General features: G+C 48.4%; 2 protein-coding genes across 2 annotated transcripts; one reads left to right on the top strand and one right to left on the bottom strand.

Moving 5' to 3' along the window:
* Positions 1–31,309: 31,309 nt before the first annotated feature.
* LOC134944109 (fibrinogen-like protein 1-like protein) lies at positions 31,310–36,452 on the top strand. Its single transcript, XM_063932676.1, has 2 exons — positions 31,310–31,370; positions 35,595–36,452. Exons 1-2 carry the CDS (start codon positions 31,310–31,312, stop codon positions 36,242–36,244), a joined length of 711 nt encoding a protein of 236 aa, XP_063788746.1. The 3' UTR covers positions 36,245–36,452.
* Positions 36,453–37,551: 1,099 nt separating this feature from the next.
* Positions 37,552–103,478, bottom strand: TMEM177 (transmembrane protein 177). Its single transcript, XM_063933983.1, has 2 exons — positions 103,355–103,478; positions 37,552–41,431 (listed from the first exon to the last, which is right to left on the bottom strand). Exon 2 carries the CDS (start codon positions 41,418–41,420, stop codon positions 40,485–40,487), a length of 936 nt encoding a protein of 311 aa, XP_063790053.1. The 5' UTR covers positions 41,421–41,431; positions 103,355–103,478; the 3' UTR covers positions 37,552–40,484.
* Positions 103,479–144,179: the final 40,701 nt, after the last annotated feature.

The following is a 144,179-nucleotide window of genomic DNA, read 5'->3' as shown; positions in this document are numbered from 1 at the left end:
AAGCTAGCCCACCGCACATATGAATTAAGGTGAGAGATCGCTCCCATTCTATGAGGAGGCAAGCACCAGTCACTTTCAGCAGGACATTTGGCACAAATCTGCCCCACCAAACTTGTTTGTTGTTGCACTTTATATTGATGAATTGTTTTTATTGATAAATTGTTTAAATAAATGCCATTTCTGTGATTTTACAATAACACAGTCATTATTTATTTATGCACCCAAAATAGCATATTTGCACATCTATAAGGTCTGAGCACCAGGGACTCTGTATATATTTTATGGTCATATTACCTTTAGTCAAATGACCAGCATCCTCTGACCTCTTATGGTTTTAGCCTGGAGGGGACGATATACACTGATTCAAAAATAGCTTTTAGGAGTTCCATGGAGGGAGAGAGATTAGAGAGAATTAAGTCTCCAACCATTTAAAATTCTAAAGGGAGAACTGTGTCAAGTCTTTGACAGTATGGGGAAGTGGAGTAGTTGCCCATAGAACCCAATCAGCTTCTAGCTAACATCTGTCAAGTACAGATACAAAGAAGATGAATAGTTGTTACTAGCAACTTATCCACTCTTTAAATGCTTAATACATATTCCCCAAAGAGCTTCTTAGGGGAAAATTTACTAAAGCTCGATTTGATCAACTTAAAATCAATCTTGTACTTCCAGGGCCAAAACACATTTATTCATATTTAAAAATGAATATAAAAACCCCCACCTGTTAGCAAATGTGAAAATGTGAAACCCAACATTGCGATTGTTTTTAAAATCGATCAAAATTGACCTTTAGTAAATTTCCCATTTAATATTTTCATTTGTTTTACCTTCTGCCAGTCCTGCCTGGTGATAAGTGACCAGTCTTCTACTCACAGAACCAAATTATTTAATCTTCAGTGCTCCTCATACTTCCCAACTTTCTTCAACTGGAGATCAGGACCTTTGTGTGTGCCGGATGCCTCGCTTTAAGGGTAGAGCCTATATGGGAAATGCTGTGCCCATGAGCCAGTCCCCCGTTTTGGCATGCTCTCAGTCCTTCTCTCCAGTGAACAGATGCCATTCGCATGTGCACTGCATCTACACACCACTTTCTCTGATAAGCAGAGCAGGGGGTAAGAGGGGACCGACCTAACCACCCCCACATTGTGTGACACTGGGGCACGCGGGTGGGATAGGCAGGACAGTGTCCAAAAAGCAGGACTGTTCTGCCAAAATCGGGACAGTTGAGAAGTATGGTTCCTGGAACTCTTGTCTTGCCTGTGACTACTGTGGACAACCAGTGTTCTTTCAAGGACCTAACTACAGATATGGAGCTGCAGAGCATGAACATCACATCACATTGGGGGTAATTCAGACCTGATCGCTCGCTAGTGTTTTTTGCAGCGCTGCAATCAGGTCAGAACTGCGCATGCGTATGCACCGCAATGCGCAGGCGCGTTTCACAGATACAAAGCGGATCGTCGCTCAGCGATGGGTTTGTGTGAAGAATCCTTTCGCACAGCCACTCGCAAGGAGATTGACAGGAAGAAGCCGTTTGTGGGTGTCAATTGACCGTTTTCTGGGAGTGGTTGGAAAAATCATTTTCTCAATGTTTCAATATTTTGCTAATAGAAATCAGATACAAGGTTACAGGTACAAGCCGATAACTTTATATTACGGTGAAGAATCAACTCTACATGATCAAAGTAAACTGTTACAATATAAACTGCCACTAAATTATGGGAGATAGAGGGATAGGGGTAGTTTAAAGACTACTTGAAATATTAGTTTCCAATTCAATCTAGCTATATTTTGGGGATAGAATAATAATAGGTTATGATTACTCACACAGCAGACGAGAGATTGAGCAATAAAGGGGTGTGGTATGTTAGGGTGATAGTTTTCATGTTGACATATATTAGGCATGAAGCCAAATATTTTGGTAAGCGAATATAAACATTGGCATCTCCGGAGTACTTTTATACGCATGCAAAGGCACACACTTCCAAAAAATTAAGGTGGCGTGGTCTCATGGGAAAAGCCCATGTCTAGTGCACCTTACACATTATGCCCACTATAGTAGTGTCCCTTACATATTATGCCCACCATAGTAGTGTCCCTTACACATTATGCCCACCTTAGTATTGCCCCTTACCACGGTCAGATTTAGGGGACATGGCGCCACTAGGCACAACAGTAATGGCTGCCCCTCCTCTGTCTAATTGTATTATTTGTATTGATTGGTTATAAGCCCTCATTTGATGATTGGCAATTTCATAAAATAATAATAAAGCCATGAACTACGACATTTCATTTTATTTTTAATTATGTATACATATTTGCTAAGTAGGACAGCTTACAGGGGAGTCCTTCCCATTTACACTACACTCAAGATGCTGTATGGTAGTGTGGAAATATTTTGCAGTTACTGGTAAATTTTGGTCTGACAGTAGTAATACAAGCATCCAAATGCCACTCCCCTGACAAGTGCTGCCCCTAGACACGTGCCTCAGTGGGAAATACACCAATGCCCTTACACATTATACCCACAGTCTTAGTGCCCCTTAAACATTAATATTACTTATATTAATATTATATGAATTTAATAAATTATATTAATATATTAATAATACACTATAAAATTACTTTGTCTGCCCCTCTGGGTAGTGCTTGCCCAGAGACTCACACAAGAGGAAGTGTTATTGGCGCCGGTGTCAGGCAGCACACCGCACTATAGTATAGTGAAGAAACTCCAAATAAACTACAGCTCCTAGCAGCACTTGATGCCCGGAAGCTAGAGCTGCTAGGAGCTGTGGTGTAGTTGCAGTTTCTTCACTATACAGTAGTACGGTGCAGTGCCAGACACCAGCACCAATAACACTTTCTGCTATCCACATCTCTGGGCATGCACTACCCAGGGGGGCAGATAAGGTAGCATGTCACTGGCACAGTTGAGCCTTGCGCCCTCCTCTATGTGGTGCCCTCCTCAGCTGCGTAGCCAGTGTATGCCTAAAACTGGCATCATGAGAATGTCAACATGAGAATGTCGACATGCTTACCACGTGGACATTACCACAAAGACATTAATCACATCTATATGGATTACATGTCCACATGATAGAATGTCAACTTAATGTCCCTGTTGGCCCAGTGGTTACTTACCTGTTCCCGGGTGCAGCGGCATCTCCAGCATCTTTTTCTGGTCCCCAGTGGTCAGTTCCAGCAGTCAGCTGATGCACCAGCATTCCAGTACGTTTTCCTGTCCTATCCCTAACACTACCTCTAGTGCCTAACCCTCACCTCCCCTCGACATCTTGAGCCTACCCGTCGGCATTCTGTGAATGACATTTCACAAGTTGACATTCTGAGGATGTCGACCTGGCGCATGTTGACATGTAGAACCATGTCAACACGGTCATTGTCGATCATGTGACGATACCAATAGAACTCCCAAGAAGCTCATTCAGCCACAGTTGCATATTTGTGTATAATGCAACTGGGGCTCTTTACTACCAGGCAACTACTGTTCAGGTATGTATATGTATACCTAGAAAGCAGATGCCTCTAATTATATTTAGCATACAGTGGTAACAAATATGAAAATCACAGGCAAATGTTTAAAGGGGGCACTTATGCAAATAGCAAATTCTACTGCAGATCAGAAGCAATAGCCAATAATTCCCCATGACAAACATCTGTATAATTACATTAATGCTTGTAGCAGGAGATGTCATTAAATGGTAAATAATGTGTATTAAAGCCTGGGTGTTATTGAGATAAAACCTATTTTATGGCTATCCTTCTGGGCGGGGCATCATGATGCATTTCCACTACTACGTCACTCTTACCTGAGGTGCAATGATGAGATTCATTTCATTGTATAGCATGGCCATGATGCCATTGTTTGTATCATTGGGCCTAATTTAGACCTGATCGTAGCAGCAACTTTGTTAGCAGATGGGCAAAACCATGTGCACTGCAGGGGGGCAGATATAACATGTGCAGAGAGAGTTAGATTTGGGTGGGGTGTGTTCAAACTGAAATCTAAAGCAGCCGGTATTTACCCTGCACAGAAACAATATAACCCACCCAAATCTAACTCTCTCTGCAAATGTTATATCTGCCCCCCCGTGCAGTGCACATGGGCCCTCATTCTGAGTTGATCGCATGAAGCTGCTTTTTGCAGCCCGGGCGATCAACTATACTGCGCCTATGGGGATGGGTTTTTTCCCATAGCAAGGCTGCGTTCGCTTGTGCAGCCCTGCTATGGGGAATAAATTTGTGCAGTTTGTAAGTAGGGACAGACATACCAGCTGCAACGTTTTCAGCCTGTTCGGTCCTGGCTCTGACATCAAACACCCGCCCTGGACACGCCTGCGTTTCTTCAAACACACCTGCATTTTTCTTACCACTCCCTGAAAACGGCTCCGGATGCAGTGTTGCCGCCCAGGAATGCCCACCGCCAGTCAATCTTCAAGCGATCCCCGCTGCGATCGTTTTATTCTTTCCCTTCGTCGTTACCCAGCGACGTCCGTCGCCGGGCAACGACGCGCATGCGCATTACGTCCCCTGCATGTGCGCAGTAGTGACCCGGTCGCAGCTGTGCGAACGAAAGCACACTGCGATCGAATCGGAATGACCCCCATGGTTTTGCCCATCTGCTAACAAAGTTGCTGCTACGATCAGATCCATTACTCAAAGTATATATATATTTGGGTGAAAATTGATAACTTATTCCTGATGATCATCTTTACACAATGCGGCTCTTATGGAGTAAAGAGCCCTACACACTGGACAATTTGAACGATGAACGATATGAACAATGAATGTTTTTTCAGTAACAATATTTTGCATACACACTGAACAATTTGACATTGCAAATATCAATATCATCCAAATTGGCTTGCAATGATAAACGATGACAGGGACGCGCATCGTTCATCATTGGTGCCTCCACACTGAATGATACAGTATTAATTTTTGAACGATATCTTTCTAAAATGTCATCCAGTCTGTAGGGCCCTTAGCTCTGATTTTACTCAATGCTAAAAAAGACTATAAAGTTAAATACACCTTTAAAAAGAGCATATAATCAATGTGTATGTAAAAAAAAATCTTGCAATTGTTTCATTTAACCTATAGAATAAATTGCTTCAGTATGATATACCGGTGACGGGGATGCTGGACGTCAGTATACTGACAGCGGCATACCGACCAACAGTGTGCCAGCAGCGAGGAGTGCGCTAGAAAGCCCCTTGCAGGCTCGCTGTGCTTACCACAGGTTATATTCTACCTCTATGGGTGTTGTGGACAACCACAGAGGGAGACTAGCCTGTGGTGCCGGTATTCCGGCGGTAGCATTTCCCTGCTAGTCGAGATTCCGGCATCTGCATTGTGACCGCCGGGATCCCGACTAGAAGTATTTTAACCGCTTCCTGAATAAACTTATGTAAATGATAACTTGCAGAAATATTTAGTGGTCTATTCACTAAGCCTTGGACTTAAAGATAAAGTGGACGGAGATAAAGTACCAGCCAACCAACTCCTGTTATTTTTCAAACCCAGCCAGCTACATGACATTTGCAGTAGGAACTGATTAGCTGGTACCTTATCTCCATCCAAGGCTTAGTAAATAGACCCCTGAGTTCTCATATTCACCCGAATAGATGTGCTCCAATAGTCAATAGAGCTTAGGTACGAATGGTAGAGTCTGGAACTTATAGTGACATTCCAGGATAGCAAATCTTAAGTAGGATTTTAGAAAAATAAAGAAGGTATTATCTGCGCAATCTCCTCAATTAGAAAAAGAATTACAAATTTTAGACAGATTTAATAATGCAGCCGTAGAACAAACCGATGCCCTTAATGGTTATGGATTGAAATAGTAGTAGATCTTGGCGCAATATTAAAGAATAGATAGAAAAGAAAATACAGAAAATGCCAGATTGAATGAAATTAAAACATATTTAATAACAATTTAAACCTAAAACTTTCCAGGTGCATAAATGACCATCCTAAAATTACAAATGCACAATACATATATAAGGATTGGGCCGTTGCACACAATTCATATGCATAAACTTTTTGCCGGTACCAATATAATATTAATTCAGTAAGAAAAAGTCATCCAGAAAGTCACAGCCTAATCGGCCCTGAATGTCCTGAGACCTGTTATCCTTTGCCACACGGGCTTCCAATAGATTTGACCAAACTGGTCTTTCAAGATGGTATGTTTGTATTAATATTATGATTTCTTTGATTGATACCTTTGTCGGTAAGTTATCCAAAACAGTAAAACCTCTCACACCTTATTTGAAAATGGTGCGCGCTGGCCCCGGAGATTTCCACCTGCCGTTTCCTAATGACAGTCAAAACTGGTACTGCTGTACCTCTCACCCTCCGCTCTGTCTCCGTCCAGGCCCCTTCCTTTAGCTGTAGCCGGCCACCTCCCAGAGCCGCGGTGCTCCCTCGTTCTGTGCCGCTGACAGGCTTCAGAACGCGGCACTGCGGCTTCCGGTTTCGCGGCCTCCGGCTTCCTGGGGTGTGTACGATCAGCGTCAGGGTCAGCCTGGGTTCTTCCTTCCACTTGGTGCAACTACCAACGCGTTTCCCCCCCTCAGGGGCTTCGTCAGGGATAGCTGCACTTCCAATCCATCTACTTTATATAGGCTGGATCTAGACCTTAATTGGACTTAATTGCCACATCAATCATTAACCCTTTATTGTTACACTTACTACGAGGATTGTGCTTTCATGTTAAAATACATTCAGTCTGACACAAATAGAAAAAAGAGGGAAAAAAAAGGGAAAAGAAAGAAAGAAAAGAGTATATGTAATGGATCACTAATTTCATGGGCTTATAGGAAGGCAGCTAGGTCAAAATCTATATTAAGACCCTTTGGTGTAATTGTATCAATTTGATAAATCCATTTAGCTTCTTACTTGGATATATCTGCTACCCTATCGCCACCTCTCCAGTTATTCTTGATCCTTTTAATGCCCATGAACTTCAGCCCTGCACTGTTGTGGAAATTCTTAAAATGCACTGGGTCACTGCGTTTCCACATTTTTTCTTATATTTCTTATATGCTCTGAAATACGAGTTTTTAGAGGTCTAATGGTTCTCCCAATATACTGTAGCCCACATTGGCATTCCAACAAGTAGATGATTCCCTTCGTATCACATGTAATACCATCTTCAATTCTGAATTATTTTTTGTTGGTGTTCGAGCAGAAGGTCCGGATACTCTTGGTACTTGTTTGGTTGGTGTTTTTACAATTCTGACATCGTAAACAATAATGGAAACCATTTCTCTCCCCATTACTCATCCAGGTCTGCGTTTTCACCTTGTTTGCATTGGATGGTAAAACACTTTTCACTAATGAAGATCTAACGTTTCTTGCTTTTCTGTATATTAAACGTGGCTTCCTTGGGAGCACCTTAACCAATTTCTCATCTTTCAATAGGATTGGCCAATATTTATTCAAGATTCCTTCCAGATCTTTTGCCTGAGAACTGTATTGAGTAATGAAGGACACTGTGTTTTCCATTTTGTCTTCTTTCTTTTTCTTATTAGGAATCATGAGGCTACTCCTATCCAATTCACGTACTTCTTCATAATTTCTTTTTAATTCAGTCTCATCATATCCCTTTTCCGCAAACCTTTTTGCCATCTCATTGGCCTGCTCTTGGTATTCATCATTCTTGGAGCAATTACTTTTCAATCGCTTAAACTGGCCCTTCGGAATATTGTGGAGCCAGTTGGGGTGATGGGCGCTGGTCTTCTCGATATAGGTGTTGCAGTCGACTTCCTTTATATGGGTTCGGGTTTCAAGTAAGTTGTCCTCCACATAAATTTCCAAATCTAAAAACACAACTTTTTCCTTACTACAATTCACTGTAAAGTGAAGATTCAATTCATTGTGGTTCATATATGTGATGAATTTGTTTAGGATCCTCTTGAGTGCCTGACCAGATGAATATCACATCATCTATGAATCTTTTCCACATCTTTATATTATCTCGCATGGGATTGTTGTTCCAAATCTTTTGATTTTCCCACTCCGCCACAAACAGGTTCGCGTACCCCGGCGCGAATTTCGTACCCATCGCGGTTCCGCGAACCTGCCTATAGTGGGTATCTTCAAACCAGAAGTAATTATGGCCTAAGATGAATCCAATCGCCTCAATAATGAAATTGATCTGTCGATGATGGATAGTGCTGTCCTCACACAGGATCTTCTCCACATAATCGCATCCCGCTTTGTGCTCAATCACACTGTATAATGAAGTGATGTCACAAGTGGCTAGAGTGAAACCTTCTTTCCAATCAAATTCCGCTAGAGTTTGCAGGATGTCCATTGAGTCCCTTAAATAACTCGGTTGCTTTAATACTAATGGCTGAAGGAATCTATCGATGTACTCTGAGAGGTTACTGGTAAGAGAGTCAATTCCAGCCACTCTAGGCCTGCCCGGTGGATTTAGCTTGTCCTTATGGATCTTGGGCAGGATATAGAACACTGGCAGCTTTGGATACTCTTGATTGATATATTCATACTCCTTTTTACTTAGGATCCCCAGATGGAATGCTTCTTTCAGCATACTTTCCATTTCCACTTTGTATTCCCCCGTCGGGTCCTTAGACAACTTTTCATAAGTAGAAGTGTCTTCTAAGATTTTATGGGCTTCTTCTATATACTTCAACCTGTCCATAATTACCAAACCACCTCCCTTATCTGCAGGTTTGATGCATATGTCCAGATTGGCTTCCAATTCTTTTGTTAGGCGCCGTGGCCGCCGGGTCCCTAGTAACGCTGGGACGCCGTGCGCGCTGAGTTGTCATCTCATCCCAAGGAGTCTTCTGGTCCTCAATTGCCCGCAATAGTCGCCAGAGGATCTCGTGTGGTTTTCGTGAGTTGCGGCTCTGCCGCGTGCTGCTGCCTAGCCCGCTTCATTTTGTATTCTGTTTCGGAGCATTTGCGGAGGTTTCCGCTTCCACAAGTCCTCTCCGGAACTCGGCGGTGCCGGGTAGGAGAGTGGACAAGTGGGTATTTTGGTTGTCCTTTTCCCTGGCGGTTTTCCGCACATATTCTAGTTTTAGATTAGTTTGTAGCCCCTGGCTTTGTTGTTTAGTTAGAGGGTCCCTTGTTATCACCCTGTCTCGGATTTCTCTTTGTCTCCCATTAAGACCTGAGGGGGCATCGGAGTTGGGCAGACCTAATCCGCCCTTCAAACGCGGCTGCCATGGGCTCAAGCAACCATAGTCTCGCAAGAGATTTCTGACAGCACGGGCGAGACAACGGAGTTAGGGCGCCAGGGGCTATTCCCGTTCCCGCTCCCTTTCCCAGCATTACGTTCCAGTGCTCAGGTCCTTGCTATAAGATCTCCCCAGACCAGAGTGCTGGAATCATAACATTATTACCGGCCATACCAAAACTTAAAATTAAGTTAAACGGGGATTAATTTTTTCTCATTCTGTTTTTGTGAGAGTTTATCGCCCTCATGAATCCGACAGGTTTAGGGCCAAATCCCGGTCAGCCAGATTCAAGAACTTACTCAGATGGTTCAGGATCTTTCTCTTCGGGTGAGATCGCAGGAAGATCTTTTTCGAGCCTCCCCGAAGGTAGTCCCTGAACCAAAGATGCATTTGCCCGACCGTTTTTCCGGTGACAGAAAAGATTTTTTTAATTTTAAAGAAGCCTGTAAGCTTTATTTTCGTTTAAGACCTACATCCTCTGGTACCGAATCTCAGCGGGTTGGGATTATTATTTCTTTACTCCAGGGGGATCCTCAGACCTGGGCATTTGGTTTAAAAGCTGAGGATCCTGCGTTGTTATCTGTAGACGCCTTTTTTAAGTCATTAGGGCTCTTGTATGATGACCCAGATAGAGAGGCGTCCGCTGAGAGTCATCTGCGCGCTCTCAAACAAGGTAGAAATCCAGCGGAGGTTTATTGTACCGAGTTTCGCCGTTGGTCGAACGACTGTGGCTGGAATGACCCGGCCCTGCGCAGTCAGTTTCGCCTCGGTTTATCTGAATTTATTAAAGACAGTCTCCTCCAGTACCCCGCTCCTGAGACTCTTGATAAACTCACGGAGCTTGCTATAAAGATTGATCGTCGTCTCCGAGAGCGGAGGGCTGAAAGAGGAACAACTGTAAGGTCAAGTCCTTGTGTTTATACCTTCCCAGAGGACGTCGAGGAGCCCATGCAGATAGGTCTCTCCCGGCTGTCTCCTGAGGAAAGAACCAGAAGACAAAAATCCGGTCTTTGTTTGTACTGTGGGGATAAGGGACATTTTGCTCGTAACTGCCCGAACAAGTCGGGAAACGCTCTGACCAGGTGAATTGTGAGGGTGTTCACTTAGGTCTGCAGCTTATCTCCTCAAACAACTCTCTATTAGTCCCTGTTAAGGTTTCCTTTGGCAGCCTCAGTTCTTTGGTGTCGGCTTTTGTCGACAGTGGAGCTGCAGGAAACTTTATGGATTTAACTTGGCCTAAGGCCTTAGGGATTCCACATTTACTGTTAGATAGATGTATCACCATGCACGGCTTAGATGGGGGTCCGCTTTCCAATGGGGTAATTACTCACCGTACACCTCCAGTAGTACTTACAGTAGGAGCCTTACATTCTGAAGATATTGAATTCTACCTTACACATTGCCCGGCAGTTCCTGTTGTTTTGGGTCACCCTTGGCTTGCCTTTCATAATCCCACCATTGATTGGCGGTCCGGGGAGATTTCCCAATGGGGTACTTTTTGTGTTAAAGAATGTATTTCGTATCCAGTCAGAGTTGCAGCAGTCGTCCCAGAGCTCATTCCTGTGGAATACCAGGAGTTTGCCGATGTCTTCTCCAAAGGCAATGCGGACATTCTGCCTCCCCATCGGCCCTATGATTGTGCAATTGAGCTAGTTCCAGGTGCCACTTTGCCTAAGGGGAGATTATATGCCTTGTCCGGGCCAGAAACCACGGCCATGAATAATTATATTCAGGAAAGCCTAAAGAAGGGATTTATTAGACCATCGAAATCTCCTTTAAGTGCTGGTTTTTTCTTTGTGGAGAAAAAAGATGGCTCGCTTAGACCATGCATTGATTTTAGGGCTCTGAATAAGATCTCCGTTAAAAACACCTATCCTTTGCCGTTAATTTCTGTGCTTTTTGATCAGTTACGTTCCGCCGTGATTTTTTCTAAAATTGACCTTTTACTTCCACTCATCCCCGAATTAAATCTGGGGATGAGTGGAAGACGGCTTTCAGCACTCAGTCGGGTCACTATGAATACCTGGTGATGCCGTTCGGCCTGTCAAATGCTCCGGCAGTTTTTCAAGACCTCATTAACGATGTTCTCCGTGACTTCCTAGGCAAATTCGTGGTCGTTTATTTAGACGACATCCTGATTTATTCTGAATCGATGGAACAACATGTTACCCAGGTGCGTCTGGTTCTTCAAAAGTTACGTGAGAATCATTTATATGCCAAGCTGGAGAAGTGTGATTTTCACATCACAGAAGTATCTTTTTTAGGGTACATAATTTCTCCCCAGGGATTTTCCATGGAACCGAAGAAGCTCCAGGCCATCCTTAATTGGGCGCAACCCACTAATTTAAAAGCAATTCAGCGCTTTTTAGGGTTTGCGAATTATTATAGGCGGTTCATTCATTCTTTTTCTGACCTGGTTGCTCCCATAGTAGCTCTGACTAAAAAAGGAGCGGATCCTTCCAATTGGTCGCATGAAGCTGAGTTGTCTTTCCAGGCCTTGAAACAAGCCTTTGTCTCGGCTCCTGTCCTCAGACATCCTAATCCGGAATTGCCCTTTATTGTGGAGGTTGATGCCTCAGAGGTTGGAGTGGGGGCTGTCCTTTCTCAAGAAGATCCGGAGTCTCTGGAGTTACATCCTTGTGCCTTTATGTCCAGGAAATTCTCCTCCGCTGAATCCAACTATGATGTTGGTAATCGGGAGTTACTGGCAGTAAAATGGGCTTTCGAGGAATGGAGGCATTGGCTGGAGGGAGCTAGACATACTATTTCGGTTTTAACTGACCATAAGAACCTGCAATATATTGAATCAGCTAAACGGCTTAATGCTCGGCAGGCACGTTGAGCATTATTTTTTACTCGTTTCAGGTTTATCATCACTTTCAGGCCTGGTTCCAAGAATACGAAAGCTGATGCTCTGTCACGTAGCTTTCTTCCGGTTGACAATAGCAATCCTGTTGTTACCCCCATAGTTCCATCTTCGGTCATCCGGGCAGGCCTCACACAGGATTTATTTACCCAGTTAAACCAGCTTCAACACCAAGCTCCTAGACTTACTCCTGCTGGTCGTCTTTATGTCCCTGAATTTTTGAGAGCCACTGTTTTAACTGAGTTTCATGACAACAAAGTCTCAGGGCATCCGGGTATCACTAAGACCTTGGAGTTAGTCTCTCGCTCAGTGTGGTGGCCTAGTCTTTCTAAAGACGTTAAGGAATTCGTCCATTCCTGTCAGGTTTGTGCACAGCATAAGGTTCCTCGTTCGTTGCCTATCGGGCAACTCATGCCTTTAAACTGTTCCTCTCAGGCCATGGTCTCATATCTCCATGGATTTCGTGGTTGACCTTCCCCTTTCAGCCGGATTCCGTGTCATTTGGGTGGTAGTGGACCGTTTTAGTAAAATGGCTCATTTTATTGCTCTTCCCCGATTGCCTTCTGCTCAAGGGTTGGCAGTTTTGTTCCTCCGCCATGTGTTCAGGCTTCATGGTTTGCCCACTGATATTGTTTCTGATCGGGGTCCACAATTCATCGCACAATTCTGGAAACGTTTTTGTGCCTCATTGAAGATGAAACTGTCTTTAACATCTGGTTATCACCCACAGTCTAACGGGCAAACCGAACGAGTCAACCAGTCATTAAAACAATATTTACGTTTGTATTCAGCCAAACTCCAGAATGATTGGTCCGAGTTTCTCCCTTTGGCTGAATTTGCTTATAATAACTCTTGTCATTCCTCCACCAAAGAGTCTCCATTCTTTTCAGTTTTTGGTTTTCACCCCAGAGCCAATTCTTTTTTTCATCATTCTCCAGTCTCCTCGCTGACCTTAACCTCCCATCTCAGAGCAATTTGGAGAAAAGTGCACCTTGCTCTCAGAAAAGCGGCCTTCCGAGAGAAGACATTTTCTGACAGGCTCCGACGTCCTTGCACTTTTAAGGTGGGAGATAAGGTGTGGTTGTCTACTCGCAACATCAAGCTTCGACAATCCTCGGCTAGACTGGGACCCAAATTTATTGGACCGTTTCTTATTATTAAGAAGGTCAACCCAGTTGCCTTTCGGCTACGTTTACCAAGATCTCTCAGAATTGGAAATACTTTCCACTGTTCCCTGTTGAAACAATATGTTTCTTCCAGTAGATTTCCTCGGAGGATCTCTCAGGGTAGATCTCCAGTGAATGTGCAGGGACAACAGGAGTTCTTGGTAGAGAAAGTTCTTGATTCTAGAATGTCCCGGGGTCGGCTTTATTTTTTGGTTCACTGGAAAGGCTATGGTCCGGAGGAAAGGTCTTGGGTCCTGGATAAGGATCTTCATGCCCCTAAACTCAAGAGAGCATTTTTTCTGGAATTTCCTCAGAAACCTGGCTTTAGGGGTTCGTTGACCCCTCCTCAAGGGGGGGTACTGTTAGGCGCCGTGGTCCGCGATGTCCTCGCGGCCCGGCGTCTAGCAACTAGGGACGCCGAGCGTGCTAGCCGCCGGGTCCCTAGTAACGCTGGGACGCCGTGCGCGCTGAGCCGCCGGCTCCCTAGCAACGCTGGGACGCCGGGCGCGCTGAGCCGCCTGGACCCTAGCAACGGGGACGCCACGGGTGGACCGCACTCCCCGTTGCAGGGTCAATCAAGTTAACCACACATGCACTTGTTTTCTGGTCGTGCAGCAAGGCAGCTGCGCGGCATTTATGCTAATCAGGCTCTGAACATCTGATTGGAGGACTCCCTGTTAAATACCTTCTCAGTGCTTCACACAGACGCCGGTAATAGCTTCCTGCATGCTGCTTAGGTTTGCTGAACGTCTGTTCCAGTCCTGCTGTGTCCGGTCATTCCTGTCCTCAGAGTTCCTGAATCTTGGAGTTGTCATCTCATCCCAAGGAGTCTTCTGGTCCTCAATTGCCCGCAATAGTCGCCAGAGGATCTCGTGTGGTTTTCGTGAGTTGCGGCTCTGCCGCATGCTGCGGCCTAGCCCGCTTCATTTTGTATTCTGTTTCGGAGCATTTGCGGAGGTTTCCGCTTCCACAAGTCCTCTCCGGAACTCGGCGGTGCCGGATAGGAGAGTGGACAAGTGGGTATTTTGGTTGTCCTTTTCCCTGGCGGTTTTCCGCACATATTCTAGTTTTAGGTTAGTTTGTAGCCCCTGGCTTTGTTGTTTAGTTAGAGGGCCCCTTGTTATCACCCTGTCTCGGATTTCTCTTTGTCTCCTATTAAGACCTGAGGGGGCATCGGAGTTGGGCAGACGTAATCCGCCCTTCAAACGCGGCTGCCATGGGCTCAAGCAACCATAGTCTCGCAAGAGATTTCTGACAGCACGGGCGAGACAACGGAGTTAGGGCGCCAGGGGCTATTCCCGTTCCCGCTCCCTTTCCCAGCATTACGTTCCAGTGCTCAGGTCCTTGCTATAAGATCTCCCCAGACCAGAGTGCTGGAATCATAACATCTTTTAAAGCTTCGTGCTCTTGTCTTGTCAGATTATATTTCTTATTTTTGGTGGTAAGATCTTCCAGTTCTTTCTCTACCATACGTTGAAATGTCTCCACAAAAGGACCTTTTTGTTGGCTCGGGTAGAATTTTAACTTCTTTATCAAAGTGGTATGCTTGTATATGGAAGTGGTTGTATCCCTTACGTTTTCCTCTCCGGTTTTCATGAAGTATTTTTTTAGTGTCAAATTCCTTATAAATTTATGTAAGCTGATATACGTCTCAAATTTATTTAAGTTCTTTTGGGGTGCGAACTTTAACCCTTTACTTAGAACCCTTTCTTGATGTTTAGTTAGAGTGACACTGCTGATATTGAAAATCCCCTCCGTTTTTACTTCCTTATTTTGGCTCTTGCTCCTCTCGCGTATTCCTCCTCTCTTTCCTCGCTTGGTCTTAGTTTTCTTTTTTGGGTTAGACTCCACTCCATTTTCTTCATGGGCGTAATCGATCCTGCCAAGTCTAAAAAACGATCCATGTTCTCCTCAGCACTTTCATAATCCTTATCGTTCTTTTCATTTCGACAATCCACTGTCGTGCCCTTCCCTTTAGTGTGGATTTCTAAATTCCTAAGGAGGTCCCTTTTTGTTCTAAAACTTTCCTTCTTTGCTTCATTGATTCCCTTCTGATAACTTTCCAATGCTTTAGTGAAAAGCTGTTCATAACCTGGTCTATATTCTTGATTGACCTTACGGTTTCTTTGATTGGATATTGTTCTATCTCTTCTCTGACTTCCCTTTCCTTCTCCATTATTTCTCCATTCATTTTGGTATCCGCGTCCTCTTGTATAGACGCGTTGTCTTTCCCGACTCCCCTCGTAATCACCCTTATTCCGATTCCATTGGTTATACCCTAACTGTTCCGTTCTTTTGAAGGAACGTAAACGTCCTCTTCCCCTAAAATGCTGTTCCTGGTGATAATTCCTGCGATAGTTCTGTACAGTACCCATCTCCTTTGGATTGATCGCTTCATAGTCCCTAATCGTTCTATTCTTCTGATTGAATTGTTGACGATTGGTTTCCTTATATGTGGATTTCTTCCCATATCCTTCCTTGTAATCCTGAAGGTCTCTTCTATACTTTTTTTGTTTAATTTTGATCACTTCATCCTCCACAGTGTTTAGATGCCGTTGTGTTAGATCCTCCAACTTTTTATACTCATCTAAGTGCTGGATTGGGAATAATTTTTCTTGTACTACCACAATATCTTTCTCAATTTCCTTCAGAGATCTTTGTCTATCCTTAACGATAAGTTCCATCAATTTACATGAGCAATCGTCCAGGATTTGGTTCCACTGTGTCCCAAAAGACTCATCATTTGAACTAAAAGAAGCTTCCTTGTTGATCCGTAACCCCCTTGGAATTAATTTATTTTCCGCGGCTCTGGGAGGCGGCCGGCTACAGCTAAAGGAAGGGGCCTGGACGGAGACAGAGCGGAGGGTGAGAGGTACAGCAGTACCAGTTTTGACTGTCATTAGGAAACGGCAGGTGGAAATCTCCGGGGCCAGCGCGCACCATTTTCAAGGTGTGAGAGGTTTTACTGTTTTGGATAACTTACCGACAAAGGTATCAATCAAAGAAATCATAATATTAATACAAACATACCATCTTGAAAGACCAATTTGGTCAAATCTATTGGAAGCCCATGTGGCAAAGGATAACAGGTCTCAGGACATTCAGGGCCGATTAGGCTGTGACTTTCTGGATGACTTTTTCTTACTGAATTAATATTATATTGGTACTGGCAAAAAGTTTATGCATATGAATTGTGTGCACCTGCCCAATCCTTATATATGTATTGTGAATTTGTAATTTTAGGATGGTCATTTATGCACCTGGAAAGTTTTAGGTTTAAATTGTTATTAAATGTGTTTTAATTTCATTCAGTCTGGCATTTTCTGTATTTTCTTTTCTATCTATTCTTTAATATTGCGCCAAGATCTACTACTATTTAAATCTTAAGTAGGATTGATGAGGAGGCCAAATGGGGACATGCAAGTACGCGTCCTTGATGTCCAGAGACACCAGGAATTCCCCTTCCTCCAGGCTGGAGATCACTGCCCTTAGGGACTCCATCTTGAACTTGAATTCCTTTAAGAATTGGTTCAATGCCTTGAGATTTAAAATTGGTCTTACTGAGCCATCCGGCTTCGTTACCACAAACACACTGGAGTAAAACCCTCTGCCTTGTTGTGCCTGTGTGACGGGAACAATTACCCTGTCTTGGACCAACTTCTGAATGGCCTCCAGAGTCTTTGACTTTTCTTCTGGAGAAACTGGTAAGGTTGACATGAAAAATCGTCAAGGTGGTAGTTGCTGGAATTCCAGTCTGTACCCCTGGGACACAAGTTGTATTACCCAGGGACAGGGCCGTTTCTAGCCAATTTGGCTCCCAGTGCGAGATTTAAAAATGCGCCCCCCCCATTCACATAAGAAAAAATGCGCCCCCCCCATAAATATAAAGAGGAAAACCATGCGCACCCAGCAAGGGGGCGTGGTCTCGTTAAAATGGGCGTGGCTTTAAGATGGGCGTGGCCTCATCTGATCTCATCATGGCCACCACAGGATAAAAAAAAAAAGGCCTCATTTTACACATTACAGCAGGCACGCGACCCCATTTTACACAGCACGGCAGGCAAGTGTCCCCATTTTACACAGCACGGCAGGCGTGTCCCCATTTTACACAGCACGGTAGGCAAGTGTCCCCATTTTACACATTGCGGCAGGAAAGTGTCCCCATTTTACACATTGTGGAAGGCACGTGCCCCCATTTTACACAGTACGGCAGGCAAGTGTCCCCATTTTACACATTGCGGCAGGCACGTGTCCCCATTTTACACATTGCGGCAGGCACGTGTCCCCATTTTACACATTGCGGCAGGAAAGTGTCCCCATTTTACACATTGCGGCAGGAAAGTGTCCCCATTTTACACATTCCGGCAGGCAAGTGTCCCCATTTTACACATTCCGGCAGACAGGTGACCCTATTTTACACAGTACGGCAGGTGGTGGTGGGGGGGAGAGAGGGAGAGGGGCTGACTTACATTTGAAGCGGTTCTTCCCGCTCTTCAGCCGTCTCTCCCTCGTCTGCGCAGTGCTGGCCGGCTTGGCTACCCCTTCTCCCTCCTCCCGAGTGCCCAGCTCGGGGGGCGGGGTTTCGCGGAATGACGCGATTGCGTCGTGACGTCATGACGCAAACGAGTCATTCCACGAAACCCTGCCCCCCGAGCTGGGCACTCGGGAGGAGAGGGGAGGGGGTTTGAAAGTGCTCAGGAAGTGCCGCGGCGGGCGCCCCGTGCGGTTGCACGGCTCGTCCGCCGCAAGAAACGGCACGGCCCAGATATCTAAGCCTGATAGGGCCCACGTCTGACTGAAATTCTGTAAGCGTGCTCCCACCTGTAGGGGAGCCCCAGCGTCATGCTGAGGTTTTGGAGGAAGCAGAAGTGGATTTCTGTTCCTGGGAACCTGCTGCTGCTGCGGTTGGTCTCTTGGATCTTCCACGTCCTCCCCTGAAGTAGGATTGGCCACCTCTGCCCCTTTTGGCTTTTGCGGACTGAAAGGAATGCATCGGAGGGGTGCTGTACGGTTTCCGTGGCGGAGCTGGTGCGGAGGGAAGAAATGTTGACTTACCTGCCGTTGCTTTGGATATCCAGGTGTCCAGTGCCTCTCCGAAGAGTGCCTCCCCGGTATAGGAAAGAGTCTCAATACTCTTCTTTGATTCTGTGTCCGAAGTCCACTGGCGAATCCAGAGACCACTGCGTGCTGAGATAGACATAGACGACATTCTTGCTGCTATAAGTCCTATGTCTTTCATGGCCTCTACCATGAAACCTGCAGAATCTTTAATGTGACCAAGGAGTAAAACCACATCATCCCTATCCATAGTATCTAGTTCTTCTGATAAATTCTCAGACCATTTTACAATGGCACTAGATACCCATGCACATGCTAAAGTGGGCCTAAGAATAGTACCTGAGGCCGTATTAAGGGATTTGAGTGTAGTTTTAATTTTGCGGTCGGCTGGTTCTTTAAGTGATGCCGTATCGGGTACAGGTAAAGTAATCTTTTTTGATAGTCTGGACACCGAAGCGTCGACCATAGGCGGGGTTTCCCATTTTTTCCTATCCTCTGTAGGGAATGGATAAGCTACCAGAATTCTCTTTGGAATTTGGAATTTTTTCTCTGGCTTTAACCAGGATTTTTCAAATAGAGTGTTAAGGTCCTCTGAAGGAGGAAAAGTAACTTCAGGTTTTTTATGCAATTTTCCTGTACTGGGGTAGTGTCAGTCACCTCTAACACGTCTTTTATGGCTTGAATCATGTGTCTTATACTTTTAGCCAGGGCAGTGTCAGCTATCCTGGTGTCATCTAAGCCCTCTCCCGTATCGGAGTCGGTATCAATGGCGACTTGCATAATTTCAGCAAGTGAACGCTTTTTTGCTGGTTTGGTAGCAGTAGAGGGTTCTGCAAACAAAGCACTCTCTACAGACTGTCTCCATACCTGTGTTTCTTTCTCAGTATGAGACATTTTGTGGGAAATTTAAGATATCATTCCCTTTATTCCCTTAAGCCATATAGGCTCATCCTCTGAGGGAAGAGCTACCACATTGCAATCCCTAAAATGGCGTCCTCTAAGGATTCCACCTCTGCTGCACCCGATTCTTGAGACATGATAATGTGCTAAATGACACTCACACAAAACACAGTCACACAGGGATATGTCAGGGACAGTATTTCTACCAAAATCGTGAGAAGAACAACAGAGTTCAGAGCCAGCCCTTACGCGCCCTTTGAAGTTTTATATATGCAATTATATATGCCACCTCAGCGCAGTATTAACCTATAAGGTTATGCTACTATGTACTCCCCCCTTCTATAACACCCTGGTACCGCAGGAGTGAAGAGGAGGTCAGCGTCCTGTTCCTAGGATCTGCAGGTAGAAAATGTCGCTGACGAGTGCTGGGTCATAGTGAGGAAGAAGCCCCGCCCCCATAATGGTGCGGCTCTCTCCCACCGTTTTAGAGATTATACTGGCCTGAGGGATTTATGCTGGACAGCGGGATCTAGCCCCTGTACAGCTTTTGTCGAACAGTGTAGGAAAATGCCGGCTCAGAGTGCCCCTCTGCGCTCTGCACCCTTAAGTGTCATTGTGAGCCGCCGGAGCGCAACCTGTCACTGCTGCGCTCCGTCCCTTATGCCGCCCTAAAGAAAACGCCAGCGTCCCATTCTGGCGGTCCGCTGGCGGTATACTCACCACTCAGCAACTCTTCAGCATGTTAGGAGGTGGCAGCCGTGCTGCGGGAGTGAGCGTTCGCTATCTGGAGCTATGCGATCAGTACCCTCAGGAGCTAATGGTGTCCTGTCAGCGGAGCCAAGAGCAGGAAGTTGGATCTTGCTCCCCTCCTAACTCCCTCGAAGCATGGAGGCTGTTGCCAGCAGTCTTCCTGTGTTGATTTAAAACCTTAGAATTATCATTTAGTGGAACCTTTGTGGGAGCTCCACTAGCTGCGTCCGGCTCTCTCGGGCACAAATTCTAAACTGAGGTCTGTGGGAGGGGCACAGAGGGAGGAGCCAGCCCACACTATTAAACTTTTAGAGTGCCGAAGGCTCCAGTGGACCCGTCTATACCCCAAGGTACTAATGTGGACCCCAGCATCCTCTAGGATGTAAGAGAAATATATTCCTGGTGTTGTTAGACACCAAATGGAGGTACCTGCTATCACAATATATGATGGATCGCAAAACACCAGATAATGGCCCTCATTCCGAGTTGTTCGCTCGCTAGCTGCTTTTAGCAGCATTGCAAACGCTAGACCGCCGCCCTCTGGGAGTGCATCTTAGCTTAGCAGAATAGCGAACGAAAGATTAGCAGATCTGCTACTAAATAATTCTTTGCAGTTTCTGAGTAGCTCCAGACCTACTCCTAGATTGCGAACACCTCAGTCCGTTTAGTTCCTGGTTTGACGTCACAAACACGCCCTGCGTTCGGCCAGCCACTCCTGCGTTTTTACGTGGCACGCCTGCGTTTTTAATCACACTCCCTGAAAACGCTGAGTTGCCGCCCAGAAACACCCACTTCCTGTCAATCACACTACGATCACTCGAGCGTTGAAAAAACGTCGCTCGAGCTTGTGTTAATCTCCAAAGTTTTGTGTTAAATTACTTAACGCATGCGCGCTGCGTATCATGCGCATGCGCATTTTCCACCTAATCGCTGCGTTGCGAAAAACGGCAATGAGCGAACAACTCGGTATGACCACCAGAATCAGCTAAGTAGGCCTGCAGGCACTGTAATTGTTGTAGAGTTCTCAGACCAGCCTGCAGCATAGTGTCTGCTTGACCTCCCCGCTGGCTCCAACACATCACAATAGGCAGCTGATGTCCTTACTCCCCTCTGGGATCTGACGCGTGCCATGGATCTCACACTGGAGATACATTAAGCAGTGATGAGTGAAGGTGTGAGCCAGTGGAGAAATTGCACATGGCAACCAATCAGTAGCTACTTAGAATTTTATAGAATGCACTTGACAAATGTTACCTCAATGCTGATTGGTTGCCATGGGCAACTTCTCCACAGGCTCACTTCTCCACACATCTCCCTCAGGGGGAGATGTAATTAGCCTTGAAAAGTGGTAAATTTCACGGTAATAAAGTACCAGCGAATCAGCTCCTAACTGCCATGCCACAGGCTGTGTTTGAAAAATGACAGTTAGGAGCTGGTTGGTTGATACTTTACCATGTATCACTTTTACAAGGCTTAGTACATCTGACCATCAATGTAACATCTGCAGCAAGCGTCAGAACCTGGCAGGGGGCAAGGACATCCGCTGCCTATTGCTGTGTGTTTAAGCCAGGGGGAAAGTCAGGCAGGCTTCTGTCTCTTATCCTTTTGGGTACAGATTGTGAGCACCTTGGAGCAGGACCCTCTTCCCCCCTGTTCCCACAACCCTCTACTCTCACACTCCAATTACAGCCTACGTAGCGAATGTCTATGCATGCATCTCCTCTCGCTCATTACTGTTTATCTCTGCCTGCCCCAGTAGTATGACGACTACTCCTTTGCTTCCTTCACTCTCCGCTGTAGTGTGTACTGAGAACTGTGTTGCTAATTGTTACCTGTGCTGTTTTAGTTTTTCTGTTACTGTAATGTTAAGTTTTGTGTACCCTGTATTGTTCTGTTTGCCGTATGTACGGCGCTGCAAAACACTTGTGGCGCCCTCTAAATAAAATGTAACAATAGGATTTTAATACCTACCGGTAAATCCTTTTCTCTTAGTCCGTAGAGGATGCTGGGGTCACTTCAAGAACCATGGGGTATAGACGGGATCCGCAGGAGACATGGGCACTTTAAGACTTTCAAATGGTGTGACCTGGCTCCTTCCTCTATGCCCCTCCTCCAGACTCCAGTTTAAGGAACTGTGCCCAGGGAGACGGACATTTCGAGGAAAGGATTTATTGTTAAACCACGGTGAGCATCTTACCAGCTCACACCTCAAGCATGCCGCAGAACGTGGCATACAACAAAACACAAGCCCACGGCATGAAGAATTTGCAGCAATATGCTGACAAAAAAAACGTAACACAACCTGTGTGTAACCACAATCAATAACTGCAGATAGTACGCACTGGGACAGGCACCTAGCATCCTCTATGGACTAAGAGAAAAGGATTTACCGGTAGGAATTAAAATCCTATTTTCTCATACGTCCTAGAGGATGCTGGGGTCACTTCAAGAACCATGGGGTTATACTAAAGCTCTAGAATGGGCGGGAGAGACGACTCTGCAGTACCGAATGACCAAACGTGATGTCAACCTCGGACAAGGTATTAAAGCTGTAAAAACATAGCCCAATTATTTGCTAAATAGCCGCTCGGCAAAGTTGCGATGCCGAGACTCCCCGGTCAACCGCCCCGGACGAGCCCACCTTTCTAGTAGAATGGGCCTTCATCTATTTCGGTAACGGCAATCCTGCCGTGAGATGAGCATGCTGAATCGTACCACAGATCCAGCGCGCAACGGTCTGCTTGGAAGCAGGACACCTAATCTTGCTGGGAGGAAACAGGACAAACAGAGGCTGTGTTTCTAAATGGAGCCGTCCTGGTGCCATAAATTTTAAAAAACTCTGACCACATGCAGAGACTTTGATTCAGCGAAGGCGTCCATAGCCACAGGCACCACCATAGGTTGGTATATGTGGAAGAAAGAAACCACCTTCGGTAGAAATTACTGACGAGTTTCCAACTCTGCTCTATCTTCATGGAAGATCAAATAAGGTCTCTTGTGAGGCCAGACCACTAACTCAGACACTCGCCTTGTGTACGCCAAGGCCAACCTGACGACCACTTTACCAGTGAGGAGTTTCACTCCGCCTTACGTAAAGGTTTGAACCAATGTGATTGAAGGAACTGCAACACCCCATTAAGATGACCTGGTGCCACTGGGGCACAAAAGGAGGTTGGATGTGCAACACTCCCTTCACGCCAGTCTGAACTTCTGAAAGGTAGTCCAATTGAGTCTGAAAGAAAACCGATAAGGCCAATTTTGATTGCTGAAAACTCTACCGTAGGCGTCTTCTTGGATTCACACCAAGAAACTTATTTTCTCCAAACCGGTAGTAATGTTTAGACGTTACCCCTTTTCTAATCCGAATAAGTGTGGGAACTACTTTCTTGGGAATATCCTTATGGACTAAGATCTGGCGCTCAACCGCCATGTCGTCTAACGTAGCCGCGGTAAGTCCTAATACACGCATGGCCCCTGCCGCCACAGGTCCTCGCACAAAGGAAAAGGCCAGGGATCTCCTATGAGTAATTCCTGAGATCTGGCTACCAAGCTCTCCTTGGCCAGTCTGGGACCATGAGGCTTGCCTGAATTTCCTTTTTATGAACCCAGAACTTTTGGAACGAGGGTATATATATATATATATATATACTGACTGAAAACACCCACGGTGTCACCAGTGTCTTAACTGTTCCTGTTTGAGGGTCCTTTGACCTGGAACTCTGAAGCTTCTTGTTGAGACGAGATGCCATCATTCCTACTTGAAGATATCCCAATGACATGTCTTCGAAGACTACTTGGAAGAGGTCTCCCCTCTCCTGGATAGATATCGTCTGCTGAGGAAGTCTGCTTCCCAGTCGTCCACTCCTGGAACGAACATTACTGACAAACGCTTGCATGTTTTTCCGCCCCGTGGAAAATCCTTGTGGCTTCTGCCATTTCTGTTCTGTTTTTCGTTGTAGAAAATCGTTGTAAACGGCCCTTAACTCTAGACCTTTAATGTGGTGATCAGTTTCCTAACTTGACCATCTTCCTTGGAAGTTTTCCTTTTGAGTGACTGGGCCCCCAGCCTCGGAGGCTTGCATCTGTGGTCACTAGGATCCAGGCCTGGATCCCAACCCTGCGCCCCTCTAGGAGGTGAGAACTGCGCAGCCACCACAGGAGTGAGATTCTGGTCTTGGAAGACAGGATTATCCTCCGGTGTAGGTGGGAACCGGACCCCTTGACCAACAGGTCCCTCTGGAACACGCTGGCATGGAACCTGCCAAATTGAGTGGCCTCGTAGGCCGCAACCATCCTATCCAGCAACCGAATGTATTGATGAATTAACAATCTTGCTGGTCTCGGAATTTGTTTGACCAGACTCTGGATCTCCAGAGCCTTTTCCACTGGAAGAACAAAACTCCTTGCAGTTCTGTGTCTAATATTATTCCCAAACAGACAACCGCGTCGTTGGAACCAACAGTGATTCTGGCAAGTTCAGGAGCTAAACCTTGTTGTTGAAGAACTGTCAGGGAAAGTGCAACGTTTTGAACTCGCCGTTATCAGGGAAACATCCCAGTACGGGATAACTGTGACTCCTTACTAGTGACCGAGAAGCATCATTACCACCATCACCCTGGTGAAAATCCTTGGAGCCGTGGACAGACCCACGCCAACGTCTGAAATTGGTAATGACACCCCTGAATTACAAACCTCAGGCAAGTCTAATGCGGAGGTTCTTCATGTCTACTGAGACCATGGAAACATTTTTTTTTTGTTTTTTAGAGTGGAGATCACTGCCCTGAGAGATTCCATCTTGGATTTGAATTTCTTTCAGTAGAAATTGAGTGATTCCAGATTGGTCTGACCGAGCCGTCTGGTTTCGGGATCATGAAGAGGCTTGAATACAAAAACCTTCTCCCTGCTGTGACAGGGGAAAACCAGGTCAATGACCTGATCCTAATACATCCTTAGTATTGTGTCGCATACTACCTCCCCGTCCGGAGGAGAATCTCTAATTTGAAAAATTTGTGAGGGGAAGTCTGGAAACTCCAGTATGTACCCTTGAGACACTATTCGTAAAAACCCACGGGTCCAGGTCCGTTCCGGGACTGACTGAAGAGTTTTCAGACGTGGCCCCACCGGTGTGGACTTCCGCAAGAGTCCCAGCGGCATGCGGTGGATGTGGCAGAACAGAGGATGATGTCTGCTCCTGTGATCTTGCAGAGGTTGCGGACCTCTTCCCTTTTCTCCCTCCTCTATCTGCAAAGAAAAGGGAATCTGTATCTATTGGGCCGAGATGACTGCATCCGACAATGATGCGTCATCATCCGTTGTGAGGGAACATAGGGCAAGAAGGTAGACTTACCAGCGGCAGCTGTCGAGATCAAATTAACTAGGCCGTCACCAAAGCAGGCTTCACCTTCATAGGGCAGAGACTCTATTTCTTCTCGGAGTCAGCCTTAGCATTACATTGGTGAATCCACAACGCCCTCCTAACCGAGACCGCCATGAAATTGGCCTGTGAACCCAATAGTCCTATATCCCTTGCAGTCGCACGAAAGTATGCTGCAGTGTTCTTGATATGACCCAACGTAAGGAGGGTATCTATATTGGATGACAAGTCATCCAACCAATTTACTACTACTCCCCCATGTGCATGTAATGGCAGGTCTATCCAACGTACGCGTGGACACATAACCAGAAAATAACGTATCTTTCTGTATACTATCCGCTGGATTTGTGACAGGGCCCCGTGCAGAACAGGGGGTGACTCCCACTTTATTCTGTCCGCGGTGGGAAAAGAATAAACAATCAGAATCCAATTGAGGATTTGAAACCATCTTGTCGGGGCTGACCTAGACTTTCTCACACAGAGCGCTCAGCACATGAGGAGGAATGTTACCTCAGCTTTCATTATAAATTTATATATATATATATCTATATAAAACGAGCACAAAGGACAGCGGCACTCAGAGGCTTAATGCAAAATTCTTAGTGTATTAAAAATAACACCTGATATCCAACGTTTCGGGGTTGGCACACCCCTTTGTCAAGGAGAAACAGCAATGACCATATATATCTATATATATATATATATATACCCATATATAGACCCTTTTGTCAGTAACAGCAGGGTCCTCAGTGACGTTAATACGTCCTTAATTTGCACTAATCATATACTTAATGCTCTCTTTATTATTTTTGTGGATCTAATCAGGAAACATTATGGTCGACATAGGAAACAGTATCCGTGTCGATATCAGTGAGTAATAACTGGGCAAAATAATCTGTTTTGCGACTCCCAGGGGTCTGAGGGAAATATAGCTATGATCTTCCATAGATATTTCTACGTCTGTGTCTGGGACACAGATTTTTGCAACCTTACTATATATATATATATATATTCATACATATATAGAGCCTTTCTGATATGCATCACATTATCATGCCAATTTTTACCCAGTCAGATATTAGTGGTGCCGACAGGGCCGCCCACACACGACTGTGTTCCCACTATATTTTCCATTTGGGAAAAAAACAAAAACATTCAGCCACTGACATGTTGACACACATGTACCAAGCCCCATCAGGAGTCCGCGGTGCCGACAGGGTCACTCCCACAGCCGTTTGTGGGAAGATCACTCAGCCTCAAACATGCCGACACACGTGTACCAAACACCCACCGACACACCGGGCATAGAGGGGACAGACCCACATTAAAGTCTGTCAGGGAAACACAGATGTAGTTTTCCAGCTCACAACCCAGCACTCAGTCCCGGTTCTGAAAACCTTTATATAATCAGACCTGTAGCGCTTTTATAACTAACTTATATTGCACCAAAACAACTGTGCATCCCCCCCGTTTTCCACTCTGTTATGTGTGAGGAAGGACCAGTGTCTCTACAACTCTGTGGAGAGAAAATGGCGCTGATGAGAGCTATGAGGGCTAAGCTACGCCCCCTTAATGGCGCGCTTCAGCCCCGCTATTTTTCATTATATTTATACTGGCAGGGGGTCAGGTTTTAGTGCCCAAGCACTCATACCAAACTTTTCCAGTCACATATGAGGATTTATATGCTGTCCAGGGCGCCCCCCCCCCCCCCCGTGCCCTGCACCCTACAGTGCCGCTGTGTGTGGGAGCATGGCGCGCAGCGCGATCGCTGTGCAGTACCTCGGAAGCCGTCACTGAAGTCTTCTTTTCTTCTTCTACTAACCTGTCTTCTGACTCTGCAAGGGGGGTGACGACGGGCTCTGGGAATGAACCCCTAGGCGTACCTAGTGTTCCAAACCCTCAGGAGCTAATGGTGTCCTGTAGCCAAAGAAGCAGAGCCTTTAAACTCACTAGAAGTAGGTCTGACTTCTCTCCCCTAAGTCCCACGAAGCAGGGAGACTGTTGCCAGCAGCCCCTCTGAAAATAAAAAACCTAACAAAGAAACTCAGTAGAGCTCATCAGAGTGCATCCAGTCTGCCTGGGCACAATTCTAAACTGGAGTCTGGAGGAGGGGCATAGAGGGAGGAGCCAGGTAACACCATTTGAAAGTCTTAAAGTGCCCATGTCTCCTGCGGATCCCATCTATACCCCATGGTTCTTGAAGTGACCCCAGCATCCTCTACGATGTATGAGAAAATAATATTATAGATAACTTTACCATTGCTAGAGGTTCTTTGAGGATCTAATTGAAAAATATGCCTCCAGCAATGCAAAGGAATCCTGTTTTAAGTAACATACATTGATTATACATTTTATATAATGTACTCTAGATTTTGCATCTTCTGATGTTAGGAGAAGGTGGGCAGCTGCAGTTGTGTATGAACTAGGCTCATGTATCTGAAGTTATCCTGATGATCTCGTTTTGCAGGACAATATTATTTGAGAAATGCCATGTACAAGGCAAATGTACAAAACTAAATTAATCGATACTGAATACCAATGTTCCTGATATCTCTCTCTGTTAGGGCCAATAGTGGTAAAAGTGAGAGTGAATGGTCTGACAAAAATATTTACTTATTACAAAACGGAGGTGGTATGAGCAGGTAACATCTCATAGGCTTATGTAAATTTCCGTTTTCAAAGTATTAAACACGCATACCCACATGGCACTGCGAGTAGAGAGGACACATAGGGGGAATTAAATTGTTGTTAGTGCTGGCAGCCAGCAGATGGCGCTCAACGGAGCCACTCAATTGTAGCTCTGTTCATGCACGATCGGCTGCCAGTGCCAGCTTTTCAACTTGTGCGAGTTGAAATGCGTAAAAAGTGACATGTTTGACCGCTCAAACGAGACTTTACGCGTCTCACCCATTAGTTTGGTTGGGTTTAGCCGTTTTAATCGACTAAACCCAACCTCTCTGGGTGTGGTCAGCACACACAAAAAAAGAAAAAACTGAATTGCAATCCGCGATCTTCTGTCATTTTAGAGACAAGAGATCGTGTGCACAAAAACAGAATTTTAATACCTACCGGTAAATCCTTTTCTCCTAGTCCGTAGAGGATGCTGGGGTCCACTTCAGTACCATGGGGTATAGACGGTTCCGCAGGAGCCATGGGCTCTTTAAGACTTTTTCAGAGTGTGAACTGGCTCCTCCCTCTATGCCCCTCCTCCAGACCTCAGTATAGGAACTGTGCCCAGGGAGACGGACATTTTGAGGAAAGGATTTACTTTTAATTTAACGGAGAGATTCATACCAGCTCACGCATCAACCATGCCGCACAACATGGCATTCAACATAACCCATGTCAACGGGCATGAACAATTGCAGCAACATACTGAAAATAATTGTAACACAACACTTGTGTAACTACAAAACTAACCACTGCAGGTAAAGTACGCACTGGGTCGGGTGCCCAGCATCCTCTACGGACTAGGAGAAAAGGATTTACCGGTAGGTATTAAAATCCTGTTTTCTCATACGTCCTAGAGGATGCTGGGGTCCACTTCAGTACCATGGGGTTATACCAAAGCTCCAGTATGTGCGGGAGAGTGCGGATGACCCTGCAGCACTGATTGACCAAACTTGAGGTCCTAACCGGCCAAGGTGTCAAACTTGTAAAACTTAGCAACCGTGTTTGCCCCTGACCAAGTAGCTGCTCGGCAAACTTGTAATGCCGAGACCCCCCGTGCAGCCGCCCAGGATGAGCCCACCTTTCTAGTAGAATGGGCATTTACCGAATTCGGCATCGCCAATCCTGCCGTGGAATGAGCGCGCTGAATCGTCCCTCTCATCCAGCGCGCAATGGTCTGCTTAGAAGGACACCCAATCTTGTTGGGAGTATACAAGACAAACAAACAGAGCCTCTGTTTTCCGTATCCGAGCTGTTCTAGCGACATAAATTTTCAAAGCTCTGACCACATCAAGAGACTTTGACGCAGTGAAGGTGTCAGTAGCCACTGGCACCACAATAGGTTGGTTTATATGGAAAGCCGAAACCACCTTCGGAAGAAATTGCTGACGAGTTCTTAACTCTGCCCTATCTTCATGGAAAATCAGGTAAGGGCTCTTGTGAGACAAGGCCCCCAACTCAGACACCCGCCTTGCGGATGCCAAGGCCAACAGCATGACCACTTTCCAAGTGAGAAACTTCAAGTCTATCTCCTGTAGAGGTTCAAACCAATCTGATTGAAGGAACTGCAACACCACATTAAGGTCCCATGGTGCCACCGGAGGCACAAATGGAGGTTGGATGTGCAGCACCCCTTTCACGAACGTCTGAACTTCTGGAAGGGAGGCCAATTGTTTTTGAAAAAAAAACTGATAAGGCCGAAATCTGGACTTTGATTGAACCCAATTTTAGGCCCGCATCCACACCCGCCTGCAGAAAATGGAGAAAACGTCCCAACTGAAACTCTTCCGTAGGAGCCTTCTTGGATTCACACCAAGACACATACTTTCTCCAAATACGGTGGTAATGTCTAGACGTTACTCCTTTCCTGGCCTGAATAAGAGTGGGGATGACTTCTTTGGGAATACCCTTTCGGGCTAGGATCCGGCGCCGCCAAACATAGCCACGGTAAGTCTTGATACACGCACGGCCCCTGCTGCAGCAGGTCCTCGCGAAGAGGATGAGGCTGAGGATCTTCTATGAGCAACTCCTGAAGATCTGGATACCAAGCCCTCCTTGGCCAGTCTGGGACAATGAGGATCACTCGAACCCTTGTTCTTCTTATGAGCTTGAGAACTTTTGGTATTAGTGGAAGTGGAGGGAAGACATACACCAACCGAAACACCCACCGTGACACTAGTGCATCCACTGCTATTGCTTGAGGGTCTCTAGACCTGGAACAATATCTCTGAAGCTTCTTGTTGAGACGAGATGCCATCATGTCTACTTGAGGAACTCCCCAAAGACTTGTCACCTCTGCGAAGACTTCTTGGTGGAGGCCCCACTCTCCTGGATGGAGATCGTGTCTACTGAGGAAGTCTGCTTCCCAGTTGTCCACTCCCGGAATGAAAATTGCCGACAGAGCTTTTGCATGTCTTTCTGCCCAGAGGAGGATCTTTGTCACCTCTGCCATTGCCGCTCTGCTTTTCGTTCCGCCCCGACGGTTTATGTACGCGACTGCTGTTACATTGTCCGACTGGATCTTCACGGGTTGATCTTGAAGAAGATGCACCGCTTATAGAAGGCCGCTGTAAATGGCTCTCAATTCCAGAACGTTTATGTGAAGACAGGTTTCCTGACTTGACAATTTTCCTTGGAAGCTTTTTCCCTGTGTGACTGCTCCCCAGCCTTGGAGACTTGCATCCGTGGTTACGAAGACCCAGTCCTGAATCCCGAACCTGCGTCCCTCTAGTAGGTGAGAACTGTGTAGCCACCACAGGAGCGAAATCCTGGCTCATGAAGACAGGATTATCTTCTGGTGCATATGTAGGTGGGATCCGGACCACTTGTCCAACAGGTCCCACTGGAATACTCTGGCATGGAATCGGCCAAACTGTATGGCCTCGTAGGCCGCTACCATCTTTCCCAACAACCGAATGCATTGATGGATCGACACTCTTGTTGGTTTAAAAATTTGTTTGACCATTCTCTGGATTTCCAGAGCCTTTTCTACTGGAAGAAATACCCTCTGTACTTCTGTGTCCAGTATCATCCCAGAAAGGACAATCTTGTCGTCGGTTCCAACTGCGACTTTGGAAAATTCATGATCCAACCGTGTTGTTGGAGTATGGACAGGGAGAGTGCAATGTTCTGCACCAACCGTTCCCTAGATCTCTTTTATCAGGAGATCGTCCAGGTAAGGGATTATATTGACGCCTTGCTGTCGAAGGCGGACCATCATCTCTGCCATCACCTTGGTGAATACCCTCGGTGCCGTGGAGAGTCCGAACGGCAACGTCTGGAACTGGTAATGGCAATCCTTCTACTGCGAATCTCAGATAAGCTTGATGAGGATAAATGGGATCATGTAAGTAGGTATCTTTTATGTCCACTGACACCATGAAGTCCCCTTCCTCCAGACTGGAAATCACTGCCCTCAGAGATTCCATCTTGGACTTGAACCTTTTCAGGTAGAGATTCAGAGATTTCAGGTTTAAAATTGGTCTGACCGAGACGTCCGGCTTCGGAACTATGAAGAGGCTTGAATAAAACCCTTCTCCCTGTTGTGACAAGGGCACCAGGACAATGACTTGATCCTGAAATAATTTCTGAATTGCAGCTGTTACTACTTCTCTGTCCGGGAGAGAAGCTGGCAAGGTCGATTTGAAAAATCGGCATGGTGGGACGTCTTGAAACTCCAGTTTGTAACCATGGGACACTATTTACAAGACCCATGGGTCCAGGCCAGATTGAACCCAGAGCTGACTGAAAAGTTTCAGACGTGCTCCCACCCGAGCAGACTCCCGCAAGGGAGCCCCAGCGTCATGCTGCAGATTTGGCAGAAGCAGGGGTTGATTTCTGCTCCTGTGATCCTGGGGACGCTGTGGACTTTTTTCCTCTTCCCCTCCCTCTACCTGCAAAGAAAGGGGAACCTTTACCCTTTTTGTATCTGTTGGGCCGAAAGGACTGCATCTGAGAGTGATGTGTCTTTTTCACCGGCGCAGGAGCATAAGGCAAGAATGTCGACTTACCAGTGGTAGCCGCAGAGACTAAAGCATCCAGCCCATCTCCAAGCAAGGCCTCACCTTTATACGGGAGAGCCTCCATATTTCTTTTGGAATCTGCGTCAGCATTCCATTTGCGAATCCACAACGCCCTCCGAGCTGAGACTGCCATGGTATCGGCCTTTGAACCCAAGAGCCCAATATCTTTCATGGCTTCTAGCATGTATGCAGCGTCTTTGATATGACCTAACGTTAGGAGTATCTCGTCTCTATCTATTGTGTCAATTTCAGATGACAAGTTGTCTGACCATTTTTCGATAGCACTACTCACCCACGCACAAGCAATGGTGGGTCTGAGTAGCGTACCATTGGCCACATAGATTTTAACGTAGTCTCCAACTTGCGGTCTGCCGGCTCCTTTAGTGAAGCCGTCCCATGCACAGGGAGAATCACGTTTTTAGTTAATCGTGACAGGGCACTGTCTAAAACGGGGGGTGACTCCCACCTTTTCCTGTCCTCTGCCGGGAAGGGATAAGCAACCTGAATTCTTTTGGGAATCTGAAATTTCTTTTCAAGGTTTGCCCAAACTCCCTCAAAGAGAGTATTTAGCTCGTGAGGAGGGAAAGTAACATTCATTTTCTTTTCCTTATAAAAATAAGCCTACTCCTGAGGTAAAGGAGGGGCTTCCGTAACTTCTAAGACCTCCTTTATAGCAACAATCATATATTGAATGCGTTTTGCCAATTTAGGATCTATTCCCCTGGAATCACTAGTGTCGACACAGGAATCAGAGTCCGTGTCGGAATCAGTTTGTACTTTTTGTGCAAATGGCCTCTGGTGTGACCCAGAGGGGTCCCCTGTGGATGAAAAGGCAGAACTATGAAAAATCACATCTTCCACTGATTTTCTCCAGTTTTCTGCATCAGATTTATCCAATCTCTTACTGATATGATTCACACTATCACGTAATTCTTTCACCCATTCAGGCTTGTGGTGTGCCGGCAGCGCCACCACATTACAACTCTGTGGCCCTCATTCCGAGTTGTTCGCTCGCTAGCTGCTTTTAGCAGCATTGCACAAGCTAGGCCGCCGCCCTCTGGGAGTGTATCTTAGCATAGCAGAATTGCGAACGAAAGATTAGCAGATTTGCGAATAGAAAATTCTTGGCAGTTTCTGAGTAGCTCCAGACTTACTCTTACATTGCGATCAGTTCAGTCAGTTTCGTTCCTGGTTTGACGTCACAAACACACCCAGCGTTCGCCCAGACACTCCCCCGTTTCTTCAGACACTCCCGCGTTTTTCCCAGAAACGCCAGCGTTTTTTCGCACACTCCCATAAAACGGCAAGTTTCCGCCCAGAAACACCCACTTCCTGTCAATCACACTCCGATCACCAGAACGATGAAAAATCCTCGTTATGCCGTGAGTAAAATACCTAACTTTTGAGTAAAATAACTAAGCGCATGCGCTCTGTAAACCTTGCGCATGCGCAGTAAGCGACTAATCGCAATATAGCGAAACTCGGCAACGAGCGAACAACTCGGAATGAGGGCCTGTGTCCCTAAAATGGCTCCCTCAAGGGAAGAGCTCAGTCTCAGACATGTCACACACGTGCACAACCACACCACAGACACTCCGGGACTTATAGGGGACGGACCCACATTAAAATCTGTCAGAAGGACACAGAAAGGATTTTGCCAGTTCACAACTCAGCGCTAGTGATATAATCCCTGTGTAACACAAAATGCCCACAGACCTGTAGCGCTTTTATAATGACAAATTCACCATACAGCACCAATTTATACTGTGCCCCCCCCCCCGTTTTGCACCCTGATACTTGGTTCAGAAGTGGAGGAGAACCAGCGTTCTTCTCTCCAGCTTGCTAGGAGAAAAAATGGTGCTGAGCAGTGTGCTGGCTGACTGAGGAAGCCCCGCCCCCGTAATGGCGCGTTTCCCCACAACTTTTCAATACCATTTTTTATACTGGCAGGGGTAGGACTGTGCCTCAGCATCTTATGTCCCCTTGTTAGCCAGTTTTGAGTAGGTTCATGCTGCCCAGGGCACCCCCCCCCCCCCCAGCGCCCTGCTGTGCCTATGTTGATGGGTAGCATGGCGCGCAGCGTTCCCGCCCGCTGCGTGGTACCTTTTAGCCGTCACGATGATTGAAGATCCTCTTCTGTACACTCACCTGTCTTCTGACTTCTGGCTCTGTAAGGGGGGTGACGGCGGGCTGTGGGAGTGAGCGCATAGCCGCAGCTAGTGTTCAGTACCCTTCAGGAGCTAATGGTGTCCTGTCAGCCAGAAGCAGCGCCATGAAACTATTCAGGAAGTTGGTTCCTACTTCTGCCCCCTCAGTCCCACGAAGCAGGGAGACTGTTGCCAGCAGTCCTCCCTGAAAATAAAAAAACCTAACATAAGTCTTTTCAGAGAAACTTAGTAGAGCTCCCCTGGAGTGCATCCAGTCTGCCTGGGCACATTTTCTAAACTGAGGTCTGGAGGAGGGGCATAGAGGGAGGAGCCAGTTCACACTCTGAAAAAGTCTTAAAGTGCCCATGGCTCCTGCGGAACCGTCTATACCCCATGGTACTGAAGTGGACCCCAGCATCCTCTAGGACGTATGAGAAACAATTGATTCCCCCCTAATACGGTTTCAGTACAACAAATAGGAAATGTTTGGCTGCCTAATTCTGACAGACAACAAGCACTGTAATTTTTAACATCAGCACATTAACATTTCCGAAGAAGTAGGCAGCGACCCATGAAACAGTAATTTGTAAACTTTAATTGACTCAAGCCTATGAGAGGTTACCTGCTCATACCACCTCCATTTTGGAATAAATATTTTTTACGAACCATTCACTATCACTTTTACCACTATTAACCTTAACAGAGAGAAGCATCAGAAACATTGGTAATCAATAGAGATTCATTTAGGCTTATAAATGTCTTGTACACCATATTTCTTATATAATATTGTCCTGCAAAACGAGATCATTGGGATAACTTCAGATACATGAGCCTAGTTCATACTATGGGGGTAATTCAGAGTTGATCGCAGCAGCAAATTTGTTAGCAGTTGGGCAAAACCATGTGCACTGCAGGGGGCAGATATAACATGTGCAAAGAAAGTTAGATTTGGGTGGGTTATTTTGTTTCTGTGCAGGGTAAATACTGGCTGCTTTATTTTTACACTGCAATTTAGATTTCAGTTTGAACACACCACACCCAAATCTAACTCTCTCTGTACATGTTATATCTGCCCCCCCCCCCCCCCCCCTACAGTGCACCTGGTTTTGCCCAACTGCTAAAAAATTTGCTGCTGCGATCAACTCTGAATTACCCCCTATGAACGTATGATATGAGAGTTTACAGAAGTACTTTATGTGAATTAGAGAAAAATAGGAGCCAAGTACTGTATGTTGCAATTTGCTTTTGGATGAAGAGTTTAAAGAACTGTATTCTCTAAAACATACTTAAAGCAGAGCTGCAGGGTATAGCTGAACACTGAATTCAAATACCATATTTAATTATATCTGGACATATACTGTATCTTAGGCGGGATTTCATTTATTACAAACACATGTTTTTTCAGTCTTTTTCACCAGGGACTGCGATGAACTTTACCAGTTGGGACACAGGAAAAATGGTGTTTATGTGATTCGTCCAGATGGCTCCCCCTATCTGGTGGTTCAATGCCACATGTATGATTGTGGGGGATGGACGGTCATTCAGAGAAACAGATATGACACTTTAATTACATGGAGTGAATCTTACACAGCCTATGAATATGGCTTTGGGAACATTGAACAAGATCACTATCTTGGTAACCATTATATTCATTTACTGACTGCTCAGAAGTGGAATAAAGTCAGGTTCCTCCTAGTTGATCCCCAAAACAAGACCAGACACGCGGACTATGACAGCTTCCATTTGACAAATGCTACTGACAACTACCGGGTGAGGCTCGGGATATATGATGGAGATGCTGGTGACTCCTTGTCTTCAGGTGCCCTGAAAAATCTACATGATAATATGAGGTTCTCCACCTATGATAAGGACAATGATCGGCTGTATAATAAAAATTGTGCTGATGAACATGGAGGTGGCTGGTGGTACGATTCCTGCTATGATGCCCAACTCAACAAGAAGGATGGACTCCACTGGAAAACGCTTTGTGACCATAACTGCAGGAGCTCGCTCATTTTAATAAAACCCATTCGCATGTATTGTAACAGGGTGTAAACTGCCTCTAGCTGTGCCGGCTATCTACAGTATAACATACATGCCAATAAATTCTCCATGCTCGGCTTGCAACTCAGCAGTAAATTCTCTCCTTTAATTAACATTTCCTAGCAGCCAATGGCGGGGAAAATCTTCAGATCCTCCAGTGCATTACCCTGGTTACAGCTTGCTACGGCTGCACTAGATGTTCACCAATTACAAGTGTATTTCTAAATGACGAATAAACAGCAATGTGTTAAGAGAGTGTGTCATCACGTTTATATTACTACATAGGGGTATATTCAATTGCAGTCAAAAGCTGCCATCTGCCGGAAAGACAACAGTTTTCGACTTTTTTAGGTCGGAAGGTGTTCCAACCTATTCAATAGACCCCAGAATTTTCTGACAAATTGGAATAGCCGCCGATACGCGTGCTTCTGTTGGAAACGAGGCCAAATCCGACAGGTTTTGGTCCTGTTTCCGACAATGTCAATCCGACTTTTTAAAAAGTCGGATTGACACTGTCGTGACCGGGCCAAACCTGTCGGGTTTGGCCCGTCAGCTATTGGTAGCTGAGAGGAGATGGGGGAGAGCAGGAACCCAGTGGCTACAGCAGCATAGCAGGAGGATGGGCACTGCCGCCGCTCACAGCAGCGTCCACCCGGCTTCAGCAGGCGAGGTCCCGCTTGCTGGAGCCAGGTGGACGCTGCTCCATCCTCCTGCTAAGCTGCTGCAGCCGCTGGGTTCCTGCTCTCCCCCTCTCAGCTTCCTCATCTCCTCAATCCGACTTTTTTTAAAGTCAGATTGAGATTGTCGGGAACGGCCAAATAGGTCCTGTCGGAATGGATCCGACTTTAATTGAATATACCCCATAGTTGATTGTAAAAATAGTGTAAACAAAAAAAAAATCAAAAACACAAAAATTGTGAACACAAACAGCGTATACTGCACATTTGCCGAGCCATATACATCTCATGCACCTGGTTTACATTGCGTCATCATCCATCACCAACTGTTTGTCTTCTCTAACAGGTGCAAATCAGGCATGCATGTATATTTCTGCATGTCTGCAAACGCTGCATTTGCATAAACACACTATTACTGTACTCAGCCTATGTTAGACCTCCCATTTCTTCCCCTATCTCGTCTCTCCAGTCGTAAAGAGTTGTTAGGATTTGTGCCGGTCTACAATCTCGCATGTTCAAGTGTTTGCTCTCTGTGCATGCATAGAGCAAAATAATGCAAGGTACCCTATTCGACAGGCACAGTACTCACTCTACATCACCACCAATGGGACAAGATTACCCCTAAAGAAAATGTGACAATAGGACAATAGGAATCATTTAATAACAATGCAATGGGTCTGATGTGAAGGATATGTTGTACCTTAGCAATATGAAACAATAGACAGTTATCTTATTTATATACTTTAGTTTGTTCATGGGCTGCCATCCATTTTATCTAAAGCACATGACAATGTAGTTCCTACAAGAATCAATTGTCCTTTTTATTATCTTTAGTTAATCTCCATTAAAACTAAAGTCTTATGAAAAAAAGGTCTGCTTTTTACTCTGGTTACCTATAGCTAGGCTTATCATACTATCCCACCGGGACACTAATTAATTACACCGGTTCTGTGGCTAGCTGACTTCATGCCTGCATTTCACCTGGTTTTAATCATCCACAGAACCTGTGTAATCCATGAGCGTCCCGGTGTAAAGAGATACAGTAGTATGGTAAGCCTACCTATAGCAAGGCACATAGGGAAAGCATTTTCAGGGAGGGTGTCCGACGTCAGCTTCGGCCCCAATCAGCCTGTTCTCATCACACTGGAGGAGTAAGTCCTGGGTTGCGCACAAACTGCACACACTAGATTTTCGCAGGTCAACATACACATGCCATCTCAAACTTGCACTGTGAATTTACACTCCCCCTGGAGGCAGCAACTATCTGATCGCAGGACAGCAAAATTAGCAGATCAGCGGTCAGATCTGAATTACAGTACCCCCATAGTTGCCATGGCATTGGTAACCACAGTCACATGACATAAGATTTAGTGTGCAGAGTTAGTATGGAATGAACATCTTCAAATGCATGCTAATAGCACAATCCCGCTCTTTTCTCTGCCATCACATGATCAGTGAGGTGCTTTCTGAAAGGCTATGACTACGGTCACATAATATTCTCTTGGCAAGAGGCTTCAGATGTTTCCATGTTAGAGACACTTTCTTGAAAACACAAAAAAGTCAACATCCAAAGAGAAATTTAGAACGGGGAGACTGAGATATAGGAAGTCATCCTGAACAAAAACCTTCATATTACAAGCACTGGACTAATTCAGATGTGGTTGGAGTTGCTATAGCACTAATATGGTGATGCAACAGGAGACTCCATGCCTCTTGCTGCATTACCGATCTGAGTTGCGTCGAGGGACGCAGTATCAGATCATTTCCGATACCATCGGCCAACTGTGTGACTCATCTCTCTGACAAAGATCCTGATCTCGTCCCTCCATGGCAACGCAGCGATACGTCTACATTTTCAGAAACGGAGGCCGGCTCTACTCCTCCACCGCCCTCCAAACGGCAACAGGCTGTCAATCACCGACAATCTGCTGCCGTCCTGCGTGGCAGGACCTGTTTGTTGTGAACATCGGTACTTTGCGGTGCAGGACAGCACTCCGTCCACATTTGAATCAGACCCACTGTGCATACAGTACCTACTGTATGAAAAGAAAGTCTACAGTATGTGGAATTGCAGCTTTATAAGAGTAGCACACAGTTTTCCTTTCTTTTAAGCGATTAGCTTATGACAAGTTTTGTGGATATGTGACCACTCCATCTAAGAATCATGGACAGCACTGACCAACCTGAACAAAAAGTCATATCCTGCAAAATACAAGCTGCATTAAGAAGACCATTATACAGCATTTCCCAAATCATCCCCTAGCTTCATGTTTTCCATATCTCCTTGCTGGAGCATAGATGTATTCATTAATGCCTAACACATTCCAGAAAATCCACAGGCTGTACTAATTATTTGCAATTAGGTCGACAGGCAATAGGATGACCCAGTATGGTCGACATGGTCAAAAGGACATCAGGGTCATTAGGTCGACATGTAAAAAAGTAGACAATTACACAGCACTGACCCTCTGACCCTCTTGAGAATACCGATGCCAGAATCCCAGAAGGGTCAGAGGAGACAGACTCTGGCATCCTGACTGTAAATATAGCTGGTACAAAGGAAGAAAAACAGCCCCCTTCGTGCGCTTGAATATTAGTAGCAGCCCCTGGAGGCAAACAGAACCTTTCACCGTGATTCAAACAAAACTAAAACACTATAACGATAAGATTTCATATCTATGTGAGAGGGCCTAAGGAAATAAAAACAGCATTTGTTTTTAACAGGGTTACGCTATGCCTGTATTTTATTTATTTTAGTGATGTTCCATCAATGAACTATCTGTGGAATTGAATCCTGCTGTATACTAATTGTGTAAGCAATTTCTTTGTATTGAGGGTGTCGAGTAGAGCCCAATTTCTTTGTATTGAGGGCGTGGAGTCACAACTTTATAGTGTAAATATAGCTGGCCGATTAGGGTCAGAGAGAGGGTTTAGGCGCCACCCGGGAGAGGGGGGGGGGATTATTAGAGTTATGCTGCAGGGCAGGTGGGGGGTTAGGTATAGGCACCAACGGAGGAAGGTTAGGGTTGGGCAGTAAGAGGGGAGGTTAGGTGGTAGTGGAGATGGGTGAAACGTATTTACTTACCCCCATTGGGTTTCTAACTATCGGGATACCGGCATCTGTATTCTGACTGCCAGCATCCTGTGCGCCGGGATATCATACTGGACTCGTTTATAGATAATATTGTACTGAGTGGAAGACATACATATTTTTCTACAAAGCTCCAATTGAAAATATGGGTATTATTTACAGGAATTGTTATTTATCCAATACTTTAGTCATCTATTTGCAGCAGAAGGACACTTACTTTTTAATGGTATAAGAGGTATCTGGCATATTAAATGATCGTGAAAGTGTAATGAGGTAAATCCATATATCTCTATGAAACAAGTGTCAGTAAACCTGTGTTTACTCGTAAATATTTTTTTCTCAACAAAAGATCATCTATAGATCCATATACATAACTTAATACAAGCCAATTTAAATACATAAGGTCCAATCCATAAACTATAATGTTGCTGCTGCCTCAGTGAAAAAGTCACCATTTTCTAGTAGTCCACTGTCCAAATCCTGATCATCCCTGCTGCATTTCCAGAGTGTGTTGTATCCGGTCCCTCCTGGAGGTATATGGGGCATGCTTTAACCGTAGTTTATGTTTGGGAAACAGATTGCCACTCGGTGCATAAATAGCTTCACCCTCCTTACCCATAATAGCCCGCAGGACCCTGTTACGTGCCAGTATTTTCTCATAAAACTCCAATCCACCTTGGGAATAGGATTTAGAAATTGTGGCTGTTTTCAGATCAGACTTGTAATCCAGCCACTGACTCACTGCATCGTCACACAAGAAATAGAATGTAAATCCAAGCACAACCGCGACTAAATTGAACACACCCCTCAATAACACAGGGCCAGAATACACGCCTAGAAGCTGCTTAATTGCCACACTGGAAAGGCACACACTAGATAGGCAGAGAGGGGCAACAGAAGCCTGTAATATCTGACCATTCATCTGTGCATGTACGACTTCCCTAGCCAAGGAGAACTTCTGAGCTTTTTCTGATAAGGTTAATGAGTCTCTTAAATGGATTCCAGCTTCGCTTTCCCAATCTACCTCCTTTCCATTAATCACTAGCATACGATTAACAATTCCAACTCCGCTGTTCTCTGTATTGTTGTAATTTGCAGGTATTCCAAGCAAACACCCTTGAGGAAGCCAGGGTATACCAGCACTCACAGGCTGAAACCCGTAGGCAGCAAAAGGGGTGAACCCAGATGATGACACCAACTGGACCTCTTTGAAAATATCGTGAAAAAGTCTCTGCTGTGTTCCAGTGAGCTGGGATAATTCTCCTTTTGACCAGCCCTGATACAATTTTCTGAAGGTTTGCTCTGGGAAAAGATGGTAGGATATATTTACGGTAAAAAGGCCAACAGAGGATACAGCAAGCAGCTTTCCTTTGTGCTTCTGTGTAAACATGCAGAGCTTCATGAAAAGTGGGTATGCCATGTTCTCAAAACCTGACAATTGAAAAATGTATGGTTAGAAACATTCAAACATCACATTTGGACAATCCATCATAAATAAGCATAAAGGTTGGACTTCTATGTTTCAGTGATCGCGCAGAGCCAAAACAAGAGTGGGTCTCAAGGACCCCTTACTTTAAAAAATTGGGGTCCTATCAGACCTTTCCTGGGTCCCATCAGAATGAAGGCAAATACTATTTTTTTTTTTTTTTTTTTAAGACCGGAGCTTAAAACACAGTAGTTGCAGCATTGCTATTAAAAGAGACATTTAAACACATGGTGGGCAAACACTACTAAAGTGATGCCAAACGTGGGAGACAGTCACAAGAAAGTATAGTTGTGCTCCCAAAAGCAGCTTATCTTTTTCTTTTGGGAATGCAAAGCCCTGCTATATAAACCTGTGTATTTTAATTTAAATGGCTATTTATATGTATGAGATTTATGGTAAGAACTTACCTTTGTTAAATCTCTTTCTGCGAGGTACACTGGGTTCCACAGGGATAACATCGGGGTGTAGAGTTGGATCTTGATCAGAGGCACCAACAGGCTAAAAGCTTTGACTGTTCCCAAGATGCTCAGCGCCGCCTCCTCTATAACCCCGCCTCCGTGCACAGGAGCTGAGTTTCGTTAACCAGTCCAATGCAGTAGCAGGCAAAAGAGACGACAACCGTTAGTAGCCACGTACACCACATTCTCACGACAGGAGAAGGTATCAGCGGCCAATGCCATACAAACCCAAAGAAGCTAAGTGCGTCAGGGTGTGCGCCCCGTGGAACCCAGTGTATATTGCAGAAAGATTTAACAAAGGTAAGTTCTTACCATAACTCTCCTTTTCTGCAGCGGGGTACACTGGGTTCCACAGGGATAACATCGGGGATGTCCTAAAGCAGTTCCTTATGGGAGGGGACGCACTGTAGCGGGTACAAGAACCCGGCGTCCAAAGGAAGCATCCTGGGAGGCGGAAGTATCGAAGGCATAGATACCTTATGAACGTGTTCACTGAAGACCACGTAGCCGCCTTGCACAATTGTTCAAGGGTCGCACCATGGCGGGCCGCCCAAGAAGGTCCAACCGACCGAGTAGAATGGGCTTTGATGGTAGCAGGAGCTGGAAGACCAGCCTGCACATAAGCTTGTGCAATCACCATTCTAATCCATCTGGCCAGGGTCTGCTTATTCGCAGGCCAGCCACGTTTGTGAAAACTCCAAAGACCGCTCTTTGGAGGACAAATCAGGAGAGATAAAGGCTGGAACCACAATCTCTTGGTTAAGGTGGAAAGAAGACACCACTTTAGGTAGATAACTAGGGCGTGTCCGAAGCACCGCCCGGTCACGGTGAAAAAAAAACAGAAAAGGTGACCGACAGAGACAATAGCCAACAGAAACAAAACCTTAAGAGTAAGCCACTTAAGGTCCGCGGACTCAAGCGGTTCAAACGGAGACTCTTGCAAGTCCTCCAGAACCACCAACAAATCCCATCTGCAACACACCCTGAGTGAATGTATCCGCAACACACCCCGAGTGAATGTATGAGCATCAGGCAGAGTCGCAATTTTTCTCTGAAACCACACTGACAAGGCAGAAATATGAACCTTGATGGAGGCCAGACGAAGGCCTAAGTCTAGGCCCTGTTGCAGAAAAGCCAAAAGTTTGGCCGTACTAAAACTTGAAAGCGTCATGATTGTTAGATGCGCACCAAGCAAAGTAAGAATTCCAGACCCTATGATAAATCCGAGCCAAAGCCGGCTTACGGGCCTTCAACATGGTTTGAATGACTGCTTCAGAAAATCCTTTGGCCCTCAGAACTGAAGCTTGAAGAGCCACGCCGTCAAAGCCAGCCGGGCCAAATCTGTTATACACAAGGGCCCTGAACGAGGAGGTCTGGGCATTGCGGGAGTAGAAGAGGACGCTCTATCGAGAGACCCTGTAGGTCTGAGAACCAATGCTGTCTGGGCCACGCTGGAGTGATCAGAAGTAGGATTCCTCCTTCTTGCTTGAACTTCCTTATTACCCTGGGCAGAAGTGACACCGGAGGGAACACGTACGGCAGCCAAAAGTTCCATGGAATTGCCAGTGCGTCCACGAACGCTGCTTGAGGATCCCTTGTCCTTGCTCCGAAGACCGGAACCTTGTGATTGTGTCGAGACACCATCAGGTCTACATCTGGTAGGCCCCACTAGGAGTTGAAATACTTCCGGGTGGAGGCTCCACTCTCTGGCGTGTACGCCCTGACGACTGAGGAAGTCCGCTTCCCAGTTGAGGACCCCCGGAATGAACACTGCCGATATGGCTGGCAGATGGCGTTCCCCCCATTGAAGAATCCTGGACAATTCCATCATTGCTATGCGGATTCGAGTGCCGCCTTGATGATTTATGTACGCCACCGTGGTGGCGTTGTCAGACTGTACTTGAACAGACCTGTTCTGTATGAGATGCTGGGCCAGGTTTAGAGCATTGAACACTGCCCGCAATTCCAGAATGTTCATGGGGAGGAGAGCCTCCTACCTGGTCCACCAACCCTGAAGAGAGTGTTGCTCCAACACTGTGCCCCAACCTCACAGACTGGCATCCGTCGTCAGAAGGACCCATTTGGAGATCCAGAAGGGACGACCCCTGCTCAATCGATGGTCCTGTAGCCACCAGCTCAGTGACCGACGAACTTCCGGAGATAAGGAGATCATGTGAGACCTGATCCGGTGAGGCAGGCCGTCCTACTTGGCAAGAATCAGCTTCTGCAGAGGGCGGGAATGAAATTCAGCGTACTCTACCATGTCGAAAGCTGACACCATGAGGCCTAGTACTTGCATCGCCGAGTGTATCGATACTTGCGGGCGAGAGAGGAAGCATAGAATTCTGTCCTGAAGGTTCAGGACCTTCTCCTGAGACAAGAACAACCGTTGGTTGTGAGTGTTCAACAATGCCCCCAGGTGCACCATGCTCTGAGCAGGGACCAGAGAACATTTTTTCCAGTTGATGAGCCACCCGTGGGTTTGCAGAAACTAGCCAGTAAGATCCAGATGACGAAGGAGAATTTCTGGGGAATTCGCAAGGATCAGCAAGTCGTCCAGATATGGTAGGATCCTGACACCCTGACAGCGGAGTAAGGCCGTCATTACCGCCATGACCTTTGTGAATACTCGCGGAGCCATGGTCAATCCATAAGGTAAGGCCCAAAATTGATAATGGAGGTTGTCAATAGCAAACCGAAGGTATTGCTGATGCGACATGGCAATAGGAATATGGAGGCAAGCATCCTGTATGTCCAGGGAGACCATAAAGTCCCCGGGCTCCAAAGCCAGAACAATAGAGCGAAGAGTTTCCATACAAAACTTGGAGACCCTCACAAATTTGTTCAAGGACTTGAGGTTGAGAATGGGCCGGGAGAAACCATTCAGTTTCGGGACTAGGAACAGCGGTGAATAGTACCCCTTGCCTTTCTGAGCCAGAGGCACCGGCACTACCACTCCTGTGTCCAGGAGGGACTGTACCACCAAATGAAGAGTTTTTGTCTTCACCTGATCCGAAGGGATGTTTGTCAGGCAAAATTGATGAGGGGGACGCGTCACTGACCTGGGTTGGGAGTGTTGAGAACTCGGGGGTTCTTCCGATGGTAGGGAAGAGGAACCACAGCTGGGCCGGAGCAGGGATGGCCGGATGTAGGTTTTCCTCATGCAGAACTTAGCCGTTGTAACCGACGTGTAATGCTAAAGAATTAGTTGTGGCTAAGGCTTGGGGGCGATGCTGAAGTACACAGAAGAATGAAGAACTTGTGAGCAATGTTGAAGAAATGAATGAAGATTTGAGAACGATGTTGAAGCACACAGAAGAATGAAGAACTTGTGAGCGATGCTGAAGAAATTAATGAAGATTTGAGAACGATGTTGAAGCACACAGAAGAATGAAGAACTTGTGAGCGATGTTGAAGAAATGAATGAGGATTTGAGAACGATGTTGAAGCACACAGAAGAATGAAGAACTTGTGAGTGATGCTGAAGAAATAAATGAGGATTTGAGATTCAGTGTAACTCTGGAAGTTTGGGAGTCGTTCCACTTAGGGATACCCTGTAATACTGGAAGCACAGGAGGTGTCCCTCTGAGAGATACACTGTAACGCTGGTAATGCAGAGAATGTCCCACTGAGTGATACACTGTAACGCTGGTAGCACAGGGACTTTCCCACTGAGAGATACTCTGTAACGCTGGTAGCACAGGGAATGTCCCACTGAAAGATACTCTGTAACGCTGGTAGCACAGGGAATGTCCCACTGAAAGATACTCTGCAACGCTGGAACACAGGAGACGTTCAGCTTGAGAACACGCTGAACGCTGCTAGCACTGGTGATCATTGGAGAAAACGATACTCAGGCGCCGGGGCTCTGTACGGCGTCTGCCTTTGAACTTCCCGCCGTCTCCTGATTGGCGGAAGGGGCCCGATGACGTCACCCGCTCACCACGCTCTTGTGGATGCCGGGCGCAATGGCGGCGCCCACACCCCGGGAACCCGCCGGAGGCTGCGCCAGCAAGACGCGACGACCTGGAGCCCACCGGGGGCGACGACCGCCGGGAGACCCAGCGCACCCGGAGCGGTAAGCGTGGCAGCCGCAGCGCCGCGAGTGTGACAGTACCCCCTCCTCTAGGAGTGGCCCCTGGACACTTTCCTGGTTTCGTTGGATGTTTAGAATGAAAGATCCGGACCCATCGGGGAGCAGTGACTTCAGAAGCTTTGACCCAGCTCCTCTCCTCAGGACCATAACCTTTCCATTCTACCAGATACTGTAAATTCTTGTGAAGATAACGAGAGTCAAGAATAGTTTTGATTTCAAATTCTGTTCCAGCTTCAGTCTCTACCGAGGTTGGGCTAGGAGACTCCGAATGAAACCGATTTAAAATGAGGGGACGAAGGAGAGAAACATGGAAAGAATTTGGTACCCGAAAGTGGGAAGGCAATCCCAATTTGCAGACAACAGGGTTCAGGACTTGCAAAACGGGGTAAGGACCGATGAACCTCGGAGCAAACTTCATAGCGGGTACTCTTAAATGAAGATTGCGGGTAGAGAGCCATACCCTGTCACCAACTTTGTATTGAGGAGCTGCTCGCCGTTTTCTATCCGCAAAGAATTTGTAGCGGCCAGAGATTTTCTTGAGATTAGCATGAACCCTACTCCAGATATGACTGAAGTGCCGAAGAGTGGAAGCTGCAGCAGGAACATCCTCCGAAGGAAAAATTGGTAATTCTGGGACTCGTGGATAGAATCCGTAATTAATGAAGAATGGGGACTCACCAGTGGAAGAGTGGTACAGATGATTATGGGCAAACTCGGCCCAGGGTAACAGTTCCACCCAATCGTCCTGTGAAGGAGAGAGATAAACGCGGAGAAAAGTCTCTAAATCTTGATTGACACGTTCAGTTTGCCCATTGGTTTGTGGATGGTAAGCAGATGAGAACTTGAGTTTTATTTGTAAGGCTGAGCAGAGGGCCCTCCAAAATCTTGCAGTGAACTGTACCCCTCGATCAGAGACTATCTCCCAAGGTAACCCGTGCAGGCGGAAGTGTTCACGAATAAACAGTAAAGCCAACTTGGGAGCCGTTGGTAAACCGGTCAATGGAACAAAATGTGCCATTTTTGAAAAGCGGTCAATAATCACCCAGATGGTATTGTAACCCTTGGAAAGGGGTAATTCGGTAACAAAGTCCATAGAAATATGGGTCCAGGGTTTCTTAGGAATGGACAGTGGACGAAGCAACCCCGCAGGAGGCAGACGAAGAGTTTTGTGCTGAGCACATTGAGGACATGAATTGACATAATCTTGTATATCCTTCTTCATGGTGTCCCACCAATATGACCTTCGTAGAAATTCACACATTTTTTTGAACTCCAGGATGACCGGAAAACTTGGAGATATGAGCCCACTGCAGTAACTTTGGTCGAAATTCAACTGGTACAGACATTCTCCCAGGAGGAGGACCCAGAGAGGTGGAAGCTGCTGAAATAGAGACTGGACTGAGAATTAAACTCTTTTCAAAGGAATTCTCCTCATCCGAGGCCATTAAAGAACGAGACAGAGCATCAGCCTTAGCGTTAAGAGTCCCGGCCCGGTACTTAATAACGAACGAGAACCGAGTGAAGAAGAGTGCCCATCTAGCTTGATGGGGATTCAAGCACTGGGCCGTCTTGATATACAACAAGTTCTTGTGATCGGTGTAAATAGTAATTAGGTGTTTAGCACCTTCCAATAAGTACCTCCATTCTTCTAGGGCAGATTTTATTGCTAAAAGTTCCTGATCTCCAATGGTGTAGTTTCGTTCAGCAGGAGAGAACTTACGAGAATGGAAACCACATGGATGTAACTACTTCCCATCAGAAGAGTACTGTGAAAGGACGGCACCGATGCCTACTGAGGAAGCATCGACTTCCAAGAAGAATGGTTTTGAGAAATTCGGTTGTTGGAGTACCGGAGCAGACATAAAGGCTGATTTCAACCGGGCAAACGCTTCTACAGCTTCGGAAGACCAGAGACTTGGGTCAGACCCCATTTGGTTAGGGCAGTAAAGGGTGCAACGATGGTAGAAAATCCCTTAATGAATTTCCGGTAGTAATTTGCAAAGCCCAGGAATCTTTGTACCGCTTTCAAGGAGAGAGGCTGAGTCCAGTCCCGAATGGCAGTGAGTTTTTCCGGATCCATGCGAAGCTCCGTACCCGAGATGACATAACCGAGGAACGGAATCGGACGGGACCTCAAAGATACATTTGGAAATCTTGCCGTAGAGACGATTCCTTCGTAAGCGAAAAAGTACTTCTTTGACCTGTACTCTGTGCTCTGTAAGATTCTTAGAAAATATCAGAATGTCATCCAAGTACACCACTACGCTTTGGTATAACATATCTCGGAAGATTTCATTTACAAATCCCTGAAAAAAACGGCAGGGGCATTGCTGAGGCCGTCTTCCATTCGTCCCCGTCGGATACGTATCAGATTATAGGCTCCTCATAAATCAAGCTTAGTGAAGACGTGGGCTCCACAAACCCTATCAAATAGTTCAGTAATTAGCGGCAAAGGGTATTTGTTCTTAACGGTGATATCGTTTAAGCCACGATAATCAATACATGGTCTTCACGAAAAAGAAACCTGCTCCAGCCGGGGAGGTAGAGGGGCGAATGAATCCTTTCAGTAGATTAGATTTGATATAGTCCGACATAGCTTGGGTCTCGGGTAATGACAAGGGATACGTGCGTCCCCGGGGTGGCATTTTCCCTGGGATAAGCTCAATGGGACAGTCCCAGGGTCTATGGGGTGGTAACTGATCGGCCGCCTGTACCGAGAACACATCTGTGAACTCACGGTAGGCCTCCGGAATGAGCTCCTCATCCGACTTGGAAGATGCATGGAGCGGGTAAACAGGAGTGAGACAACTAGAGTGACAAAACGAACTCCAGGACAATATTTGTGACGACTTCCAGTCGACGTGAGGGTTGTGAATTTTAAGCCAAGGTAGACCAAGAACAAGATCGTGAGGCATCTCCGGAATTACTAGAAACTCCAAATGTTCTTGATGCAGAGCTCCGACCTGCAGCTTGATTGGCTCTGTGCGACTTGTAATAAGACCATTAGATATTTTGGTACCATTGATGGCAGTCAACGTTATAGGTCGTTTGACAGACTGTAACTGTAAACCCATACTCTGAACACAAGAAAGAGAAACAAAATTCCCTGCAGCCCCAGAGTCCAGCAGGGCCTTAACAGGTTTGGCTATAGACTCAGAAAACAGAGACACGGAGAGTAAACAATCCACTGTCGGAGAAGATTTAGATGTAACCCCTAACTTAACTCCTCCGGAACAAGCTAGGCCTGCCCGTTTCCCGGACGGGACTTGCAGAACTTGAAAAAGTGATCCGCGGCTCCACAGTAGAGGCAGAGTTTACCCTCACGACGGCGCTGTCGTTCCTCCGGGGACAGCCGGGATCGGTTGATTTGCATGGGTTCGTCCGGACTCGGGGTAACTGTTTGCTTAGGCGGGAGAAGCCGGAATCTGGATCGATCCGACCGACTACGTTCGCCACCTCGTTCCTACATGCGAAGATCTACCTTGACACAGAGTGAGATCAACTCTTCTAAAGGATCCGGCAGATCCCTAGTGACCAGCTCATCCTTCAGACGGTCAAAGAGCCCGTTCCAGAAAGCGGCCCTGATAGCATCATTATTTCAGCGTAGTTCTGAGGCAATGGTCTGGAAGTGAACCACATACTGTCCCACAGAACGGGAGCCTTGACCGATTCGGAGCAGGTCTGAGGAAGCAGCGGTCGTTCTGCCGGGCTCATCAAAAATCCTTCGGAATGACGCGATGAAATTAGTGTAACTGGAAACCAATGGGTCAGATCGTTCCCACAACGGAGACACCCAATCCAACATTGAACCTTCAAGCAAGGAAATAATGTATGCCACTTTGGACCGATCCGTGGGGAAATTGTGTGAGAGAAGTTCAAAATGCACCTCGCATTGGTTGAGAAAACCACGGCAATTCTTTGGATTCCCATTAAAGCGAGAGGGAGTGGGAAGCTGAAGGCATGACCTGGTTCCAGCCGAGGACTGAACATTACTGGAGACGACTACTGGAGCGGGTACTGGAGCAGGAGCCGGAACTACTGAGGCCAGGGAGGCCTGAATTTGATCCAGCCGGCCGGATAATTCCTGGAGATACTGCATCACCTGGCTTTGTGCCGCCTCCTGACTCTGAACTCGGGAAGCCAAGTTTTGGATGGCGCTTGACTCTGGGTTCCGATCCCCCGGGTCCATGTGGCCTGAGTATACTGTCACTGACCTGGGTTGGGAGTGTTGAGAACTCAGGGGTTCTTCCGATGGTAGGGAAGAGGAACCACAGCTGGGCCGGAGCAGGGATGGCCGGATGTAGGTTTTCCTCATGCAGAACTTAGCCGTTGTAACCGACGTGTAATGCTAAAGAATTAGTTGTGGCCAAGGCTTGGGGGCGATGCTGAAGTACAGAGAAGAATGAAGAACTTGTGAGCAATGTTGAAGAAATGAATGAAGATTTGAGAATGATGTTGAAGCACACAGAAGAATGAAGAACTTGTGAGCGATGCTGAAGAGATGAATGAAGATTTGAGAACGATGTTGAAGCACACAGAAGAATGAAGAACTTGTGAGCGATGCTGAAGAGATGAATGAAGATTTGAGAACGATGTTAAAGCACACAGAAGAATGAAGAACTTGTGAGCGATGCTGAAGAAATGAATGAAGATTTGAGAACGATGTTGAAGCACACAGAAGAATGAAGAACTTGTGAGCGATGTTGAGAAATGAATGAGGATTTGAGAACGATGTTGAAGCACACCGAAGAATGAAGAACTTGTGAGTGATGCTGAAGAAATAAATGAGGATTTGAGATTCAGTGTAACTCTGGAAGTTTGGGAGGCGTTCCACTTGGGGATACCCTGTAATACTGGAAGCACAGGAGGTGTCCCTCTGAGAGATACACTGTAACGCTGGTAACGCAGAGACTGTCCCACTGAGTGATACACTGTAACGCTGGTAGCACGGGGAAGGTTCCACTGAGTGATACACTGTAACGCTGGTAGTACAGGGAATGTCCCACTGAGAGATACTCTGTAATACTGGTAGCACAGGGAATGTCCCACTGAAAGATACTCTGTAACGCTGGTAGCACAGGGAATGTCCCACTGAAAGATACTCTGCAACGCTGGAACACAGGAGACGTTCAGCTTGAGAACACGCTGAACGCTGCTAGCACTGATGATCATTGGAAAAGATGATACTCAGGCGCCGGGGCTCTGTACGGCGTCTGCCTTTGAACTTCCCGCCCTCTCCTGATTGGCGGAAGGGGCCGATGACGTCACCCGCTCACCACGCTCTCGTGGATGCCGGGAGCAATGGCGGCGCCCACACCCCGGGAACCCGCTGGAGGCAGGGCCTGCAAGATGCGACGACCCGGAGCCCACCGGGGGCGACGACCGCCGGGAGACCCAGGGCACCCGGAGCGGTAAGCGCGGCACCTGCAGCGCCGCAAGTGTGACAGGACGATTCTTGAAGTATATGGCGTATCTGTGAGTGATGACTTCCCGTACCCAGGCATCAGAAGTGGTCTTCAGCCATACCTGGGTAAACCTTAGAAGTCGGCCTCCCACCCTGGGATACACCAGAGGGAGGCCCGCCCCATCATGCAGTAGGTTTGTCTGATTTGGAAGTAGGCTGACGGGCAGCCCAGTCACGTTTCGGTTTGGGCTTCGTGGTTTTGGAAGTGCAAGCCTGTTTCGGGTACGCCTGACCCTTTGCTTTACCTGGAGGTCAAAAGGAACGAAAGGAAGTACTCGTAACCTTCGGGACCGAAGGAGCAGTACTAGGCAGACACGCCGTCTTAGCTGAAGCTAAGTCAGCCACAATCTTGTTGAGATCCTCCCCAAAAAGAATGTTTCCCTTAAAAAGGAGTACCTCCAGGGTTTTCTTAGAGTCCAGATCCACAGACCAGGACCGTAACCACAGAATACGGCGAACCAGAATGGACGTAGTAGAAGCCTTGGCCACCAGAATACCGGCATCAGAAGCCGCCTCCTTAATGTAATGAGAGGCTGAGACAAGGGCCCTCATTCCGAGTTGTTCGCTCGTTGCCGAGTTTCGCTATATTGCGATTAGTCGCTTACTGCGCATGCGCAAGGTTCGCAGAGCGCATGCGGATAGTTATTTTACTCAAAAGTTAGGTATTTTACTCACGGCATAACGAGGATTTTTCATCGTTCTGGTGATCGGAGTGTGATTGACAGGAAGTGGGTGTTTCTGGGCGGAAACTGGCCGTTTTATGGGTGTGTGCGGAAAAACGCTGCCGTTTCTGGGAAAAACGCGGGAGTGTCTGGGCGAACGCTGGGTGTGTTTGTGACGTCAAACCAGGAACGAAACTGACTGAACTGATCGCAGTGGCAGAGTAAGTCCCGAGCTACTCAGAAACTGCAAAGAAATTTCTATTCGCAATTTTGCGAATCTTTCGTTCGCAATTCTGCAAAGCTAAGATTCACTCCAAGAGGGCGGCGGCTTAGCGTGTGCAATGCTGCTAAAAGCAGCTAGCGAGCGAAAAACTCGGAATGAGGGCCAATATACGAAAGACATTGTCTAGCATTATCAGAAAAATTGGACGGCAGCTCTGCTTCCACCTCCTGAGCCCACGCTGCCACAGCTTCTGCAGCCCAAGTAGCCGTAATAGTGGGCTGATGCACAGCTTCCGCAAGGGTAGAAAATAAGATTTTAAACCTACCGGTAAATCTTTTTCTCGTAGTCCGTAGAGGATGCTGGGGACTCCGTAAGGACCATGGGGATAGACGGGCTCCGCAGGAGACATGGGCACTTTAAGAAAGACTTTAGGTATGGGTGTGCACTGGCTCCTCCCTCTATGCCCCTCCTCCAGACCTCAGTTAGAGAAACTGTGCCCAGAGGAGACAGACAGTACGAGGAAAGGATTTTTGTTAAACCAAGGGCAAGATTCATACCAGCCCACACCATTCACACCGTATAACTTGTGATAAACTAACCAGTTAACAGTATGAAAAAACAACATAGCATCAGTCGGAGACCGATGAAAATTATAACATAACCCTTATGTAAGCAAAACTATATACAAGTCTTGCAGAAGTAGTCCGCACTTGGGACGGGCGCCCAGCATCCTCTACGGACTACGAGAAAAAGATTTACCGGTAGGTTTAAAATCTTATTTTCTCTTACGTCCTAGAGGATGCTGGGGACTCCGTAAGGACCATGGGGATTATACCAAAGCTCCCAAACGGGCAGGAGAGTGCGGATGACTCTGCAGCACCGATTGAGCAAACAGGAGGTCTTCCTCAGCCAGGGTATCAAACTTATAGAACTTTGCAAAGGTGTTTGAACCCGACCAAGTAGCAGCTTGGCACAGCTGTAGTGCCGAGACCCCTCGGGCAGCCGCCCAAGACGAGCCCACCTTCCTAGTGGAATGGGCCTTGACCGATTTTGGTAACGGCAATCCAGCCGTCGCATGCGCCTGCTGAATTGTGTTACAGATCCAGCGAGCAATAGTCTGCTTTGAAGCAGGAGCGCCAACCTTGTTGGCTGCATACAGGACAAACAGTGCTTCTGTTTTTCTGACTCTAGCCGTTCTGGCCACGTAAATTTTCAAAGCCCTGACCACATCAAGGGACTCGGAATCCTCCAAGTCTCGTGTAGCCACAGGCACAATAGGTTGGTTCATATGAAAAGATGACACCACCTTAGGTAAAAATTGAGGACGGGTCCGCAATTCCGCTCTATCCATATGGAAAACTAGATAGGGGCTTTTATGAGACAAAGCCGCCAATTCCAACACTCGCCTAGCCGAAGCCAAGGCTAACAACATGACCACTTTCCAAGTGAGATATTTTAACTTCACTGTTTTAAGTGGTTCAAACCAGTGCGACTTAAGGAAACTCAACACCACGTTAAGGTCCCAAGGCGCCACCGGAGGTACAAAAGGAGGCTGAATATGCAGCACTCCTTTCACAAAAGTCTGTACTTCTGGGAGAGAAGCCAATTCTTTTTGAAAGAAAATAGATAAGGCCGAAATCTGAACCTTAATGGAGCCTAATTTTAGGCCCAAATTCACTCCAGTCTGTAGGAAGTGAAGGAAACTGCCCAGATGGAATTCTTCCGTAGGAGCATTCCTGACCTCACACCAAGAAACATATTTTCACCATATACGGTGATAATGTTTAGCTGTCACGTCCTTCCTAGCCTTTATCAGTGTAGGAATGACCTCATCCGGAATGCCCTTTTCCGCTAGGATCCGGCGTTCAACCGCCATGCCGTCAAACGCAGCCGCGGTAAGTCTTGGAACAGACAGGGCCCCTGTTGCAACAGGTCCTGTCTTAGAGGTAGAGGCCACGGATCTTCTGTGAGCATCTCCTGCAGATCCGCATACCAGGCCCTTCGTGGCCAATCTGGAACAATGAGAATTGTCTGTACTCCTCTTTTTCTTATTATTCTCAACACCTTTGGGATGAGAGGAAGAGGAGGAAACACATAGACCGACTGGAACACCCACGGTGTCACTAGGGCGTCCACAGCTACCGCCTGAGGGTCTCTTGACCTGGCGCAATACCTCTGCAGCTTTTTGTTGAGGCGGGACGCCATCATGTCTATCTGGGGCAGTCCCCACTGACCTGCAATCTGTGCGAAGACTTCCTGATGAAGTCACCACTCTCCTGGATGCAGGTCGTGTCTGCTGAGGAAGTCTGCTTCCCAGTTGTCCACTCCCGGAATGAACACTGCTGACAGTGCACTTACATGATTTTCCGCCCAGCGAAGAATCCTGGTGGCTTCCGCTATTGCCACTCTGCTCCTTGTGCCGCCCTGGCGGTTTACATGAGCCACTACAGTGATGTTGTCTGACTGGATCAGAACTGGTAAGTCGCGAAGCAAGGTCTCCGCTTGACAAAGGGCGTTGTCTATGGCCCTCAGCTCCAGGACGTTGATGTGAAGACAAGTTTCTTGACTTGACCAAAGACCCTGGTAGTTTCTTCCTTGTGTGACTGCTCCCCAACCTCGGAGGCTCGCGTCCGTGGTCACCAGAACCCAGTCCTGAATGCCGAACCTGCGGCCCTCTAGAAGGTGAGCACTCTGCAGCCACCACAGGAGAGATACCCTGGCCCTGGGGGACAGTGTGATCAACCGATGAATCTGTAGATGTGACCCGGACCACTTGTCCAGTAGGTCCCATTGGAAGGCCCTCGCATGGAACCTGCCGAACGGAATGGCCTTGTAAGATGCCACCATCTTTCCCAGGACTCGAGTGCAGTGATGCACTGACACCTGTTTTGGTTTCAATAGGTTCCTGACCAGAGTCATGAGTTCTTGAGCCTTTTCTGGTCCGTATCCAGAATCATGCCCAAGAAGGTCAGACGAGTCGTAGGAACCAGCTGCGACTTCGGAATATTGAGAATCCAGCCGTGTTGCTGTAAAAATCAGTGAAAGTGACACGCTGCTCAGCAACTGCTCTCTTGATCTCGCTTTTATGAGGAGATCGTCCAAGTACGGGATAATTGTGACCCCCTGCTTGCGCAGGAGCACCATCATTTCCGCCATTACCTTGGTGAAAATCCTCGGGGGCCGTGGAAAGCCCAAACAGCAACGTCTGAAATTGGTAATGACAATCCTGTACCGCAAATCTCAGGTACGCCTGATGAGTTGGATATATTGGAACATGAAGGTATGCATCCTTTATGTCTAGGGATACCATAAAATCCCCCCCTTCCAGGCTGGCGATGACCGCTCTGAGTGATTCCATCTTGAACTTGAACCTTTTCAAGTATAGGTTCAGGGATTTTAAATTTAAAATGGGTCTGACCGAACCGTTCGGTTTCGGGACTACAAACAGGGTTGAGTAATATCCCCTCCACCTGTTGAAGATACAATTTGTGAATTGCATTTAACACTAACTCCCTTTCTGAGGGAGAAGCTGGCAGGGCCGATTTGAAAAACCGGCGAGGAGGCACCTCTTCGAATTCCAGCTTGTAACCCTGAGAAACAATTTCTACTGCCCAGGGATCCACCTGTGAGTGAACCCAGATGTGGCTGAAAAGTCGAAGACGTGCCCCCACTGGGGCGGACTCCCGTAGCGGAGCCCCAGCGTCATGCGGTGGATTTTGTAGAGGCCGGGGAGGACTTCTGTTCCTGGGAACTAGGTGTGTTGTGCAGCTTCTTTCCTCTGCCCTTACCTCTGGCAAGAAAGGACGCACCTCGTACTTTCTTGGTTCTCTGTGACCGAAAGGACTGCATCTGATAATGTGGCGCTTTCTTAGGCTGTGAGGGAATATAAGGCAAAAAATTGGATTTACCAGCTGTAGCTGTGGAGACCAGGTACGAGAGACCTTCTCCAAACAATTCCTCACCCTTGTAAGGTAAAACCTCCATATGCCTTTTTGAGTCGGCATCACCTGTCCATTGCCGGGTCCATAGGACTCGTCTAGCAGAAATCAACATAGCGTTGATTCTAGAACCCAATAGACCAATGTCTCTTTGAGCATCCCTCATATATAAGACAGCATCTTTTATATGTCCTAGGGTCAATAAGATGGTATCCTTATCCAGGGTTTCAATTTCCGCTGATAAGGTATCCGTCCATGCTGCTACAGCGCTACACACCCAGGCCGACGCAATAGCCGGTCTGAGTAAGGTACCCGAATGCGTGTAAATGGACTTCAAGGTGACCTCCTGCTTGCGATCAGCAGGATCCCTGAGGGTAGCCGTATCCTGGGATGGCAGCGCTACCTTCTTGGATAAGCGTGTCAACGCTTTGTCCACCCTAGGGGAGGATTCCCACCGTATCCTGTCCTTTGGCGGGAAAGGATACGCCATAAGAATCCTTTTGGGAATCTGCAGTTTTTTGTCTGGAGATTCCCAAGCTTTTTCACATAACTCGTTCAGCTCATGTGAGGGAGGAAAAGTTACTTCAGGTTTCTTTTCCTTATACATGTGTACCCTCGTGACATCTTTTATTGCAATAATCATATATCGAATACATTTAGCCAGTTTTGGCTGTAACTTTGCATAATCGTAGTCGATACTGGAGTCAGAATCCGTGTCGGTATCTTTGTCTATTATTTGGGATAATGGGCGCTTTTGAGACCCCGAAGGTCCCTGCGACATAGAGACAGACATGGGTTGATTCCCTGGCTGTTCCCTAGCTTCCGCTATGTCTAATCTTTTGTGCAATAAATTTACATTAGCAATTAAAACCTTCCACATATCCATCCAGTCAGGTGTCAGCGTTGTCGACGGAGACACCACATTCATTTTCTCCTCCTCCTCCCCCAGAAAGCCTTCTACCTCAGACATGTCGACACACGCGTACCGACACACCACACACTCAGGGAATCCTCTTATCTGAAGACATTTCCCCCACAAGGCCCTTTGGAGAGACAGAGAGAGAGTATGCCAGCACACACCCAGCGCTACATGACCCTGGAAAAAACACAATATGTTTACTTTTCTAGATAGCGCTGTAATCTGTATATTGCGCCAAATATGTGCCCCCCCCCCCCTTCTTTAAAACCCTCTTTCACCGTGGATAAGCAGGGGAGAGTCCGGGGAGCTTCCTCTCAGCGCTGTGCTGTGGAGAAAATGGCGCTGGTGAGTGCTGAGGAAGAAGCCCCGCCCCCTCAGCGGCAGGCTTCTGTCCCGCTCAAATATGTAAAAAACCTGGCTGGGGCTCTTTATATATACAGTGCCCAGCTGTACATATATACTTTTGCCAGAAAACGAGGTTTATTGCTGCCCAGGGCGCCCCCCCTGCGCCCTGCACCCTTACAGTGTCTGCCTGTGTGCGCTGTGTGGGAGCAATGGCGCACAGCTTTACTGCTGTGCGTTACCTCAGTGAAGATCTGTAGTCTTCTGCCACCTCTGAAGTCTTCTTACTTCTCATACTCACCCGGCTTCTATCTTCCGGCTCTGCGAGGAGGATGGCGGCGCGGCTCTGGGACGGACGGCGAGGGTGAGACCTGCGTACCGATCCCTCTGGAGCTAATGGTGTCCAGTAGCCTAAGAAGCAGAGCCTTGAAACTCACAGAAGTAGGTCTGCTTCTCTCTCCTCAGTCCCACGATGCAGGGAGTCTGTTGCCAGCAGGCTCCCTGAAAATAAAAAACCTAACAAAATACTTTCTTTCAGGAAACTCAGGAGAGCTCCCTGTAATGCACCCAGTCTCCTCTGGGCACAGTAGTAAACTGAGGTCTGGAGGAGGGGCATAGAGGGAGGAGCCAGTGCACACCCATACCTAAAGTCTTTCTTAAAGTGCCCATGTCTCCTGCGGAGCCCGTCTATCCCCATGGTCCTTACGGAGTCCCCAGCATCCTCTAGGACGTAAGAGAAATAGCTTTTAAGCAACCCTCCACACGCTTAACTGTCGGTTCTTTCAGAGAGGTGATGGTAGTTACAGGCAGAGCAGAGGACACCATCAGCCGAGCCACTTGCAAATCCACTGACGATGGTGTCTCCCAATTTTTGCATAACTCCGCAGCGAGGGGATAGCGAGCCAGCATCTTCTTGTGAGGTGTGAATTTCTTTCCTGGATTTTCCCAGGATTCCTGATGTATGTCAACTAAGTGGTCAGAATGAGGTAAAACTAGTTTAGTAACCTTCGGACGTTTCAATCTATCCGGTTTCTTAGAGGTAACAACAGGTTCTGGGTCATCATCAATTTGAAGAATCAGCCTGATAGCCTCTAATAGGTCAGGAACATCCATCTGTGAAACAGATTCCCCAACAGAAGCATCTGGATCAGTGTCTGATGGGTCAGTATACACGCCATCCTCATCAGACGAAGTGTCTGAAACATGGGTGGATTGTGAGGAAGTAATGGTCCGCTTAGAGGATCCCTTGTTCTTAGGCGGGCGAGGGCTAGGTTTCTGTTTATTCAATGAGTGATTCAATTGCTGTAACTGAGTGGACAGGAGATCTGCCCACGGCGGATTAACTGCAGGAACAATATGTGGCTGTACAGGCACATGAGGTTCCATAGGGGGCGTAAGTCTAGTTACCAGCGTATTTAGTAAAGTCGAGAAAGTAGCCCAAGGTGGGTCATTATGCACCCCCGTTGCTACAGCCCTACTGTGGGGTAGGGATCCCCGAGAACCTGAACCCTCTGCTCCTATGTTTTCCTGTAATGTGTCTGCGGCATCACCACCGCGCATTGCGGGATCAGCCACAGAACCGTCGCCCCGTGTAGCTGACATAATATGAAAGCGTGAAACCCGGGCAACACAGTACAATGGACCTCATTCCGAATTGATCGCTCGCTAGCTACTTTTAGAAGCCGTGCAAACGCATAGTCGCCGCCTACAGGGGAGCAAACGCATAGTCGCCGCCTACAGGGGACTGTATTTTCGCTTTGCAGGAGTGAGAATGCCTGTGTAGCAGAGCGGCTGCAAACACATTTTGTGCAGAACAAGACCAGCCCTGTAGAAACTTATTCTCTGCGATGATTGCTGCAATGAATGACACGGTAATGACGTCAGATACCCGCTCTGCAAACGCCCAGCCACGCCTGCGTTTTTCCAAACACTCCCAGAAAACAGTCAGTTGCCACCTAGAAACTCCCACTTCCTGTCAATCTCCCTGCGTTCGCCAGTGCGACTGAAAGTGTCACTAGAACCTGTGCAAAACCACGATGCTCTTTGTACCCGTACGCCGCGCGTGCACATTGCAGTGCATACGCATGCGCAGTTTTTTTAACTGATCGCTGTTCAGCGACCAACGGCAGCTAGCGATCAACTCGGAATGAGGGTCAATATCAGCAGTAAAATACCTAACCAAGAACCCCCTGTGCAACGTGATAGCAAAAACAGAGGATTTAAGAGGTATACAGTGACTGAAAATCACAGAGAAAAAATAAGAATTTACTCACCGGTAATTCTATTTCTCGTAGTCCGTAGTGGATGCTGGGTACTCCGTAAGGACCATGGGGAATAGACGGGCTCCGCAGGAGACTGGGCACTCTAAAAGAAAGATTAGGTACTATCTGGTGTGCACTGGCTCCTCCCTCTATGCCCCTCCTCCAGACCTCAGTTAAGGAAACTGTGCCCGGAAGAGCTGACATTACTAGGAAAGGATTTGGAATCCAGGGTAAGACTCATACCAGCCACACCAATCACAACTTGTGATAACTATACCCAGTTAACAGTATGAATAACAACTGAGCCTCATTCAACAGATGGCTCAGAACAATAACCCTATAGTTAAGCAATAACTATATACAAGTATTGCAGAAGTCCGCACTTGGGACAAGCTCCCAGCATCCACTACGGACTACGAGAAATAGAATTACCGGTGAGTAAATTCTTATTTTCTCTGACGTCCTAGTGGATGCTGGGTACTCCGTAAGGACCATGGGGATTATACCAAAGCTCCCAAACGGGCGGGAGAGTGCGGATGACTCTGCAGCATCGAATGAGCAAACTCAAGGTCCTCCTCAGCCAGGGTATCAAACTTGTAGAATTTTGCAAACGTGTTTGATCCCGACCAGGTAGCAGCTCGGCAAAGTTGTAAAGCCGAGACCCCTCGGGCAGCCGCCCAAGAAGAGCCCACCTTCCTCGTGGAATGGGCTTTTACTGATTTAGGATGCGGCAGTCCAGCCGCAGAATGAGCCTGCTGAATCGTGCTACAGATCCAGCGAGCAATAGTCTGCTTAGAAGCAGGAGCACCCAGCTTGTTGGGTGCATGCAGGATAAACAGCGAGTCAGTTTTTCTGACTCTAGCCGTCCTGGAAACATAGATTTTCAGGGCCCGGACTACGTCCAGCAACTTGGAATCCTCCAAGTCCCGAGTAGCCGCAGGCACCACAATAGGTTGGTTCAAATGAAACGCTGATACCACCTTAGGGAGAAATTGGGGACGAGTCCTCAATTCTGCCCTGTCCATATGGAAGATCAGATAGGGGCTTTTACATGACAAAGCCGCCAATTCTGACACACGCCTAGCCGAAGCTAAGGCCAATAGCATGACCACTTTCCACGTGAGATATTTTAGCTCCACGGTCTGAAGTGGCTCAAACCAATGTGATTTTAGGAAATCCAACACAACGTTGAGATCCCAAGGTGCCACAGGAGGCACAAAAGGGGGCTGAATATGCAGCACTCCCTTGACAAACGTCTGAACTTCAGGCAGTGAAGCCAGTTCTTTTTGAAAGAAAATAGACAGGGCCGAAATCTGGACTTTTATGGATCCCAATTTTAGGCCCATAGTCACTCCTGACTGTAGGAAGTGCAGAAATCGACCCAGCTGAAATTCCTCTGTTGGGGCCTTCATAGCCTCACACCAAGCAACATATTTTCGCCATATGCGGTGATAATGTTTTGCTGTCACATCCTTCCTAGCTTTTATCTGCGTAGGAATGACTTCAACCGGAATGCCCTTTTCCATCAGGATCCGGCGTTCAACCGCCATGCCGTCAAACGCAGCCGCGGTAAGTCTTGGAACAGACAGGGCCCCTGCTGCAGCAGGTCCTGTCGGAGCGGCAGAGGCCAAGGGTCCTCTGAGATCATTTCTTGTAGTTCCGGGTACCAAGTTATTCTTGGCCAATCCGGAACGATGAGTATAGTTCTTACTCCTCTCTTTCTTATTATCCTCAGTACCTTTGGTATGAGAGGAAGAGGAGGGAACACATAAACCGATTGGTACACCCACGGTGTCACTAGAGCGTCCACAGCTATCGCCTGAGGGTCCCTTGACCTGGCGCAATATCTTTTTAGCTTTTTGTTGAGGCGGGACGCCATCATGTCCACCTGTGGCCTTTCCCAACGATTTACAATCAGCTGGAAGACTTCTGGATGAAGTCCCCACTCTCCCGGGTGGAGGTCGTGCTTCCCAGTTGTCCACTCCCGGAATGAACACTGCTGACAGTGCTATCACGTGATTCTCCGCCCATCGGAGAATCCTTGTGGCTTCTGCCATTGCCATCCTGCTTCTTGTGCCGCCCTGTCGGTTTTTCATGGGCGACCGCCGTGATGTTGTCTGACTGAATCAGCACCGGCTGGTTTTGAAGCAGGGGTTTTGCTTGACTTAGGGCATTGTAAATGGCCCTTAGTTCCAGAATATTTATGTGTAGGGAAGTCTCCTGACTCGACCATTGTCCTTGGAAGTTTCTTCCCTGAGTGACTGCCCCCCAACCTCGGAGGCTTGCATCCGTGGTCACCAGGACCCAGTCCTGAATGCTGAATCTGCGGCCCTCGAGAAGATGAGCACTCTGCAGCCACCACAGCAGAGACACCCTGGCCCTCGGGGACAGGGTGATCAACCGATGCATCTGAAGATGCGATCCGGACCACTTGTCTAACAGATCCCACTGAAAAATCCTTGCATGGAACCTGCCGAAGGGAATTGCTTCGTAAGAAGCTACCATCTTTCCCAGGACTCGCGTGCAGTGATGCACCGACACCTGTTTTGGTTTCAGGAGGTCTCTGACCAGAGATGACAACTCCTTGGCCTTCTCCTCCGGGAGAAACACCTTCTTCTGTTCTGTGTCCAGAATCATACCCAAGAACAGCAGACGCGTCGTAGGAACCAGCTGCGACTTTGGGATATTCAGAATCCAGCCGTGCGGTTGTAGCACTTCCTGAGATAGCGCTACTCCGACCAACAACTGCTCCATGGACCTCGCCTTTATCAGGAAATCGTCCAAGTATGGGATAATTATAACTCCCTTCTTTCGAAGGAGTATCATCATTTCGGCCATTACCTTGGTAAATACCCTCGGTGCCGTGGACAGACCAAATGGCAACGTCTGGAATTGGTAATGGCAGCCTGTACCACAAATCGGAGGTACTCCTGGTGAGGTGGGTAAATGGGGACATGTAGGTAAGCATCCTTGATGTCCAGTGATACCATATAATCCCCCTCTTCCAGGCTTGCAATAACCGCCCTGAGCGATTCCATTTTGAACTTGAACTTCCTTATATAAGTGTTCAAGGATTTCAAATTTAGAATGGGTCTCACCGAACCGTCTGGTTTCGGTACCACAAACATTGTGGAATAGTAACCCCGTCCCTGTTGAAGGAGGGGAACTTTGACTATCACCTGCTGGAGGTACAGCTTGTGAATTGCCGCCAGTACTACCTCCCTTTCCTTGGGAGCAGCTGGCAAGGCTGATTTGAGGTAACGGCGAGGGGGAGACGTCTCGAACTCCAGCTTGTATCCCTGAGATACCACTTGTGGAACTCAGAGATCCACCTGTGAGCGAACCCACTGGTCGCTGAAGTTCCGGAGACAGGCCCCCACCGCACCTGGCTTCACCTGTGGAGCCCCAGCGTCATGCGGTGGACTTAGTGGAAGCAGGGGAGGATTTTTGTTCCTGGGAACTGGCTGTTTGGTGCAGCTTTTTCCCTCTACCCCTGCCTCTGGGCAGAACGGACGCGCCTCTGACCCGCTTGCCTTTCTGAGGCCGAAAGGACTGTACTTGATAATACGATGCTTTCTTAGGCTGTGAGGGAACCTGAGGTAAAAAAGTCGACTTCCCAGCTGTTGCTGTGGATACGAGGTCCGAGGGACCGTCCCCAAACAATTCCTCACCCTTATAAGGCAAAACCTCCATGTGCCTTTTAGAATCAGCATCACCTGTCCACTGCCGAGTCCATAATACTCTCCTGGCAGAAATGGACATTGCATTAATTCTAGATGCCAGCAGGCAAATGTCCCTCTGTGCATCCCTCATATATAAGACTACGTCTTTAATATGCTCTATGGTTAGCAAAATAGTGTCTCTGTTAAGGGAATCAATGTTATCTGACAGGGAATCAGACCATGCTGCTGCAGCACTACACATCCATGCCGAAGCAATAGCAGGTCTCAGTATAGTACCTGAGTGTGTATACACAGACTTCAGGATAGCCTCCTGCTTTCTATCTGCAGGCTCCTTTAAGGCGGCCGTATCCTGAGATGGCAGTGCCACCTTTTTTGATAATCGTGTGAGCTCCTTGTCCACCCTAGGGGATGTCTCCCAGCGTAACCTATCCGTTGGCGGGAAAGGGTACGCCATTAGTAACCGCTTAGAAATCACTAGTTTCTTATCTGGGGAACCCCACGCTTCTTTACACAATTCATTTAACTCATCAGATGGGGGAAAAGTCACTGGCTGCTTTTTCTCCCCAAACATAATACCCTTTTTTGTGGTAACCGGGTTAATGTCAGAAATGTGCAGCACATTTTTCATTGCCGTATTCATGCATCGGATGGCCCTTGTGGATTGTACATTTGTCTCATCCTCGTCGACACTGGAGTCAGACTCCGTGTCAACATCTGTGTCTGCCATCTGAGGTAGCGGGCGTTTTTGAGCCCCTGATGGCCTCTGAGATGCCTGGGCAGGCGCGGGCAGAGATGCCGGCTGTCCCAAAGCTGCGTCATCGAACCTTTTATGCAAGGAGTTGACACTGTCGGTTAATACCTTCCACATATCCATCCACTCTGGTGTCGGCCCCGCAGGGGGCGACATCACACTTATCGGCACCTGCTCCGCCTCCACGTAAGCGTCCTCCTCAAACATGTCGACACAGCTGTACCGACACACCGCACACACACACACAGGGAATGCTCTGACTGAGGACAGGACCCCACAAAGTCCTTTGGGGAGACAGAGAGAGAGTATGCCAGCACACACCAGAGCGCTATATAACAGAGGGATTTACACTATACACAAAGTGAATTTTCCCCCAATAGCTGCTTATATCACAATTTGCGCCTAAATTTATGTGCCCCCCCCTCTCTTTTTTACCCTTTCCGTAGTGTATACTGCAGGGGAGAGCCTGGGGAGCGTCCTTCCAGCGGAGCTGTGAAGAGAAAATGGCGCTGGCTGTGCTGAGGGAGATAGCCCCGCCCCTTCAGCGGCGGGCTTCTCCCGCTTTTTTAATAATAATTATGGCGGGGGATTAGGCACATATACAGTTTAGAACTGTATTATGTGCATTTTGCCACTTAAGGTATACTAATTGCAGCCCAGGGCGTCCCCCCCCAGCGCCCTGCACCCACCAGTGACCAGAGCGTGTGATGTGCTGTGGGAGCAATGGCGCACAGCTGCAGTGCTGTGCGCTACCTTATTGAAGACCGGAGTCTTCAGCCGACGATTTTCTCCGGAATCTTCCGTCTTCAGGCTCTGCAAGGGGGACGGCGGCGCGGCTCCGGGACCGGACGACCGAGGACTGGGCCTGTGTTCGATCCCTCTGGAGCTAATGTTGTCCAGTAGCCTTAGAAGCCCAAGCTAGCTGCAAGCAGGTAGGTTCGCTTCTCTCCCCTCAGTCCCACGTAGCAGTGAGTCTGTTGCCAGCAGATCTCACTGAAAATAAAAAACCTAACAAATACTTTCTTTTTAGTGAACTCAGGAGAGCCCACTAAGTGCATCCAGCTCTGGCCGGGCACAGATTCTAACTGAGGTCTGGAGGAGGGGCATAGAGGGAGGAGCCAGTGCACACCAGATAGTACCTAATCTTTCTTTTAGAGTGCCCAGTCTGCTGCGGAGCCCGTCTATTCCCCATGGTCCTTACGGAGTTCCCAGCATCCACTAGGACGTCAGAGAAATACAAAAAATAAGAATTTACTCACCGGTAATTCTATTTCTCGTAGTCCGTAGTGGATGCTGGGACTCCGTAAGGGTGGGGTATAGACGGGCTCCGCAGGAGACTGGGCACTCTTAAAAGAAAGATTAGGTACTATATCTGGTGTGCACTGGCTCCTCCCTCTATGCCCCTCCTCCAGACCTCAGTTAGGGAAACTGTGCCCGGAAGAGCTGACATTACTAGGAAAGGATTTGGAATCCAGGGTAAGACTCATACCAGCCACACCAATCACACTGTACAACTTGTGATAACTATACCCAGTTAACAGTATGAACAATAACTGAGCCTCTCTCAACAGATGGCTCATACAATAACCCTTTAGTTAAGCAATAACTATATACACGTATTGCAGAGAGTCCGCACTTGGGACGGGCTCCCAGCATCCACTACGGACTACGAGAAATAGAATTACCGGTGAGTAAATTCTTATTTTCTCTGACGTCCTAGTGGATGCTGGGTACTCCGTAAGGACCATGGGGATTATACCAAAGCTCCCAAACGGGCGGGAGAGTGCGGATGACTCTGCAGCACCGAATGAGGAAACTCAAGGTCCTCCTCAGCCAGGGTATCAAACTTGTAGAATTTTGCAAAAGTGTTTGAACCCGACCAAGTAGCACCTCGGCAAAGTTGTAAAGCCGAGACCCCTCGGGCAGCCGCCCAAGAAGAGCCCACCTTGCTCGTGGAATGGGCTTTTACTGATTTAGGATGCGGCAGTCCAGCCGTAGAATGTGCAAGCTGAATGGTGCTACAGATCCAGCGAGCAATAGTCTGCTTTGAAGCAGGAGCACCCAGCTTGTTGGGTGCATGCAGGATAAATAGCGAGTCAGTTTTTCTGACTCTAGCCGTCCTGGAAACATAAAGTTTAAGGGCCCGGACTACGTCCAGCAACTTGGAATACTCCAAGTCCCTAGTAGCCGCAGGCACCACAATAGGTTGGTTCAAATGAAACGCTGATACCACCTTAGGGAGAAATTGGGGACGAGTCCTCCATTCTGCCCTTTCCATATGGAAGATCAGATATGGGCTTTTACATGACAAAGCCGCCAATTCTGACACACGCCTAGTCCAAGCTAAGGCCAAAAGCATGACCACTTTCCACGTGAGATATTTTAGCTCCACGGTCTTAAGTGGCTCAAACCAGTGGGATTTTAGGAATCCAACACACATTAAGATCCCAAGGTGCCACTGGAGGCACAAAAGGGGCTTAATATGCAGCACCCCTGTAACAACGTCCGAACTTCAGGCAGTGAAGCCAGTTCTTTTTGAGAGAAAAAGGGGATAGGGCCGAAATCTTGGCCTTTATGGATCCTAATTTTAGGCCGATAGTCACTCCTGACTGTAGGAAGTGCAGGAATCGACCCCCCTGGAATTCCTCTGTAGGGCCTTCCCGGCCACACACCAAGCAACCTATTTTCGCCATATACAGTGAAAAAGTCTTGCTGTCACGTCTTTCCTAGCCTTTATCAGCGTAGGAATAACTGCATCCGGAATGCCCTTTTCCGCTAGGATCCGGCGTTCAACCGCCATGCCGTCCAACGCAGCCGCGGTAAGTCTTGGATCAGACAGGGTCCCTGTTGCAACATGTCCTGACTGAGAGGCAGAGGCCATGGGTCCTCTGAGAGCATTTCTTGCAGTTCCGGGTACCGAGTCCTTCTTGGCCAATCCGGAGCAAAGAATATTGTTCACACTCCTCCGTTTATTACAATTCTCAGCCCTTGGGTCTGAGAGGAAGAGGAGGGAATATATAGACCGACTGGAACATCCACGGTGTTACTAGTGCGACCACAGCTATCGCCTGAGAGTCCCTTGACCCAGCGTAAAACCTTTTTTATCTTTTTATTGAGGAGGGACGCCATGTAGTCCACCTGAGGCAGTTTCCATCAATTTGCAAAACTGCGTGAAAACTTCCTGATGAAGTCACCACTTTCCCGGGTGGAGGTCGTGTCCACTCCCGGAATGAACACTGCTGACAGTGCGCTTACTTGATTCTCCGCCCAGCGAAGAATTCTGGTGGCTTCTACCCTCGCCACCCTGCTCCTTGTGCCGCCCTGGCGGTTTACATGAGCCCCTGCGGTCTGACTGGATCAGAACCGGTTGGTCGCGAAGCAGGAACTCCGCTTGACTTAGGGCGTTGTATATGGCCCTTAGTTCCAGGATATTGATGTGAAGGCAAGTCTGTTGGCTTGACCACAAACCTTGGAATTTTCTTCCCTGTGTAACTGCCCCCCACCCTCGGAGGCTTGCATCCGTGGTCACCAGGACCCAGTCCTGAATGCCGAATCTGCGGCCCTCGAGAAGGTGAGCACTCCGCAGCCACCACAGGAGAGACACCCTGGCCCTGGGGGATAGGGTGATTAACCGATGCATCTGAAGATGTGATCCGGACCACTTGTCCAGTAAGTTCCATTGTCCTTGCATGGAACCAGCCGAAGGGGATGGCCTCGTATGATGCCATCATCCTTCCCAGGACTCGAGTGCAGTGATGCACTGACACCTGTTTTGGTTTTCAATGGATTCCTGACCAGTGTCATGAGCTCCTGAGCTCTCTCTATCGGGAGATAAACCCTCTTCTGGTCTGTGTCTAGGATCATGCCTAGGCGAGGCAGATGAGCTGTAGGAACCAACTGCGACTTTGGAATATATAGAATCCAGTCGTGTTGCCGTTTCACTTCCAGAGAAGGTGATACGCTGTCCAGCAACTGCTCTCTTGATCTCGCTTTTATGAGGAGATCATCCAAGTATGTGATAATAGTGACACCTTGCTTCCGCAGGAGCACCATCATATCCGCCATTACCTTGGTGAAATTGGTAATGACAATCCCGTACCGCAATTCTGAGGTACGCCTGATGAGGTGGATAAATGGGGACACGAAGGTATGCATCCCTTATGTCCCCAATGACCGCTCTTAGCGATTCCATCTTGAACCTGAACCTTTTCAGGTATATGTTCGGGATTTTAATTCAATATGGGTCTAACCGAACCGTCTGGTTTCGGGATTATAACATGGTCGAATAATAACACCCTCTTGTTGAAGGAGGGGACCCTTGACCACCACCTGTTGAAGATACAATTTACGAATTGCAGTTAACACTGGCTCCCTCTCTTGGGGGGAAGCCCGCCGGGTCCTCGGTGAGGGGGCATCTTCTCACAGTCCAGCCTGTATCCCTGCGATACAATTTCTATTGCCCAGGGATCTAACAGGGAGTGAACCCACTTGTGGCTGAACTTACGAAGGCGTGTCCCCACCGGGCCTAGCTCCGCCTGTGGAGCCCCAGCGACATGCGGTGGATTTTTGTAGAGGCCGGGGAGGACTTCTGTTCCTGGGGACTAGCTGTGTTGTACAGCTTCTTTCCTCTGCCCCCGGCTCTGACAAGAAAGGACGCACCTCAGACTTTCTTGTTTCTTTATTCGAAAAGCTGCATTTAATAATGTCGTGCTTTCCTAGGCTGTGCAGGAATATAAGGCAAAATATCAGAATTACCGGCTATAACTGTGGAGACCAGGCCCGAGAACCTTTCTCCACACAATCCTCAGCCTTCCATATGCCTCTTAAGTCGGCATCATCTGACCAATGTATATTCTACAGGACACGTCAAGCAGAAATCGACATAGCTTTTGTCTCTAGGACCCAGTATACTCATGTCCCTTTGGGCATGCTTTATAATTATATATCTATCACTTAAGACAGCATCTTAAAATATTTATATGCATACTAGGGTCTCAATCTCTGCTGATAAGGTACCTGTCCACGCTGCCACAGCGCTATAAACCCATGCCGACACAATCGCCGGTCTGGGTAGTATACTAGAATGTGCACGCTATCTGCAGGATCCCTGAGAATAGCTAGTGCAAACAGGACACCCAAGGGGAAGATTCTCAACACATCCTGGCCCTAGTGGGGAAAGGATACAGCCTGAGAATTCTCTTGTGGGAAGCTGCCGTCTCTTGTCTGGAGATTCCTGCTCTTTTTCCTCATGAGAGGAGGGAAATTTACCTCAGCATTCTTCCCCTTAACATGTGTACTCTCGTGTCAGGGACAGATGAGTCATCAGTGATATGCAAATCATCTTTTATTCCAATAATCATATATTGAATATCTTTTAGCCCTCTTGGCTGTAACTTTGCATTATCGTAGTCGACAGTGGAGTTAAACTCCGTGTCGATACTTTGTTATTTTGGATAGTGAACATAGAGAGACTCTGAAGGACTCTGTGACATAGGGACAGACCAGGGTAGATTTCCTTTCTGTTCCCTAACCGTTTGTGCAATAATTTTACCTCAGCACTTACACATATCCAAACAGGTGTCGGAGTTGTTGACGGAGACACCCTCCCACACACTTATCCGCTCTATCACCTCCTTAGAGGAGCCTTTTACCTCAGACATGTCGACACACGCGTACCGACACACCACACACACAGGGGATGCTCTATTTGAAGGCAGTTCCCCCACCAGGCCCTTTGGAGAGACAGAGAGAGAGTATGCCAGCACACACCACAGCGCTATATAATACAGGGATGTACACTATACTGAGTGATTTTTCCCCTATAGCAGCTTATATACACAGTTTTGCGCCTAAATTTATGTGCCCCTCCTCTCTTTTTTACCCTTTGTGTACCAGGATACTGCAGGGGAGAGCCTGGGGAGCTTCCTTCCAGCTGAGCTGTGAAGAGAAAATGGCGCCGATGTGCTGAGGAAGAAGGCCCGGCCCCCTCAGCGGCGGGCTTCTGTCCTTTTATGTACTTTAATGGCGGGGGTTAATGCACATATACAGTTTATCAGACTGTATTATGTGCTTTTCGCCAAGTAAGGTAATCTAATTGCTGCCCAGGGCGCCCCCCCCCCAGCGCCCTGCACCCATCAGTGACCGGAGTGTGTGGTGTGCTAAGGGAGCAATGGCGCACAGCTGCAGTGCTGTGCGCTACCTTAATGAAGACCGGAGTCTTCAGCCGCCGATTTTCAACTTCTCTTCGTTCTTCTGGCTCTGCAAGGGGGGCGGCAGCGCGGCTCCGGGACCGGACGACCGAGGACTGGGCCTGTGTTCGATCCCTCTGGAGCCAATGGTGTCCAGTAGCCTTAGAAGCCCAAGCTAGCTGCAAGCAGGTAGGTTCGCTTCTCTCCCCTCAGTCCCACGTAGCAGTGAGTCTGTTGCCAACAGATCTCACTGAAAATAAAAAACCTAACAAATACTTTCTTTTCTAGGAAGCTCAGGAGAGCCCCTAGGGTGCATCCAGCTCTGGCCGGGCACAGATACTAACTGAGGTCTGGAGGAGGGGCATAGAGGGAGGAGCCAGTGCACACCAGATATAGTACCTAATCTTTCTTTTAAGAGTGCCCAGTCTCCTGCGGAGCCCGTCTATACCCCATGGTCCTTACGGAGTACCCAGCATCCACTAGGACGTCAGAGAAATAAGTATATCCTGTGTAACACCTATATCAAATAATAACCCTGACGCACTTAGCCCCCCTCAGGGTACAGAATATAGGGATAGCAATCTGAGTGAGATACACGGAGTAGAAATCACGCAGAAGCTATATGCACACGCACACACACACACACACACACACACACACACACACACACACACACACACAGTCACATGTACAATGCAGAAATTATGACAAACAATAAAACTGCACTGGACTAGCAATACTAAGTAATACTAAGTAAAGCTATACAGATTAATAGATACAGTATATCAATGCACAGTAAAGACTGGATGTATTTCACAGGGTACTTGTACTACATAACCCTGAAGTAATGACCTGTTTCTTAATGAACACTGTCAAAAGACATGTAGAATACTTAAGTGTCCTGTAAAATGCACAGCGCTGATAATGCAGGCGGCTTTACAGAGGAGGCTTTACCCATACAGTCCCAGGATCAGCTCAGCATGTGAAGATGGCGCCCAAACACTGACAGGGAGTGAGGGAGAGAGAGAGATGCAGCTCCAGGGCGGGAACATTTACTCTAAATGGCGCCCTGGGGCTGGGGGAAGGGCTACAGGTCAGAGCCTTATCCCCTTACTGGACTTCACCACCAGGTACTGTGGGCCATAAGAAAACGGTTTTATGCAGAAAACTGACCTGTACCCTTGCCATGGTGGTCTAGTGGGGTTCCTGTACCAACACAGTGTCCACATCAGCGCGCGCTGCCCGCCTCCTAATGGCCGCGCCAGTTTGCGATTTCCTTCGGGTCCCGCCCGGGGGACCCTTTTACCTCCTCCCTAGATGCGGCCACGCGATCCCGGAGAGCAGTGGTGTGTGTGCCTTACTTGCCAAACCGGAGCCCTCCGCTGTAAGTACCCTGCAATCAGGGCGCGGGAGTATACAGCGCTGCCGGGGGAGGTGAGGGAGCTGCAGCAGGAGAGGTCACAATGACATAGAACTGAGCGTGCCTCTGCTGCAGGCCTTGAAGTCTTCTATCTTCACTTAAAAAAGCTCTTCTCAGGGCTGCTGGAGCAGCCCTCCCTGTTGTCAGCCTGCACTGCAGGCACCAACTTAAAAACTGAGCTCCTGTGCACGGAGGCGGGGTTATAGAGGAGGCGGCGCTGAGCATCTTGGGAACAGTCAAAGCTTTTAGCCTGTTGATGCCTCGGATCAAGATCCAACTCTACACCCTGATGTTATCCCTGTGGAACCCAGTGTTCCCCGCTGCAGAAAAATAGTTTACTTTAAATATAGTTTTAAATCCCTCCCGCCCAGTGGTGGAACTTGTGAGAGGTGGGCCCAGCTGCAAACGTATTCTTTGGGTCCCCCTCCTCCACCCCACCCCAAGTTCACAATATTCCACATGGCAGTGGGTGACGGAGAGGTTCAGAGTGATGGGGAGAGATTGACAGGATGACAGAGAGCTGGTGAAAGGGAAAGGCAATGGGTGACAGGAAAAGGGCAACAGGGAGAAACAGTGAATGATATGGAGGCATTGGAGGATGGAGAGGATGACTGGGTAGAAGCAGAGGGCATGTGAGGTGTCTGTAGGAGGGAGAAAATTAGGTAAATTGAGCTGAAAGGGTTCATTGGGATATGAAGGGAATTATCAGTGGGGGTGACGGGCAGAAAAAAATAAGAATTTACTCACCGGTAATTCTATTTCTCGTAGTCCGTAGTGGATGCTGGGTACTCCGTAAGGACCATGGGGAATAGACGGGCTCCGCAGGAGACTGGGCACTCTTAAAAGAAAGATTAGGTACTATATCTGGTGTGCACAACTTGTGATAACTATACCCAGTTAACAGTATGAACAACAACTGAGCCTCATTCAACAGATGGCTCATAACAATAACCCTATAGTTAAGCAATAACTATATACAAGTATTGCAGAAAGTCCGCACTTGGGACGGGCTCCCAGCATCCACTACGGACTACGAGAAATAGAATTACCGGTGAGTAAATTCTTATTTTCTCTGACGTCCTAGTGGATGCTGGGTACTCCGTAAGGACCATGGGGATTATACCAAAGCTCCCAAACGGGCGGGAGAGTGCGGATGACTCTGCAGCACCGAATGAGCAAACTCAAGGTCCTCCTCAGCCAGGGTATCAAACTTGTAGAATTTTGCAAAAGTGTTTGATCCCGACCAAGTAGCAGCTCGGCAAAGTTGTAAAGCAGAGACCCCTCGGGCAGCAGCCCAAGAAGAGCCCACCTTCCTCGTGGAATGGGCTTTTACAGATTTAGGATGCGGCAGTCCAGCCGCAGATTGTGCAAGTTGAATCGTGCTACAGATCCAGCGAGCAATAGTCTGCTTTGAAGCAGGAGCACCCAGCTTGTTGGGTGCATGCAGGATAAACAGCGAGTCAGTTTTTCTGACTCTAGCCGTCCTGGAAACATAGATTTTCAGGGCCCGGACTACGTCCAGCAACTTGGAATCCTCCAAGTCCCGAGTAGCCGCAGGCACCACAATAGGTTGGTTCAAATGAAACGCTGATACCACCTTAGGGAGAAATTGGGGACGAGTCATCAATTCTGCCCTGTTCATATGGAAAATCAGATATGGGCTTTTACAGGACAAAGCCGCCAATTCTGACACACGCCTAGCTGAGGCCAAGGCCAACAGCATGACTACCTTCCACGTGAGATACTTCAACTCCACGGTCTGAAGTGGCTCAAACCAATGTGATTTTAGGAAATCCAACACAACGTTGAGATCCCAAGGTGCCACTGGAGGCACAAAAGGGGGCTGAATACGCAGCACTCCCTTAACAAATGTCTGAACTTCAGGCAGTGACGCCAGTTCTTTTTGAAAGAAAATAGACAGGGCCGAAATCTGGACTTTTATGGATCCCAATTTTAGGCCCATAGTTACTCCTGACTGTAGGAAGTGCAGAAATCGACCCAGCTGAAATTCCTCTGTTGTGGCCTTCCTGGCCTCACACCAAGCAACATATTTTCGCCATATGCGGTGATAATGTTTTGCTGTCACATCTTTCCTAGCTTTAATCAGCGTAGGAATGACTTCATCCGGAATGCCCTTTTCCATTAGGATCCGGCGTTCAACCGCCATGCCGTCAAACGCAGCCGCGGTAAGTCTTGGAACAGACAGGGCCCCTGCTGTAGCAGGTCCTGTGGGAGCGGCAGAGGCCAAGGGTCCTCTGAGATCATTTCTTGTAGTTCCGGGTACCAAGTTCTTCTTGGCCAATCCGGAACAATGAGTATAGTTCTTACTCCTCTCTTTCTTATTATCCTCAGTACCTTTGGTATGAGAGGAAGAGGAGGGAACACATAAACCGACTGGTACACCCACGGTGTCACTAGAGCGTCCACAATTATCGCCTGAGGGTCCCTTGACCTGGCGCAATATCTTTTTAGCTTTTTGTTGAGGCGGGACGCCATCATGTCCACCTGTGGCCTTTCCCAACGATTTACAATCAGCTTGAAGACTTCTGGATGAAGTCCCCACTCTCCCGGGTGGAGGTCGTGCCTGCTGAGGAAGTCTGCTTCCCAGTTGTCCACTCCCGGAATGAACACTGCTGACAGTGCTAGCACGTGATTCTCCGCCCATCGAAGAATCCTTGTGGCTTCTGCCATCGCCATCCTGCTTCTTGTGCCGCCCTGTCGGTTTACATGGGCGACCGCCGTGATGTTGTCTGACTGAATCAGCACCGGCTGGTTTTGAAGCAGGGTTACTGCTTGACTCAGGGCATTGTAAATGGCCCTTAGTTCCAGAATATTTATGTGTAGGGAAGTCTCCTGACTCGACCACTGTCCTTGGAAGTTTCTTCCCTGAGTGACTCGGAGGCTTGCATCCGTGGTCACCAGGACCCAGTCCTGAATGCCGAATCTGCGGCCCTCGAGAAGATGAGCACTCTGCAGCCACCACAGCAGAGACACCCTGGCCCTCGGGGACAGGGTGATCAACCGATGCATCTGTAGATGCGATCGGGACCACTTGTCTAACAGATCCCACTGAAAGATCCTTGCATGGAACCTGCCGAAGGGAATTGCTTCGTAAGAAGCTACCATCTTTACCAGGACTCGCGTGCAGTGATGCACCGACACCTGTTTTGGTTTCAGGAGGTCCCTGACCAGAGATGACAATTCCTGGGCCTTCTCCTCCGGGAGAAACACCTTCTTCTGTTCTGTGTCCAGAATCATGCCCAAGAACAGCAGACGCGTCGTAGGAATCAGCTGCGACTTTGGGATATTCAGAATCCAGCCGTGCTGTTGTAGCACTTCCCGAGATAGTGCTACTCCGACTAACAACTGCTCCTTGGACCTCGCCTTTATAAGGAGATCGTCCAAGTATGGGATAATTCTAACTCCCTTCTTTCGAAGGAGTATCATCATTTGGACAGACCAAACGGCAACGTCTGGAATTGGTAATGACAGTCCTGTACCACAAACCTGAGGTACTCCTGGTGAGGGGGGTAAATGGGGACATGTAGGTAAGCATCCTTGATGTCCAGTGACACCATAAAATCCCCCTCTTCCAGGCTTGCAATAACCGCCCTGAGCGATTCCATTTTGAACTTGAACTTCCTTATATAAGTGTTCAAGGATTTCAAATTTAGAATGGGTCTCACCGAACCGTCTGGTTTCGGTACCACAAACATTGTGGAATAGTAACCCCGTCCCTGTTGAAGGAGGGGAACTTTGATTATCACCTGCTGAAGGTACAGCTTGTGAATTGCCGCCAGTACTACCTCCCTTTCCTTGGGAGCAGCTGGCAAGGCTGATTTGAGGTAACGGCGAGGGGGAGACACCTCGAACTCCAGCTTGTATCCCTGAGATACCACTTGTAGAACCCAGAGATCCACCTGTGAGCGAACCCACTGGTCGCTGAAGTTCCGGAGACGCGCCCCCACCGCACCTGGCTCCACCTGTGGAGCCCCAGCGTCATGCGGTGGACTTAGTGGAAGCAGGGGAGGATTTTTGTTCCTGGGAACTGGCTGTCTGGTACAGCTTTTTCCCTCTACCCCTGCCTCTGGGCAGAAAGGACGCGCCTCTGACCCGCTTGCCTTTCTGAGGCCGAAAGGACTGTACTTGATAATACGGTGCTTTCTTAGGCTGTGAGGGAACCTGAGGTAAAAAAGTCGACTTCCCAGCTGTTGCTGTGGATACGAGGTCCGAGAGACCGTCCCCAAACAATTCCTCACCCTTATAAGGCAAAACCTCCATGTGCCTTTTAGAATCAGCATCACCTGTCCATTGCCGAGTCCATAATACTCTCCTGGCAGAAATGGACATTGCATTAATTCTAGATGCCAGCCGGCAAATGTCTCTCTGTGCATCCCTCATATATAAGACGACGTCTTTAATATGCTCTATGGTTAGTAAAATAGTATCCCTGTCAAGGGAATCAATGTTATCTGACAGGGAATCAGACCAAGCAGCTGCAGCACTACACATCCATGCCGAAGCAATTGCAGGTCTCAGTATAGTACCTGAGTATGTATATACAGACTTCAGGATAGCCTCCTGCTTTCTATCTGCAGGCTCCTTTAAGGCGGCCGTATCCTGAGACGGCAGTGCCACCTTTTTTGATAAGCGTGTGAGCGCCTTGTCCACCCTAGGGGATGTTTCCCAACGTAGCCTGTCCGTTGGCGGGAAAGGGTACGCCATCAGTAACCTCTTAGAAATCACTAATTTCTTATCTGGGGAACACCACGCTTCTTCACACAATTCATTTAACTCATCAGATGGGGGAAAAGTCACTGGCTGCTTTTTCTCCCCAAACATAATACCCTTTTTAGTGGTAACCGGGTTAATGTCAGAAATGTGCAACACATTTTTCATTGCCGTAATCATGCATCGGATGGCCCTTGTGGACTGTACATTTGTCTCATCCTCGTCTACACTGGAGTCAGACTCCGTGTCGACATCTGTGTCTGCCATCTGAGGTAGCGGGCGTTTTTGAGCCCCTGATGGCCTCTGAGATGTCTGGGCAGGCGCGGGCTGAGATGCCGGCTGTCCCAAAGCTGCGTCATCGAACCTTTTATGTAAGGAGTTGACACTGTCGGTTAATACCTTCCACATATCCATCCACTCTGGTGTCGGCCCCGCAGGGGGCGACATCACACTTATCGGCACCTGCTCCGCCTCCACGTAAGCGTCCTCCTCAAACATGTCGACACAGCCGTACCGACACACCGCACACACACACAGGGAATGCTCTGACTGAGGACAGGACCCCATAAAGTCCTTTAGGGAGACAGAGAGGGAGTATGCCAGCACACACCAGAGCGCTATATAACAGAGGGATTTACACTAACAGAAAGTGAATTTTCCCCCAATAGCTGCTTATATCACCTTTTGCGCCTAAATTTATGTGCCCCCTCCTCTCTTTTTTACCCTTCTCGTAGTGTATACTGCAGGGGAGAGCCTGGGGAGCGTCCTTCCAGCGGAGCTGTGAAGAGAAAATGGCGCTGGCTGTGCTGAGGAAGATAGCCCCGCCCCTTCAGCGGCGGGCTTCTCCCGCTTTTTTAATAATATTTATGGCGGGGGATTAGGCACATATACAGTTTATAACTGTATTATGTGCATTTTGCCAAAAAGGTATACATATTGCAGCCCAGGGCGTCCCCCCCCAGCGCCCTGCACCCACCAGTGACCGGAGTGTGTGGTGTGCTGTGGGAGCAATGGCGCACAGCTGCAGTGCTGTGCGCTACCTTATTGAAGACCGGAGTCTTCAGCCGCCGATTTTCTCCTGGTTCTTCCGTCTTCTGGCTCTGCAAGGGGGACGGCGGCGCGGCTCCGGGAACGGACGATCGAGGTCGGGCCCTGTGTTCGATCCCTCTGGAGCTAATGGTGTCCAGTAGCCTTAGAAGCACAAGCTAGATGCAAGCAGGTAGGTTTGCTTCTCTCCCCTCAGTCCCTCGTAGCAGTGAGTCTGTTGCCAGCAGATCTCACTGAAAATAAAAAACCTAACAAATACTTTCTTTTCTAGTAAGCTCAGGAGAGCCCACTAGGTGCATCCAGCTCTGGCCGGGCACAGATTCTAACTGAGGTCTGGAGGAGGGGCATAGAGGGAGGAGCCAGTGCACACCAGATATAGTACCTAATCTTTCTTTTAAGAGTGCCCAGTCTCCTGCGGAGCCCGTCTATTCCCCATGGTCCTTACGGAGTACCCAGCATCCACTAGGACGTCAGAGAAAAACAAGCTGCTATAACACGTGAGCTAAAGGAAAGACAATGCTAGTGGAAGAATTTAGTAAAGGGATAGAAGATGAATTATGTCAGGGAAGAGGACAGAGTAAGGTGAGGAAAGAAGGAAGAGGTGTAGGGGAAGAGAGAGAGGGGGAGACGGAGAGAGAGAAGGGAGAAGACAAAGAAAAGGGGGGGCAGAGAGAGAGGGAGAGGGGAGACAGAAAGAGAGAGACGGGGAGACAGAATGAGAGAGAGAGAGAGAGAGAGAGAGAGAGAGAGAGAGAGGAGGGGGAGATGGAGAGAGGGAAATGGAGAGAAAGGGGGGAGAGAGAACAGAAAGAAAGAGGGGGACAGAGAGAGGGGGGAAATGGAGAGAAGGGGGGGAATGGATGGAGAGGAAACAGGGAGAGAAAGGGGGGAGAGACGGAACAGAAAGAAAAAATAAGATTTTACTCACCGGTAAATCTATTTCTCGTAGTCCGTAGTGGATGCTGGGGACTCCGTAAGGACCATGGGGAATAGACGGGCTCCGCAGGAGACTGGGCACTCTAAGAAAGATTTAGTACTACTGGTGTGCACTGGCTCCTCCCTCTATGCCCCTCCTCCAGACCTCAGTTAAGGAAACTGTGCCCGGAAGAGCTGACATTACAAGGAAAGGATTTTGGAATCCAGGGTAAGACTCATACCAGCCACACCAATCACACCGTATAACTTGTGATAACATACCCAGTCAACAGTATGAACAACAACAGAGCATCAGACAAACCTGATGCAACCATAACATAACCCTTATTTAAGCAATAACTATATACAAGTATTGCAGAAGAAGTCCGCACATGGGACGGGCGCCCAGCATCCACTACGGACTACGAGAAATAGATTTACCGGTGAGTAAAATCTTATTTTCTCTAACGTCCTAGTGGATGCTGGGGACTCCGTAAGGACCATGGGGATTATACCAAAGCTCCCAAACGGGCGGGAGAGTGCGGATGACTCTGCAGCACCGAATGAGCAAACACAAGGTCCTCCTCAGCCAGGGTATCAAACTTGTAGAACTTTGCAAAAGTGTTTGAACCCGACCAAGTAGCTGCTCGGCAAAGCTGTAATGCCGAGACCCCTCGGGCAGCCGCCCAAGAAGAGCCCACCTTCCTTGTGGAATGGGCTTTTACTGATTTTGGAGGCGGCAAGCCAGCCGCAGAATGAGCCTGCTGAATCGTGTTACAGATCCAGCGAGCAATAGTTTGCTTTGAAGCAGGAGCACCCAGCTTGATGGATGCTTACAGGATAAACAGCGAGTCAGGTTTCCTGACTCCAGCCGATCTGGCTACATAAATCTTCAAAGCCCTGACTACATCTAGTAACTTGGAATCCTCCAAGTCACGAGTAGCCGCAGGCACCACAATAGGTTGGTTCACATGAAAAGATGACACCACCTTTGGCAGAAATTGCAGACGAGTCCGTAATTCTGCCCTGTCCATATGGAAAACCAGATAGGGGCTTTTACATGAAAAAGCCGCCAATTTTTGACCACTTTCCACGTGAGATATTTTAACTCCACGGTCTTAAGCGGCTCAAACCAGTGAGATTTCAGGAAACTCAACACCACGTTAAGATCCCACGGTGCCACTGGTGGCACAAAAAAGGGGCTGAATATGCAGCACTCCCTTTACAAACGTCTGAACTTCAGGTAGAGAAGCTAGGTTTTGTATGAAAGAAAATGGATCGGGCCGAAATCTGGACCTTAATGGACCCCAATCCTAGGCCTAAAGTCACTCCCGACTGTAGGAAGTGAAGGAAACGGCCCAGCTGGACTTCCTCTGTAGAGGCATTCCTGGCCTCACACCCAGCAACATATTTTCGCCGTATACGGTGATAATGTTTAGCCGTCACGTCCTTCCTAGCCCTTATCAGCGTAGGAATAACCTCATCCGGAATCCCTCTTTTCTACTAGGATCCGGCATCCAACCGCCATGCCGTCAAACGCAGCTGCGGTAAGTCTTGGAACATACAAGGTCCCTGCTGCAACAGATCCTGCCCTAGAGGCAGAGGCCATGGGTCCTCTGTGAGCATTTCTTGCAGCTCTGGATATCAAGTCCTTCTTGGCCATTCCGGAACAATGAGTATTGTTCTCACTCCTCTTTTCCTTATGATTCTCAGCACCTTGGGTAAGAGAGGAAAAGGAGGAAACACATAAACCGACTGGAACATCCACGGTGTCACCAGTGCGTCTACAGCTATCGCCTGAGAGTCCCTTGACCTGGCGCAATACCTCTGTAGCTTTTTGTTGAGGCGGGATGCCATCATGTCCACCAGTGGCAGTTTCCACCGACCTACAATCTGCGCGAAGACTTCTTGATGAAGTCCCCACTCTCCCGGGTGGAGGTCGTGCCTGCTGAGGAAGTCTGCTTCCCAGTTGTCCACTCCCGGAATGAACACTACTGACAGTGCGCTTGCGTGATTCTCCGCCCAGCGAAGAATTCTGGTGGCTTCTACCATCGCCACCCTGCTCCTTGTGCCGCCTTGGCGGTTTACATGAGCCACTGCGGTGATATTGTCTGACTGAATCAGAACCGGTTGGTCGCGAAGCAGGGTCTCCGCTTGACTTAGGGCGTTGTATATGGCCCTTAGTTCCAGGATATTGATGTGAAGGCAAGTCTCCTGCCTTGACCACAGCCCTTGGAAATTTCTTCCCTGTGTGACTGCCCCCCACCCTCGGAGGCTTGCATCCGTGGTCACCAGGACCCAGTCCTGAATGCCGAATCTGCGACCTTCGATACGGTGAGCACTCTGCAGTCACCACAGGAGAGACACCCTGGCTCTGGGGGATAGGGTGATTAACCGATGCATCTGAAGATGTGATCCGGACCACTTGTCCAGTAAGTCCCATTGGAAGGTCCTCGTATGGAACCTGCCGAAGGGAATGGCCTCGTATGATGCCACCCTCCTTCCCAGGACTCAAGTGCAGTGATGCACTGACACCTGTTTTGGTTTTAATAGATTCCTGACCAGTGTCACGAGCTCCTGAGCTCTCTCTATCGGGAGATAAACCCTTTTCTGGTCTGAGTCTAGGATCATGCCTAGGAGAGGCAGATGAGCTGTAAGAACCAACTGCGACTTTGGAATATATAGAATCCAGCCGTGTTGCCGTTACACTTCCAGAGAAAGTGATACGCTGTTCAGCAACTGCTCTCTTGATCTCGCTTTTATGAGGAGATCGTCCAAGTACGTGATAATAGTGACACCCTGCTTCCGCAGGAGCACCATCATTTCCGCCATTACCTTGGTGAATATTCTCAAGGCCGTGGAGAGACCAAACGGCAACGTCTGAAATTGGTAATGACAATCCCGTACAGCAATTCTGAGGTACGCCTGATGAGGTGGATAAATGGGGGCATGAAGGTATGCATCCTTTATGTCCCGAGTCACCATAAAATCTCCCCCTTTCAGGCTTGCAATAACCGCTCTTAGCGATTCCATCTTGATTTGAACCATTTCAGGTACAGGGATTTTAAATTCAATATGGGTCCGACCGAACCGTCTGGTTTCGGGACTACAACATGGTCGAATAATAACCCCCTCCTTGTTGAGGGAGGGGAACCTTGACCACCACCTTGTTGAAGATACAATTTGTGAATTGCAGTTAACACTGCTTCCCTCTCGTGGGGGGAAGCCGGCCAGGCCGTCGGTGAGGGGGCATCTTCTCAAAGTCCAGCTTGTATCCCTGAGACACAATATCTATTGCCCAGGGATCTAACAGGGAGTGAACCCACTTGTGGCTGAACTTACGAAGGCGTGCCCCCACCGGGCCTAGCTCCGCCTGTGGAGCCCCAGCGACATGCGGTGGATTTTTGTAGAGGCCGGGGAGGACTTCTGTTCCTGGGAACTAGCTGTGTTGTGCAGCTTCTTTTCTCTGCCCCTGCCACTGGCAAGAAAGGACGCACCTCGGACTTTCTTGTTTCTTTATTCGAAAGGCTGCATTTAATAATGTTGTGCTTTCCTAGGCTGTGCAGGAATATAAGGCAAAATATCAGAATTACCAGCTATAGCTGGGGAGACCAGGTCCGAGAACCCTTCTCCACACAATCCTCAGCCTTCCATATGCCTCTTAAGTCGGCATCATCTGTCCATTGCATATTCTACAGGACACGTCAAGCAGAAATCGACAAAGCTTTGACTCTAGGACCCAGTATACCCATGTCTCTTTGGGCATGTTTTATATATAAACCCATCTCTTAAGACAGCATCTATATGCATACTAGGGTCTCAATCTCTGCTGATAAAGTACCTGTCCACGCTGCCACAGCGCTATAAACCCATGCCGACACAATCGCCGGTCTGAGTAGTGTACTAGAATGTGCACGCTATCTGCAGGATCCCTGAGAATAGCTAGTGCTACCTTCTGTGCAAACCTGACACCCTAGGGGAATATTCCCATCACATCCTGGCCCTAGTGGGGAAAGGATACTGCCTGAGAATCTTTTGTGGGAAGCTGCAGTCTCTTGTCTGGAGATTCCCGCTCTTTTTCCTCATGAGAGGAGGGAAATTTACCTCAGCTTTCTTCCCCTTACCATGTGTACCCTTGTGTCAGGGACAAATGAGTCATCAGTGATATGCAAATCATCTTTTAGTACAATAATCATATATTGAATACCTTTCAGCCATTTTGGCTGTAACTTTGCATTATCGTAGTCGACACTGGAGTCAAACTCCGTGTCGATATCAGTGTTTATTATTTTGGATAGTGAGCATTGAGAGACTCTGAAGGTCTCTGTGACATAGGGACAGACATGGGTAGATTTCCTGTCTGTTCTCTAATCTTTTGTGCCTCAGCACTTACACATATCCAAACAGGTGTCGGCGTTGTCGACGGAGACACCCTCTCACACACATATTTGCTCTATCTCCTCCTTAGGGGAGCCTTTTACCTCAGACATGTCGACACACACGTACCGACACACCACACACACAGGGGATGCTCTATTTGAAGACAGTTCCCCCACAAGGCCCTTTGGAGAGACAGAGAGAGAGTATGCCAGCACACACCCCAGCGCTATATGACCCAGGAATCACACAGTAACTTAGTGTTAACCCAGTAGCTGCTGTATATATTGTTTTTACGCCAAATTTATGTGCCCCCCCTCTCTTTTTCACCCTCTCTATCGTGCAGGGGAGAGCCTGGGGAGCTTCCTCTCAGCGGAGCTGTGGAGAGAAAATGGCGCTGGTGAGTGCTGAGGAAGAAGGCCCCGCCCCCTCAGCGACGGGCTTCTCCCGCGATTTTGTGTAAAATTAATGGCGGGGGCTCATGCATATAACAGTGTCCAACTGTATATATGCTGCTTTTTGCCAGGATGTAATCAATTGCTGCCCAGGGTGCCCCCCCCCTGCGCCCTGCACCCTACAGTGACCGGAGTGTGTGGGTTAGTGTGGGCGAAATGGCGCACAGCTGCAGTGCTGTGCGCTACCTCATATGAAGACAGGAGTCTTCTGCCGCCGATTTTGACGTCTTCTTGCTTCAACCCGCCGGCTTCTGTCTTCTGGCTCTGCGAGGGGGACGGCGGCGCGGCTCCGGGAACGGACGACAAGGTCAGGTCCTGTGTTCGATCCCTCTGGAGCTAATGGTGTCCAGTAGCCTAAGAAGCGCAACCTAGCCGCAGTTAGTAGATTTGCTTCTCTCCCCTCAGTCCCACGTAGCAGAGTCTGTTGCCAGCAGAAGCTCTCTGAAAATAAAAAACCTAACTAAAATACTTTCTTATTAGCAAGCTCAGGAGAGCTCACTAAAAGCACCCAGCTCTGGCCGGGCACAGATTCTAACTGAGGTCTGGAGGAGGGGCATAGAGGGAGGAGCCAGTGCACACCAGTAGTACTAAATCTTTCTTAGAGTGCCCCGTCTCCTGCGGAGCCCGTCTATTCCCCAGGGGCCTTACGGAGTCCCCAGCATCCACTAGGACGTTAGAGAAAGGGGGGGGGAGGGGGGGGGGAGACGGAGACAGAGAGGGGGGGATGGAGAGAGAGGGGGAGAGAAAGGGGAAAAAATGGAGAGAGAGAGAGAGAGAGAGAGAGAAAGAGAGGGGGGGGGGGGAGAGCCGGAGAGAGAAAGAGGAGAGTAGAGGGGGCGGAGAAAGAGAGATGGGAGACCGAGAGAGGGGGGGGGGAGGCGGAGATGAGGAAACATGGAGAGGGGAGATGGAGGGAGTGACCAAGAGAGAGGCTGAGCAGCACTTTCCACTTGTTCTACAGCAGTACCGCTTTTTCCTAACTGGCCTGGCATCAGTGGTGCTTACAATCAGGGGCTGCTACTGCGCATGGAGATGGCTGCCAGTGCCTTTGAACATACCTTCCATGAACTTTTGGCACTGGGGACGGTCAGGACAGGGGTCTAACAGAAGTAAGAAAGGGGCGCAGGAACAGTCAGGCCACCAAGCCCCCCCCCCCCCGATTGTAACAGCTCAGATCAAAAGCAGCATCAGCACCCGGAGCTGGCCGCGGGATTACGGAGTACCCAGGCCTCCTCCCCGGCTGCGGAACACTGGCAGCACTCAGACCCCAACACCCTTCCCCAGTAACAGAGGCACAACTCACCAAATCGAGGAGAGCTGCCACAGAGCTGTGCCATCCAGTCCGGACTGGCAAGGCTCCACCTCCTATTTTTAAAGCCTGCAGCCGGGTCACAGAGCAATCAATCAATCTGGCAGGCTAGGGATTGGCTGCAGCAGAGCGCGTCCCACGGACCCACCCATGTTTGAAATGTGAGTCCCCGGTCACTAAAACTGAGTAAATTACACCCTATATCGCGTTTTTACGACTACTGTTTTATGGGGAATGTTTGTTTAAAGAGGATAAGCTGACCCAAAACTTAACAATGAGTTTACTAGAATATAATGAAAGATAGTTTTACTTAGCCTTGATCCTACATACCGTGGGTGCACTTGGAGGCTTTAAATGTCCAATTAGTGCCGGTTGTGGGACACACATGTGCAGCAACATTTTGGTCTAATACTCCCTAATTTGCAAGACACCACTGAATTCCTTTCACTCCTACCACATGCCCGAGAACTACTAAATCTTTCAGAGTTCCTCATGTGAGTTATTTTGTTAAATGATAACTGCCTTCAAACACAGTTCTCACCATTCACAAATATATCTGGAAAAGTTTATCGGAACTGAAAATATCTGACAAACTTTGATGGCAGAAGATTAATTTCTCTAACGTCCTAGAGGATGCTGGGGACTCCGTAAGGACCATGGGGAATAGACGGGCTCCGCAGGAGACATGGGCACTTTAAGAAAGAACTTGACTCTGGGTGTGCACTGGCTCCTCCCTCTATGCCCCTCCTCCAGACCTCACAACGCTATGTCAATTTCTGCTAGACGTGTCCTGGGGCACATGCAGTGGACAGGTGATGCCGACTAAAAGAGGCATATGGAGTTGTTGCCTTACAAGGGTGAGGAATTGTTACGAGAGGGCCTCTCGGATCTCGTCTCCACGGCTACGGCAGGTAAATAAAATTTTTTGCCATATATTCCCTCACAATCTAAGAAAGTGCCTCATTATCAAATGCAGTCCTTTCGTTCCAATAAAAGCGAGAGAGCACGTGGTTCGTTCTTTCTTGCCAGAGGTAAGGATGGAGGGAAAAAGCTGCACAACACAGCTAGTTCCCAGGAACAGAAGTCCTCCTCTGCCTCTGTTAAATCCACCGCATGACGCTGGGGCTCCCCTGAGGGAGTCAGCTCTTGTGGGGGCACGTCTTCGACTGTTCAGCCACGTCTGGGTCCACTCACAGGTGGATCCATGAGCAATAGAAATTGTTTCCCAGGGTTACAAGCTGGATTTCGAAGAAGTGCCTCCTCGCCGGTTTTTTCAAATCGGCCCTACCGAAACAACCCCTGGAAAGGGAGATAGTGTTACATGCGATTCACAGATTGTGTCTGCAACAAGTGGTGGTAGAGGTTCCCCTGCTTCAAAGAGGGCAGGGGTACTACTCAACTCTGTTTGTGGTTCCGAAACCGGACGGTTCGGTCAGACCCATTTTAAATTTAAAACCCCTGAACCTTTACTTAAAACGGTTCAAGTTCAAGATGGAATCACTCAGGGCGGTCATCGCCAGCCTAGAAGGGGGAGATTTTTTGGTATCTCAGGACATAAAGGATGCATACCTACATGTCCCCATATATCCTCATCAGGCGTACCTGAGATTTGAGGTACAGGATTGTCATTACCAATTTCAGACGTTGCCGTTTGGGCTTTCCACTGCCCCGAGAATTTTCATCAAGGTAATGGCGGAAACGATGGTGCTCCGGCGCAAGCAGGGTGTCACAATTATCCCGTACTTGGACGATCTCCTCATAAAAGTGAGATCATGGGAGAAGTTGCTGAGCAGCGTATCACTTTCACTGAATGTGTTACAGCGACACGGCTGGATTCTCAATATTCCAAAGTTGCAGCTGAATCCTACAACTCGTCTGCCCTTCTTGGGCATTATTCTGGACACAGACCAGAAAAGGTTTTTTCTTCCGAAGGGAAAAGCGCAGGAACTCATGACTCTAGTCATGAACTTGTTGAAACCACAACAAGTGACAGTAGATCAGCTCATGTAAACCGCCAGGGCGGCACAAGGAGCAGAGTGGCAATGGCGAAAGCCACCAGAGTTCTTTGCTGGGCGGGGAATCATGTAAGCGCCCTGTCAGCAGTGTTCATTCCGGGAATGGACGACTGGGAAGCAGACTTCCTCAGCAGACACGCTCTGCATTCGGGAGAGTGGGGACTTCATCAGGAAGTCTTCGCGCAGATTGCAAGTCGGTGGGGACTACCCCAAATAAACATGATGGCATCCCGTCTCAACAAAAAGCTACAAAGGTATTGCGCCAGGTCAAGAGACCCTCAGGCGGTAGCTGTAGACGCCCTGGTGACACCGTGGGTGTTCCAGTCGGTGTATGTGTTTCCTTCTCTTCCTCTCATACCCAGGTGTTGAGGATAATAAGAAAAAGAGGAGTGAAAGCAATTCTCATTGTTCCAGATTGGCCACGGAGGACCTGGTATCCGGATCTGCAAGAAATGCTCACAGAAGATCCGTGGCCTCTTCCTCTAAGGCTAGACTTGTTACAACAAGGTCCCTGTCTGTTCCAAGACTTACCGCGGCTGCGTTTGACGGCATGGCGGTTGAACGCCGGATCCTAGCGGAAAAAGGTATTCCGGATGAGGTCATTCCTACGCAAATAAAGGCTAGGAAGCACGTGACATCTAAACATTATCACCGAGTATGGAGAAAATATGTTTCTTGGTGTGAGGCCAGGAATGCTCCTACGGAAGAATTCCACCTGGGCCGTTTTCTTCGTTTCCTACAAACTGGAGTGAATTTGGGCCTGAAATTAGGCTCCATTAAAAGTTCAGATTTCGGCCTTATCCATTTCTTGTACCTCCGGTGGCGCCTTGGGACCTTAACGTGGTGTTAAGTCTCCTTAAGTCACATTGGTTTGAACCACTTAAGACAGTGAAGTTGAAATATCTCACCTGGATGGTGGTCATGTTGTTAGCCTTGGTTTCGGCTAGGCGAGTTTCGGAATTGGCGGCTTTATCACATAAAAGCCCCTATCTGGTTTTCCATATGGATAGAGCGGAATTGCGGACCCGTCCTCAATTCCTACCTAAGGTGGTCTCATCCTTTCATATGAACCAACCTATTGTCGTGCATTGTGGCTACACGTGACTTGGAGGATTCTGAGTCCCTTGATGTGGTCAGGGCTTTGAAAATTTACGTGGCCAGAACGGCTAGGATCAGAAAAACAGAAGCACTGTTTGTCCTGTATGCAGCCATCAAAGTTGGTGGCCCTGCTTCAAAGCAGACTATTGCTCGCTGGATCTGTAACACGATTCAGCAGGCGCATTCTACGGCAGGATTGCCGTTACCAAAATCGGTTAAGGCCCATTCCACTAGGAAGGTGGGCTCTTCTTGGGCGGCTGCCCGAGGGGTCTCGGCACTACAGTTGTGCCGGGCTGCTACTTGGTCGGGGTCAAACACCTTTACAAAGTTCTATAAGTTTGATACCCTGGCTGAGGGGGACCTCCTGTTTGCTCAATCGGTGCTGCAGAGTCATCCGCACTCTCCCGCCCGTTTGGGAGCTTTGGTATAATCCCCATAGTCCTTACGGAGTCCCCAGCATCCTCTATGACGTTAGAGAAAATAAGATTTTAAACCTACCGGTAAATCTATTTCTCGTAGTCCGTAGAGGATGCTGGGCGCCAGTCCCAAGAGCGGACTACTTCTTCAAGACTTGTATATAGTTATTGCTTACATAAGGGTTATGTTATAGTTTCATCGGTCTTGGACTGATGCTATGTTGTTGTTTTCATACTGTTAACTGGGTAGTTTATCACGAGTTATTCGGTGTGATTGGTGTGGCTGGTATGGATCTTGCCCTTGGATTAACAAAAATCCTTTCCTCGTACTGTCCATCTCCTCTGGGCACAGTTTCTCTAACTGAGGTCTGGAGGAGGGGCATAGAGGGAGGAGCCAGTGCACACCCAGAGTCAAGTTCTTTCTTAAAGTGGCCATGTCTCCTGCGGAGCCCGTCTATTCCCCATGGTCCTTACGGAGTCCCCAGCATCCTCTACGGACTACGAGAAATAGATTTACCGGTAGGTTTAAAAATAAGAATTTACTTACCGATAATTCTATTTCTCGGAGTCCGTAGTGGATGCTGGGGTTCCTGAAAGGACCATGGGGAATAGCGGCTCCGCAGGAGACAGGGCACAAAAAAGTAAAGCTTTACTAGGTCAGGTGGTGTGCACTGGCTCCTCCCCCTATGACCCTCCTCCAGACTCCAGTTAGGTACTGTGCCCGGACGAGCATACACAATAAGGGAGGCATTTTGAATCCCGGGTAAGACTCATACCAGCCACACCAATCACACCGTACAACTTGTGATCTAAACCCAGTTAACAGTATGACAACAGAAAGGGCCTCTTAAAGATGGCTCCTTAACAATAACCCGAATTAGTTAACAATAACTATGTACAAGTATTGCAGATAATCCGCACTTGGGATGGGCGCCCAGCATCCACTACGGACTCCGAGAAATAGAATTATCGGTAAGTAAATTCTTATTTTCTCTATCGTCCTAAGTGGATGCTGGGGTTCCTGAAAGGACCATGGGGATTATACCAAAGCTCCCAAACGGGCGGGAGAGTGCGGATGACTCTGCAGCACCGAATGAGAGAACTCCAGGTCCTCCTTTGCCAGGGTATCAAATTTGTAAAATTTTACAAACGTGTTCTCCCCCGACCACGTAGCTGCTCGGCAGAGTTGTAATGCCGAGACCCCTCGGGCAGCCGCCCAAGATGAGCCCACCTTCCTTGTGGAGTGGGCTTTTACAGTTTTAGGCTGTGGCAGGCCTGCCACAGAATGTGCAAGTTGAATTGTGTTACAAATCCAACGAGCAATCGACTGCTTAGAAGCAGGTGCGCCCAACTTGTTGGGTGCATACAATATAAACAGCGAGTCAGATTTTCTGACTCCAGCCGTCCTTGCAATGTATATTTTTAAGGCTCTGACAACGTCCAACAACTTGGAGTCCTCCAAGTCGCTAGTGGCCGCAGGCACCACAATAGGTTGGTTCAGATGAAATGCTGATACCACTTTAGGGAGAAAATGCGGACGAGTCCGCAGTTCTGCCCTATCCGAATGGAAGATTAGATAAGGACTTTTATAAGATAAAGCCGCCAATTCAGATACTCTCCTGGCAGAGGCCAGGGCTAGTAACATAGTCACTTTCAATGTGAGATATTTAAAATCCACCTTTTTCAATGGTTCAAACCAATGGGATTTGAGGAAATCTAAAACTACATTTAGATCCCACGGTGCCACCGGAGGCACCACAGGAGGCTGTATATGCAGTACTCCCGTGACAAAAGTCTGGACCTCAGGGACAGAGGCCAATTCTTTTTGGAAGAATATTGACAGGGCCGAAATTTGAACCTTAATGGATCCCAATTTGAGACCCATAGATAATCCTGATTGCAGGAAATGTAGGAAACGACCCAGTTGGAATTCCTCCGTCGGAACCCTCCGATCCTCGCACCACGCTACATATTTTCGCCAAATGCGGTGATAATGTTTCACGGTGACTTCCTTCCGTGCCTTAATCAAGGTAGGAATGACTTCTTCTGGAATGCCTTTCCCTTTTAGGATCTGGCGTTCAACCGCCATGCCGTCAAACGCAGCCGCGGTAAGTCTTGAAAAAGACAGGGACCCTGCTGTAGCAGGTCCCTTCTCAGAGGTAGAGGCCACGGTTCGTCCGTGAGCATCTCTTGAAGTTCCGGATACCAAGTCCTTCTCGGCCAATCCGGAACCACTAGTATTGTTCTTACTCTTCTTTGCCGTATGATCTTCAATACCTTTGGTATGAGCGGCAGAGGAGGAAACACATACACTGACTGGTACACCCAAGGAGTTACCAGTGCGTCCACAGCTATTGCCTGTGGATCTCTTGACCTGGCGCAATATTTGTCCAGTTTCTTGTTGAGGCGAGACGCCATCATGTCTACAATTGGTCTTTCCCAACGGTCTATTAACATGTTGAAGACTTCTGGATGTAGACCCCACTCTCCCGGATGAAGATCGTGTCTGCTGAGGAAGTCTGCTTCCCAGTTGTCCACGCCCGGGATGAACACTGCTGACAGTGCTATCACGTGATTCTCCGCCCAGCGAAGAATCTTGGCAGCTTCTGCCATTGCACTCCTGCTTCTTGTGCCGCCCTGCCTGTTTACATGGGCGACCGCCGTGATGTTGTCCGACTGAATCAACACCGGCTTTCCTTCCATACTCCCTGGAAGTTTCTTCCTTGTGTGACTGCTCCCCAGCCTCTCAGGCTGGCGTCCGTGGTCACCAGGATCCAATCCTGAATGCCGAATCTGCGGCCTTCTAATAGGTGAGCCTTCTGCAACCACCACAGAAGTGACACCCTTGTCTTTGGTGACAGGGTTATTTGCAGGTGCATCTGCAGATGCGACCCTGACCATTTGTCCAACAGATCCCTTTGGAATATTCTTGCATGGAATCTGCCGAATGGAATTGCTTCGTAAGAAGCCACCATTTTTCCCAGGACTCTTGTGCATTGATGTACTGACACTTTTCCTGGTTTTAGGAGGTTCCTGACCAGATCGGATAACTCCTTGGCTTTTTCCTCTGGAAGGAAAACCTTTTTCTGAACCGTGTCCAGAATCATTCCTAGGAACAGCAGACGAGTTGTCGGGATTAAATGGGATTTTGGAATATTCAGAATCCACCCGTGTTGTCTTAGCACCTCTTGAGATAGTGCTAAAGCTGTCTCCAGCTGTTCTCTGGACCTTGCCCTTATTAGGAGATCGTCCAAGTATGGGATAACTAATACGCCTTTTCTTCGAAGAAGAATCATCATCTCGGCCATTACCTTGGTAAAGACCCGAGGCGCCGTGGACAATCCGAACGGCAGCGTCTGAAACTGATAGTGACAGTTTTGAACAATGAACCTGAGGTACCCCTGGTGTGCGGGGTAAATCGGAACGTGTAGATACGCATCCTTGATGTCCAAGGATACCATAAAGTCCCCTTCTTCCAGGTTCGCTATCACTGCTCTGAGTGACTCCATCTTGAACTTGAACTTTTTTATGTAGAGGTTCAAGGACTTCAGATTTAGAATAGGCCTTACCGAGCCATCCGGCTTCGGTACCACAAATAGAGTGGAATAATACCCCTTTCCTTGTTGTAATAGGGGTACTTTGACTATCACCTGCTGAGCGTACAGCTTGTGAATGGCTTCCAACACCCTCTCCCTTTCGGAAGAGACGGTTGGTAAGGCAGACTTCAGGAAACGATGAGGAGGATCCGTCTCTAATTCCAACCTGTACCCCTGAGATATTATCTGCAGGATCCAGGGGTCTACCTGCGAGTGAGCCCACTGCGCGCTGTAATTTTTGAGACGGCCCCCCACTGTCCCCGAGTCCGCTTGAGAGGCCCCAGCGTCATGCTGAGGTTTTTGCAGGAGCCGGGGAGGGCTTCTGTTCCTGGGAAGGAGCTGCCTGTTGGTGTCTCTTCCCTCTTCCTCTGCCTCGTGGCAGGTACGACAAGCCCTTTGCTCTCTTATTTTTGTAGGAGCGAAAAGGCTGCGGTTGAAAGGTCGGTGCCTTTCTCTGTTGGGGAGTGACTTGAGGTAAAAAAGTGGATTTCCCGGCAGTAGCCGTGGCCACCAAGTCTGATAGACCAACTCCAAATAACTCCTCCCCTTTATACGGCAAAACCTCCATGTGACGTTTTGAATCCGCATCGCCTGTCCACTGTCGTGTCCATAAGGCTCTTCTGGCTGAAATGGACATAGCACTCACCCGAGATGCCAGTGTGCAAATATCCCTCTGTGCATCACGCATATAGATAAATGCATCCTTTATTTGTTCTAACGACAGTAAAACATTGTCCCTATCTAGGGTATCAATATTTTCAATCAGGGATTCTGACCAAACTACTCCAGCACTGCACATCCAGGCAGTTGCTATAGCTGGTCGTAGTATAACACCTGCATGTGTGTATATATTCTTTTGAATAACTTCCATCTTTCTATCTGATGGATCCTTAAGTGCGGCCGTCTCAGGAGAGGGTAACGCCACTTGTTTGGATAAGCGTGTGAGCGCCTTGTCCACCTTAGGGGGTGTTTCCCAGCGCGCCCTAACCTCTGGCGGGAAAGGGTATAATGCCAATAACTTTTTTGAAATTATCAACTTTTTATCAGGAGCAACCCACGCTTCATCACACACGTCATTTAATTCTTCTGATTCAGGAAAAACTGTTTGTAGTTTTTTCACACCATACATAATACCCTGTTTTACGGTATCTGTAGTATCAGCTAAATGTAACGTCTCCTTCATTGCCAAAATCATATAACGTGTGGCCCTACTGGAAAATACGTTTGAATTTCTACCGTCGTCACTGGAATCAGTGCCCGTGTCTGGGTCTGTGTCGACCGACTGAGGCAAAGGGCGTTTTACAGCCCCTGACGGTGTTTGAGGCGCCTGGACAGGCATTAATTGATTGTCCGGCCGCCTCATGTCCTCAACTGACTGTTTAAGGGAAGATAAACCATCACGTAATTCCACAAATAAAGGCATCCATTCTGGTGTCGACCCCCTGGGGGGTGACATCTGCATATTTGGCAATTGCTCCGCCTCCACACCAATATCGTCCTCATACATGTCGACACCACGTACCGACACACACCGCAAACGCACAGGGAATGCTCTAATGAAGACAGGACCCACTAGCCCTTTTGGGGAGACAGAGGGAGAGTCTGCCAGCACACACCACAAAGCGCTATATATACAAGGGATATCCTTATATTAAGTGCTCCCTTATAGCTGCTTTAATATATATATATATAGCCATTAATGTGCCCCCCCTCTCTGTTTTACCCTGTTTCTGTAGTGCAGTGCAGGGGAGAGACCTGGGAGCCGTTCTGACCAGCGGAGCTGTGACAGAAAATGGCGCCGTGTGCTGAGGAGATAGGCCCCGCCCCTTTTTCGGCGGGTTCTTCTCCCGCTATTTTTCCAGTCAGGCAGGGGTTAAATATCTCCATATAGCCCCTATGGGCTATATGTGAGGTATTTTTAGCCTTGTATAAGGTTTATATTTGCCTCTCAGAGCGCCCCCCCCCAGCGCTCTGCACCCTCAGTGACTGCCCAGTGAAGTGTGCTGAGAGGAAAATGGCGCACAGCTGCAGTGCTGTGCGCTACCTTATGAAGACTGAGGAGTCTTCAGCCGCCGGTTTCCGGACCTCTTCACGCTTCAGCATCTGCAAGGGGGTCGGCGGCGCGGCTCCGGGACCGGACTCCACGGCTGGGCCTGTGTTCGATCCCTCTGGAGCTAATGGTGTCCAGTAGCCAAGCAGCAAATCCACTCTGCATGCAGGTGAGTTTACTACTTTCCCCCTAAGTCCCACGTTGCAGTGATCCTGTTGCCAGCAGGACTCACTGTAAAGAAAAAAACCTAAACTAAACTTTCTCTAAGCAGCTCTTTAGGAGAGCCACCTAGATTGCACCCTTCTCGTTCGGGCACAAAATCTAACTGGAGTCTGGAGGAGGGTCATAGGGGGAGGAGCCAGTGCACACCACCTGACCTAGTAAAGCTTTACTTTTTTGTGCCCTGTCTCCTGCGGAGCCGCTATTCCCCATGGTCCTTTCAGGAACCCCAGCATCCACTTAGGACGATAGAGAAATCTTATTTTTTCCTACGTACAGCACAATCCTCTGTTGCTTCTCCGAGATTGAAATGACTGATAACATAGAGGGTCATTCCGACCCGATCGCTCGCTGCAGTTTGTCGCATGCAGCGATCGGGTCGGAACTACGCATGCAATGGCGCCGCAGTGCGCCAGCGCATGGCAGTTGTCGGTGCCCAGCGATCGCCTTTGAGACAGAGGCGGTCGCTAAGCGGGAGGGGGCTGAACGGCGGCGTTAAGCCGCCGTTTAGTAGGCGCGGTCCGGCCAACGCAGGCGTGGCCGGACCGTTGGGGGGCGTGGCGGCTGCCTGACGTATCACGCAGCCGCTGCGGCCAGCTGCAGCGAGACACAACTCCCGGCCAGCCGCAGGAGCTGCGCTGGCCGGGAGTTACTCCAACAAATACAAGAGCATCGCCCCTGTTCGATGCTTTTGTATTTGCGCGGGGGGGCCGGCACTGACATGCGGGGCGGACTAGCCCTGTGCTGGGCGTCTCCCCGCATGTCTGAGTTTACGATCGTAGCTGTGCTAAATTTAGCACAGCTACGATCAACTCGGAATGACCCCCACAGAACAATAGCTTGCACTCCTGTCAACAAATGTAAACACAAGTGGAAACATTTATGTAAACCTTTGAAAAGTAAGAACATGGCATTGCCCACAGCCACAAGATTACGCACAGGCAGTGGTGTAAGTAGAAAAAAATGTCTTATAGGCACTGTGTGCGCCCGCCGAAGGCTTGGGCCGAAAAATGGGTGTGGCCAAGTGCCACATGGGGCATGGACAATGAAAAATAAGATTTTACTCACCGGTAAATCTATTTCTCGTAGTCCGTAGTGGATGCTGGGACTCCGTAAGGACCATGGGGAATAGCGGCTCCGCAGGAGACTGGGCACAACTAAAGAAAGCTTTAGTACTACCTGGTGTGCACTGGCTCCTCCCTCTATGACCCTCCTCCAGACCTCAGTTAGGATACTGTGCCCGGAAGAGCTGACACAATAAGGAAGGATTTTGAATCCCGGGTAAGACTCATACCAGCCACACCAATCACACCGTATAACTCGTGATACTATACCCAGATAACAGTATGAATAATAACTGAGCCTCTCAACAGATGGCTCAACAATAACCCTTTAGTTAAACAATAACTATATACAAGTATTGCAGACAATCCGCACTTGGGATGGGCGCCCAGCATCCACTACGGACTACGAGAAATAGATTTACCGGTGAGTAAAATCTTATTTTCTCTGAAATCCTAAGTGGATGCTGGGACTCCGTAAGGACCATGGGGATTATACCAAAGCTCCCAAACGGGCGGGAGAGTGCGGATGACTCTGCAGCACCGAATGGGCAAACTCTAGGTCCTCCTCAGCCAGGGTGTCAAACTTGTAGAATTTAGCAAATGTGTTTGACCCCGACCAAGTAGCTGCTCGGCAAAGTTGTAAAGCCGAGACCCCTCGGGCAGCCGCCCAAGAAGAGCCCACCTTCCTCGTGGAATGGGCTTTCACTGATTTAGGATGCGGCAGTCCAGCCGCAGAATGTGCAAGCTGAATCGTACTACAGATCCAGCGAGCAATAGTCTGCTTTGAAGCAGGAGCACCCAGCTTGTTGGGTGCATACAGGATAAATAGCGAGTCAGTTTTCCTGACACTAGCCGTCCTGGAAACATACATTTTCAGGGCCCTGACTACGTCCAACAACTTGGAAGCCTCCAAGTCTTTAGTAGCCGCAGGCACCACAATAGGTTGGTTCAAATGAAAGGCTGATACCACCTTAGGGAGAAACTGGGGACGAGTCCTCAATTCTGCCCTATCCATATGGAAAATCAGATAAGGGCTTTTACATGACAAAGCCGCCAATTCTGACACACGCCTGGCCGAAGCCAAGGCCAACAGCATGACCACTTTCCACGTGAGATATTTTAATTCCACGGTTTTAAGTGGCTCAAACCAATGTGACTTTAGGAAATCCAACACCACGTTGAGATCCCAAGGTGCCACTGGAGGCACAAAAGGGGGCTGAATATGTAGCACTCCCTTAACAAAAGTCAGAACTTCAGGTAGTGAAGCCAGTTCTTTCTGGAAGAAAATCGATAGAGTCGAAATCTGGACCTTAATGGAACCCAATTTTAGGCCCATAGTCACCCCTGACTGTAGGAAGTGCAGAAAACGGCCCAGCTGAAATTCCTCCGTTGGGGCCTTCCTGGCCTCACACCACGCAACATATTTTCGCCAAATGCGGTGATAATGGTTTGCGGTCACTTCTTTCCTAGCTTTAATCAGCGTAGGAATGACTTCCTCCGGAATGCCCTTTTCCTTCAGGATCCGGCGTTCAACCGCCATGCCGTCAAACGCAGCCGCGGTAAGTCTTGGAACAGACAGGGCCCCTGCTGCAGCAGGTCCTGTCTGAGCGGCAGAGGCCATGGGTCCTCTGAGATCATCTCTTGAAGTTCCGGGTACCAAGCTCTTCTTGGCCAATCCGGAACAATGAGTATAGTTCTTACTCCTCTTCTCCATATTATCCTCAGTACCTTGGGTATGAGAGGAAGAGTAGGGGACACATAAACCGACCGGTACACCCACGGTGTCACTAGAGCGTCCACAGCTATTGCCTGAGGGTCTCTCGACCTGGCGCAATATCTTTCTAGCTTTTTGTTTAGGCGGGATGCCATCATGTCCACCTGTGGCCTTTCCCAACGGTTTACAATCATTTGGAAAACTTCTGGATGAAGTCCCCACTCTCCCGGGTGGAGGTCGTGCCTGCTGAGGAAGTCTGCTTCCCAGTTGTCCACTCCCGGAATGAACACTGCTGACAGTGCTAACACGTGATTTTCCGCCCATCGGAGAATCCTTGTGGCTTCTGCCATCGCCATCCTGCTTCTTGTGCCGCCCTGTCGATTTACATGGGCGACCGCCGTGATGTTGTCTGACTGGATCAGTACCGGCTGGTTTTGAAGCAGGGGTCTTGCCTGACTTAGGGCATTGTAAAAGGCCCTCAGTTCCAGAATATTTATGTGTAGGGAAGTCTCCTGACTTGACCATAGTCCTTGGAAGTTTCTTCCCTGTGTGACTGCCCCCAGCCTCGAAGGCTGGCATCCGTGGTCACCAGGACCCAGTCCTGTATGCCAAATCTGCGGCCCTTGAAGATGAGCACTCTGCAGCCACCACAGCAGAGACACCCTGGTCCTTGGAGACAGGGTTATCAGCCGATGCATCTGAAGATGCGATCCGGACCACTTGTCCAACAGGTCCCACTGAAAAATCCTTGCATGGAACCTGCCGAATGGAATTGCTTCGTAGGAAGCTACCATTTTTCCCAGGACTCGCGTGCAGTGATGCACCGACACCTGTTTTGGTTTCAGGAGTCCTCTGACTAGAGATGACAGCTCCTTGACTTTCTCCTCCGGGAGAAACACTTTTTTCTGTTCTGTGTCCAGAACCATCCCCAGGAACAGTAGACGTGTCGTAGGGACCAGCTGTGACTTTGGAATATTTAGAATCCAACCGTGCTGTTGTAGCACCTCCCGAGATAGTGCTACCCCGACCAACAACTGCTCCCTGGACCTCGCCTTTATCAGGAGATCGTCCAAGTACGGGATAATTAAAACTCCCTTTTTTCGAAGGAGTATCATCATTTCGGCCATTACCTTGGTAAATACCCTCGGTGCCGTGGACAGACCAAACGGCAACGTCTGGAATTGGTAATGACAATCCTGTACCACAAATCTGAGGTACTCCTGGTGAGGATGGTAAATGGGGACATGCAGGTAAGCATCCTTGATGTCCAGTGATACCATGTAATCCCCCTCGTCCAGGCTTGAAATAACCGCCCTGAGCGATTCCATCTTGAACTTGAATTTTTTTATATAAGTGTTCAAGGATTTCAAATTTAAAATGGGTCTCACCGAACCGTCCGGTTTCGGTACCACAAACATTGTGGAATAGTAACCCCGTCCTTGTTGAAGGAGGGGCACCTTGACTATCACCTGCTGGGAATACAGCTTGTGAATTGCCTCTAGCACTGCCTCCCTGCCTGAGAAAGTTGTTGGCAAGGCAGATTTGAGGAAACGGCGGGGGGGAGACGTCTCGAATTCCAGCTTGTACCCCTGAGATACCACTTGAAGGATCCAGGGATCCAACCGTGAGCAAGCCCACTGATTGCTGAAGTTTTTGAGATGGGCCCCCACCGTACCTGGCTCCGCCTGTGGAGCCCCAGCGTCATGCGGTGGACTTGGAGGAAGCAGGGGTGGACTTTTGCTCCTGGGAACTGGCTGTATGCTGCAGCTTTTTCCCTCTACCTCTGCCTCTGGGCAGAAAGGACGCGCCTTTAACCCGCTTGCCTTTCTGGGGCCGAAAGGACTGTACCTGATAATACGGTGCTTTCTTTGGCTGTGAGGGAACATGGGGTAAAAATGCTGACTTCCCAGCTGTGGCTGTGGAAACGAGGTCCGAGAGACCATCCCCAAACAACTCCTCACCTTTATAAGGCAAAACTTCCATGTGCCTTTTAGAATCTGCATCACCTGTCCACTGCCGAGTCCATAATCCTCTCATGGCAGAAATGGACATTGCACTTATTTTAGATGCCAGCCGGCAAATATCCCTCTGTGCATCTCTCATGTATAAGACTGCGTCTTTTATATGCTCTATGGTTAGCAATATAGTGTCCCTGTCTAGGGTATCAATATTTTCTGACAGGGAATCTGACCACGCAGCTGCAGCACTGCACATCCATGCTGAAGCAATAGCCGGTCTCAATATAATACCCGAGTGTGTATACACAGACTTCAGGATAGCCTCCTGCTTCCTATCAGCAGGCTCCTTTAGGGCGGCCGTATCCGGAGACGGTAGTGCCACCTTCTTTGACAGGCGTGTGAGCGCTTTATCCTCCCTAGGGGATGTTTCCCAACGTGACCTATCCTCTGGCGGGAAAGGGTACGCCATTAGTAACCTTTTAGAAATTACCAGTTTCTTATCGGGGGAAGCCCACGCTTCTTCACACACTTCATTTTATTCCTCAGATGGGGGAAAAACCACTGGTAGTTTTTTCTCCCCAAACATAATACCCTTTTTTGTGGTACCTGGGGTAACATCAGAAATGTGCAACACATTTTTTATTGCCTCAATCATGTAACGTGTGGCCCTATTGGAAGTTACATTAGTCTCATCGTCGTCGACACTGGATTCAGTATCCATGTCGACATCTGTGCCTGCCATCTGAGGTAGCGGGCGTTTTAGAGCCCCTGATGGCTTTTGAGACAGTTGGGCAGGCACGAGCTGAGAAGCCGGCTGTCCCACATCTGCTATGTCGTCAAACCTTTTATGTAAGGAGTTGACACTTTCACGTAATTCCTTCCACAAGTCCATCCACTCAGGTGTCGGCCCCGCAGGGGGTGACATCACATTTATCGGCAACTGCTCCGCCTCCACATAAGCCTCCTCATCAAACATGTCGACACAGCCGTACCAACACACCGCACACACACAGGGAATGCTCTGACTGAGGACAGGACCCCACAAAGCCCTTTGGGGAGACAGAGAGAGAGTATGCCAGCACACACCAGAGCGCTATATAACACAGGGATTAACACTGTAACTGAGTGATTTTCCAAATAGCTGCTTGTATACACAATATTGCGCCTAAATTTAGTGCCCCCCCTCTCTTTTTTACCCTATGTAGTCTGGAAACTGCAGGGGAGAGCCTGGGAGCGATCCTTCCAGCGGAGCTGTGAGGGAAAATGGCGCCAGTGTGCTGAGGGAGATAGCCCCGCCCCTTTTTCGGCAGACTTCTCCCGCTTTATTGTAGGTATATCTGGCAGGGGATTTTACACATATATAGTCTCTATGACTATATTATGTGTAGTTTTGCCAGCCAAGGTACTTAATATTGCAGCCCAGGGCGCCCCCCCCCCCCCCCCAGCGCCCTGCACCCATCAGTGACCGGAGTGTGAGGTGTGCATGGGAAGCAATGGCGCACAGCTGCAGTGCTGTGCGCTACCTTGATGAAGACCGAAGTCTTCTGCCGCTGATTTCCAGGACTGTCTTCTTGCTTCTGGCTCTGTAAGGGGGACGGCGGCGCGGCTCCGGGACCGGACTATCGAGGTCGGGCCCTGTGTTCGATCCCTCTGGAGCTAATGGTGTCCAGTAGCCTAGAAGCCCAAGCTAGCTGCAAGCAGGTAGGTTCGCTTCTCTCCCCTTAGTCCCTCGTAGCAGTGAGTCTGTTGCCAGCAGATCTCACTGAAAATAAAAAACCTAAAATAAACTTTCTTTTTCTAGGAGCTCAGGAGAGCCCCTAGTGTGCATCCAGCTCAGCCAGGCATAAGATTCTAACTGAGGTCTGGAGGAGGGTCATAGAGGGAGGAGCCAGTGCACACCAGGTAGTCCTAAAGCTTTCTTTAGTTGTGCCCAGTCTCCTGCGGAGCCGCTATTCCCCATGGTCCTTACGGAGTCCCAGCATCCACTTAGGACGTCAGAGAAATGGGGGCGTGATACACATATGGGGGGACCAGATACACTTATGACATCAATAGTGCCAGATACACATATGCCCCCATAGTGCCAGATATGCCCCTACAGTGCCAGGTGAACAAATGTCCCCAGTAGTGTTATATATGCCCCCACAGTGCAAGATACACATTGCCCCAGAGTGTCAGATACACATATGCCCCCACAGTGCCAGATATGCCCCCACAGTGCCAGATACACATATGCCCCCACAGTGCCAGATATGACACCACAGTGCCAGGTACACATGCCCCCACAGTGCCAGATATGCCCCCACAGTGCCAGATATGCCCCCACAGTGCCAGATACACATGACCCCACAGTGCCAGATATGCCCCCAGAGTGCCAGATACACATGCCCCCAGAGTGCCAAATATGCCTCAGCAGTGCAACTTACCGTTGTTGCTGCTGCCTGGGGCTGGCAATATCTTCTGCTGGGGAGAGGAGAGCGCAGCACGCGCTCCTCCTGTCCCTCTCCTGCCCTCCGTCCGGTCTGCTGAACTGGCGCCGGACCGCGAGCCAATCAGGTCTAGCGGTCCGGCAGCAGCGGCTTCTGACTGGCTCACGAACCGTCTCGGTGCACGCCGCCGGCGGACTCGGGACTCGCAGGCAGGAGGCGCATGCTGCGCTCTCCTCTCTCCAAGACCCGGTGTCTGCAAGGTGGCGGCCCGGCGTACCTGCTGGGATTTTCTTAAAGGTACGCCGTACCACCCCGTACCGCCATACTTGCAGCACTGCGCACAGGTGCATACACAATATGTGACCTATTCTTCCATTATTAACAGCACACCAGGTTATGACTACACTGCTGCATACATATTATATATTATGACCAGGAAAATCCAGGACTTGTACAGAATAAAAATATAAATATATATATATATATATATATATATTTTATAGGGGTATGCAGTTATGTGACTGGCGGCTGGGAGACCACCGGTCACTTTACCGATGGCGGAATCTCGCCCGGTGGAAAGCCCGACAGTCAGCATGCCTACTGGCAGGGACTATTCCCACTCGTTGGTGTCTACGACACCCATAGAGTGGGAATAGAACCCGTGGCGAGCGCAGCGAGCCCGCAAGGGCTTTGTTGCGCTTGTTCCCCCCCCGGGAGTCTAAACACCGGGATCCCGGCGTCGGTATGGTGACCGGTGGTATCCCAAGCCCCAGTCACCCATACCCAACCCATTGGGGGACATGTTTGCGAAACACTGTAATGATGTTGCCTAAATGATTTAATAGTCATGTAACAAAGACCCTAAGGCAGGCATGTCCAAACTGCGGCCCTCCAGCTGTTGTGAAACTACATATCCCAGCATGCCCTGACACAGTTTTGCTGTCAGAGAATACTAAAGCTGTGTCATGGCATGCTGGGATGTGTAGTTTCTCAACAGCTGGAGGGACGCAGTTTGGACATGCCTGCCCTAAGGGGTCTATTCATGTAGAAAACAAAAACAGAATTGCTACTTATCACTATACATCACATCGCTTCGATGCGATGTATAGCTGTAATAAGTAGCAATTCATGTATACTCACCCTTCCGACGATGCGCTGCGGTGTCTGGGCCTCCTGTGGTGAGGTCATCTCCAGCGGTCCCTCCCTGCGATGCGTGGAGTCCAGCGGCGGGTCCCTTCGTGCATGCGCAGCTTGTTGACCTCCCGGCAGGCCGCAGTGGTTGCTGGGAGGTCGGAGCCAGCGCCAGGTGCCGAGCAGAGAAGCATTGAGCTTCCCTGCCGTCTCCGCACCACAGTTCAGGTTACGCCGTCCTGAAATGGCGAACCTGAACTCCATGGAGAATCGCACTCACCATACAAAGGTATGGTGATGCGATTCGGGCACAGAGCGGGTGTACCGCTGGAGAAGTCAGACTTCTCCACGGTAACCCGTTCTGTGAATTGCAGTAGGCAGAGAAAAGCCCTGTTTAACGCAAAACAGGGCTTTTCACTGCTACATGAATAGACCCCTAAATGACATCAGAAACGAGCGACCCTCTGTGCGGCCCACAGCACTTTACTGATAACTGGTTTTTGTTATAACGTGTAGTCATCATTTAAAATGTATGCTGATATTATAGTACTCACTGATAGCTGCCTGCATTATTATTAATCTTAGTTTATCAATGTTTGTGAAAAACTGAAAGGAGGACATAACCCAATTAGCAATTGCTAAAATTTTATGGCTTGCTCTTAAATGGTTTAATTTACTTCAAGGGTAGTATGTGGCCTTTTGAACAGTAGACTGTCCCTGTCACAGGAATCTCACCCTCTCTCTCATCATTCCACGTGGTACAACCGAGCCTGCACACAGCCCTGCCTTCCACTGTCATGCTAATATAATACCAGTACAGTAACCTAGTACTACAAACAACTACAGCGGTTCTGAGATTCCGCCTGCGGTGCTATGACTGGGCGTCTATATGACAGTTACCCCGAGTACTCGCACTGGGCAGCAGTACGGAATACTGACCTCCAGCATAAAAAGGGCGGCTGCAGCGGTTTCCTCTTAGCCGTAAATCGCGGTGACGAGCTGTTGCAAAATTGCCGGCGTAGAAGGACGTGTGACGTCACACCGGCGATACATGACTATATCAGTGTGATGGTAAGGAGAAAGTCTTCGTGTACCTGCGAGTAAATAATCCACTAATAACAGTGTATGCAGATTATATGATCAAGTCAACCAGTAATGCTTTGAATTTAGTATTAATCGTGTCCTGCAGCCAAAGGTGTTTTACACCATGAAACTCGGAAAACAATTTGGGTAATACTTTGATTTGTGTATATATATATATATATATATATATATATTTTTTTTTTTTTTTTTATTTATTTGAATTTTGGATAAGGGATACTCAACCTGTATATATATATATATATATATATATATATATATATATATATATATATATATATATATATATATATATATATGTGTGTATGTATATATATATATATATATATATATATATATATATATATATATATATATATATATATATATATATATATATATATATTAGATCACTAGACTGAAGTTAGCTTCTTATTCGGTCAACTTCTTATTCACTTCTAACTTCAACCTCGTTATTAGATCAGTCTTTGCCGTGACGTATCACTGTGCGTCCTGTAGATTGCCGCATACTGCAGCTCTTGTAAGGTAATTGTGAAATGATTTTATACTTCTGCTTTTCTTATATATTTTGTAATGGGAAGGAAACCTGGGCTGATGACATAAGTAACGTTATAGAGGCAGCACATAGATGATTATGTTTAGTTTTTGCAGTAAGTGTAATAGGCATTGACAACCAATAGAGGGCGCTTAATGCTATGTATTTTGCATTATATTGATCAACATAGAATAAGCAAAAAAATAAAAAAGACCTGTTTTGTTTTTTTTACCAAAAATCCTGACATTGTGTGTGTGTGTGTGTGTGTGTGTGTGTGTGTGTGTGTGTGTGTGTGTGTGTGTGTATATATATATATATATATATATATATATATATATATATATATATATATATATATATATATATATATATATATATATATATATAATCAGTCAAAATTGAAGGTCCAAGTAATAAAGTTCTTTTTTTGGGGGGGAGGGTAATAAAGTCATACAGATTCCCACTACAATCACTATGAGGAGCACTACTGAACAATTTAACCCTGGTAGTGGCGCAGATACAACTTTTATGGCCATGCACTACCGTTCCTAAGATTTGTGAGGCAGCCACTCCAAGGCAAGCTGTGTGGAATGGAAGGGTCTAGTTCCCCTTCCATAAATGTCAGCCGGCCATGTGACGGTCTGTTTTACATGCGCACTTCAACAGGGTAGCATCTAGTTTCCCTTCGTGGAATGGAGCAACCAATATGGTTGTGTCTATGTTGCCTTCGTGCTAAGGACCTGGACGTGACAAAACGAGAGGGCAGGAGAGCACTTCCGCCCTTACAGCATCTAAATGTCTCCTTCGTTCTCCGATCGTTTGGGGCAAATTTATTTCTCTGCAGCATTGGACCCTCGCGGGCTCGCCACGCATCGGGCTCGGTGTCTCGCTCCGCTTCGCTCGCCACACTTTACTATTCCAAATAGATTGTGACATGGACCCAGGGGGTTATGGGAAAGGTCCTTAGCGCGAAGAGAATCTAGACGCTACCCAACCAATATGTGTCCGTCCAACCATCCAGTCACTTCCTGTTTTGTGTTTCAGAAACCAGTTCAGCTATTTGCTCATGAGTCTGACTACTGGCTGAACTAGGCAAACCTTCTAGTCATCTAGTCACTCGCTGAACCAGTAACTAGTCTGCCTCCATGTAACATACAATGGGCAGCACATTATGCATTCCATGATCCTGGTGTTATGATATTGCAAATAATATCAAAGATTATGTAACCAATGAGGATCCTATAATGGGGATAATAATAAATTGAAAATGTGCATTTCTCTGCAAGGGATGCAGTTAAATTGCCGGCGGTCGGGATCCCGGGGGGTCAGTATACTGATGCTGGATTCGTAACTGTAGACAATGCTGCCAGCCGGAATCCCGGCTCACAAGGGCTATTCCCACTCGTGGGTGTCCACAACACCCATTGAGTGGGAATAGAACCTGTGGCGAGCGCAGCAACCTGCAAAGGGACTCTCTGCACTCGCCCTGCTGCCGGCATACTGGCAGCAGATATACCGATGTCTGTATACTGAGGGCAGGCTGTATACTGACGTTTGGTTGCCAATTTTTCATTCTCTAACCCACTGGAATATTTCTAGGGCAAGGGAGAGAGCAGAGATTGGTGTTTCGTATCACCCAATTAAAAAACATGGTGGTCTTTTTAGTGACCAATTTAATCAGCCAATCAGCAGACAGTTTGATGATAGTGAAGTGAATACCACCATGGAAAACAAACATTTCATTTACCATACTGGGATACTGCCAGAAGTGGGTTACGGGATTGGTTTCTGTACCACCCTGCTTTTAAGCATTCACACAACTTAACTTTAACTTTTTAAGTCCCCTACCTTGCTCTCACACTACATCATGCTCTTTGTTACTTCCACATAGACTGTAAATGTCTGATAGCAAATTTATAAAGTGTAGCTAAGAGACATAGAATCGAAACCAATCGCATTTCAGGGATGGCATATGAAAAAGATGATTTTCACTGCAATCTGCAAATATGGAGCTGAACTTTGGCCAAATCAAAATTGTGTTATAGAAGTCTTATGGGCCCTACTCACTGGCCGAGGTGCCCGACGGCCGATACGGCCGACGAGCGACCCGGCGGCGGGGGGGGGCAGTGACGGGGGGAGTGAAGCTTCTTCACTCCCCCCGTCACCCGGCTCCATAGACGTGCAGGCAAATATGGACGAGATCGTCCATATTGGCCTGCATGCACAGCCGACAGGAGACCAGCGATGAACGAGCGCGGGGACGCGCATCGTTCATCGCTTAATGGGCCCTACACACTGGCCGATATTTTGAAAGATATGAACGATCTCGTTCATAAATGAACGAGATCTCGTTCATATCTTTCAGTGTGGAGACTAATGGGCCCTACACACTGGCCGATATTTTGAAAGATATGAACGATCTCGTTCATAAATGAACGAGATCTCGTTCATATCTTTCAGTGTGGAGACTTAAGCGATGAACGATGCGCGTCCCCGCGCTCGTTCATCGCTGGTCTCCTGTCGGCTGTGCATGCAGGCCAATATGGACGATCTCGTCCATATTTGCCTGCACGTCTATGGAGCCGGGTGACGGGGGGAGTGAAGAAGCTTCACTCCCCCCGTCACTGCCCCCCCCGCCGCCGGGTCGCTCGTCGGCCGTATCGGCCGTCGGGCACCTCGGCCAGTGAGTAGGGCCCATTAGTCTTCACACTGAAAGATATGAACGAGATCTCGTTCATTTATGAACGAGATCGTTCATATCTTTCAAAATATCGGCCAGTGTGTAGGGCCCATTACAGAGACAGAAATCTTCTAAACAGGTTCTTTATGCCCATCAACAGATTTGTCAATTGCTATTATCCTTACCAGAGAGTTTTTAGTATTTATTATTTTTCGTTGTTATTTATATAGCACACACATATTATGCAGTATTTTGCAATTTTGCATTCTGCTGTTACCTCAGACTTCTGCCCACACTCTGGCAGCCATTTTAGCATGTTTAGCATGTGACCATGATCCATGGTCACTCCCCTTTTCCATTCTAAGACAATGGGGCTAATTCAGACTGGATCACTGCATCGGCAGCGATCGCAGTCTGAATTATTTTGTGGAGTGTGCTCGTACCCCAGGAGCCCAGTGAGATGCTAACAGCATCTCTGGGCTGTGATCGCCTTTGCCTGATTGACAGGCAGAGGCGGTCACGAGGCGGGAGGGGGCGTGTCAATGGCATTAGCACGCCATTGGTGGGGTGTGGTCCGGACAACGCAGGCATATCCGGACCGTTGCTGGGGTGGGCCGCGGCGGCTGTGTGATGTAATATGCAGCAGCTGTGTCCCGGGACACGGTGGGTAGCCCCCTGCCAGTGCGCAGGAGCTGCAAAGGCAGGGAGCTACTCAACGGGTGCAAAAGCATCGCCGCTGTGCTATGCTTTAGCACTCGATTGGGGGAGGGGGGGGCAGAGCCAGACATGCAGGGAGGACTAGCACTGTGCTGGGCGTCCCCCCGCACGTCTGACGTTCAGATCTGAATTACCCCCAATGTCGGGGCCAGATTACTGCCCCAGTCTTTCCCTGTTACACACACTGCACTTCATATGAGGCATATTATAGATTATGTTCTAACTATGCCTTCTTCATGGGCTGGCCACACTTGCTCTAAATTCAATCATTTGGACACTGCCCTCTAGAAATCCCACATTTGCCCCTGCATTTAAGCATCTGATGAAAGTCCAAAAGCACTGTCTTGTATTAGATGTCAGATGGAAAGACAGAAAAAAATGTATTGGACTATTTGTACCTAGCACAGAGGGGAGTTTGGACAGGTGTACTCATACATCTAGCCTCAATATACCACACGGCACGAGATGCCTGGCACGAGTGAGCCACCTGGTCCTGTGCAACTCTAGTAGTGTCAGGTGTCTTTTCTTGGCAAAAATGCATCTTAGGTGTGATGCGATGCGACTAGGACACATCAGGAGACTGTGCGAATTAATGTGATATGCAGCACTTGTATATCTGTGTGCATCTAAATCTGTATACGAAGCACAATGTAACTTGTAATAGAGAAAATCTGCAACTGCTGTATTGTAGCACTTCATATACGGATTCAGAGATTCAGTCACACAAAGATATACCAGTGTTTCATATAAAATGTATCAGTTTACCAAGTTTGTTTTCTCTGTGTTGACTATAAGCCATCCAGTAGGAAATGTGTTTTCTTTGCTTGTTCTTTTTTGTGTTTGGACTCCTTCAATGACCTAATGACTACATACCCTAACCTAAGTGAGGTCACTCATGTAAGACTATAAAAGGAATGTGGTAAGAGAAGACAAACCATGATCTGACTAGACATCCATCCCCTAATACACTGTGGAGGTGATATAATTAGCACTGCAAGGATGTAGCTCCTGGGTTAAGTACCGGGGGTATTCAATCACCTTCGTGGTAAGCCCACGACTAGTGGATTTCTGCTTGGACTCTCATGAGGGTGCAAGCAGAAATCCACTTTAACTAGTGCCTTGGGACTAGCCGCAGGCTTACCGCATACAGTAAGTGCATTGCACCCGGACCATAACTGTGGAGATGCTGTTTACTGTGATTAAACTCATACCATTGATCGCAGTAACGTGCATCTCCAGGGTTAAGTGCTGGGCAAGATCCAGTCAGCTTCGGGCACTTAACCCGAGAGACACATCCCTGCAGTGCTAACTGAATCACTCACTGTATTTGCATTTAAAAAATATAAATGGAATACGGTTTTCTTTTAAGCACATCAGAATGGTCCATTCTTGTTTATTGTTTAGAGGAGCAATGAAGTATTGACAAACTTTTCTCATTGTGATTGGAGGAGCTGTTTGGGATAAATTTCTTGCTTTAGTCAGAATAACAGCCTCACTCTGCAACTCTATGTAACATTAAGCTGCTAATAGTTAAATAAGATTAAGTGTTGGAGATCACACAGTTGGGGGGGGAGGGGGGCTTTAAAAGGGACCGCAAATCATACGGGGGAAAAAAAGGTGTGGAGTCTGCCTATACTTTCAATAAGAATTCTTATATGTAGCTAGATAGTTAATACAGGGAAGAACATGTTAGTAGTGTTCACGCTAGGCTGTTTTAGCAGGGCGCCGCGCTCTGCCCTATTTTTTAAGGGCAAAATCCGCCCTGCCCTTTCTGCGGCGCCCTACTAGAACATCCGCCCGCTTCCTGCCCTCCCAGCGTGTAAAGATGCCGTGCGCATGCGCACGGCATCCATTCACGCTGTGAGAGAGTTTGGGGGAAGCCCAGCACCTCCGTAGGTGCTGGGCACGCCCCCAACAGTGACGCCGCTGGCCGCCCACGCCCCCTGTTTTAACGTCTGTGGGCTGAACCGCCCACTTTTATGACGCAAAATGACCACGCCCCCTATTTGCATGACCACACCCCTTTTTAGACGCGCGCACACACTTGTGCCCCTCTCAATCCGGCGCCCTGCCTGAATTCTAGAGTGAACACTATGGGGGTAATTCCAAGTTGATCGCAGCAGCAAGTTTGTTAGCAATTGGGCAAAACCATGTGCACTGCAGGTGTGGCAGATATAACATGTGCAGAGAGAGTTAGATTTGGGTGGGTTATTTTGTTTCTGTGCAGGGTAAATACTGGCTGCTTGATTTTTACACTGCAAGTTAGATTTCAGTTTGAACACACCCCACCCAAATCTAACTCTCTCTGCAAATGTTATATCTGCCCCACCTGCAGTGAACATGGTTTTGCCCATTTGCTAACATATTTGCTGCTGCGATCAACTCGGAATTACCCCCTATGTTGGGCTTTGTGAAGAGATGGACAGAAAAGTATTTAGCATTTTTCCCCAACATGCTAGGTATGTAGCATTTACTACTATCTTAGGCGACATCAACAGCCCAATCTATATCCCCACAAAATCCCCTTTCTTTAAACTCCTTAACCTTACATCTTTGCTTGATCTCTCCCAGTGGACCTCCTCCACTTCCTATGTGAATGGGAGCTTACTGGATCGGGTCTTCACTCACCACTGTGATATTTCTGATTTCTCCAACTTCCCATTTCCCCTCTCTGACCACCATCTGCTCTCTTTTAACTTATCTCTCTCTGCTATTCCATCAATGGCTCCTAAGGCTACCATCACTAAACGTAAAATTGAGGCTATAGACACCACTTCCCTATCTTCCCTGTTCAACTCACTTCTCTCTCCTATACTGTCTCTCTCTCAAGCCCTGAACAAGCCATTTCCCTATACAATGCTTCCCTTACTTCTGCTCTTGACTCGACTTTTTACCTTTGCAGATCAACACCTCAACCCTGGCACACCAAATGCATCAGATATCTGCAAAAACGCTCACGTACTGCTCAGCGACAGTGGAGAAAATCATGCTCTAAGGCAGACTTCCTCTATTTCAAGCTTTTGCTCTCATCCTTCAGTGCTGTCCTTTTCTTTCCTAACAGTCATACTTCAAGAACCTCATCTCCTCCCAGTCTTTGAACCCCCGGTACCTCTTTGCCACTCTCAACTCCCTCTTCTGCTCACCCCCACCTCGTCTCCCCTTCTCACTCTCTGCTCTTGAGTGTGCCACTTACATATGGAGCCGTACTCCTCTAGCGCGGCTCCATCGCAGCCGTGCATTCCCGACGGACTAGGTGATCTGGCACCTAGCCCCGCTACGGGAGTACAAAGAGACGCTTCCATTAAAGTGAATGGGGTGAGTGCGCGCCTCGGACGTGCGTGAGCCCCAGATGCGGCAATGGGCGCGTCCAGGCACAAACGGAGCCACGATTAGCGTGACTCCATCTGTACTTCACATCCAAAATTTACTCCATACGTCAGGAAATCACATTCCACCAAACCATCAGCAACCAGCCTTCTCCTTTCCTTTACCACCCTTCTTACCAACTCTGACATCTTTCTCCCATGTATCTGGTGAGTAAGTTATGGTCCTCATCTGTTGTCCCCTTGACCCTTTCGCCTCCTGCCTCCTCCACTACCTCTCTCTGTCTGCCTGTTCCCATTTTGCTCACCTCCTCAATCCCTCCTTTTCATCAGGCACTGTCCCCTATGCCTTCAAGCATGCACTCGTCTCCCCTATTCTTAAAATAACCTGCCCTTGATCCACACACTCTCTCCTCTCTGACCGAATCTTCTCTGTCTCCTCTAATGACTTCACCTCCCCCCTACTTTCACTAACTGTAGGTGTCCCCCAAGGTTCTGTTTTTGGTCCTCTTTAGGTGAGCTCATTAGCTCTTTCGACTTACAATATCATCTCTATGCTGATGACACTCAAATCTACCTTTCCTCCTCAGCTCTCCTCACTCGTGTATCCAACTGTCTCTCTGCTATCTCTTCTGGGATGTCACATCTGTTTCTTAAACTTAACGTTGTTTAAGACTGATTTGATCATCTTCCCACCCTCCCACACAACCCCACCTCCCACAGTTTCATTATCTATTGATGGTACTACTATCTCCTCTAGCCCCCAAGTGCACTGTCTTGGAGTATTCCTTGACTCCTCCCTCTCCTTCAAACAACACATTCAGCACCTGTTTTCTCATACGTCCTAGAGGATGCTGGGGACTCCATAAGGACCATGAGGTATAGACGGGATCCGCATGAGACATGGGCACTTTAAGACTTTCAAAGGGTGTGACCTGGCTCCATCTATGCCCCTCCTCCAGACTCCAGTTTAGATCTGTGCCCAGGCAGACTGGATGCACATCTGAGGAGCTCTACTGAGTTTCTCGGAAAATACTTTGTTAGGTTTTTTATTTTCAGAGAGGCTGCTGGCAACGGTCTCCCTGCATCGTGGGACTTAGGGAAGAGACGTCAGACCTACTTCTAGTGAGTTTAAAGGCTCTGCTTCTTGGCTACAGGACACAATTAGCTCCTGAGGGTTTGGAACACTAGCTACGCCTAGGGTTCACTCCCAGAGCCCGCCGTCACCCCCCTTGCAGAGCCAGAAGTCGGAAGACAGGTGAATAGAAGAAGATCAGAAGACTTCAGGGACGGCATATGAGGTACCGCGCTGCGCGCCATGCTCCCACACAGAGGCACTACAGGGCGCAGGGGGGGGCGCCCTGGGCAGCATAAATATCCTCAATTTCGACTGGCAACAGGGGACATAGTGCCAGTATAAAGATTTTGACAAAAATTGCGGGTCTGAAGCGTGCCATTGCGGGGGCGGGACTTGTCCCTCACAGCTCACTCAGCCAGCGCCATTTTCTCTATCACAAACGCTGGCCCTTCCTCACACTGCTGGCAGTATCAGGGTGTAAAACGAGGGGAGGGGGGGCAGTAAATGTGGTAAACTATATGTTAATATATATGGGCTGCAGGTTTGGCCATTGTGGAAGTGTTCAGAACCGTCTTTAAGCGCTGGGTGATAAGCTAAAAAACTCTGTGTGTTCTCTGACAGGAATTACTGTGAGTCTGTCCCCTATATGTCGATAGGTGTTTAGTACACGCGTGTCGGCATGTCTGGGGCGGGGTGCTTCCCACAAACGACTGTGGGAGTGACCCTGTCAGCACCACCGACTCCGGAGGATACTGGATACATGTGTGTCAACATATTGGTACATGAATGTTTTCCACGAAAGAAAACTATATGGGGGACTCGTGTGTGGGTGGCCCTGTCGGCACCACCAATATTTGACTGGGTAAAGAATTTGAATGATAATATGATGCATATCAGATACTATACATGAATATATGTAGTAAGTTTGCATAATTCTGTGACCCAGCCACAGACGTTGAAATATCTATGGTTGTCATAGTCATAGCTATATTGCTCTCAGACCCCTCGAGGTCGCAAAAAAATTGGTTATTTTACCCAGTTACTACTCCCTGAGAACGACATGGATACTATTTCCTAGGTCGACCGTAATGTTTCCTGATTAGATCCAATTATATAGCAATCAGTACACGATTTATACACATTAAAAACGTATTAACGTCACTAGGGACCCTGTGTTCCTGACAAGTGTCCGTATATGAGGATATATGTGTGTGTGTATATGTATGTATATATATATAATATATATATATATATATAATATATATATATATATATATATATATATATATATATATATATATATATATATATATATATATATATATATATATATATATCTTTATAATAAATACTGAGGTAACGTTCCTTCTTCTCATGTGCTGAGCGCTCTGTTTCAAAAAGTCTAGGTCAGTCCTGACAGGATGGTTTCAAATCCTCAAGGGAATTGCGATTGTTATTCTTTTCCCGCCAAGGATAGAATGAAGTGGGAACCCCTGTTCTGCACAGGGTCCTGTCACAAAGGATCGCATGCAGGAAGCTATGTGATATTCTAATTATGTGTCCACGCATATGTGAGTTAGACCTGCCATTGCATGCACATGGGGGAGTTGTAGTATATTTAAAAAAAAAAAAAAAAAGGTTGGTTACTTGGTCATCCGATATATATATTCCCTGGGGAGAGATGGGATACTCCATACGTTGGGTCATATCAGGGACACTGCAGCATACTTTCGTGCGACTGCAAGATATAGGACTCTTGGGTTTGCGGGCCAATTCCATGGCAGTCTCGGCTAGGAGGGCGTTGTGGATTCACCAATGGAGGGCTGATGCTGATTCCAAGAGGAAATAGAGTCTTTTCTCTATGCAGGTAATGCCTGGTTTGGTGACGGCCTAGTTATTTGATCTCGGCAGATGCCGCTGGTAAGTCTACCTTCTGGCCCTATGTTTCATCACAACGGATGATGACACATCATTGTAGGATGCGGACATTTAAGCCGAATAGATACAGATTCCCCTTTCTTTGCAGGTACAGGAAGGAGAAAAAGGAAGAGGTCATCTGCCTCTTCAAGATTACGGGAAAAATCATCATCTGTCTCTGCCACATACACACCATAATGCTGGGTCTCTCTTGCGGGAGCCCACTCCGGTGGGAACACGTCTAAAACTCTTCAGTCAGTCCTGGATCGAACCTGGACCCGTGGGTTTTAAGAATAGTATCCCAAGGGGGCATACTGGAGTTTCCAGAAGTTTGCCCTCACTGATTTTTCAAATAGACCTTACCACTTCGTCTCCGGAAGGGGAGGTGGTAGGCGACGCAACAAGGGTTGTGTCAGTATCAGGTCATTGTCCTGGTGTCCCTGTCAAAATTGAGAACAGGCTACTATTCAGGCCAATCCTAAATCTGAAATCACTCCTTTTCTTCTTAAAGTCCAAATTCAAGATGGAGTCTCTCAGGGCAGTGATCTCCAATTTGGTTGAAGGATAAAGGTGGTCTAATTATGTTTTCCTCCGCATTAGTTTATCTGAGGGTGCAATTCAGGATTGTCATTACCATTTTCACCAGGGTGGTGAAGGTAATGAGGTTTTCCTTCGCTTATAAGGAGTCACACTTTTCCCGTACTGTGACGGTCTCCTGATAACAGCGAGATTAAGAAACCAGTGGGTGCAAGATGTTACACTCTTCCTGACAGTTCTTCGACAACATGGTTGGATCCTGGATTTGCCAGAATCACTGTTAATCCCAACGACGATGTTGTCAGGGTTTTGGGAATACTACTGGATACAGAACGGCTGAGAGTTTTGTTGTCTTCCAGTGGAAAAGGTCCTGTTGATCCAGAGTCTGGTCAGACCAGCAAGTGGGTCAATCCTTCGATGCATTCGGTTGCTGGTGTAGATGGTTGCGGCCTACGATGCCATTCATTTGGCAGGTTTTAGGCCAGGGTGTTCTGAGGGGACCTGTTGGACAGGTGGTCCGGTTTCCATCTACACATACCCCGGAGGGTAATACTGTTTTCCAAGACCAGAATCTCACTCCTTTGGGGGGCTGCGCCTTTCTCCTTGCATAAAAGGACGCAGGTTCGGGATCCAGAACTGGATCCTGGTGACCACAGATGCATGACTCCGGGGCTGGGGAGCAGACACACACGGGAAAAACTTCCAAGAAAGAGGGTTAAGTTAGGACTCTTGTCACCACATAAACGGTTTTAGAGTTGAGGGCTGTTTACAATGGTTTTTCTACAAACGAAAAACGGTGCAACAATGGCAGAAGCCAAAAGGATTTTCCGCTGGGCGAAAAATACATACAAGCGCTCTGTCAGCGAGGTTCGTTCCAAAAGTGGACAACTGGGAAGCAGATTTCCTCAGCAGACAGATTCTCCATCTAGGAGAGAAGAGTCTTCGTCAAGAGGTCTTCACGGAAGTGACAAGTCTTTGGGGATTTCCTCAAATAGACATGATGGCGTCTAGTCTCAACAAGAAAACTCTGTGATCTTATTCCTGGTCGAGGGACCATCAAGCAATAGCAGTGGATGCACAAGTGACACCGTGGGTGTTTCAGTCGGTGTGTGTATTCCCTCCGCTTCTACTATTTCCGAAAATGCTAAAGATCATAAGAAGAACGGAGGTTCAGGCGTTCCTCATTGTTCTGGTCTGGCCAAGAAGGGCTTGGTATCCAGATTTTCAGGAATCACTCATAGGAGATCCCTGGCCCCTTCCTCTACGAGGGGCTCTGTTACAGCCGGGTGCTGTGCGTGTATCAAGTCTTACCGTGGCTACGGTTGGCGGTTGGACGCCGGATACTAGCCCGAAAGGATATTCCCAATGAAGGAGTAACGGCTGAACATAGTAGTTGGAGAAAATATGTGTCTTGGTGTGAATCCAAGAAAGCTTCTACGGAAGAATTTCAGCTAGGACGGTTTCTCCATTTTCGGCAAGCGGGTGTGGATGCGGGCCGAACGTTAGGCTCAATTAAAGTTCAAATTTCGGCCTTATCGATTTTCTTTCAAAAAGAATGGGCCTCCATTCCAGAAGTTCAGACTTCCGTGAAAGGCGTGCTGCACATCCAACCTCCTTTTGTGCCCCCAGTGGCACCATGGGATCTTAATGTGGTGTGGCAGTCCCTTCAATCACATTGAGTTGGACCTTTGCAGAAGATGGAGTTGAAAATTTTCACTTGGAAAGTGGTCATACTATTGGCCTTAGCAGCTGCAAGGCGGGTGTCTGAGTTGGCGGCCTGGTCTCACAAGTGCTCGGATTTAATCTTCCATGATAATAGAGCAATGTTGAGGACTCGTCAACAATTTCTATCAAAGGTGGTTTCATTTTTCCACATGAACCAACCTATTGGGGCGCCAGTGGTTACTGACACTGTCGCTGTCTCTCGATGAAGTTAGGAGCTTGAAGATTTATGTCGCCAGGACAGCTCATCTGAGGAAAACAGACGCTCTGTTTGTCCTGGATGCTCCTAACAAGATTGGGACTCCTGCTTCCAAGCAGACTATTGCACGCTGGATCTGTAATACGGTTCAGCATGCTTATTCTACGGCTGGATTTCCGTTACCGAAATCAGTGAAGGCCCACTCTACCAGACAGGTGGGCTCATTCTGGGCGGCTGCCCGGCGGGTCTCTGCATTACAACTCTGCCGAGCAGCTACTTGGTCGGGCTAAACACCTTTGCGAAATTTTACAAGTTTGTTACCCTGGCTGATGAGGACCTCATGTTTGGTCAATCGGTGCTGCAGAGTCGCCCACACTCTCCCGCCCGTTTTGGAGCTTTGGTATAAACCCCATGGTCCTTATGGAGTCCCCAGCATCCTCTAGGACGTATGAGAAAATAGGATTTTAATACCTACCGGTAAATCCTTTTCTCTTAGTCCGTAGAGGATGCTGGGCGCCCGTCCCAGTGCGTACTTTATCTGCAGTTTTTGATTAGGGTTACACAGAGGTTGTGTTACAGTATTTTATCAGCATATTGCTGAGAATTGTTCATGCCGTTGGCTTGGGTTCTATTGAATGCCACGTTCTGCGGCATGTTTTGAGGTGTGAGCTGGTAAGATGCTCACCGTGATTTAACAATAAATTCTTTCCTCGAAATGTCCGTCTCCCTGGGCACAGTTCCTTAAACTGGAGTCTGGAGGAAGGGCATAGAGGGAGGAGTCAGGTCACACCCTTTGAAAGTCTTAAAGTACCCATGTCTCCTGCGGATCCCGTCTATACCCCATGGTCCTTATGGAGTCCCCAGCATCCTCTACGGACTAAGAGAAAAGGATTTACCGGTAGGTATTAAAATCCTATTGTTTTCATCTCAATTTATTTTTCCAGAATGAGGACCTTATGCAGTAAGGATTGCAATTTCTGCTAAGTAGCAGTTTCTGCGATCAAAAATTTAGAAAATGCATCGCAATATGCGGGCTGATCGCAAAACCATACGCAATTACCAGAACATCGAAGATTTTTTGTATTTGTGCCAGGAAATGTTATCCACAGTTATTGCGACACGAGGCTGGAAGTGGTCATTGCTGACGTCAGAGTCCCTCCTAAAAAACGCCTGGGCATGCCTGCGTTTTTTCAGACACAACCAGAAAACAGCAGGTATCCGCCCAGAAATGCCAGCTTTCTGTCAAACGCTGAATTGCGATCACAATCTGTATGCAATTTCTGATGCTATTTTTGCTCATGTGTGCGCAATGCTGACGCTGCACATGCGCAGTCGTTCGATAATCGGCCGGATTGCGAATCACAAATTTTGCAATTTTTACTGAATAAGGTCCTTAGACCCTTTCTCACCCAGGATGCAACTAAGACCCTTATCCACTCACTGGTCATCTCCAGACTGGACTACTGTAATCTTCTCCTATCTGGCATCCATGACAAATTCCTCTCTCCACTCCAATCTATCCTAAATGCTACTGCCCGGCTCATCTTCTTCACCAAACGTGTTACATCCACCTCCCCTCTCTTACAACCCATTCATTGGCTTCCCTTCAGAATCCATTTCAAGCTTCTCACACTCACTTTTACCCCTTTCACATACAGTATACATGAAAATTCCAGGTTTTTGAACGTGAACACGCATCGCCCCTGGATTTTAGTGTGTTTGAAAGCAAACTCTCTTTACCAGAGATGGGCTGAGACTCAGGAATTTGCTCGCTTGCTAGACCCAGCAATTTCCTGGGCCTCAGGTCTAAAAGGGGTATTACAAAGCCCTCACCCACTCCTCTTCCATTTACATCTCTGACCTTATCTCCCTTTACACTCCCACCCATCCTTTTCGCTCCGCTAATGCACACTGCTTCTCCTGCCTACTGATTACCTCCTCCCACTCCTACCTCTAAGATTTTGAGCGTGCTGCTCCCTTTTCTGGAATTCTCTAACTCTCCGGAAAACTTCAACGGGCTCTCAAGACACACTACTTCACCAAACCCAGCCTGAGCCCTCTGTGGCCCACGCTTACTTTCTACCCCATCTGTGTGCCCCTCCTCTTAATGGTGCCCACACATGGTGCGATTCTCGAATGCTATGTGATCTTTTTAGTTCAAATAGCATCACGTCTAGTTCAAATGACACCGTGCGTTTTGTCCCTTGCGATGCGCGCTACCATCTAGTCCATATCTCAAGGCAAAATAGTATGTGCAGGCAGGTATTGTTGTACTACATTGCATATAGTACATTGTAGTGTATTCAAAATCGGATGTAGTTCAAATAGCATGTAGATCAAATAGCATACCCCACTTAGTCCAAATCGCATAGCACACATTGTATAGGCTCAAATCGCACCTAGCGCAAATAGCACCGTGCGTGGGCACCATTAGAATGTAAGCTTTTACGAGCAGGGCCCTATTCCCTCATATTCTATTCAGTCTCTTACTTAACCTATCATCTTTTCAGTACTCCCTTTGACGGCAACAAATCCCTTGATTTTCTGCCACCCTGGTAGTTTATACAGTGCATCCAGAAAGTATTCACAGTGCTTCACTGTTTCCACATTTGGAACTGGGAGACTAGTCAGGATAGAGGTAAAGATGAATGCAGCAATGTACAGAGACATCCTGGATGAAAACCTGCTCCAGAGCACTCTTGACCTCAGACTGAGGCGACGGTTCATATTTCAGCAGGACAACGACCCTAAGCACACAGCCAAGATATCAGAGGAGTGGCTTCAGGACAACTCTGTGAATGTCCTTGAGTGGCCCAGCCAGACCCCAGACTTGAATCCGATTGAACATCTCTGGAGAGATCTGAAAATGGCTGTGCACTGATGCTTCCCATCCAACCTGATGGAGCTTGAGAGGTGCTGCAAAGAGGAATGGGCAAAAGATGTATTGCCCAAAGGTAGGTGTGCCAAGCTTGTGGCATCATATTCAAAAAGACCTGAGGCTGTAATTGCTGCCAAAGGTGCATCAACAAAGTATTGAGCAAAGGCTGTGAATACTTATGTACATGTGATTTCTTAGTTTTTTATTTTTAAATAAATTTGCACAAATCTCAAAAAAACTTTTTTCACATTGTCATTATGGGGTATTGTGTGTAGAATTATGAGGGAAAAATGTAATTTATTACAGTTTGGAATAAAGCTGTAACAATAGGATTTTGGTTACCTACCGGTAAATCCTTTTCTCATAGTCCGTAGAGGATGCTGGGGTCCATATTAGTACCATGTGGTATAGACAGGTCCACCAGGAGCCATTGGCACTTTAAGAGTTTAATAGTATGGGCTGGCTCCTCCGTCTATACCCCTCCTACCAGACTCAGTCTAGAAACTGTGCCCGAGGAGACCACATACTTCGAGAGAAGGAATTACACAGATAGTGGCGAGATTCATACCAGCTCACACGACAGCCAAACTGGCTAACATGCCGGAACAACTCAGCAACAGCTGAAACCGTAAACAACGCAGAACTTACCTAGGAACCAGGCAGTACTGAACTATAAAACCAATGCAGGAAAAAGCAGCGCTGGGCGGGAGCCCAGCATCCTCTATGAACTACGAGAAAGGGATTTACCGGTAGGTAACCAAAATCCTATTTTCTCTTGCGTCCTAGAGGATGCTGGGGTCCATATTAGTACCATTTGGATGTACCAAAGCTCCCAGTACGGGAGGGAGAGCGTGGAGGCTCCTGCAACACTGTTTGACCAAACTTGAGGTCATCAGAGGCCAAAGTATCGAACTTGTAAAACTTGGCAAACGTGTTCGATCCAGACCAATTAGCAGCTCGGCAGAGTTGTACAGCCGAGACACCACGGGCAGCCACCCAGGAAGACCCCACCTTACGAGTAGAGTGGGCCTTTACAGATTTCGGACACTGCAATCCTGCCGTAGAATAAGCATGCTGGATAGTGAACCTGATCCAGCGTGAAATCGACTGCTTAGAAGCAGGACACCCAATTTTCTTGGGATCATAGAGGACAAACAGAGAGTCACTTTTCCTATGACGAGCCGTCCTCTTCACATAAATCATCAAAGTCCTCACTACATCCAAGTCCTTTGAAGCAATTGAGGAGTCAGTAGCCACTGGCACGACAATAGGTTAGTTGATATGGAAAGCCGATACAACCTTAGGCAGGAACTGTGGACGAGTCCTAAGTTCCGCCATGTCTTCATGAAAGATCAGATAGGGGCTTTTACAAGATAAAGCCCCCAATTCTGACACACGTCGTGCAGAAGCCAAGGCTAACAAAGTGACCGCCTTCCACGTGAGAAACTTGAGATCGGCCTCCTGTAGAGGATCAAACCAAGCAGATTGCAGGAACTGCAACACCACATCAAGATCCCAGGGTACCGTTGGCACCACAAAGGGAGGCTGGATGTGCAGAACCTCTTTCAAAAAGGTCTGAACCTCAGGGAGGACAGCCAATTGTTTTTGGAAGAAGATGGACAAAGCAGAGATCTGGACCTTGATGGAGCCCAATCTCAGTCCCATATCCACCCCTGTTTGCAGGAAAAGGAGAAAACGTCCAACTTGAAACTCCACCGCAGGAAACTTCTTGGACTCACACCAAGAAACATATTTTTTCCAAATGCGATGGTAATGTTTATATGTTACCCCCTTCCTAGCCTGTATCAGGGTATGAATGACCTCACTCGGGATACCCTTCCGAGCTAAGATCTGGCGTTCAACCGCCATGTCATCAAACGTAGCCGTGGTAAGTCTTGATAAGCGAACTGCCCCTGCAGTAGCAGATCCTCCCGCAGAGGTAACGGCCTTGGATCTTCCAGCAGTAGATCCGCGTACCAAGCCCTCCTTGGCCAGTCCGGAGCAATGAGGATTGCCAGAACCTTTGTTCTTCTTACCAGTTGAAGAACTTTTGGTATCAGAGGAAGTGGAGGGAACACATACACTGACGTGAACACCCACGGTGTTACCAGTGCGTCCACCGCCACTGCCTGCTGGTCTCTCGACCTGGAACAGTACCTCCGAAGCTTCTTGTTGAGGCGGGAGGCCATCATGTCTATGTGAGGAACCCCCCACCAACCGGTTACCTCATCGAACACCTCCGGATGGAGGCTCCACTCTCCTGGGTGGAGATCGTGTCTGCTGAGGAAGTCTGCTTCCCAGTTATCTACACCCGGAATGAAGATTGCTGACATCGCCACCGCGTGCCTTTCTGCCCAGAGGAGGATTTTTGACACCTCTGACATGGCAGCCCTGCTCTTCGTTCCGCCTTGTCGGTTTATGTATGCCACTGTGGTCACGTTGTCGACTGCACCTGAACAGCCCGATCCTGTAGAAGGTGTGCTGCTTGCAGAGGGCCGTTGTACACGGCTCTTAGCTCCAGAATGTTTATCGGGAGAAGGGATTATTGATCCGACCACCGTCCTTGGAAGGTTTCCCCCTGAGCGACTGCTCCCCAACCTCTTAGACTTGCATCTGTGGATAGAAGGATCCAGTCCTGAACTCCGAACCTTCGGCCTTCCAGAAGGTGAGGCAGTTGTATCCACCAGAGGAGCGAAATCCTGGCTTTCGGAGACCGACTTATCCTCTGGTGCATGTGTAGGTGAGATCCCGACCACTGATCCAAGAGATCCAGCTGAAAGGATCGAGCATGAAACCTTCAGTATTGTAGAGCCTCGTAGGAGGCAACCATCTTCCCCAGAAGGTGGATGTACTGATGAACCGAGACCGGGGTAGGCTTTAAGATATCCCAGACCATTGATTTGAATAACCAATGCCTTCTCCACCGGCAGAAACACCCTCTTCACTTCCGTGTCTGGGATCATTCCCAGGAAAGACGGCCTCCTTGTCGGCTCCAGATGAGACTTCAGAAGGTTCAGGATCCAACCGTGCTCCTTGAGCAGATGTGTCATGAAGGCAATTGACCGCGACAATTTCTCCCAGGACGACGCCTTGATCAGGAGATCATCCAGATACGGAATTATGATCACCCCTTGCTTGCGCAGGAGAACCATCATCTCCGCCATCACCTTGGTGAAGACCCTCGGTGCTGTGGAGAGGTCAAACGGTAGTGCCTGAAACTGATAGTGATCGTCCATTAGTGCAAACCGGAGATATGCCTGATGCGGAGACCAGATGGAAATGTGGAGGTATGCATCCTTGATGTCCAGGGACACCAGGAACTCCCCCTCCGTCAGACCTGAGATGACAGCTCTCAGAGACTCCATTTTGAATTTGAACTCCCTGAGGTAGTGGTTCAAAGATTTTAAGTTAAGAATTGGCCGTACCAAACCATCCAGCTTCGGTACCACGAAAAGTTCGAATAGTAACCTTTGTTCCACTGATGAGGTGGAACTGGAACAATGACCCTGGACACCACCAATTTTTGGATAGCTTCCAGAAGAATTGTTCTGTCTGCCAGCAGAGCTGGCAAGCCTGACTTGAAGAAACGGTGAGGCGGGAGATCTTGAAACTCCAGCCTGTATCCCCTGGACACTATATCCAATACCCAGGGGTCCAGGCCCGACGACACCCAGACTTCGCTGAAATGCCGGAGTCTTGCCCCCACCTGACCTTCCTCCAGGCACAGCTGTCCACCGTCATGCGGAGGACTTTGGGGTATCAGAAGCAGGCTTCTGGTTCTGGGAGCCAGCGGGAGCAGGCTTCTTTCCTTTAGCACGACCACCTCTGAAGAAGGTGTTCGAAGGCTTGTTCTTTCTAGGCCTCGCGGGCCGAAAGGGCTGTGACGTGGCTGGTGTAAAAGGCTTCTTCGTAGCCGGCACAGCTGAGGGGAGAAAGGAGACTTACCCGCTGTAGCCGTGGCAATCCACGCATCTAGTGCCTCCCCAAAGAGAGCCTGATCTGTACAAGGTAGACCCTCCACACTTTTCCTGGATTCCGCGTCCGCAGACCATTGGCGCAGCCAGAGACCCCTGCGAGCCGAGACGGACATGGAGGAGATCCCCGCAGCCATGGAGCGCAGGTCCTTCATGGAATCTACTAGGAACCCTGCAGAATCCTGACTATTACATAAAAATAAATCAACGTCACCTCCTATCCAGCGTAGTCGATTCCTCCTGCAGAGTGATTGACTTTGCAATCCAAGCACAGGCTATAGTAGGCCGCAATATAGCCCCTGAAGCCGTGTAAATGGATTTTAGCGTAGCATCCACCTTTCAACCTGCCGGGTCTTTCAACGTGGTGGATCCCGGGACTGGCAGCACCACCTGTTTGGACAGCCTAGAGACAGAGACGTCGACTATCGGCAGGGACTCCCATTTTTTCCTATCTTCCTCTGGGAAGGGAAAAGCAACCAAGACCCTCTTAGAGATCTGGAATTTCTTTTCCGGATTTTCCCAGGCTTTTTCAAAGATAGCATTTAATTCTTTGGATGACGGGAAGGTGAGGGGGGGGCTTTTTATTGTCTGTGAAAGGCCTCCTCCACCTGCTCAGGAGCTGTGTCAGTAATGTCTAACACATCCCTTACAGCTTCAATCATCAACTGCACCCCCTTAGCAATTGATGCTGTCCCCCTCGACACATCCCCGTCACCGCCTGAAGTGTCAGAATCGGTGTCCGTGTCATCCTGCATAAGTTTGGCAAGTGCACGTTTGTGAGAATGTACCACAGGGGACCCCGAGGAAGCAGTATCAGACCATACAACCATAGAGGATTGCAGAACTTGAGTGGCATGCTCAGTCCTAGCAACCCTATCAGAAATCTGAGAAATAGTCCCCCTCAGAGAGACTAACCATTCTGTCTCTCTAGCTGGGATCTGCGCTACAACAGTGCAATCCTGATTACATGGTATGGAATCTTCCTGGGAAGATAAATTCTCTGCAGCATATGAAACAGTGTCCCTAGACATGTTGTCACATACACACCAAACACTCCACAAACACATAGGGTACTGGGTAGACAGAGTTTCCCCCCCAAGAATGGCAGAGAGACACAGAGATTGGAGCCAACCCACACACAGCGCTAGTATAGGTATAGGGAGACCCTAACCAGCGCTGACTGTGTCCCTTAATAGGTGACACAGCCTTTACACAGCCTCCCCTCTCTTCTACAACCCCCTGGTACCGTACAGATAGCTGGAGTTGCTCTGGAGGGACCTGTTCATCCACTGGCAGCGAGCTGCAGGCAGGAAAATGGCGCTGAACGCTGCTGGGTCCGCTTTGAGGAGAAGCTCCGCCCCCTTAATGACGCTGTCTTCCCGCTCCTGTGAGATTATACTGGCCTGAGGATTTGTTTGCTGGCTGAGATCCGCGGACCCCGACAGGCTGGAAATGGTCAGTGTAGGGTTAGGTGCTGGCTCAGGGCGCCACTCACAGTGCCGTACCGCTGAGCCATCCGTGAGCGCGGTTAATACCGCGCTCCAACCGATAAAGCTGCCCTCTTCACACTGACCCCCCGCTTGTAAGGGGGGACAGTGACTCACTCACCACTTTCAGCTCTGCAAGGGGGTGGCGTCTGGCTGCCGGGGTGAGCGTTCCCCTGTGGCGGGGCGCGATCTGTCCCCTCTGGAGCTCAATGTCCAGCATACTTGCCTACTTTTGAAAAGTAGTTTCAGGGAAATTGAGGGAGCGCCATTGAGAGGGCGTGTCATGTTCCAGCCAAAGGGGCGTGTCTAGCTCCACCCATGGGTGTGTCTGTTTCCACTAAAGAGTGTGTCCTGCAGTGGCAGGTGAAAACTACAGTACGAAGAGCAGCATGCCACAAAGTTATATAATATGTATATAGTGCGTAGGGTACAGAGGGTTATATAATATGTATATAGTGAATAGGGTACAGAGGGTTATAGAATATGTATATAGTGAGTAGGGTACAGAGGGTTATATAATATGTATATAGTGAGTAGGGTACAGAGGGTGATATAATATCTATATATTGTATATGTATAAATGTACCCTACACACTATATATACCTATTATATCACCCTGCATACCCTACTCACTATAATATACCTATTATATCACCCTGCATAGCTCCCTCACCTGAGTCCCAGAGGTTGTCTTGCTTCTCCTCCCGCCTCTCTCTCTGTCACTCCGGCTTCCACAGAGAAGACCTACAAGTTAAAAAAAAAAAAAACCTCACGTACCCAGCAGCGCTGTCACTCATATATCGGAGCCCCACCCGCAGAGCTGGCCCTAGACAATTTGATGCCCTAGGCAAGATTTTTGTTGGTGCCCCTAGCAGACAATGCCATCCCTCCTCCCAGCATGCTGTGCACAGCCAGCAGAAAATAGCTTGAGATGTAGCCACAGCGGCGCGCCATCGATTTGAAGAGTGATAATTGATCTCATCACCTTTAATTTGAACTGATGACACCGCTACTATGGGTCCCATCAGAGTTTCCCAAACTCTGACATTACAGTCCAGGTTTTCAGGATTTCCATGCTTGTGTCCAGATGGTTAAATCAAATTGACTGAGTTACTAATTAAGGGCCTTATTCAGACCTGATCGCAACAGCAAAAAATGTCTCTAATGGGCAAAACCATGTGCAGTGCAGGTGGAGCAGATATAACATGTGCAGAGAGAGGTAGATTTGGGTGGGGCGTGTTCAAACTGAAATCTAAATTGCAGTGTAAAAATAAAGCAGCCAGTATATTTACCCTGCACAGAAACAATATACCCCACCCAAATCTAACTCTCTGCACATGTTACATTTGCCCCACCTGCAGTACACATGGTTTTGCCCATAAGAGAGAGAACGATTTTGCTTTTGTGATCAGGTCTGAATTAGGCCCTAAGTCACCTGTGCTCAAGCATGGCTATCCTTAAAACCTGGACTGGATGGCGGAGTATGTGAAACTCTGGCCTACATTAAAAAAATATACATCCAAATTAAAATACATTGAAAATACCACATCCACATAATACATTGAAAATATCCAGATCCACTGAAAATACCAGATGAACATAAAACGCCATAAAAAAAGCCAGATCCACATAAAACTACACTAAAATGCCAGATTCACACAAAATACATTTAAAAGTATCAGAGGTTGTGTGGTAACAGGCTTGGGGACAGAGGTTGTGGGGTGACAGGGGGACAGGTTGTGGGGCGATGGACTGTGTCAAGTAGATAAATGTGTGGAGTGACAGACTGTGAGCGGGTGGCAGATTGTGTGAGGTGATAGCATTTGAGCAGGGGTAGAGGGTGTGGGGTGACAGGCTGTGACTGTGAGGCCGAGGTTTCTGTGACCGGGGACAGAGGTGACAATATTTTTGCTTATGGGTGCCAGGCTGTGACTGTGAGGCAGAGATTTTGGGGTGATGGACTTTGATTGGGGGGTAAAGGGTGTGGAGTGATGGACTGTGACCAGGGGACAGATGAGTTGGGGGTTGCTGACTTGGAACCACGGACAGAAGGCATGAGTAGGGAGAGGAAGGTTGGGGACAAACTACAATAAAAAAGCAAATTTAACAACTCTCACAGATCAAAAATATAATCACCCGTATTACCCCTGAGAATGAGGTTGGGGAGTCCAGGGTGACACACAGAGGTAGAGGGTGTACAGTGTGTCATACACGGGGGGGAGCGTTAGGGAGTATAGGGTATCGCACACACCATGTATCACACACGGGGGATGGGGGTACAGGGTGACATACACACAAAGGTAGCGGATACAGGGTGTCAAACACTGGGGGGACTAGGGGGGTACAAGGTGTCGCACATACTGGGGTAGGGTGGTACAGGGTGACATACACACAAAGGTAGCGGGTACAGGGTGACACTGGTGAGGTGAGCTGCAGGGTGACACTGAGGGAGGCTGGCGGACCCAGGTCATAGTCAGGAGGATCTAGGCGGGACATGGTGGCTGGCTGACAGCATAGTGCACAAGGGAGGAGGAGCTGCTGCATCAGGGCATGTAACCCTTACCCAGGACCAGACCCCAGATTTGTTATTGGCAGCAGCCGGTCCAGTAAGTTAGTGTTAGAGGCAGCCTCTCTCTCCTCCTTCTCCCCCCTCCTCCCTTCCGCACTCTGGCAGGTTTTACTATTGCCAGACGCGCATCCGTTCTGGCGCTCCCCGCTGCTGCTGGCTCACATCAGCTTACAGAGCTGCCCTGCCAGCGGCCGCCCAAACGGAACGGCATGTTTATATTACTGCTAGCAGGCTCCTGGCACTTCCTCCCGCTGCAGGCTCAGCTCAGCTGTGTGAGCTGTCCTGCGTGCTGCCCGATCTCTGCTTAGACGGGCAGCGGCGTGTAATCGCGCAAATGCAGAGCCGCTGGCGGATGCCACAAACCACCCGCCAGCGGCTCTGCACAAATCACCCGCCAGCGGCTCTGCACAAACCACCCGCAGGTGGCGGGTGCCCACAAACCACCACCAGAGCCGGACCCTAGGGGCACCCATACTTGCTCCACGGTCCTGCCAATCAGAGCTCCGCCTCCCACCGTGACTGCAGCTTGCTGTGCAGGCTCCGTCACCGGCACTTTGGGACAGGCGCATGCGCAGTCCGTATTTACAAAAAAAATGTGAAAAACCGGGAGGACAGGGACGGTTTGCGGGGCAGCGGGAGGCTCCGTTAAAAAACGGGAGCCTCCGCTGAATGCGGGAGGGTAGGAAAGTATGATGTCCAGTCAGTGGCTCAGACCCTGCAGGGCGGACACTGCTCTCCCCCTATGTCCCTCGATGCAGGCAGGCTGTTGCCAGCAGCCTCCTGTAAAAAAATAAACTGTAAGATAAACTTTTTCCAGGAAAGCTCTGTAGAGCTCCCCTAGCTGTGACCGGCTCCTCCGGGCACATTTTGTAAACGGAGTCTGGTAGGAGGGGCATAGAGGGAAGAACCAGCCCACACTATTATACTCTTAAAGTGCCAATGGCTCCTGGTGGACCCGTCTATACCCCATGGTACTAATATGGACCCCAGCATCCTCTAGGACGTAAGAGAAAATAAGAATTTACTCACCGGTAATTCTATTTCTCGTAGTCCGTAGTGGATGCTGGGAACTCCGTAAGGACCATGGGGAATAGACGGGCTCCGCAGGAGACTGGGCACTCTAAAGAAAAGATTAGGTACTATCTGGTGTGCACTGGCTCCTCCCTCTATGCCCCTCCTCCAGACCTCAGTTAGGGAAACTGTGCCCGGAAGAGCTGACATTACAAGGAAAGGAAATTTTGAATCCAGGGTAAGACTCATACCAGCCACACCAATCACACCGTACAACTTGTGATACCTTTACCCAGATAACAGTATGAACAACAACTGAGCCTCACTCAACGGATGGCTCATAACAATAACCCTTAGTTAAGCAATAACTATATACACGTATTGCAGAAAGTCCGCACTTGGGACGGGCGCCCAGCATCCACTACGGACTACGAGAAATAGAATTACCGGTGAGTAAATTCTTATTTTCTCTGACGTCCTAGTGGATGCTGGGAACTTTGTAAGGACCATGGGGATTATACCAAAGCTCCCAAACGGGCAGGAGAGTGCGGATGACTCTGCAGCACCGAATGAGCAAACACAAGGTCCTCCTCAGCCAGGGTATCAAACTTGTAAAACTTTGCAAATGTGTTTGAACCCGACCAAGTAGCCGCTTGGCAAAGCTGTAAAGCCGAGACCCCTCGGGCAGCCGCCCAAGAAGAGCCCACCTTCCTCGTGGAATGGGCTTTTACTGATTTTGGATGCGGCAATCCAGCCGCAGAATGAGCCTGCTGAATCGTGCTACAGATCCAGCGAGCAATAGTTTGCTTTAAAACAGGAGCACCCAGCTTGTTGGGGGCATGCAAGATAAACAGGGAGTCAGTCTTCCTGACTCCAGCCGTTCTGGAAACATATTTTTTCAAAGCCCTGACTACGTCCAGCAACTTGGAGTCCTCCAAGTCCCGAGTAGCCGCAGGCACCACAATAGGTTGGTTCAAATGAAACGAGGACACCACCTTTTGGGAGAAATTGGGGACGAGTCCTCAATTCTGCCCTGTCCATATGGAAGATCAGATATGGGCTTTTACATGACAAAGCCACCAATTCCGACACACGCCTAGCCGATGCTAAGGCCAACAGCATGACCACTTTCCACGTGAGATACTTTAGTTCCACGGTCATAAGTGGCTCAAACCAGTAGGATTTCAGGAAATCCAACACAACGTTAAGATCCCAGGGTGCCACTGGTGGCACAAAAGGGGGCTGAATATGCAGCACTCCCTTAACAAATGTCTGAACCTCAGGCAGTGAAGCCAGTTCTTTTTGAAAGAAAATGGATAGGGTCAAAATCTGGACCTTTATGGACCCCAATTTTAGGCCCATAGTCACCCCTGACTGTAGGAAGTGCAGGAAACGACCCAGTTGGAATCCCTCTGTAGGGGCCTTCCTGGCCTCACACCAAGCAACATATTTTCGCCATATACGGTGATAATGCTTTGCTGTCACGTCTTTCCTAGCCTTTATCAGCGTAGGAATAACTTCATCCGGAATGCCTTTTTCCGCTAGGATCCGGCGTTCAACCGCCATGCCGTCAAACGCAGCCGCGATAAGTCTTGGAACAGACAGGGCCCTTGTTGCAGCAGGTCCTGTCTGAGAGGCAGAGGCCATGGGTCCTCTGTGCGCATTTCTTGCAGTTCCGGGTACCAAGTCCTTCTTGGCCAGTCCGGAACAATGAGTATTGTTCTTATTCCTCTCTTTCTTACTATTCTCAGTACATTTGGTATGAGAGGAAGAGGAGGAAACACATATACCGACTGGTACACCCACGGTGTCACTAGGGCGTCCACAGCTATCGCCTGAGGGTCCCTTGACCTGGCGCAATATCTTTTTAGCTTTTTGTTGAGGCGGGACGCCATCATGTCCACCTGTGGCAGTTCCCATCGGTTTGCAATCAGTTGGAAGACTTCTTGATGAAGTCCCCACTCTCCCGGGTGGAGGTCATGTCTGCTGAGGAAGTCTGCTTCCCAGTTGTCCACTCCCGGAATGAACACTGCTGACAGTGCTTGCACGTGATTCTCCGCCCATCGAAGAATCTTTGTGGCTTCCGCCATTGCCATCCTGCTTCTTGTGCCGCCCTGCCGGTTTACATGGGCGACCGCCGTGATGTTGTCTGACTGAATCAGCACTGGCCGGTTTCGAAGCAGGGGCTCTGCTTGACTCAGGGCGTTGCAAATGGCCCTTAATTCCAGTATATTTATGTGTAGAGAAGTCTCCAGACTTGACCACAGCCCTTGGAAGTTTCTTCCCTGAGTGACTGCCCCCCATCCTCTGAGGCTTGCATCCGTGGTTACCAGGACCGTCCTGTATGCCGAACCTGCGGCCCTCGAGAAGGTGAGCACTCTGCAGCCACCACAGAAGAGACACCCTGGCCCTTGGGGACAGGGTGATCAGCCGATGCATCTGAAGATGCGATCCGGACCACTTGTCCAACAGATCCCACTGAAAGATCCTCGCATGGAACCTGCCGAAGGGAATGGCTTCGTATGAAGCCACCATCTTTCCCAGGACTCGCGTGCAGTGATGCACTGATACCTGTTTTGGTTTCAGGAGGTCCCTGACCAGAGATGCTAATTCCTGGGCCTTCTCCACCGGGAGAAACACCTTCTTCTGTTCTGTGTCCAGAATCATGCCTAGGAAAAGCAGATGCGTCGTAGGAATCAGCTGCGACTTTGGAACATTCAGAATCCAGCCGTGCTGTTGCAACACTTCCTGAGAGAGTGCTACGCTGATCAACAACTGCTCCCTGGACCTCGCCTTTATGAGGAGATCGTCCAAGTACGGGATAATTATAACTCCCTTCTGCCGAAGGAGTATCATCATTTCGGCCATTACCTTGGTAAATATTCTCGGTGCCGTGGACAGGCCAAACGGCAACGTCTGGAACTGGTAATGACAGTCCTGTACCACAAATCTGAGGTACTCCTGGTGAGGTGGGTAAATGGGGATATGCAAGTAAGCATCTTTGATGTCCAGCGACACCATAAAATCCCCCTCTTCCAGGCTTGCAATAACCGCTCTGAGCGATTCCATTTTGAACTTGAATTTCTTTATATAAGTGTTCAAGGACTTTAAATTCAGAATGGGTCTCACCGAACCGTCCGGTTTCGGTACCACAAACATTGTGGAATAGTAACCCCTTCCCTGTTGAAGGAGGGGGACCCTGACAATCACTTGCTGGAGGTACAGCTTGTGAATTACCGCCAGCACTACCTCCCTTTCCATGGGGGAAGCTGGCTAGGCTGATTTGAGGTAACGGCGTGGGGGAGTCGCTTCGAATTCCAGCTTGTAATCCTGAGATACAATTTGTATAGCCCAGAGATCCACCTGTGAGCGAACCCACTGGCTGCTGAAGTTTCGAAGACGCGCCCCCACCGCACCTGGCTCCGCCTGTGGAGCCCCAACGTCATGCGGTGGACTTAGTGGAAGCAGGGGAGGACTTTTGTTCCTGGGAACTGGCTGCATGGTGCAGCTTCTTACCTCTACCCCTGCCTCTGGCAAGAAAGGATGCACCCCTGACCCTCTTGCCTTTTTGGGAACGAAAGGACTGCATTTGATAATACGGTGCTTTCTTAGGCTGTGAGGAAACCTGAGGCAAGAAAGTGGACTTTCCAGCTGTCGCTGTAGATACGAGGTCCGACAGACCGTTCCCAAACAATTCCTCACCCTTATAAGGCAAAACCTCCATGTGTTTTTTAGAATCAGCATCTCCTGTCCATTGCCGAGTCCATAAGACCCTCCTGGCAGAAATGGACATTGCATTAATTCTAGAGCCCAGCAGGCAAATGTCCCTCTGAGCATCTCGCATATATAAGACGACGTCTTTGATATGGCCCAGGGTTAGCAAAACAGTATCTCTGTCGAGGGAATCTATGTCGTCTAACAGAGTATCTGTCCACGCTGCTACAGCACTACACATCCAGGCTGAAGCAATAGCAGGTCTCAGTAGAGTACCAGAGTGTGTATAGTGTGTATACACTGACTTCAGGATAGCTTCCTGCTTTCTATCCGCAGGCTCCTTTAGGGCGGCCGTATCCTGAGACGGCAGGGCCACCTTTTTAGATAAGCGTGTCAGCGCCTTGTCCACCCTAGGGGATGTTTCCCAACGTAACCTGTCCGTTGGCGGGAAAGGGTACGCCATCAGTAACCTCTTAGAAATCACTAATTTCTTATCAGGGGAACTCCACGCTTCTTCACACAATTCATTTAATTCATCAGATGGGGTAAAAGTCACTGGCTGCTTTTTCTCCCCAAACATATAAACCCTCTTGGTATTAACCGGGTTACTCTCAGAAATGTGTAATACATCTTTCATTGCAATAATCATGTATCGGATGGCCTTGGTCATTTTAGACTGTAAATGTGCCTCATCATCGTCGACACTGGAGTCGGATTCCGTGTTGACATCTGTGTCAACCATCTGAGATAGAGGGCGTTTATGAGCCCCAGACGGTTTCTGAGTCGCCTGGGCAGGCGCGGGCTGAGACCCCGGCTGTCCCAAGGCTGCAGCGTCATCAAACCTTTTATGTAAGGAGTTTACATTGTCATTTAAGACCTTCCACATATCCATCCAATCAGGTGTCGGCCCCAACGGGGGCGATACCAAACTTATCTGCCCTTGCTCCGCCTCCACGTAACCTTCCTCATCAAACATGTCGACACAGCCGTACCGACACACCGCACACACACACAGGGAATGCTCAGACTGAGGACAGGACCCCACAAAGTCCTTTGGGGAGACAGAGAGAGAGTATGCCAGCACACACCACAGCGCTATATAACACAGGGATTTTCACTACCTTTAAGTGATATACCCAATAGCTGCTTTTTTTGTATTCTTTGCGCCTAAATTTATGTGCCCCCCCTCTCTTTTTAACCCGTCTTGTACCTGGATACTGCAGGGGAGAGCCTGGGGAGCTGCCTTTCAGCGGAGCTGTGAAGAAAAAATGGCGCTGGTGTGCTGAGGAAGAAGGCCCCGCCCCCTCAGTGGCGGGCTTCTGTCCCACTTTCAGTGTAAAATAATGGCGGGGGTTTTTACATATATACAGTGCTAGACTGTATATATGTATTTTTATGCCAAAGGTACTTCAATTGCAGCCCAGGGCGCCCCCCCAGCGCCCTGCACCCTACAGTGACCGGAGTGTGTAAGTGTGCTGGGAGCAATGGCGCACAGCTGCGGTGCTGTGCGCTACCTTAATGAAGACAGGAGTCTTCACCCGCCGATTTCGTCGTCTTCTAGCTTCTGTTCTTCTGGCTCTGCAAGGGGGACGGCGGCGCGGCTCCGGGAACGGACGATCGAGTACAGGTGCCTGTGTTCGAACCCTCTGGAGCTAATGGTGTCCAGTAGCCTAAGAAGCACAAGCTAGCTGCAAGCAGGTAGGTTTGCTTCTCTCCCCTTAGTCCCACGTAGCAGTGAGTCTGTTGCCAGCAGAAGCTCACTGAAAATAAAAAACCTAATAAATACTTTCTTTACTAGTAAGCTCAGGAGAGCCCACTAGGAGCACCCAGCTCTGGCCGGGCACAGATTCTAACTGAGGTCTGGAGGAGGGGATATAGAGGGAGGAGCCAGTGCACACCAGATAGTACCTAATCTTTCTTTCTCTGACGTCCTAGTGGATGCTGGGAACTCCGAAAGGACCATGGGGAATAGCGGCTCCGCAGGAGACTGGGCACAAAAGTAAAAGCTTTAGGACTACCTGGTGTGCACTGGCTCCTCCCCCTATGACCCTCCTCCAAGCCTCAGTTAGATTTTTGTGCCCGAACGAGAAGGGTGCACACTAGGTGGCTCTCCTGAGCTGCTTAGTGAAAAAGTTTAAGTTAGGTTTTTTATTTTCAGTGAATCCTGCTGGCAACAGGTTCACTGCACCGAGGGACTAAGGGGAGAAGAAGCGAACTCACCTGCGTGCAGAGTGGATTGGGCTTCTTAGGCTACTGGACATTAGCTCCAGAGGGACGATCACAGGCCCAGCCATGGATGGGTCCCAGAGCCGCGCCGCCGGCCCCCTTACAGAGCCAGAAGACTGAAGAGGTCCGGAAAATCGGCGGCAGAAGACGTCCTGTCTTCAATAAGGTAGCGCACAGCACCGCAGCTGTGCGCCATTGCTCTCAGCACACTTCACACTCCGGTCACTGAGGGTGCAGGGCGCTGGGGGGGGGGCGCCCTGAGACGCAATAAAAACACCTTAGATGGCAAAAAATACATCACATATAGCTCCTGGGCTATATGGATGCATTTAACCCCTGACAATTTTTCCTTAAAAAAGCGGGAGAAAGGCCGCCGAGAAGGGGGCGGAGCCTATCTCCTCAGCACACAAGCGCCATTTCTCTGACGTCCTAGTGGATGCTGGGGACTCCGTAAGGACCATGGGGAATAGCGGCTCCGCAGGAGACTGGGCACATCTAAAGAAAGCTTTAGGATCACCTGGTGTGCACTGGCTCCTCCCCCTATGACCCTCCTCCAAGCCTCAGTTAGATTTCTGTGCCCGACGAGAAGGGTGCACACTAGGGGCTCTCCTGAGCTCTTTGTGAAAGTTTTAGTTTAGGTTTATATTTTCAGTGAGACCTGCTGGCAACAGGCTCACTGCATCGAGGGACTAAGGGGAGAAGAAGCGAACTCACCTGCGTGCAGAGTGGATTGGGCTTCTTAGGCTACTGGACATTAGCTCCAGAGGGACGATCACAGGTTCAGCCTGGATGGGTCACCGGAGCCGCGCCGCCGTCCCCCTTACAGAGCCAGAAGAGCGAAGAGGTCCGGAAAAATCGGCGGCAGAAGACGATCCTGTCTTCAGATAAGGTAGCGCACAGCACCGCAGCTGTGCGCCATTGCTCTCAGCACACTTCACACTCCGGTCACTGAGGGTGCAGGGCGCTGGGGGGGGCAGCGCCCTGAGACGCAATAAATCGATAAAAAACCTTATATGGCTAAAATAAATGCATCACATATAGCTCCTGGGCTATATGGATGCATTTAACCCCTGCCAAAACATACAGAAAAAGGATGATAAGGACGCCGAGAAAGGGGCGGAGTCTATCTCCTCAGCACACTGGCGCCATTTTCCCTCACAGCTCAGTTGGAGGGAAGCTCCCTGGCTCTCCCCTGCAGTCACTACACTACAGAAAGGGGTTAAAAAAGAGAGGGGGGCACAAATTAGGCGCAGTATATAACAATACAGCAGCTATAAAGGGAAAAACACTTATATAAGGTTATCCCTGTATATATATATATAGCGCTCTGGTGTGTGCTGGCAAACTCTCCCTCTGTCTCCCCAAAGGGCTAGTGGGGTCCTGTCCTCTATCAGAGCATTCCCTGTGTGTGTGCTGTGTGTCGGTACGTTGGTGTCGACATGTATGAGGAGAAAAATGATGAGGAGACGGAGTAGAGTGTCTGAAATAGTGTTGTCACCCCCTAGGGGGTCGACACCTGAGTGGATGTACTGTTGAAATTGCGTGACAGTGTCAGCTTTGTATAAAAGACAGTGGTTGACATGAGACAGCCGGCTACTCAGCTTGTGCATGTCCAGACGTCTCATACAGGGGCCCTAAAGCGCCCGTTACCTCAGATACAGACGCCGACAAGGGTACTGACTCCTGTGTCGACGGTGAAGAGACAACCGTGATTTCCAATAGGGCCACACATTGCATGATTGAGGCAATGGAAAAAGTTTACACTTTTCTGATAATATGAATACCACCAAAAAAAAGGGGTATTATGTTTGGTGAGGAAAAACTTCCTGTAGTTTTCCTGAATCTGAGAAATAAAATGAGGTGTGTGATGATGCGTGGGTTTCCCCCCGATAACAATTGATAATTTCTAAAAAGTTATTGGCAGTATACCTTTTCCCGCCAGAGGTTAGGGTGCGTTGGGAAACACCCCCTAGGGTGGATAAAGCGCTCACACGCTTGTAAAAACAAGGGCTCTACCCTCTCCTGAGATGGCCGCCCTTAAGGATCCTGCTGATAGAAAGCAGGAGCGTATCCTAAAATGTATTTACACACATACTGGTGTTATACTGCGACCAGCAATCGCCTCAGCCTGGATGTGCAGTGCTGGGTTGGCGTGGTCGGATTCCCTGACTGGAAATATGATATCCTAGATAAGGACAGTATATTATTGCCTATAGAGCAATTAAAAGATGCATTTCTATATATGCATGATGCACAGCGGAATATTTGCCGACTGGCATCAAGTATAAGTGCGTTGTCCAATTATTCCAGTAAAGTGGTCAGGTGATGCGGATTCCAAACGGCATTTGGAAGTATTGCCTTAAAAGAGGGGATGTACCCCAGGTCGCCTCTCAAAATAAGACGCCGTATTATCAGGCGCAGTCCTGGTTGGCAAGCGGACAAAAGGGTTCCTCTTTTCTGCTCGTGACAGAGGGAGAGGAAAATGGCTGCAGAGATCAGCCAGTTCCAAGGAACAGAAACCCTTTTCCGCCTCTGCCAAGCCCTCAGTATGACGCTAGGGCTTTACAAGTTCAGGCACGGTGGGGTCCCGTTCTCAATGAATTTCAGTGCGCAGTGGGCTCACTCGCAAGTAGACCCCTGGATCCTTCAGATAATATTTCAGGGGTACAAATTGGAATTCGAGACGTATTCCCCTCGCCGTTTCCAAAAGTCTGTTTTACCGACGTCTCCCGCTGACAGGGAGGCAGTTTTGGAAGCCATTCACAAGCTGTATTCCCAGCAGGTGATAATCAAGGTACCCCTCCTGCAACAGGGAACGGGGTATTATTCCACACTATTGTGGTACCGAAGCCAGACGGCTCGGTGAGACCGATTTAAAATCTAAAATCTTTGAACACTTGCATACAGAGGTTCAAATTCAAAATTGAGTCACTCAGAGCAGTGATTGCAAACCTGGAAGAAGGGGACTACATGATGTCTCGGGACATCAAGGATGCTTACCTTCATGTCAAAATTTACCCTTCTCACCAAGGGTATTTCAGGTTATGGTACAGAACTGTATCAGTTCGGACGCTGCCGTAGGGATGGTCCACGGCACCCCGGGTCTTTACTGAAGTAATGACCGAAATGATGATATTCCTTCGAAGGAAGGGAATTTTAGTTATCCTTTACTTGGACGATTCCCTGATAAGGGTAAGATCCAGGAACAGTTGGAGATCGGTGTAGCACTATATGAGGTAGTGTTGCGGCAGCACGATTGGATTTTCAATATTCCGAAATCGCAGCTGATTCCGACGACTTGTCTTCTGTTCCTAGGGATGATTCTGGACATAGTCCAGAAAGAAGGTGCTTCTCCCGGAGGAGAAAGCCAGGGAGTTATCCGAGCTAGTCAGGAACCTCCTAAAACCGAACCAAGTCTCAGTGCATCAATGCACAAGGGTTCTGGGTAAAAATGGTGGCTTCCTACGAAGCAATCCCATTCGGCAGATTCCACGCACAGTGGAACCTTCTGGACAAATGGTCCGGGTCGCATCTTCAGATGCTTCAGCGGATAACCCTGTCACCAGGGACAAGGGTATCCCTCCTGTGGTGGTTGCAGAGTGCTCATCTTCTAGAGGGCCGCAGATTCGGCATTCGGGACTGGGTCCTGGTGGCCACGGATGCCAGCCTGCGAGGCTGGGGAGCAGTCACACAGGGAAGGAATTTCCAGGGCTTATGGTCAAGCCTGGAGACATCTCTTCATATAAACATTCTGGAACTAAGGGCCATTTACAATGCCCTAAGTCAAGCGAAACCCCTGCTTCAGGGTCAGGCGGTATTGATCCAATCGGACAACATCACGTCAGTCGCCCACGTAAACAGACAGGGCGGCACGAGAAGCAGGAGGGCAATGGCAGAAGCTGCAAGGATTTTAGCTGGGCGGAAAATCATGTGATAGCACTGTCAGCAGTGTTCATTCCGGGAGTGGACAACTGGGAAGCAGACTTCCTCAGCAGACACGACCTTCACCCGGGAGAGTGGGGACTTCACCCAGAAGTCTTCCACCTGATTGTAAAACCGTTGGGAAAAACAAAAGGTGGACATAATGGCGTCCCGTCTAAACAAAAAACTAGACAGATATTGCGCCAGGTCAAGGGACCCTCAGGCAATAACGGTGGACGCTCTGGTAACACCGTGGGTGTACCAGTCAGTGTATGTGTTCCCTCCTCTGCCCCTCATACCAAAAGTACTGAGAATCATAAGAAGGAGAGGAGTAAGAACTATACTCGTGGTTCCGGATTGGCCAAGAAGGACTTGGTATCCGGAACTTCAAGAGATGCTCACGGACGAACCGTGGCCTCTACCTCTAAGAAAGGACCTGCTCCAGCAAGGGCCTTGTCTGTTCCAAGACTTACCGCGGCTGCGTTTGACGGCATGGCGGTTGAATGCCGGATCCTGAAGATCCCTACCCTGGTCAAGGCCAGGAAAGACGTAACCGCAAAACATTATCACCGCATTTGGCGAAAATATGTTGCGTGGGGTGAGGCCAAGAAGGCCCCTACAGAGGAATTTCAACTGGGTCGTTTCCTCCATTTCCTGCAAACAGGACTGTCTATGGGCCTAAAATTAGGGTCCATTAAGGTTCAAATTTCGGCCCTGTCGATTTTCTTCCAAAAAGAACTGGCTTCAGTGCCTGAAGTTCAGACATTTGTAAAAGGGGTGCTGCATATACAGTCTCCTTTTGTGCCTCCAGTGGCACCTTGGGGATCTCAATGTTGTGTTGAGTTTCCTAAAGTCACATTGGTTTGAACCACTCACCACTGTATACTTAAAATATCTCACATGGAAGTGACGAGTTAGCCCTGGTTTCAGCCAGGCGTGTGTCAGAATTGGCGGCTTTATCATATAAAAGCCCTTACTTAATATTTCATTCTGAAAGGGCAGAATTGAGGACTCGTCCTCAAATTTTCTACCTAAGGTGTTTTCTGCGTTTCACATGAACCAACCTATTGTGGTGCCTGCGGCTACTAAGGACTTGGAGGATTCCAAGTTGCTTGACGTGGTCAGGACCCTGAAAATACATGTTTCCAGGACGGCTGGAGTCAGAAAATCTGACTCGCTGTTTATCCTGTATGCACCCAACAAACTGGGTGCTCCTGCTTCTAAGCAGACGATTGCTCGTTGGATTTGTAGTACAATTCAGCTTGCACATTCTGTGGCAGGCCTGCCACAGCCAAAAATCTTAAAATGCCCACTCCACAAGGAAGGTGGGCTCATCTTGGGCAGCTGCCCGAGGGGTCTCTGCTTTACAACTTTGCCGAGCAGTTACTTGGTCAGGAGCAAATACGTTTGTAAAATTCTACAAATTTGATACCCTGGCTGAGGAGGACCTGGAGTTCTCTCATTCGGTGCTGCAGAGTCATCCGCACTCTCCCGCCCGTTTGGGAGCTTTGGTATAATCCCCATGGTCCTTACGGAGTCCCCAGCATCCACTAGGACGTCAGAGAAAATAAGAATTTACTTACCGATAATTCTATTTCTCGTAGTCCGTAGTGGATGCTGGGCGCCCATCCCAAGTGCGGATTGTCTGCAATACTGGTACATAATTATTGTTACCAAAAAATTCGGGTTATTGTTGTAGTGAGCCATCTTTTCTAGAGGCTCCTCTATTATCATGCTGTTAACTGGGTTCAGATCACAAGTTGTACAGTGTGATTGGTGTGGCTGGTATGAGTCTTACCCGGGATTCAAAATCCTTCCTTATTGTGTACGCTCGTCCGGGCACAGTATCCTAACTGAGGCTTGGAGGAGGGTCATAGGGGGAGGAGCCAGTGCACACCAGGTGATCCTAAAGCTTTCTTTAGATGTGCCCAGTCTCCTGCGGAGCCGCTATTCCCCATGGTCCTTACGGAGTCCCCAGCATCCACTACGGACTACGAGAAATAGAATTATCGGTAAGTAAATTCTTATTTTTTCCTCACAGCTCCGTTGGAGGGAAGCTCCCTGACTCTCCCCTGCAGTCCTGCACTACAGAAACAGGGTAAAACAAGAGAGGGGGGGCACTAATTTGGCAGATAAATCTATACAGCAGCTATATAAGGGAAAAACACTTATATAAGGTTATCCCTGTATATATATAGCGCTCTGGTGTGTGCTGGCAAACTCTCCCTCTGTCTCCCCAAAGGGCTAGTGGGGTCCTGTCCTCTATCAGAGCATTCCCTGTGTGTGTGCTGTGTGTCGGTACGTTGTGTCGACATGTATGAGGAGGAAAATGGTATGGAGGCGGAGCAATTGCCTGTAATAGTGATGTCACCCCCTAGGGAGTCGACACCTGACTGGATGGTCTTATGGAAGGAATTACGTGATAGTGTCAGCACTTTACAAAAGACTGTTGACGACATGAGACAGCCGGCAAATCAGTTATTACCTGTACAGGCGTCTCAAACACCGTCAGGGGCTCTAAAGCGCCCGTTACCTCAGATGGTCGACACAGACCCAGACACGGACACTGACTCCAGTGTCGACGGTGAGGAAACAAACGTATTTTCCAGTAGGGCCACACGTTACATGATCACGGCAATGAAGGAGGTTTTGAACATTTCTGATACTACAAGTACCACAAAAAAGGGTATTATGTGGGGTGTGAAAAAACTACCCGTAGTTTTTCCTGAATCAGATGAATTAAATGAGGTGTGTGATGAAGCGTGGGTTTCCCCCGATAAAAAACTGCTAATTTCTAAAAAATTATTGGCATTATACCCTTTCCCGCCAGAGGTTAGGGCGCGTTGGGAAACACCCCCTAGGGTAGATAAGGCGCTCACACGCTTATCAAAACAAGTGGCGTTACCGTCTCCTGATACGGCCGCCCTCAAGGAACCAGCTGATAGGAAGCTAGAAAATATCCTAAAAAGTATATACACACATACTGGTATTATACTGCGACCAGCAATCGCCTCAGCCTGGATGTGCAGTGCTGGGGTGGCTTGGTCGGATTCCCTGACTGAAAATATTGATACCCTGGACAGGGACAGTATATTATTGACTATAGAGCATTTAAAGGATGCATTTCTATATATGCGAGATGCACAGAGGGATATTTGCACTCTGGCATCAAGAGTAAGTGCGCTGTCCATTTCTGCCAGAAGAGGGTTATGGACGTGACAGTGGTCAGGTGATGCGGATTCCAAACGGCATATGGAAGTATTGCCGTATAAAGGGGAGGAGTTATTTGGGGTCGGTCTATCGGACCTGGTGGCCACGGCAACGGCTGGGAAATCCACCTTTTTACCCCAGGTCACCTCTCAGCAGAAAAAGACACCGTCTTTTCAGGCTCAGTCCTTTCGTCCCCATAAGGGCAAGCGGGCAAAAGGCCACTCATATCTGCCCCGGGGCAGAGGAAGGGGAAAAAGACTGCAGCAGGCAGCCTCTTCCCTGGAACAGAAGCCCTCCCCCGCTTCTGCCAAGTCCTCAGCATGACGCTGGGGCCTTACAAGCGGACTCAGGCACGGTGGGGGCCCGTCTCAAGAATTTCAGCGCGCAGTGGGCTCACTCGCAAGTGGACCCCTGGATCCTGCAGGTAGTATCTCAGGGGTACAAATTGGAATTCGAGACGTCTCCCCCTCGCCGGTTCCTGAAGTCTGCTTTACCAACGTCTCCCCCCGACAGGGAGGCGGTATTGGAAGCCATTCACAAGCTGTATTCCCAGCAGGTGATAATCAAGGTACCCCTCCTACAACAGGGAAAGGGGTATTATTCCACGCTGCTTGTGGTACCGAAGCCGGACGGCTCGGTGAGACCCATTTTAAATCTGAAATCCTTGAACACTTACATAAAAAGGTTCAAGTTCAAGATGGAGTCACTCAGAGCAGTGATAGCGAACCTGGAAGAAGGGGACTATATGGTGTCTCTGGACATCAAGGATGCTTACCTCCATGTCCCAATTTGCCCTTCTCACCAAGGGTACCTCAGGTTTGTGGTACAGAACTGTCACTATCAGTTTCAGACGCTGCCGTTTGGATTGTCCACGGCACCCCGGGTCTTTACCAAGGTAATGGCCGAAATGATGATTCTTCTTCGAAGAAAAGGCGTCTTAATTATCCCTTACTTGGACGATCTCCTGATAAGGGCAAGGTCCAGAGAACAGTTAGAGGTCGGAGTAGCACTATCTCAAGTAGTACTACGACAGCACGGGTGGATTCTAAATATTCCAAAATCGCAGCTGATTCCGACGACACGTCTGCTGTTCCTAGGGATGATTCTGGACACAGTCCAGAAAAAGGTGTTTCTCCCGGAGGAGAAAGCCAGGGAGTTATCCGACCTAGTCAGGAACCTCCTAAAACCAGGCCAAGTGTCAGTGCATCAATGCACAAGGGTCCTGGGAAAAATGGTGGCTTCTTACGAAGCGATTCCATTCGGCAGATTCCACGCAAGAACTTTTCAGTGGGATCTGCTGGACAAATGGTCCGGATCGCATCTTCAAATGCATCAGCGTATAACCCTGTCTCCAAGGACAAGGGTGTCTCTCCTGTGGTGGTTGCAGAGTGCTCATCTTCTAGAGGGCCGCAGATTCGGCATTCAGGACTGGGTCCTGGTGACCACGGATGCCAGCCTGAGAGGCTGGGGAGCAGTCACACAGGGAAGAAATTTCCAGGGCTTGTGGTCAAGCATGGAAACGTCACTTCACATAAATATCCTGGAACTAAGGGCCATTTACAATGCCCTAAGTCAGGCAAGGCCTCTGCTTCAGGGTCAGCCGGTGTTGATCCAGTCGGACAACATCACGGCAGTCGCCCACATAAACAGACAGGGCGGCACAAGAAGCAGGAGGGCAATGACGGAAGTTGCAAGGATTCTTCGCTGGGCGGAAAATCATGTGATAGCACTGTCAGCAGTGTTCATTCCGGGAGTGGACAACTGGGAAGCAGACTTCCTCAGCAGACACGACCTCCACCCGGGGGAGTGGGGACTTCACCCAGAAGTCTTCCACATGATTGTGAACCGTTGGGAAAAACCAAAGGTGGACATGATGGCGTCCCGCCTCAACAAAAAACTGGACAGATATTGCGCCAGGTCAAGGGACCCTCAGGCAATAGCTGTGGACGCTCTGGTAACACCGTGGGTGTACCAGTCAGTGTATGTGTTCCCTCCTCTGCCTCTCATACCCAAGGTACTGAGAATCATAAGAAGGAGAGGAGTAAGGACTATACTCGTAGCTCTGGATTGGCCAAGAAGGACTTGGTACCCGGAACTTCAAGAGATGCTCACGGAGGACCCGTGGCCTCTACCTCTAAGAAAGGACCTGCTCCAGCAGGGACCCTGTCTGTTCCAAGACTTACCGCGGCTGCGTTTGACGGCATGGCGGTTGAACGCCGGATCCTGAAGGAAAAAGGCATTCCGGATGAAGTCATCCCTACCCTGATCAAAGCCAGGAAGGATGTAACTGTGCAACATTATCACCGTATTTGGCGTAAATATGTTGCGTGGTGTGAGGCCAGGAAGGCCCATACAGAGGAATTTCAACTGGGTCGTTTCCTGCATTTCCTGCAAACAGGACTGTCTATGGGCCTAAAATTAGGCTCCATTAAGGTTCAAATTTCGGCCCTGTCGATATTCTTCCAGAAAGAACTAGCTTCAGTTCCTGAAGTTCAGACGTTTGTCAAGGGGGTACTGCATATACAGCCTCCTTTTGTGCCTCCAGTGGCACCTTGGGATCTCAATGTAGTTTTGGGGTTCCTAAAATCACATTGGTTTGAACCACTCACCACTGTGGAATTAAAATATCTCACATGGAAAGTGGTAATGCTGTTAGCCCTGGCTTCAGCCAGGCGTGTCTCAGAATTGGCGGCTTTATCCTATAAAAGCCCTTACCCAATTTTTCATACGGACAGGGCAGAATTGAGGACTCGTCCTCAATTTCTCCCTAAGGTGGTTTCAGCGTTTCACTTAAACCAGCCTATTGTGGTACCTGCGGCTACTAGGGACTTGGAGGATTCCAAGTTGCTGGACGTAGTCAGGGCCCTGAAAATAAATGTTTCCAGGACGGCTGGAGTCAGAAAATCTGACTCGCTGTTTATCCTGTATGCACCCAACAAGCTGGGTGCTCCTGCTTCTAAGCAG

The sequence above is a fragment of the Pseudophryne corroboree genome, chromosome 7, assembly GCF_028390025.1.
Source record: "Pseudophryne corroboree isolate aPseCor3 chromosome 7, aPseCor3.hap2, whole genome shotgun sequence".
Classification (NCBI taxonomy): domain Eukaryota; kingdom Metazoa; phylum Chordata; class Amphibia; order Anura; family Myobatrachidae; genus Pseudophryne; species Pseudophryne corroboree.
The sequence above is the reverse complement of the archived record's forward strand: the minus strand, read 5'-3'. Positions and strand labels throughout refer to the sequence as shown.

Excerpts from the sequence above, each read along its gene's own strand:
- LOC134944109 (XM_063932676.1), top strand. The coding sequence starts at position 31,310 with ATGGCAATCCTTCTACTGCGAATCTCAGATAAGCTTGATGAGGATAAA. Across the intron at positions 31,371-35,594 it reads GGATAAATGGGATCATGTAA|TCTTTTTCACCAGGGACTGC; the intron begins GTAGGTATCTTT and ends ATGTTTTTTCAG.
- TMEM177 (XM_063933983.1), bottom strand. The coding sequence starts at position 41,420 with ATGGCATACCCACTTTTCATGAAGCTCTGCATGTTTACACAGAAGCAC.